This window comes from Capra hircus, assembly GCF_001704415.2.
Source record: "Capra hircus breed San Clemente chromosome X unlocalized genomic scaffold, ASM170441v1, whole genome shotgun sequence".
Classification (NCBI taxonomy): domain Eukaryota; kingdom Metazoa; phylum Chordata; class Mammalia; order Artiodactyla; family Bovidae; genus Capra; species Capra hircus.
This window is the reverse complement of record NW_017189516.1, coordinates 9601959-9746137: the sequence shown is the minus strand read 5'-3', so window position 1 is coordinate 9746137 and position 144179 is coordinate 9601959. Positions and strand designations below refer to the sequence as shown.

General features: G+C 43.3%; 2 protein-coding genes and 1 long non-coding RNA gene across 6 annotated transcripts; all 3 read right to left on the bottom strand.

The window, feature by feature from the left end:
- Window positions 1–30851: 30851 nt before the first annotated feature.
- Window positions 30852–35191, bottom strand: RPS4X (ribosomal protein S4, X-linked). Its single transcript, XM_005700650.3, has 7 exons — window positions 35088–35191; window positions 34155–34232; window positions 33776–33956; window positions 33457–33554; window positions 32130–32301; window positions 31535–31692; window positions 30852–31021 (listed from the first exon to the last, which is right to left on the bottom strand). The coding sequence occupies exons 1-7, from the start codon at window positions 35088–35090 to the stop codon at window positions 30920–30922; spliced, it is 792 nt and encodes a 263-aa protein (XP_005700707.2). The 5' UTR covers window positions 35091–35191; the 3' UTR covers window positions 30852–30919.
- A 30625-nt stretch (window positions 35192–65816) lies between these two features.
- On the bottom strand, window positions 65817–71232 carry CITED1 (Cbp/p300 interacting transactivator with Glu/Asp rich carboxy-terminal domain 1). 4 transcript variants are annotated; one of them, XM_018044041.1, is made up of 4 exons: window positions 70909–70980; window positions 70544–70562; window positions 67007–67131; window positions 65817–66428 (listed from the first exon to the last, which is right to left on the bottom strand). In XM_018044041.1, the coding sequence occupies exons 3-4, from the start codon at window positions 67064–67066 to the stop codon at window positions 65901–65903; spliced, it is 588 nt and encodes a 195-aa protein (XP_017899530.1). In that variant the 5' UTR covers window positions 67067–67131; window positions 70544–70562; window positions 70909–70980; the 3' UTR covers window positions 65817–65900. The 4 variants fall into 4 exon arrangements, with proteins under 4 accessions (XP_017899530.1, XP_017899529.1, XP_017899528.1 ...); XM_018044040.1 differs by having other exon boundaries at window positions 70903–70978; XM_018044039.1 differs by lacking the exons at window positions 70544–70562; window positions 70909–70980 and adding an exon at window positions 71075–71232.
- Window positions 71233–91794: 20562 nt separating this feature from the next.
- LOC108634356 lies at window positions 91795–124628 on the bottom strand. The gene is made up of 2 exons (XR_001917580.1): window positions 124080–124628; window positions 91795–92353 (listed from the first exon to the last, which is right to left on the bottom strand). It is a non-coding gene; the product is annotated as an uncharacterized LOC108634356 (long non-coding RNA).
- Window positions 124629–144179: the final 19551 nt, after the last annotated feature.

Here is a 144179-nt window from a genome sequence, read left to right as displayed (position 1 = left end):
AAAAGATGCTTGCTCCTTGGAAGAAAAGTTATGACAAACCTAGATAGTGTATTAGAAAGCAGAGACATTACTTAGCCAACAAAGGTCCATATAGTCAAAACTATGGTTTTTCCAGTAGTCATTTATGGATGTGAGAGTTGGACTATAAAGAAGGTTGAGCACTGAAGATGCTTTTGAACTGTGGTGTTGGAGAAGACTCTTGAGAGTCCCTTGCACTGCAAGGAGATCCTAAAGGAAATCAGTCCTGAATAATCATTGGAAGGACTGATGCTGAAGCTCCACTTCTAAAGAGCCGACTCATTAGAAAAGAGCCTGATGCTGGGAAAGACTGAAGACGGGTGGAGAAGGGTGCGACAGAGGATGAGATGGTTGGATGGCATCACCAACTCGATGGATATGAGTTTGAGCAAGCTTTGGGAGCAGGCGTGCTGCAGTCCATGGGGTGGCAAACAGTTGGACATGACTGAGTGATTGAATAACAACAGCAAAGGGATGGGTAAACTTACATTCCCGTCAACAGTATATGAGGGTGCTGCTTCCCCACATCTTTGCTAACAGTGCTTTCTAACCTTTCGATCTTCACCCTTCTCATTATTGAAAAGGTATACCTCATGGTTTTATTTTGCCTTTCTGAGAGTAAGTCTGCACTGAGACAGATCAAGGGCATTCTTTTGGAGGGCAAGGGTATTGTTTTGGAGGCAGGGAGGGAGGCAGTTATTCCCCTCTAGCCTAGGGTCAGCTTTGAACAAGTCAGCAAAAATTCCAAGAACTCTTAGCTAAATATTAAGGATTTCCAAATGTCTTCCAAACCTCTCAGGTGAACCTCAGGCTCCTATATTAAGGTCTCCCTGACATCTCACATTGAAAACATCAAAAAGATAAATATCGGTTCCCAACCCTCAAATCTGATCTGCTCCAGTCTTCTCCATCTCTGTAAATGACACCACTCACCACTCAGTTGCTCAAGTCCCAAACCCAGAAACTAGAAACATTCTCTTCTCTGTCTCTCATCTAATCCATCACCAAGCCCAGTGGGCTCTGTCTTCAAAATACATCCTGAATCTCTCCACCTCTCCCCACCCAACTGCAAGTACCCAAGCCTAAGCCACCTGGCATTTACCAATGGCTTCCTAACCACCCCTGTACTCCTATTCCTGTCTCTCAGTTCATTTTCTTATTAGGAAAATCTAATCTGCTCTTTAAATAGCAGCCAATAATCTTTTTAAAAAATATAAACCAGATCACATCACGCCTTTGCTTAAGACCTTTCCGTGAGTTCACAATGCACTGAAAAAAATGAACCAAACTCCTTACTGTGGCTGCAAGTCCCTAGTGACCTGGCTGGTCCAAATCTCATCCTGTTTGTTCAGTTTGCCTTAACCACATTGGCTTTATTTCTCTTCTTTGAACCACCAAGCCCATTTCCACAATCTTTGCATTTGCTATTCCCTCCGCCAGGAACACTTTCCCCTAAAATCTCAGAATGGCTGGCTCCACCTTGTCATTCAGAGCTCAGCCACCTCTCCCTCAAGACCTTCCTGTTTATATTCTTTACAGCCCTTACTATTATTTAAAATTATTTCCTTTTTATTTACTTCTATATTATCTGTTCCTCCTCTAGAACATTAGCTGCATATTTGGATCTTCAACACCTGCAATAGTTCTGGTGCATAGTAGGTGCTTAAAAAATGTTTGGAATGAATGAATAGTTCAATAGTACTTTCTTGTTTTCAAAGCTTTGTCCTGGTCAGGATCTCAGATTTAGAGAGAGAGAAGAGGCTATTGCAGAAGGAAGGCCTTCTTGCTTTTCATCTCAAAACTGATTTTTAAAGGACTTTTAAGGTCTGCATCTATCCAAACAATTAGCAAAAGTGGTATCTGGTATCTATTCACTAATTAAGGCTCTCCTTTGAAACACTCGGGAGCTTCCTTTGAATTATCGCGTGTCATTGCAGGCAATAAAACGGCCTTTCTTTGTCAATATGCTTCAAAGTTGTCACTAATTCCAGCTGGCCTCGTCCCAGCCCAACTGAATGACTGAAAGGCAGAGTAAATACAATTTAATCAGCGGCTCGGCCCCCGCGGGATGAGCTGGCGGTGTCTCTGTGGGCCGCATCACTAAAAGGTGTTCCAGGGCCGTGATTTTTGCACTGAATAAAGGCTGGCCAGCAGGGCCCCTGCTCCTGAGGCGGCGGGGGAATATGGCAGGCGCTGGTTCCGGGCGGGGGCGAGGGGACCGGGGGGAGTCGCAGAAAGGCAGGGAGAAACAAATGGGAAAGGAGACCATTCCACGCAGAATAGTCATTGTTCTCATAACTAGCCTGCGATTTACGCTTTTACAGATTGCTTCAACCATTATCTGGTTTCTGCCCCACAACAGCCAGCATGCGGGTCAGTATAGCATCCGGCGGGAGCTACCGGGAAACGGAGGCTCTGGGAGGCTGGGCTGGGAGGGCCTCTGTGGCAGGGAGCCCTACCCGCCGCCCGGAACCCGGCAGCGCCGGGGCCGTTGCTATGGCATTTCTGGAGTGCCACAAGTGCCCAGGAAGCATACAAATCGACCTGCGTGGGACACAGCCCTGTGCAAAACAAATTCCAATTTACTCGCAATAATTACCATCCTCAGATAATCGCCTGTACCCGGGCGGGCGAGGAGGGCTTGGCTGGGGGAAGGAAAGGGGCAACGGAGGGAGGGAGGTCGAGCAGAGGCGATCGAGGCTGGGGTTTCAAGGAGGAGTGGGGAAAACAGGGTGTCTTCCTGCATTCGGTACTGAGTCCTGTGGAGGACTCAGTCCTGTGCCCTTTGAAGAAAAACACACAGCCTAACAGTTTCAAGTTGTTTTTTGCGGGGAGGCGGACATGGGATGGGGCGGGGAAGAAAACCTTACTGAGGACTATAGCCTGAGAGTCAACCTCTCACATAGCTCTCAGGAACTGCTCCTAAGGAGAAGTCAGGATACACAGGAATTTTTTTTTTTTTCCTGAGAAATAGGTAATGTCAAGCATGCATCTTGGGAATGTATGGGCTTCCCTGGTGGCTCAGAGGATAAAGCCTCTGCCTGCAATGCAGGAGACCCAGGTTCAATCCCTGGGTTGGGAAGATACCCTGGAGAAGGAAATGGCAACCCACTCCAGTATTCTTGCCTGGAGAATCCAATGGACAGAGGTGACTGAGTGACTTCACTTCACATCTTGGGAAAAGTTACTGCTAGTCATGAGGATCAGATATCTCAGTTAATTGTTTTAGTGATCTTTCTACTTCTGAGAAGATGCAGGAGCCCTAGGTCACTGAAATTCTTCCTTAGATATGCATCTTAACTATCTAAGGCCAGTCAATCTCCAAAGCAAGGGAATGTTTTCTGTTTTTCTCCATCTGAATTCCCCTCAGGGTGCACCGTGTCAGGCGGCCTTGGGGGTGGGATGGGGAGGCTGCAGGGCTTGATGGCGGCAACATTTTATGTTTACTGGAATGGCAGGCCAACATTCTTTGTCCATACCTCTTTGGTTCTGGAAGCATACCTCTTTGGTTCAGCATTCTGGATGGATCGTATCAAGGCATTTTGTTCAATACGTACTGGGAACCTTTGGTGAAAGTTGCTTTGCCTGGCATTGGGGATGCAAAGGCCAGTCTGTGGTGGAGCATGTCACAGACTCCTGGGAGACACACAAAAGACACACAAAGTACAATTATAAGGGCCATCATTCATTCAACATGTTCATTAAGCACCAAGCATTGTGCTGAAGATACAGCAGTGAACAAAACACACAAAAATCTGTGCCTTCGGGAAGTTTACGTTGATGTGATGGGAGACCAACAACTTTTTCCTTAAATAACAAAGGTGTACTGTTGGTTGGTGTATTTGTCTCGGTTCCCCAGAAAAACAGAACCAATAAAATAGGATGTGTATATATACATAAAAAGATTTATTAAAAGGAATTAGATCGTGCAGTTTTGAAGGCTGAGAAGTCCAAGATATGCAGTGGGTGAGTTGGAGACCCAGGAGAACCAATGGTATATATAGTTATTGTCCAAGTTCAAAGGCCTGGGCCAGGAAAACCAATAATATAAGTTCCACTACTAGATCAAAGGCAAGAAAGAACTGATAGCACTCAGGCATAGAAAAAGGATTTTTTTCTTCAATCTTTTGTCATATTCATGCTTTCAATGGATTGGGTGAGACCCACTCACACTGGAGAGGGCAATCTGCTTTTCTCAGTCAAATCTCATCCAGAAACACTCTCACAGATACACCCAGAGAGATACTGCTTAGCCAAATATCTGGGCACCCTGTGACCCAGTCAAGTTGATCCATAAAATAAGCCATAACAGTTAGTTATAAGTGCTAACAAGGGAGAAAAATTAAACAGGCAAATAGGAATAGGAAGTGATGGTGGAGCAGGGATGGAAAATTTAAACAGGGTAATAGTAAGAGTCTCACTGAGATAATTATCATTTGAATGACAATTTGAAAGAAATGAGGTAGTAAGCTGTGCAAGAATGTTCCAGACAGAAGAAACTAAATACAAAGGCCCGGAGGGACTTCCCTGGTGGTTGAGTGGTTAAAACTTTACCTTATAAGGCAGGGGGTGTGGGTTTGATCCCTGGTTGGGGAGCCAAGATCCCATTTGCCTTGTGGCCAAAACACCAAAACATAAAACAGAAACAATATTATAACAGATTCAACAAAGACTTTAAAAACAGTCCACATCAAAAAAGAATAAAAGACTCTGAGACAAGAGCATGTCTAGTGTATCCAGAGGAGCAGCAGTGAGTCCAGAATAGCTGGAGCAGAGTGAGCGAGGGAGAGAGGGCTAGGAGAGAGGCAGAGACAGAGCACGCAGGCCATGAGGGGCAGCATAAGGACAGACACTGTAAGGGAAAGGAGAGCCAGGGCAGGATTTTGAGTTGGGGACATGACATGACTTAACTTGTGTTTTAATAGTTTCCCTCTGTCTTCTGTGTGATGAGTAGACTGTGTGTGTGTTGAGGCAAAGGGTGATAAGAGGTAGGGGTGAAGCAGTTAGGAGCACTGTGGGGAGCAAAAGAGCAGTCAGGGTACTACTGAAGTAATCCAGGTGAAAGGTGATGGAAGCTTAGTCCAGGGTGGTGTCTGGGGAGATGGTGAAGTGGTAAATTCTGGATATAACTTTGAAAGTAGAGCCAATGGGATTTGCTGGGACATCGTGGTGGGATAAAAAGAGAGAAATTGAAGGCGATCAAGGACGGGCGGTGCCATCTAATCCAGAGAGAGTTCAAGTCCATAGCGCCTTGGGAGTTAAATTGAGCTAGATTTCGTCCCTTCTTAGCTGTGGAAATTTGGGCAGGTTGCTTTCTGTCTCTGAATCTGGGTTCCTTTACCTATAGAATCTCACAGAGTTCCTGTGACGATTGAATGAAGTGAGGTGTGCAAACCCCCCAGGGCTACAGCTGGCACAGAGTAGGTGCCCCCTGATCACTTGTCCCCTTGCCCTTCCCTTTCTGGGGAAGCTGAAGAAGCTTCGCAGAAGAACCAACATTGGAGGGGACTGTAAGGATGAATGGGGCTTTGTTAGAAGGAAAAGAGGGGCAAAGAGATTCATCTTCACAACAGGCAGAGCGAAATGGAGCCAATAGCCAAGCAGGCCTTAGTGGACATCCTGGGGTGGGGAAAGCTGCAGGAGAACAGGGAGCATCTGGGCTTAGAAAGATGTGAGGGAAAGTCCTGTGCGAGGAAAGGAACCCCAACAGAGCTGTGTGAGGGGCTGGGAGGCCAACCTTCCTCTTCCCTGGCTGTGCCTCTGGCCAGCCTCAGCCCAGAGGATCTTTGAAACCTTCTGAGTTATGGGATGAAGCTGGTTGTAACTACGGCACACAGATTCCAACCTGGTGAGGGGTAGTGAGCTCTGTGCTGTGTGGAGTCACACAACAAACATCTGGCTTGGTCACTGGTCAGGACAGGCCCCCTCACCCCCACCCTTCAGACCAGAGGTGCATATACTGATTGTGAACATAAGGCCCCCAAGAAGGGGGCTTTCCAAAAGAGCCATCTTTACCTTCTGGTCTGAATTGGCCTGGCCTGGGTCTGCCACCAGGGCCCTCTTACTCCTTTACTGTTGTATGGAAGTATGAATTACCCTTACTTGGGACTACTTAGACCGAGGAGCTCCCCTCCAGAACCATGAACACCAAATGTCTACTTCTTGGGAGGCTCTGACAACAGACTGCCTGGGTTTCCATCCAGTCCCATCCCTACTCATTATATGAACTTGCGTCACGTTCTTGACCTCTCTGAGCCTTTTTTTCCATCTCTACAAAGATAGATATAAATGACACCTCCTTCGCAGACTTGAAGAGAGGCTCAAATGGAAATACCTGAGACTATGATCCAGAGGCTCAGGACTGAAAAGATGTAGATTCTTCCTCGACACCCCTCTACCAACTCCACATCAATATTACTGCTATTTGTAGGTGATTCAGAGTAAAACTTGATCACAAAATGCAAAAAGGGGGAGAAAGGCCAGCTACGTTCTGATCTTTCCTGTGTTGAACCCAAAGCATTTTTATTGAGCAATCAGGCCCTGAAGAATTTGGATTTGGAAACTGTAATCAGATGCTTGGGGCTGGTGCACTGGGATGACCCAGAGAATGGGGAGGGAGGTGGGAGGGGGGTTCAGGATTGGGAACACATGTACACCCGTGGCAGATTCATGTTGATGTATGGCAAAACCAATACAGTATTGTAAAGTAAAATAAAGTAAATTAGAAAAAACAAATTCAATAAAGACTTTAAAATGGTCCACATCAAAAAAAAAAAAAAATGGAAACTGTAAAGGATCAGATACATTCTTGTTGGCCAGGATCAGCTAACACTCAATAGAGTGTGGTACCTGCCACAGAATGTTCTAGTTCATTTTATCCTCACAACAAATAATGTTGGTACAATTATTATCCCCATTATGGATGGGAAAGCTGAGAATTGGGGCAGGGGCTGAATTTACTTGCCCAACATTGCACAGCTAGTGAACGTTGGTGGAGGTTTTGAAAAGAGACTGTCTTGCTGTAAAGACCATATGTTTAACAACAAGGTCCTACTGTGTAGCACGGGGGACTCGACTCAATATCCTATGATAAACCATAATGGAAAAGAATATGAAAAAATATATATATATATAACTGAATCACTTTGCTGTATACTAGAAAGTAACACAACACTGTAAATCAACTACACTTCACAGATTTATAAAAACAATGAAACTAAATTTTAAAAAAGAGAGCAAGCTATTTCTTTAAACAAAGGCCATATGCTAGACCAATATGCTATACTGTCTCTTTAAACAGTTGGCTCAAACCCTTGTCACACAGGTGAGAGCTTTATATGCCAAGGAGGGCTGGGATGGGTCGGGGGAGTGAGAATGGCTCTCAGTAGCCCTCTCCATGGCTGGAGACCCAGTCCCCCAGCCCATGCTCACTACAAAATACATGAGTGCTGAAATTGGCATTTGGGCTGCCCAGTGTCCCTCTTTGGGGAGGCATCTATAATTAAGAGGCAGGTTTGAACTAAATACTTTCCAAAGGTGCTTTCAGGTCAAGAAGTCAAAGTCTCAAATGTACCTCAGGTTTGCCAGCTATCTCCTTCCAGAGGAGCAAGCTGACTCTTGGCTGCTCCCTGCAGACCCTCCTCACTAGACCCTCCCTCAAACGGGTTAGGTACATTCACCCTTGCCTTGCTCTCTGTGTGCACATGGGAGACCTCATCCCTCTATGGCTGGAGTCCCCTTCTTCTTCCTGATGCCTGATCCACTCCTCTTCCCTGAGCTCTAGAACCATCTCTCTAGCTGCCTTTTGAGCCTTTCCTCCAAGGACCTGGCACTTGCCCTACAGTGTGAACTCTACAGGTGTCTTCATCCCTAGAACCTTTCTCCTCCCATGATTCTCCTCTTTTTTAAAAAATGTTTTTCCATTTTTATTGAAAATATTTTCAAACAAAAAGTATATCTGTTATTATTAACAGATATTTTCATTTTTCCTAAGCCTGGCACAGGCATATATAATTTCTACATAGTAGTAATTCATGTCCATATAACTCTGTATTTTTTTGTTTAGTTGATTGTGTTTTGTTGTTGTTGTTTGGCTGCAGTGTGTGTTTGCAGAATCTCAGTTTCCTGACCAGATATTGAACCTGGCCCTGTCAGTGAATGCCCAGAATCCTAACCACTAGGCAACCAAGGAACTCCTTGTATATTTTTTTTAAGTGAAAATGAAGGTCACTCAGTCGTTTCCAACTCTTTGCACCCTCATGGACTATACACTCCATGGAATTCTCCAGGCAGAATACTGGAGTGGGTAGCCTTTCCCTTCTCCAGGGGATCTTTCCAACCCAGGGATCAAACCCGAGTCTTCCGCATTGCAGGCGGATTCTTTACCAGTTGAGCCACAAGGGAAGCAAAAGCAAACATTACATAGGAATGGGCATCCTTTGTCGGTCATACACTTAAAAGTGCCCCATACAAGTTTGATTTTCTTGGTAGCTGCTGTGAAAACTCAAAACACGTCTTCTTTCTTAGGCTGCCTTAGGAAGATGTCTGTGTGTCTCACAGATTTGTAGTTCTGCAGACTGGAAATTCATGTAGGACACCTGTTTTGTTTTGTTTTGTTTTGTTTTGCTGTACTGGGTCTTATTGCTGCACACAGGCTTTCTCTGGTTGTGGAGAGAGAGGGCTACTCTTTTGTTGCGGTCGATGGGCTTCTCATTGCATTGGTTTCTCTTGTTGCAGAGCACAGGCTTTAGGCATATGGGCTTCAGTAGTTGCAGCACAGGGGCTCATTAGTTGTCGCTCTCAGGCCCTAGAGCTTGCAGGCATCAGTAGCTGTGGTACGTGGGCTCAGGAGTCGCCACCGTGCTCCTCTTCTTGAGGAATGTTTCCTCCATTTATTCATTCGCTTAAGCCAGAAACCCGGGAGGCATTCTCCAAGTTTTCCTTGCCCTCACTCTCACAGGCACCAGCGCCTGTCAATATTACCTCTTATGTACCTCATGAATCCACTGCCTTCTCTCCATCCCAGTCGCCACCTTCCTAGTCCAAGCCACCACCATCTGAGAGAGGAAGTAGAAAGCAAAGCCTTCCCCTGCCCCCTCTGCCTCTATTCTCTTCCTTCCAATTCATCCTCCACCCTGCAGCCAGAATGAGCTTTTGAAAACAAAATTTGAGTGTCTCTCCTCTGCCCAAAACTCTTCTATGACTTTCTCTTAAGCTTAAGTCCAAATTCTTATACACATCTGTTGAGGCACTGTGCTATTAGACAAACCATTTTCCAGGAAGGGTTCTGGAGTCTATATATATGTTTTTAATTGAAGTATAGTTGATTTGCAATGTTGTGTTAGTTCCAGGTGTACAGCACAATGATATATATATATATATTCTTTTTCAGATTCTTTTCCCTTATAGGTTATTAGAAAATATTGACTATAGTTCTCTGTGCTATACAGTAGGTCCTTGTTGTTTATATGTAGTACTGTGTAATGTTAATCCCAGACTCCTAATTTATCCCTTCTGGAGTTGATACTAAACCTCAATCTTGATGTCAGACCAGCCACTTAATAGCAAATGTGACTTTCAGTACACTTCTTAACTTCTCTAACCTGCAGTTTTCTCATTTGTAAGGTAGGACAATAGTAACACCTACCTGGTAGGCTTATTGTGAGAGTGACAGAAGATAATGCCTGGAACGCACTGAGCTTCATGCCCTGCCGAGATGCGCTTCATTCATTCAATGCAAGTGAGATCTTGTGATTATAAAGTTAGGAGTGTCAGTCATATGAACTATTATTGATTGAATCAACTAATGACGAATAATTACAATTAGTAACATCATGGATCTTCTTATATTATATTAGACATTATTATTATGAAGTTATTATTATATTATTTTGGATTTTATGATTATTTATCCAGCCTCACCTCTCACAAGCCCCTGCCCCACATCTTTTCCCTTCTTTTCATTGCCACAAACTTTTGTCCCCCCCAGCCTTTTCACTCTCTCCTTGGAAAGTTCTTTTTTTTTAAAAAAAAGATTTATTGTTTTGGGTGTTTAAATAAAAATTAAAATTAAAAAAGTAAAAATTATTTATTTAACTATAGTTGATTAAGTTTTAGATATACAGCACAGTGATTCAGTTATATATATATATATAATATATACTATTTTTCAGAATCTTTTGCCTTATACATTATTACATAATATTGAGATTAGTTCCCTGTGCTACACAGTAGATCCTTGTTGGTTATCTAACCTTGGAAAGTTCTTTTCTCCTCATCCTCTGATTCCTCCAGCCCCTTTCTTTATTGCTAAGTCCCTTCTGGTATCAACTCAAGCATCAGTTCCCCTGGGAAGCTTTCCCAGACCCTCCCCAGACCACTGTAGATGGCTCTTCTATGGGTTCCCAGAGCATTCCGTGCTTCCCTTCTCAAAGCCTCTGTCACACCATGTTTGTAAACATTTACTTGTCAGACTCCCAGAATTAGGCCCTCAGTTTGGGAAGGAGCTCTGTCTCGTTCACCACTCTAGCCCAAGCTCTTACTGTTGTGCTCATAGTAGTTGTCCAGTAAATGTTTGCCGAATGAACAAAAGACTGGCCTGGCAGCAGTCCTCCCCAGCACCCCTCCCCACTCTCCTTTCAAGGGGCCCAAGGCTGTAAGCTAAAACTTCTTCAAGGCCAAAAGCAGTTAACTGAGCACAGAATCAGACTGAACCCAACTGGGTGGGTTGACTATCTGGTCATGGCAAGAACTTTCTGTCCCTGCTCTGGAGGTATTTCTGTCCTTGGGTTCATAAACTTCATACTCCTCCAGGTTTAGTGAAAGTGTGGGTGTTAGTGCTAGGGAGCGATTTAGGGCAAGTTGACTCACCTCCCTGAACTTTATTTTTGTCATCTGTAAAACGACAAATAAGACCCACTTAGTGGGATCATCATGGAGATTCACTGAGGTAACACAGCGGAGGTGCTTTGTAAACTGCAAAGGACTGCATGAGCACTTGATGACAATCAAACACAGAAAATGTGCCACTCTTTAGCTCAATTCTTTTCAAGACCCCATGTAGACAAGGGCCCTCCTGCCCATATAGCATTATCTACAGGAATTAGGTTACAATTGATTGACATTATCACTTTCTTTGTATTTGGCAGATTCCCAGCCTGTGGCAACATGCTGGTCACCATAGAGATCCAAGAAGCACCCTTGTCGCATTGATACCACATTTTCAAACCAACTCTTAAAGTGGATTATTTTGCAGATGGCTGATCTCTTCTATTCAGTGTCGATTGTATTAGTTCCAATTTGAGAAGGTGACATTTTCTGACCTTGTCCCCTTAAGCACAGGCAAAAGCTGTGGCTTTTTAATTTAGAAAATGAAAAACTACAAGGTGTTCTTGTGGAACAATAAGGAAAGATGGAGGCAAGGGTTTGTAGGGGAACTGCACAATATACCTCTCATTCATTAATTCAGCACTCACAATATGCCAGTTACTGGGCTAGATACTGGGGATACAGCAGTGAGCAAGATTAGCCTTAAGGACCTCTCAGTCTCCTGGGAGGGACAAACAATTAAATACACAATTATGATACAGTGTGCTAAATAAATCCCATGATGAGAAGAACAGGGAAATGGAGGGCCATGCGCCCCTAATCTTTCCAGAGGTTTCCTGGAGGATGCAATATTTCAGCTGAGACTGGAAGGATGGATGAGAGTCTACCAGAAAAAAACAGATAAGGGAGGGCATGCAGGAGAATGGAATGGGAAAAAAAAATGTTCCTGGAAGAAAAAAGTGTCCAAATAATATTAAGAGAGACAAGAAAAGGGTAAATTTGAGGGCCTATATGAAAATCATGGACTATAGGAATAGAAGCACTGTGGGGGTAGGAGGGAGAGGAAAGGATGCGCTCTACTTGGGACATGCCGAGGGAATGTCCAAGAGGAGACTCCGGCTGGCAGGTGATTATGTGGGTCTGACTCCAAGAGTGAAGTTGTGGGGAATTAGAAACCTGGAAGTTGGGAGCTAGTGTGTTGTTCCCTATTGAAAAAACAGCTTAGGATCATATTGTGCAGTGTGAGGGTGGGGAGACTTGCAAGGGTAGTCCAGGCATTTGGACTTGATTCTACAGACAGTGCATTTAAACAAGAAGTTTTGAAGAGGAAGTGACACAACTCAGGTGGGAGCATAGAAAGTTGCCTATGGCAGAGGTGGCCAAAATGATGGAGAAGGAGAGCATATGTGAGAGGTCCTGAGGAGGCACACTCAACAGGACCAGTGCAGCCAGCTGGATCTCAGCATGACCCACTGGGCTGTGCTGAAGTGGGCTCATACCAGCTCACCAGAGCCAACTGACAAATTTTCAGGAATTTCCTGAGCTACTTGTTAAAAATAGCGTTTATTTTAAAAATATAAAAGAGAGGGAGGGGTGACATAAAAATGTAAAAGAGAGGAAAGTAGGGGTGTGGGATTAAGAGATACAAACAACTATGTATAAAATAAATTAGCAGCAAGAATATATTGTACAATGCAGAAAAAGATAGCCATTATTTTGTAATAACTTTAAATGGAGTATAATCTATAAAAACATTGAATCTCTTTTGTACACTTGAAACTAATACAATATTGTAAATCACTATAATTTTAAAATATATAAATACTAAAAAATTTCTAAATGTTAATATATAAACTTACAATTAAGTGAATTATATTTAATACAAAGGTAATAAATAAATATTAAAACTCATTTTTAATTATTTTACTACATTTTACTATTACCTATCATCTTGAAGTTATTTGCACCTGTTGTATCTGAGTGGTGGAAATGTGATATAATGGCGTGCTACTTCATACTTCTTCCCGGCTGCCTGATCATGGGGTAGCTTGAAATTAGCCATGGAAATTGGTAAACATTACAAGTCAGAACTTGGTTAACTATTTTGCTGATTGTCTAGTGTTAAGGAACTGATGGGAAAAAATGTCAAAATGTTGATAAAACTTAGAAATGTGTTGTGTTTTGTAGCTATTATATTGTAAATTGTACAAAAAATTATGGAAACACTCAACATTTGAAAACTGTTACCTGATTCAGCAAATAAGTTGTTCCCATCATTGACAAATGAGTGAAGCCCTAACATAGGTCTTGATTGTTTCACTTTTGTCTTATTTGTCAATACAAACAAAAATATCAACCAACACTCTTTTCAGAACTACATTTGTCAATTGCAACCAAGATGATAGGTTGATATGGATATAAGAGTTTGGCAAAAATCAATGAAAACATTTTGTGAGCATCAACTGACTATATGGAATTCACAGTAAAGAGTCTTGCCTACTTTTATTTTCAAGTTGTGATATACACCCTTTTTATCAGTAAAATTTACAATTAACCTATGTTTATACACACACATATTTTTTCCAGAGAGCTGGATGTTAAAGATTTACCAGCACATCGCTAATTATACATGTTCACCATTTCTAGAAAAGCTGAGAAAAATACAAGAGCATATCCCTATAAAAGTCTCTGGAATAAACTGAAAATCTGTTGGCCATTGAGAAATTTCTTCTTTCTGTTGTGGTTGCTGTTAAAAGCTATTTGTTGTCTCTAGGGAACATTTTATTTTATTGTTATTATGATAATTATTCGTTTATTATCCAGACAGTACCACATCCTCAGAAGACAAAGTGAAAGAGAAAAAATTTGACTCACAAACTCCTGCCTGAACAACTCAAATCTTTTCATTTTTCATTTTCTCTTTGGACTTTAGAATTGATCTTTGGGTTTAGAGAATTTTCCAGGCTCAACAACCTGGGGCATATGAGTGGATTCCCCTGATTTAGGATGGATAAGTCCTCCCTGAAAAGAGAGTGAGAACTGGACCGTAAAGAAAGCTAAGCACTGAAGAATTGATGCTTTTGGACTGTTGTGTTGGAGGAGACTCTTGAGAGTCCCTTGGACTGCAAGAAGATCAAACTAGTCAATCCTAAAGGAAAACCCTGGATATTCATTGGAAGGACAAATGCTGAAGCTGAAGCTCCAATACTTTGGCCACCTGATGCAAAGAACTGACTCATTGGAAAAGACCCTGATGCTAGGAAAGATTGAAGGCAGGAGGAGAAGGGTATGACAGAGGATGAGATGGTTGGATGGCATCACTGATTCAATGGACATGAGTTTGAGCAAGCTCCAGGAGTTGGTGCTGGATAGGAAGACCTGGCATGTTGCAGTCCATGGGTCTCAAAGAGTCAGACACAACTGAGCAACTGAACTGAACTGAACTGAACAGAACTGAAAAGATAGGATCCCTCTTGGGTATATAGTTACCCAAGGTAATATGGAGGCAGTGATCAAGATATACCCATCTGAATGCAAAGCTCCAAAGAATAGCAAGAAGCAATAAGAAAGCCTTCCTCCATGATCAATGCAAAGAAATAGAGGAAAACAATAGAATGGGAAAGACTCATAGAGATCTCTTCAAGAAAATTAGAGATACCAAGGGAACATTTCATGCAAAGATGGGCACAATAAAGGACAGAAATGGTATGGACCTAACAGAAGCAGGAAATATTAAGAAGAAGTGGCAAGAATACACAGAAGAACTTTACAAAAAAGATCTTCATGACCCAGATAACAACAATGGTGTGATCACTCACCTAGAGCCAGACATCCTGGAATGCAAAGTCAAGTGGGCCTTAGGAAGAAGTGCTACAAACAAAGCTAGTGGAGGTGATGGAATTCCAGTTGAGCTACTTCAAATCCTAAAAGATGATGCTGTGAAAGTGCTGCACTCAATATGCCAGCAAATTTGGAAAACTCAGCAGTGGCCACAGGACTGGAAAAGGTCAGTTTTCATTTCAATCCCAAAGAAAGGCAATGCCAAAGAATGCACAATTGCACTCATCTCACACACTAGCAAAGTAATGCTCAAAATCCTCCAAGTCAGGCTTCAACAGTATATGAACCGAGAAATTCCAGATGTTCAAGCTGAATTTAGAAAAGGCAGAGGAACTAGAGATCAAATTGCCAACATCCATTGGGTCATAGAAAAAGCAAAAGAGTTCCAGAAAAACATCTACTTCTGCTTTTGACTACACCAAGCCTTTGACTGTGTGGATCACAACAAACTGTGGAAAATTGTTAAATTTATGGAAATTCAAGACCACCCTACCTGCCTCCTGAGAAATCTGTATGCATGTCAAGAAGCAACAGTTAGAACTGGCACTAATGATCAAAGAAGGGATCAATCCAAGAGGAAGACATAACAATTGTAAATATCTATGCCAAAGCCTTTGACTGTGTGGATCACAATAAACTGTGGGAAATTCTGAAAGAGATGGGAATACCAGACCACCTGACCTGCCTCTTGAGAAACCTATATGCAGGTCAGGAAGCAACAGTTAGAACTGGACATGGAACAACAGACTGGTTCCAAATAGGAAAAGGAGTATGTCAAGGCTGTATATTATCACGCTGCTCATTTAACTTATATGCAGAGTACATCATGAGAAACGCTGGGCTGGATGAAGCACAACCTGGAATCAAGATTGCCAGAAGAAATATCAATAACCTCAGATATGCAGATAACACCACCCTTATGGCAGAAAGTGAAGAGGAACTCAAAAGCCTCTTGATGAAAGTGAAAGAGGAGAGTGAAAAAGTTGGCTTAAAGCTCAACATTCAGAAAACGAAGATCATGGCATCCAGTCCCATCACTTCATGGGAAATAGATGGGGAAACAGTGGAAACAGTGTCAGACTTTATTGTTTTGGGCTCCAAAATCACTGCAGATGGTGATTGCAGCCATGAAATTAAAAGACTCTTACTCCTTGGAAGGGAAGTTATGACCAACCTAGATAGTATATTCAAAAGCAGAGACATTACTTTGCCAACAAAGGTCCGTCTAGTCAAGGCTATGGTTTTTCCTGTGGTCATGTGTGGATGTGAGAGTTGGACTGTGCATAAAGCTGAGTGCTGAAGAATTGATGCTTTTGAACTGTGGTGTTGGAGAAGACTCTTGAGAGTCCCTTGAACTACAAGGAGTCCAACCAATCCATTCTGAAGGAGATCAGCCCTGGGATTTCTTTGGAAGGAATGATGCTAAAGCTGAAACTCCAGTACTTTGGCCACCTCATGCGAAGAGCTGACTCATTGAAAAGACTCTGATGCTGGGAGGGATTGGGGGCAGGAGGAGAAGGGGACGACAGAGGATGAGATGGCTGGATGGTATCACTGACTCGATGGATGTGAGTCTGAGTGAACTCTGGGAGTTGGTGATGGACAGGGAAGCCTGGCGTGCTGCAATTCATGGGGTCACAAAGAGTCGGACACGACTGAGCGACTGAACTGAACTGAACTGAAGAAGTTTGTGTAAGCTTCCTGATTGGAGGGACTGGCATGGGAACAACTGCGTCTTGCTCTGGTGGGCAGGGCCTTGCTCAGTAAAGCTTTAATCCGATTATCTACTAAAAGGTGGGGCTCTGCTCCCCCCCTGGTAGTTGTTTGGCCTGAGGTGATGCAACTCTGGGGTCTACAGGCTCTATGGGGGACAGTAAGGGGGACTTTTTGGGCCTCTTGCTGCCAGTGTTCCTGTCCCTGTGGTGAGCCCCTGCCAACCCACGCCTCCACAGGAGGCCCTAGCAGGTAGTTTTGGTTCAGTCTCCTGTGGAGTCACTGCTCCTTTCCTCTGGGTCTTGGTGCTCGGAAGATTTCATTTGTGCCCTGCAAGACTGGAGTCTCTGTTTCCCTCAGTCCTGTGGAAGTTCTACAATCAAATCTCACTGGCCTTCAAGGTCAGATTCCCTGGGGATTCCCAGCCCCTTTGTTGTATCCCCAGGCTGTGAATCCTGACATGGGGTTCAGAACCTTCACAACAGTGGGAAGGTATTATTGTTCTCCAGTTTTAGGTCACCCATCAATGTGATGTGAAAAGACACATTTCATTTTCACCAAGAGCGTTATTGAACAATGCATTCACCATTTTTTCCACTACCTTCTACATTTTCCAGGGAACTTCATAATTCAATCTTTCCAAAACTTTTTATCTTTTTGAGCAAAGAACCATTCCGGGTGCCTTTTACAGTCTTCCAAGGAGTGGAAATATTTTCCATTAAGAGAATTTTGTAAAAACCAAAATAAATGGGCATCTGAAGGTGCAATGTCTTGGTGAATACGGTGGATGAATCAGAACTTCACCGCCAAGCTCTAACCGTTTTTGCCTTGTCACCAGAGGAAAATGTGGTCTTGAGTTATCCTGATGGAAGATTATGCATTTTCTGTTGACTAATTCCAGATACTTTTCTGGAAAGCAGTTGAATGCTGCTTTCAGTTGGTTTAACTAGGAGCAGTACTTGTTGGAATTATCATTTGGTTTTCCGGAAGGAGCTTATAATAAAGGACTCTTCCAATCCCACCATACACACACCATCACCTTCTTTGGATGAAGACCAGCCTTTGGTGAGCTTAGCAGTTGTTAATTTTGATTGCCCCATGATCTCTTCTACTCCACATTATTGTACAGTATACATTTTTCATTGTCCATCACAGTTTGTTTTTAAAACGGAAAAGAATTTGTTACGTTTAAGTATAGAATTGCATTTGCAAATATGTTTAAGAAGGTTTTTTTTTTTTTTTCTGGTTAACTTTTGTGGAATCCAAACATCAAAGCGATTCACATAACCAAGCGGATGTAAATGATTTTCAGCCCTTGGTCTGGGTATTTTGAGTATGCTGGCTGTCTCCCATGTGATATAAACATTGATTGCTCTCAATGAATATCTTGATTTGATCACTATCAACTTCAACTTGTCTACCTGACCATGCAGCACCCGACCGTGGGAAATCTCCAACACAAAACTTCACGAATCACTTCTGACGTTTACGAACACTCACAACACCTTCTCCATACGCTGCACAAATCTTTTTCTGTGTGTCTCAGGTGCATTTTTCCCTTTCTTGAATAATAAAGCATTATGTGCTGAAAATGTTGCCTTTTTCCTTCCATCTTCAATATTAAAGTGGATACACAAAATGCACCAATTTTGATAAATTTTTTAAAAGTGTTCACTGATATGACAGCTGTCACAATACAAACTGACAAAATTGGTTAAAATGAAGTTAAGTGCTACTAGAGCCATCTTACCAAAAAAAAAACCTTAATGAACATTTTGACTAACCCAATATTTGAAAAAGTTTATCATATAAACTAGCTGTATGAAAAAATAGTCTATGTGCTCGCTTTGGCAGCACATATACTAAAACTGGAACCATAGAGAGAGATTAGCATGGTACCAGAGAAGGCAATGGCACCCCACTCCAGTACTCTTGCCTGGAAAATCTCATGGACAGAGGAGCATGGTGGGCTGCAGTCCATGGGTCGCAAAGAGTCAGACACGACTGAGTGACTTCACTTTCACTTTTCACTTTCCACTTTCCTGCATTGGAGAAGGAAATGGCAACCCACTCCATTATTCTTGCCTGGAGAATCCCAGGGATGGGGGAGCCTGGTGGGCTGCCATCTCTGGGGTCGCACAGAGTCGAACACGACTGAAGCAACTTAGCAGTAGCAGCAGCATGGTACAGGGAGGCTTAGTGTGCTGCGGTTCATGGGGTTGCAAAGAGTCAGACGTGACTGAGTGACTGAACTGAACTGAACTGTGCAAGGATGACACAAATTTGTGACACATTCCATATTTTCTCTCATAATAACCTATAATGGAAAATAATCTAAAAAATAATATATGTGTATGTGTATAGCTGAATCACTTTGCTGTAAACCTAAAATATCATAAGTCAACTATACTTCAATAAAATGTATATATATTAAAAAAAAAAAGAGTCCATGCAAGGTGCTAAGACAGTAGAGTACTTCTCTAGTTCAAGAAACAGTAGCAGAAACAAAACACTAAAAACAAAACCAAAACAAACAAGAAAGAGCAGGAGGCCAGTGTAGCTGGCACAGATCGAGCAGGGGGAGAGTAATAGAAAATGAAGTCAGAGGCCAGACTGTGGGAGGCCTCATGGGACCTTGTGTTCACTACAGTTTTTAGTCTGAGTAACATGGGAGCCACTGGGGCCTCTGGGAAAATGAGTGATCTGGGCTGACTTACTTTAAACAGTATCCCTCTGAGACTTCCCTAGCTATACAGTGGTTAGAACTCTGCACTTCCACTGCAGGGGTTGTGGGTTCAATCCCTGGTTGGAGAACTAAGATCCCACAAAGTCAGGAAGCCAGTCTGGGGTTAATGCTATAATCTATAATGTAGGTGAGGGTTGTTGGTGTCTCAGATCAGGGTAGTAGCAATGCAGGTGATGAGAAATGGTCTGATGTTGTTCGGGGGGTAGTGTGAATCGGGAGGGCACACACCGCAGCATTTATCTATTAGTCTCTTTATAAGTTTACCGTGAAAAATGTCAAACATACACAGAAGTGTTGTGACTGGTGTAGCAAACCCCATGGACCCATTACCAGCTTCAACATTATCAGTTCAGTTCAGTTCAGTCGCTCAGTCGTGTCCGACTCTTTGCAACCCCATGAATTGCAGCACGCCAGGCCTCCGTGTCCATCACCAACTCCCGGAGTTCACTCAGACTCATGTCCATCGAGTCAGTGATGCCATCCAGCCATCTCATCCTCTGTCGTCCCCTTCTCCTCCTGCCCTCAATCCCTCCCAGCATCAGAGTCTTTTCCAATGAGTCAGCTCTTCACATGAGGTGGCCAAAGTACTGGAGTTTCAGCTTTAGCATCATTCCTTCCAAAGAAATCCCAGGGCTGATCTCCTTCAGAATGGACTGGTTGGATCTCCTTGCAGTCCAAGGGACTCACAAGACTCTTCTCCAACACCACACTTCAAAAGCATCAATTCTTTGGCGCTCAGCCTTCTTCACAGTCCAACTCTCACATCCATATATGACCACTGGAAAAACCATAGCCTTGACTAGACGGACCTTTGTTGGCAAAGTAATGTCTCTGCTTTTGAATATGCTATCTAGGTTGCTCATAACTTTTCTTCCAAGGAGTAAGCGTCTTTTAATTTCATGGCTGCAGTCACCATCTGCAGTGATTTTGGAGCCCCCAAAAATAAAGTCTGACACTGTTTCCACTGTTTCCCCATCTATTTCCCATAAAGTGATGGGACCAGATGCCATGATCTTCGTTTTCTGAATGTTGAGCTTTAAGCCAACTTTTTCACTCTCCTCTTTCACTTTCATCAAGAGGCTTTTGAGTTCCTATTCATTTTCTGCCATAAGGGTGGTGTCATCTGCATATCTGAAGTTATTGATATTTCTTGGCAATCTTGATTCCAGCTTGTGTTTCTTCCAGTCCAGCGTTTCTCATGATGTACTCTGCATATAAGTTAAATAAGCAGAGTGATAATATACAGCCTTGACGGACTCCTTTTCCTATTTGGAACCAGTCTCTTGTTCCATGTCCAGTTCTAGCAGTTGCTTCCTGACCTGCATACAGATTTCTTAAGAGGCAGGTCAGGTGGTCTGGTATTCCCATCTCTTGAAGAATTTTCCACAGTTTATTGTGATCCACATAGTCAAAAGCTTAGGCATAGTCAATAAAGCAGAAATAGATATTTTTCTGGAACTCTCTTGCTTTTTCCATGATCCAGCAGATGTTGGCAATTTGATGTCTGGTTCCTCTGCCTTTTCTAAAACCGGCTTGAACATCAGGACTTTCATGGTTCACGTATTGCTTAAGTCTGGCTTGGAGAATTTTGAGCATTACTTTACTAGCATGTGAGATGAGTGCAATTGTGTGGTAGTTTGAGCATTCTTTGGCATTGCCTTTCTTTGGGATTGGAATGAAAACTGACCTTTTCCAGTCCTGTGGCCACTGCTGAGTTTTCCAAATGTGCTGGCATATTGAGTGCAGCACTTTCACAGCATCATCTTTCAGGATTTGAAATAGCTCCACTGGAATTCCATCACCTCCACTAGCTTTGTTCATAATGATGCTTCCTGAGGCCCACTTGACTTCACATTCCAGGATGTCTGGCTCTAGATGAGTGATCACATCATCATGATTATCCGGGTCGCGAAGATCTTTTTTGTACAGTTCTTCTGTGTATTCTTGCCACCTCTTCTTAATATCTTCTGCTTCTGTTAGGTCTAGACCATTTCTGTCCTTTATTGTGCCCATCTTTGCATGAAATGTTCCCTTGGTATCTCTAATTTTCTTGAAGAGATCTCTAATCTTTCCCATTCTGTTCTTTTCCTCTATTTCTTTGCATTGATCACTGAAGAAGGCTTTCTTATCTCTTCTTGCTATTCTTTGGAACTCTGCATTCAGATGCTTATATCTTTCCTTTTCTCCTTTGCTTTTCACTTCTCTTCTTTTCACAGCTATTTGCAAAGCCTGCCCAGACAGCCATTTTGCTTTTCTGCATTTCTTTTCCATGGGGATGGTCTTGATCCCTGTCTCCTGTACAATGTCATGAACCTCATTCCATAGTTCATCAGGCTCTGTTATCTATCAGATCTAGGCCCTTAAATCTATTTCTCACTTCCACTGTATAATCATAAGGGATTTGATTTAGGTCATACCCAAATGGTCTAGCGGTTTTCCCTACTTTCTTCAATTTAAGTCTTAATTTGGCAATAAGGAGTTCATGATCTGAGCCACAGTCAGCTGAGGAGCTACCCCACCTCCGAGGTCAGGGGCAGCAGCCGAGAGTGCCAGGCTGCGATCGCACAGGAATGGCCGAGAAGAGCCACCCGGCAACCGAGGTCAGGGGCGGCGGCCGGGAGGAGCAACCCCGCGTAGGAGGCCAGGAGCTCGGCCAGGAATAGCAACCCACATCCAAGAGCGGTGGCTGCGCTGGCGCAGGAGGGCCTAGAGGAGCCACCCCATGTTGAAGGTCAGGAAGGGCAGTGGTGAGGAGATAGCCTTCGTCCAAGGTAAGGAGCAGCGGCTGCGCTTTTTGGAGCAGTCGTGAAGAGATATCCCACACCCAAATTAAGAGAAACCCAAGTAAGATGGTAGGCATTGCAAGAGGGCATCAGAGGGCAGACACACTGAAACCATACTCACAGAAAACTAGTCAATCTAATCACACTACGACCAGAGCCTTGTCTAACTCAATGAAACTAAGCCATGCCCGCGGGGCAACCCAGGATGGGCGGGACATGGTGGAGAGGTCTGACAGAATGTGGTCCACTGGAGCAGGGAATGGCAAACCACTTCAGTATTCTTGCCTTGAGAACCCCATGAACAGTATGAAAACGCAAAATAATAGGATACTGAACGAGGAACTCCCCAGGTCAGTAGGTGCCCAATATGCTACTGGAGATCAGTGGAGAAATAATTCCAGAAAGAATGAAGGGATGGAGCCAAAGCAAAAACAATACCCAGCTGTGGATGTGACTGGTAATAGAAACAAGGTCTGATGCAGTAAAGAGCAATACTGCATAGGAACCTAGAATGTCAAGTCCATGAATCAAGGCAAATTGAAGTGGTCAAACAAGAGATGTCAAGAGTGAACGTCGACATTCTAGGAATCAGTGAACTAAAATGGACCAGAATGGGTGAATTTAACTCAGATGACCATTATATTTACTACTGTGGGCAGGAATCCCTCAGAAGAAATGGAGTAGCCATCATGGTCAACAAAAGAGTCCAAAATGCAGTACTTGGATGCAATCTCAAAAATGACAGAATGATCTCTGTTTGTTTCCAAGGCAAACCATTCAATATCACCATAATCCAAGTCTATGCCCCAACAAGTAACGCTGAAGAAGCTGAAGTTGAACGGTTCTATGAAGACCTACAAGACCTTGTAGAACTAACACCCAAAAAAGATGTCCTTTTCATCATAGGGGACTGGAATGCAAAAGTAGGAAGTCAAGAAACACCTGGAGTAACAGGCAAATTTGGCCTTGGAATGCAGAATGAACCAGGGCAAAGACTAATAGAGTTTTGCCAAGAAAATGCACTGGTCATAGCAAACACCCTCTTCCAACAACACAAGAGAAGGCTCTACACATGGACATCGCCAGATGGTCAACACCAAAATCAGATTGATTATATTCTTTGCAGCCAAAGACGGAGAAGCTCTATACAGTCAGCAAAAACAAGATTGGGAGCTGACTGTGGCTCAGATCATGAACTTCTTATTGCCAAATTCAACATTATCAGTATGTGGTAAACCTTGTTTCATTGTTATTGCCTACTCACTAGATTATTTTAAAGCAACTTTCAGATTGCTTATAATTTCTTCTGCAGATCCTTCAGTATTTATCACAGAAAGATAAAGACTCATTATGATTATCATACATTTTGAAAGGAGAGCCAACAGAATTTTCTAATAAAATTATGAAAATTATGTGTAGAGCATGAGAAAAGGAATCAAAGAGAGGACACATCTGAAGTGTTTGACTTGAGTAACTGGTAAGATGGAATTTGTTGTGACATGAGATGGGAAGACTACCCTGGTGGCTCAGATGGTAAAGCGTCTGCCTACAATGTGAGAGAGACCTGGGTTCGATCCCTGGGTCAGGAAGATCCCCTGGAGAAGGAAGTGGCAACCCACTCCAATACTCTTGCCTGAAAAATCCTATGGACAGGGGACCCTGGTAGGCTACAGTCCATGGGGTCACAAAAAGTCAGACATGACTGAGTGACTTCACTTTCACTTTCACTTTGAGATGGGAAAGACTTTGGATAGAACTGATTGGCTTGGGTCAGGGACAGTTCAGTTCAGTTCATTTCAGTTCAGTCACTCAGTTGTGTCCGACTCTTTGCGACCCCATGAATCACAGCATGCCAGGCCTCCCTGTCCATCACCAACTCCCAGAGTTCACTCAGACTCACGTCCGTCGAGTCCGTGATGCCATCCAGCCATCTCATCCTGGGTCGTCCCCTTCTCCTCCTGCCCCCAATCTCTCCCAGCATCAGAGTCTTTTCCAATGAGTCAACCCTTCGCACGAGGTGTCCAAAGTACTGGAGCTTCAGCTTTAGCATCATTGCTTCCAAAGAAATTCCAGGGCTGATCTCCTTGCAGTCCAAGGGACTCTCAAGAGTCTTCTCCAACACCACAGTTCAAAAGCATCAATTCTTCGGCGCTCAGCCTTCTTCACAGTCCAACTCTCACGTCCATACATGACCACTGGAAAAACCATAGCCTTGACTAGATGGACCTTTGTTGGCAAAGTAATGTCTCTGCTTTTGAATATGCTGTCTAGGTTGGTCATAACTTTTTTTCCAAGGAGTAAGAGTCTTTTAATTTCATGGCTGCAGTCACCATCTGCAGTGATTTTGGAGCCCAAAACAATAAAGTCTGACATTGTTTCCACTGTTTCCGAATCTATTTCCCATGAAGTGATGGGACCAGATGCCATGATCTTCGTTTTCTGAATCTTGAGCTTTAAGCCAACTTTTTCACTCTCCATTTTCACTTTTATTAAGAAGCTTTTTAGTTCTTCTTCACTTTCTGCCATAAGGGTGGCGTCATCTGCATATCTGAGGTTATTGATATTTCTCCCGGCAATCTTGATTCCAACTTGTGCATCTTCCAGCCCAGCGTTTCTCATGATCTACTCTGCATATAAATTAAATAACAGGGTGACAATATACAGCCTTGATGGTCTCCTTTTCCTATTTGGAACCAGTCTGTTGTTCCATGCTCAGTTCTAACTGTTGCTTCCTGACCTGCATACAGGTTTCCCAAGAGGCAGGTCAGGTGGTCTAGTATTCCTATCTGTTTCGAAATTTTCCACAGTTTATTGTGATCCACACAGTCAAAGGCTTTGGCATAGTCAATAAAGCAGAAATAGATGTTTTTCTGGAACTCTCTTGCTTTTTCCATGATCCAGCGGATGTTGGCAATTTGATCTCTGCTTTCTCTGCCTTTTCTAAAACCAGCTTGAACATCAGAACGTTCACAGTTCATGTATTGCTGAACCCTGGCTTGGAAAATTTTGAGTATTACTTTACTAGCACGTGAGATGAGTGCAATTGTGCGGTAGTTTGAGCATTCTTTGGCCTTGCCTTTCTTTGGGATTGGAATGAAAACTGACCTTTTCCAGTCCTGTGGCCACTGCTGTTTTCCAAATGTGCTGGCATATTGAGTGCAGCACTTTCACAGCATCATCTTTCAGGATTTGAAATAGCTCCACTGGAATTCCATCACATCCACTAGCTTTGTTCATAATGATGCTTCCTGAGGCCCGCTTGACTTCACATTACAGGATGTCTGGCTCTAGATGAGTGATCACACCATCGTGATTATCCGGGTTGTAAAGTACTTTTCTGTACAGTTCTTCTGTGTATTCTTGCCCCCTCTTCTTAATATCTTCTGCTTCTGTTAGGTCCAGACCATTTCTGTCCTTTATTGAGCCCATCTTTGCATGAAATGTTCCCTTGGTATCTCTAATTTTCTGAAAGAGATCTTTAGTCTTTCCCATTCTGTTCTTTTCCTCCATTTCTTTCATTGATCGTTGAAGAAGGCTTTCTTATCTCTCCTTGCTATTCTTTGGAACTCTGCATTCAGATGCTTATATCTTTCCTTTTCTCCTTTGCTTTTTGTTTCTCTTCTTCTCACAGCTATTTGTAAGGCCTCCTCAGACAGCCATTTTGCTTTTTTGCATTTCTTTAATGTCATGAACCTCCGTCCATAATTCATCAGGCACTCTATCAGATCTCGTCCCTTAAATTTATTTCTCACTTCCACTGTATAATAAGGGATTTGATTTAGGTCATACCTGAATGGTCTAGCGGTTTTCCCTACTTTCTTCAATTTAAGTCTGAATTTGGCAATAAGGAGTTCATGATCTGAGCCACAGTCAGCTCCCAATCTTGTTTTTGCTGACTGTACAGAGCTTCTCCATCTTTGGCTGCAAAGAATATAATCAATCTGATTTTGGTGTTGACCATCTGGTGATGTTCATGTGTAGAGCCTTCTCTTGTGTTGTTGGAAGAGGGTGTTTGCTATGACCAGTGCATTTTCTTGGCAAAACTCTATTAGCCTTTGCCCTGGTTCATTCCGCATTCCAAGGCCAAATTTGCCTGTTACTCCAGGTGTTTCTTGACTTCCTACTTTTGCCTTCCAGTCCCCTATGATGAAAAGGACACCTTTTTTGGGTGTTAGTTCTACAAGGTCTTGTAGGTCTTCATAGAACCATTCATTCTTACTGTCATTGAATGACTGTGTTGCCCTGAGTGGACCACGAGGCCCAGTCTGCTGAATGTACAAGGGAAGTATATCAACCACCCACAAGTTCTGCTCACTGCAGTCATTTGAATCTCAGGACCATTTGCCTTTCTGCTGAGATGATCTCTAAGATTCTCTCCAGCTCTAAGATTTTATGAATCAAACTGGAAGTCTTAAAAAGCCTACAGCGACCCAAGCCATATTATTTGGAAACTGTATCTCATTCCAATGATACAGGCTGCTTTGGGCTAAGTCAAGTGATACAACCTGGTGTGAGGACGGAAATCTGCACATTGGGGCTAGTTGCTTAAAAAAAAAAAAAAAACCCTGTGCTAGTTTAACAAATAAAAAACCAAAATAAACTTAGGTTGTAAAGGGGACTTCTCTGTGGTCCAGTGGCTAAGACTCTGCTTTCCCAGTGCAGGGGGCCCGGGTTCAACCCCTGCTCAGGAAACTAGATCCCACATGCTACAAGTAAAGATTCCGTGTTCAGTTCAGTCACTCTTTTGTGTCCAACTCTCTGTGACCCCATGGACTGCAGCATGCCAGGCTTCCCTGTCCATCACCAACTCCCAGAGCTTGCTCAAACTTGTGTCCATCGAGTCGGTGATGGCATCCAACCACCTCATCCTCTGTTGTCCCCTTCTCCTCCTGCCTTCAATCTTTCCGAGCATCAGGGTCTTTTCCAATGAGTCAATTCTTCGCATCAGGTGGCCAAAGTATTGGAATTTTAGCTTCATCAATCAGTCCTTCCAATGAATATTCAGGACTGATCTCCTTTAGGATTGACTGGTTGGATCTCCTTGCAGTCCAAGGGACCCTTAAGAGTCTTCTCCAACACCACAGTTCAAAAGCATCAATTCTTTCGGTCTCAGCTTTCTTTATAGTCCAACTCTTACATCCATACACAACCATAGCTTTGACTAGATTCCATGTGCTGCAACTAAAACCCAACATAGCCAAAAAAAAAAAACAAAAACAAAAAAACAAAAAAAAACAAAAAACCCTGGTGATTTGAGGAGAATGCAGCCAAGTAACACCAGTTCCTCATTTGGACAAGATGGGTGGCCCAGTGAGCATCTAGGATAGCACTGGACCTGTGGAAAGAACCAACTTGGAGGCCTCTCTTCCTCCATATTTGCTTTGGTTCCTTATCTAAACTTCAACAAATCATTTCTGTCGTCTGCTGAGCTGTCACAGGACAAACCTAGAAAGAAATGCACTGAGCAGGGTGGCAGCAAGAGAATCCAGCTGCATTCAGTTCCCCTGCTTTCTCCTCTCCATTTCTCAAGGGGCACCATAAAAATTACTTCTGATCTGGCCCCTCCTAACGGCTTCTGGATTAGCTCCACTCTCGGCAAGAGAAGGCTTAAGTAACATGTGACTGGCAAGCCCTTTTCTGCAGCCCTCTACTTGGCTGGACCCAGTTCTGCAGAAATTCCCTTTAGGCTGCTTAAGCAGAGTTCTGTTGGCTCCTTCAGGTATGACCTAAATCAAATCCCTTATGATTATACAGTGGAAGTGAGAAATAAATTTAAGGGTCTAGATCTGATAGATAGAGTGCCTGATGAACTATGGAATGAGGTTCGTGACATTGTACAGGAGACAGGGATCAAGACCACCCCCATGGAAAAGAAATGCAAAAAAGCAAAATGGCTGTCTGGGTAAGTCTTACAAATAGCTATGAAAAGAAGCGAAGCGAAAAACCAAGGAGAAAAGGAAAGATATAAGCATCTGAATGCAGAGTTCCAAAGAATAGCAAGAAGAGATAAGAAAGCCTTCTTCAGCGATCAATGCAAAGAAATAGAGGAAAACAAAATGGGAAAGACTAGCGATCTCTTCAAGAAAATTAGAGATACCAAGGGAACATTTCATGCAAAGATGGGCTCTATAAAGGACAGAAATGATCTGGACCTAACAGAAGCAGAAGATATTAAGAAGAGGTGGCAAGAACACCCAGAAGAACTATACAAAAAAGATCTTCACGACCTGGATAATCACGATGGTGTGATCACTCATCTAGAGCCAGACATCCTGGAATGTGAAGTCAAGTGGGCCTTAGAAAGCATCACTATGAACAAAGCTAGTGGAGGTGATGGAATTCCAGTGGAACTGTTTCAAATCCTGAAAGATGATGCTGTGAAAGTGCTGCCCTCAATATGCCAGCAAATTTGGAAAACTCAGCAGTGGCCACAGGACTGGAAAAGGTCAGTTTTCATTCCAATCCCAAAGAAAGGCAATGCCAAAGAATGCTCAAACTACCGCACAATTGCACTCATCTCACATGCTAGTAAAGTAATGCTCAAAATTCTCCAAGCCAGGCTTCAGCAATACATGAACCGTGAAAGTCCTGATGTTCAAGCTGGTTTTAGAAAAGGCAGAGGAACCAGAGATCAAATTGCCAACATCTGCTGGATCATCAAAAAAGCAAGAGAGTTCCAGAAAAACATCTATTTCTGCTTTATTGACTATGCCAAAGCCTTTGACTATGTGGATCACAATAAACTGTGGAAAATTCTTCAAGAGATGGGAATACCAGACCACCTGACCTGCCTCTTGAGAAACCTATATGCAGGTCAGGAAGCAACAGTTAGAACTGGACATGGAACAACAGACTGGTTCCAAATAGGAAAAGGAGTCTGTCAAGGCTGTATATTGTCACCCTGCTTATTTAACTTATATGCAGAGTACATCACGAGAAATGCTGGACTGGAAGAAACACAAGCTGGAATCAAGATTGCCAGGAGAAATATCAATAACCTCAGATATGCACATGACACCACCCTTATGGCAGAAAGTGAATAGGAACTCAAAAGCCTCTTGATGAAAGTGAAAGAAGAGACTGAAAAAGTTGGCTTAAAGCTCAACATTCAGAAAACGAAGATCATGGGATTGAGTCCCATCACTTTATGGGAAATAGATGGGGAAACAGTGGCAACAGTGTCAGACTATTTTTTGGGGCTCCAAAATCACTGCAGATGGTGACTGCAGCCATGAAATTAAAAGATGCTTTCTTCTTGGAAGAAAAGTTATGACCAACCTAGATAGCATATTCAAAAGCAGAGACATGACTTTGCTGACTAAGGTCCGTCTAGTCAAGGCTATGGTTTTTCCAGTGGTCATGTATGGATGTGAGAGTTGGACTGTGAAGAAGGCTGAGCACCGAAGAATTGATGCTTTTGAACTAGGTGTTGGAGAATAGTCTTGAGAGTCCCTTGGACTGTAAGGAGATCCAACCAGTCCATTCTGAAGATCAGCCCTGGGATTTCTTTGGAAGGACTGATGCTAAAGCTGAAGCTCCAGTACTCTGGCCACCTCATGCGAAAAGTTGACTCATTGGAAAAGACTCTGATGCTGGGAGGGATTGGGGGCAGGAGAAGGGGACAACAGAGGATGAGATGGCTGGATGGCATCACTGACTTGATGGACGTGAGTCTGAGTGAACTCCGGGACTGGTGATAGACAGAGAAGCCGGGCATGCTGCAATTCATAGGGTTGCAGAGTCGGACATGACTGAGTGAGTTAACTGAACTTGCAATATGGAAGGCAGGGATGCCCTGTGGGGCCAAATCTGGGTCTGGGAGACCCCTCAGCAGTTTTTGCTAGTATGTTGTTTGTTCAGTTCTTGGCTTGACTCCAAGCCCAGGACTCATCCTGGGGAAAAGGATGCTGCCCCAAACTACAGCTCCTCAGCAGGCTTCCCAGTCCACTGGACCCACAGGGATACCAGTAGACATGCCCAGTTAAATTTGCAGTGATTTCACACAGGTTCATTTTATCTCAGATGAAGACATCTAAAACAACTGTTTTTCACTCCAAATCCTGCCACAAGGCAAAAGGGCAATTTAGTTGTTTTTAGCGGTCTGTAGCTAGATGTTATGTGAAGGTGATGGTGATATATACAGGGCAGTGGTTAACACATGGGCATTTTGTTCCTCTGGGGTATCTGGCATTATCTCAAGTCAGTTTCTGATTATCACAACCAGGAAAAACAAAGGGCTGTTCCAGTGGGTTAGGGGCCAGGGATGCTGCCCAACATCCAACACACAGGACAGCCATCCCCTCCCCCGCCCTGCTCCCAAAGAGATTGAGAAAAGCTCTGCTATGGGAAGCCAAGGTGGTTTTAGGTCTTAGCAGGAAGACATGCTGGTTGATATCACAACACAGGGTAACTGACACTTGTAAGAAGCCCAGAGTTTGAAATCAGGAATAGGTCTAACTGCTGGCCCCTTGCCAACAGAGGCACCTCCCAAAACTGGTAAAAACATGATTTTGCAGTCCTGAGAAATGGAGTTGAGGACTGAATGCTATAGTAGCTGGAAAATGTAAGGACAAAGTCCAAGCAAGTGTATTGCCCATACCTTTATGATGACCTGTATTCAAAACTGGCCATGTTTATCCTGCCATTTGGCAAGCTGGGCACAGAAGTGAGAAAAACAGATGAGCCAGGCTTATATATGGTCTTATATAAAGACCAGAGAAAAGAGGGGGATTAAAAAAAAAAACAAAACAAGATACTGTGTATAAAATAATTTACTTGCGTCTCCTTGCCAAGGTTTGATATGTTCTCCTACCATCACTGAAGTCTAGCCTATAGGAGACATCATATCCCAGAATGCCAAGCCTGCCTGAAAATTCAAAGCAAGCAAACAAACCAAAAACCCAAACCACAGCAAATACCAGAGATGCTATTAATCACTTGGTATTATCTTTAATTACAAAGACCTTTCCAATCACATCACATAGCGATCGTTTTATCCACTGCTCTGTTTGGCTGCCAATCTCTTATCTCTCTCCTCAGCAATGGTAAGGCGAATACCCTTTCCACGGGGAAGAGAGATCCATGGTTTGTTGCCCTGAAGGAGAAAAAAAGGAGAATCAAAACCTGCTACACACCATTAACAGGCTGGCACATGCTATGTTTACATTTGTCAAGAGGAAGAAAAGCCTGTTTGTGAAAGCACTCAGCAACAGTCAGGCAGTCATTTATCTGAAATGCCCATTGAAAATTTTTTGCCCATGTATGTAAATGCAAACTACAATATCCTTCATAATTAGTCTTAGATATATTGAAAATTGTGCCGAAGGCCAAGCATTAGCTTACCACCCCCCGCCACAATCTCCCACAGGTACAAATTAAAGAGCCAAACTATAAGGTATATTCATCCCATTACTGGCACTTTTCACCAACCCAGGTGATCCGGTCCCTACCCCCAATCCTGTGATGCTGAAAAAGCACAGGTTTGCCTCAGCCCTGCTGTGAGCCCTATCCCAGAGGAGGCTTTATTTTATAACAGGTTTAGCAGGAACCAGGAGCTACAATCCCAGCATTTTACAGGTTTCCCTGGACTAGAGAAACCCAGACTTACTTTGCCAATAACGAAAATGTTCGAGAGCCGAGTGGCAAAGCTGTTGCCGTTTGCATCTTTCACATGAACTACATCAAAAGAACCTGGATGTCTCTCCCGGTTTGTAATCACACCAATTCTTCCCAGGTTAGCACCTCCAGTCACCATGCACAGGTTACCTATATAGGAAGGAAATGGTAGTCAGTGAGAGAGACAGGTTTCAAACAAAGTTGTTAATCTTTCAAGGTACAATTAATTTTCTGCTACTACTGTGAACAGATTTGGAGGATGAGTCAACTACAAAAGGCTGTATCTCAATTCCCTCACGGCCACCAGAAAACAATGACACAAGGCTTTGCTTTTACACATTCACTGAACATTTCTTAAAAGACTTGCCTTGTTCCCCATCTGTTACTATATCAACAAAAGACATCTAGCTTTGGTTGCCAATTAGGTGTATATTAGACCACGAACCCAAAAAATAAAACCCTGTACCCAGGCCTTGTGCAAAGTCCTAGATTCAATCAATTTAAAAAGTAAAAGCAAAGTACAGCTCTTATGCCTGCCTATGAGAATTCTGCCTAAAGAGAATGCCTACGTAGCAGAGGCTGCTTACCAGTGTCAAATTTGATGAAATCAGTAATCTTGCCAGTCTCCAAGTCAATCTGAATGGTATCATTCACCTTGATGAGGGGATCAGGGTAACGGATGGTACGAGCATCATGGGTTACCAGATGAGGGATTCCTTTTGTCCCCACAAATATCTTTCTTACTTTGCACAATTTATACTAGAAACACACAAGGTTTAGCCACATCAGTCCAGCTTACATGCACTATGCTCCAGAGTACAATGACAGTTCTGTCACCACCTTAAAGATGTAACCAGCAGCTAAAGAGCTACAGCTGAATAATGATGTTCTTGACTTTTCTTCCCACTCCCCAATAAATTCACCTTGCACACTATCCCCTCTTCTAGATTAATCTTCCTATTTCTTATGTGTTCTCTTTGCAGCACTGCATCAACCCCAAGGCTAAAAGTTCAAGGCACTGGAAGGCCTCACAACCTGGGAACTACCAGGTGGGCTAATCACCACCATTTCCTCCCCCCTCAAATGCAAGTTACAGCCCCTTTCTCAGGTTCAGTGTGGGGCAGCTTGAATTCTTCCCTTCTACTCACCCAGCTAACAAGTGCCTCTTAATGGCTCCCTCTACATCACAATTGAGTTTTGTCTCACAAACTGCAATTGCATTACCAGTTCATGGAATCAACTATTTCACAAACCATTTCACTTTTGGATTTTTCACTCTCCAAAAGATTCTTTAAATGAATCAAATCACCTTGATTCCATTGGACAGGCTGTCCAGCCTGCTGGTAACAATGCAGGCAGCTAAGGAAATTAGGAGCTCAATCACTCAATTGAATTAACCTTCATTTACAGCCAATAATGGAAGCCGCCATGAACTTATACATATAACCACCACAACAAAGTGGATTAAATAATCAATGTCTGTAACCTTTTGCGTTATCTCAATTTAGTGCCCCGAAGGCTATTGGTCCTTTCCATTAATACCTTTCCCCTCTCCAGAATAAAGCTAGACAAAAGGCCAACTGGACTGGACTAGACATTGGGTTTTCTGGCCCCTTATCCTTTAAAGGATCCACACTTCAGATACTCAAACATTTCTAGAATTCACTCTCCTTGCCTCAAACAAAAAAACCACCAGCAACCAGAAGCCACTGTTCAGTGTGAATTCATTTCTGTGATAAAAAAGGTAACAATCTGTTGAGGATGCTAACCCGACTAGATGTTTCCAGGTATAAGATTATAAGGAATCCTAATCAACCTACCTCATCACAATGCATCAGCCCATGTACTTAATTCAGGCTGTAACTTAGAATCAACTACTTTAAAACAACAGCCCAGCCTGCTTGCATCACTCACCTTGGCCTCCTCAGGTGTAATACGATGAACAGCAAAACGACCCTTGGTGTCATAGATCAAACGAAAATTCTCTCCAGTCTTATCAATGCTGATGACATCTGATATCAAACAATAACTCAGGTTACTACAGTGAACCCCAGTAGACCATGCTGAGCAACAACCACATAAGGAAAAAAATCCATATGCTTCCCATTTTGAATACCAACGACGACTCTGACAAAAGTTCACCAGTATTTAATACAACCACCTTTTTAGAGAGCAAGATTTAAAAAAATATATCAAAGGGGCTACCACCAAGTGCCCACCAGTAACCACTTACCCATAAAACCAGCAGGGTAGGTTATATCTGTGCGGACTTTGCCATCGATCTTAATGAAACGCTGCATGCAAATCTTCTTTACTTCATCTCCAGTTAAGGCATACTTAAGTCTATTCCTTAGGAAAATGATTAGGGGGAGACATTCCCTTAGCTTGTGGGGGCCGGTAGATGGACGAGGGGCCTGTAAATGATCAATTTATCATTTTAAAAAATGTACCTCTCAAGTCCCGAGATTCAGACTGCCCTGACCCAAAATGACTTCTGGCAGGCAGTGAATTTTCCCATCCAGTAATCAGGGATATCCGACACATAAAGAAACAGTACAAAATGTCTCAAACATACAACATAAAAAACATGGTTACAATATAATGATACTTACAAACACACCAGTCAGTTTATCCAGCATCCAATGTTTTGGAGCTGCTACGCGTTTCAGGTGCTTCTTGGGACCCCGAGCCTAAAGTTTCAGATTTTAATACTGTTAAATTGCTTCAGGTGTTTTCAAGAACAGCTTACACAATTATTCTCGAAAGAACAGCATCGTTTCCTCTTCAATAAAAACACACACAGTACCCAGCAAATACTACAGGTGCTGCAAACTGCAACCAGTTTCCTACTAGTTATGTACATATTACTGCTTAAAAGTGTGTATGCTTCTAGAGGATGTTTTCACTAGGACACTGCTGGTGAAACAGCCAGGGGATGGACTTCAAGGCACACAGCCAGCCAGCAACAGAAATGGACCGGAACTCAATTTGTGCTTCTCTATCAAACAGAAATTTTCTCGAAACATATCTGGCTTTCAAGTGTTAGCTGTTGAGATACTGGAACAACCACGTGCCAATAGCTGCTTCCTCAAACTCTAAAGTAGCTAAGATCATTTTCCACCTTAAAGTGAGAAAAAAAGCCTTTTTAAGGCCATATACTGAATCTCACCAATCACATTAGCTAAAATCAGAGCGTGCTAAAGACACGACGGAGAGAATCTCTTCTCCTGCCCCGGGCCAGACGTCTATCCTCCGGGGCCACCCGGGGATCCATTCTGGGAAGCAAGCAGCTCCTCCCAGGGCCGCATGATGCGTGGTCGGCCCAGATACCGCGGCCTTCCTGCCAGCGGTACCAATTTCCCCCTACAGCTGAAAGCTGGTGTTCGCTCTCACCATCTACCCTGCCTGTGCCCACCCCACGAGGTCCCTCTCCCTTCGCCTCGGCCCGACCACCCCCCGCGAGAGTCCCGGAGTCCCGGGCAGCCCCAGCCCTGGGAGGATGGAGGCTGATGGATCTTCAAGAGCTCGCAAAGAATCCGCCTTACCATGGCTGCGCTAGGCACGAAAAGAGGCCCGCCTTCTTCCGGCGAGTGGAGAAAACAGGGCCGGCGTCTGCGCGCGCAGGAACCTTGGACCCTCCTACCAGCTCCGCCCTTTTACGGCACGCGAGGAGGCTATCTTGCCACCTACTGGTGGGAGGTCAGAGGTCCGGGGCTTGGAAACCGCCGTGGGAGAGCGGGTATCTCCGAAGGGCGAGTTCCTCCCTCTCCTTTCCCGCCCTCATCCCTCCAGTATTTGCTGAGAACCTCTGGAGCGCTTGATTCTGTGTTAGGTGCTGGACCAAGATGAGTTAGACAAGCTCTCTTGCCTAAAGTGAGGCTATTTTAAGTCCCACATATACATAACCATATACTCACTAGAATACACTGAAATGAATAAGGTCCTACAGTGTAGCACAGGGAACTATATTTAACATCGTGCAATAAACTAGTAGAAAAGAATCTGAAAAATAATATATCTATATCTATATACATATGTCCATATGTATATATCTGAATCATTTTCGGTACAACTTGAAAGTAACAACTTTGTAAATCTACTATACTTCAAATAAATAAATAAATGAAATTTAAAGAATACATTAAAATGAATAACTAATACTGTTCCTTAAACCTATTGTCTGTTCCTTCTCCTGAGTTCCCTGGAGCCAGTTGGCCTGCCCTTACTATAAGTTGGGAAGAATCAATATTTTTTCCCTCTGGCTTCTCTGCAGATTGCCAAAGGGGTGGAGTGTAGGGGGTGGGAAGGGATCTCTGCTTGAACTCTGCCCCTCCATTTCTGTACAGTGCATTCGGCACTTACCATAAAGTTTCAGGGAAGAGAGGAGACGTTAGAGATCATCTGGTTATCTAACTAAAATGTAGACCTAATCATGTGATTTCCCTACTTCGAAAGTGCCCTTGGGGCTCCTGCCAGGCCCCTCAGGTCCCTCTGCCTTTCACCTCCTGCCTCCTGCACTCATCAGGACACCCATTGCTCCCTTGGTGAAGTGAAGTGAAGTCGCTCAGTCGTGTCCGACTCTTTGTGACCCTGTAGACTATCCCAAACCTCAAAGCGTAAGCCACTCCAAGGTGTCACTGCTCTGACAAAACTGCCTCTTTCAAGCCTCCTGATAGTGGACCTGATGATCCCTCAGTTTGGAACTGCCATGGACAGCCCAGCACTCTTCCTGGGTACCTAATCCCACTTGTCTGCCTTGGAGATGCATACAGCTCAGGTCCTTCTGGCTCTGTGAGCACCCGGTCCCCTCAGGCAAGGTCATGCCACATTCTTCTGCCCCAGAGTCCTCGGTTCAAATTCAACGGCAACACAGTAGCAGATCAGGTTGTAATTAGTTTATTCGTCTGTCTTCCGCTAGACTGTGAGTATCTTCATTAAAGAGCCCGCCTTAATTCATCTAACGGAGAGGTTAGTGCGATGTCCAACACTTGGTAAATCGTTGTTGAATGAACAAATTGAGTCAACATCCCAGTCATTGTGCCAAGTCTCACTATACTCTCCCTGACTCTGCCTGGCCTCCCGCAACCACGAGGTCAAAGTCCTAACCCAGGAGGTTCCATTTTACAAGTCTTGGTCTCTGCCCTCCTTTTCATCCCCCAGTAGTTTGCAGAGGAGCAAGAGAGAGGAAAAAACGGTTGCCTTTTTTCAATCAGACAGTACTCACTAACTAGATGGACAGGAAGTTCTCTTTGTCTAAAATTAGTTCTACAGTAAAGCATGCTATATGCAGTGTATATCATGAGAAACGCTGGACTGGAAGAAACACAAGCTGGAATCAAGATTGCCGGGAGAAATATCAATAACCTCAGATATGCAGATGACACCACCCTTATGGCAGAAAGTGAAGAGGAACTAAAAAGCCTCTTGATGAAAGTGAAAGAGGAGAGTGAAAAAGTTGGCTTAAAGCTCAACATTCAGAAAATGAAGATCATGGCATCTGGTCCCATCACTTCATGGGAAATAGATGGGGAAACAGTGGAAACAGTGTCAGACCTTATTTTGGGGGGCTCCAAAATCACTGCAGATGGTGACTGCAGCCATGAAATTAAAAGACGCTTACTCCTTGGAAGAAAAGTTATGACCAACCTAGACAGCATATTCAAAAGCAGAGACATTACTTTGCCAACTAAGGTCCGTCTAGTCAAGGCTATGGTTTTTCCAGTAGTCATGTATGGATGTGAGAGTTGGACTGTGAAGAAGGCTGAGCACCGAAGAATTGATGCTTTTGAACTGTGGTGTTGGAGAAGACTCTTGAGAGTCCCTTGGACTGCAAGGAGATCCAACCAGTCCATTCTGAAGATCAGCCCTGGGATTTCTTTGGAAGGAATGATGCTAAAGCTGAAACTCCAGTACTTTGGCCACCTCATGCGAAGAGTTGACTCATTGGAAAAGACTCTGATGCTGGGAGGGATTGGGGGCAGGAGGAGAAGGGGACAACAGAGGATGAGATGACTGGATGGCATCACTGACTCGATGGACGTGAGTCTGAGTGAACTCTGGGAGATGGTGATGGACAGGGAGGCCTGACGTGCTGCGATTCATGGGGTCGCAAAGAGTCGGGCACGACTGAGCGACTGAACTGAACTGAACTGAAAGCATGCTATAGATGATTATTGGCAAGAAGGGGTAATTGATTGGAGATGGGGATTAGAGAGAGAGTGAAGTTGGTGAGACAATAGAAGGTGCATTCTGAGATTTTCAGTCTGAGGGCATTGGGAAGATGGTGGTGCAGCCAACAGAAATGGTGGGAGTTCACCTGGGGGTGAGGAATTCCATGGGAAGTCCATGGGACCCCTGGCTTGAGAGAATAGGAAAAATGGCTGGTTAGAGCCGCAGATGTTGCTTAAGATCACACAGCTGGTTAGGAGTGGGGGATGGGTTAGAGAGGCTGATCTCTTGCCTCCCAGGTCAAGGGTTGGTTTGTTTTTGTACCATAGCTTGTCAAAGGACTTGACGAAATCAAAGCACCTTTTCCAGTATATTTTTTTTCTCTGTCAATTTGTATTTATGCACAAATGACATTCTAACAACAATAAAGGGAATTGGGAAAGAGCTAAGAAAATCACAAAACAGTACCTCCCCAACACCCTAAACACATCATCTGTATTCATTTGTTCTTGTTCCTGTTCTTGTTCTGATCGGTTTGTGTGCATGCATACTTTTACATAATTTTACTCCTAGCATACAGACTATTTTGCATTCTGCTTTTATTATACTAAACACTTTCTGAGTTGCTACATAATCTTCATAATGAGTATTTTAACAACTGTGTCATATTTCATTAAATGGATATCCCATAATTAATAAAAGTTCCTTATTGTTGAACATTTAGTTTTTAGTGCTTTTTCTTTATTATGAATGTTGCTACAGTGAATAGTGCCCTTTATATGGCTTTTTCCTTCAGTGGAACAACTTCCTTAGAATAAATCCATTCCTTCACCCAACAGTTTTTGAGTACCTACTCTGAATCAAATTCTGTATTATGAGCCAGGGAAACAGAGATGATTAAGATCTAGTTCCTGGTCTCAAAGAATTCACATTAGAGTGGAGAGGTAGGGTGGGAGGAGGGGATGGAAAGCTAGAAGAAGCTCTCAGAGGAAAGATGGTGGTGAGGCAGTTTGGAACATGGAGGGCTGTTAAATCTTAAGAATTTGGACTTTAGCCTGTAGGTAGACATTGAGGAGTCACTGAAAGATTTTAAAGAGGAGAGAATCAGCTTTGGGCTTCAGAAAGATAACTGACTGCTTCTTTTAGAATGGTTTGAAGGAAGTGTGACTGGTTTGGGTCAGGGAGGAGATGGGTCAGAGCTGTTTCAACAAGGCAAGCAAGAAACAGAAGGGCGAGACCCAGGTCTGTGACTGTGGAGTGGAGGAGGAGGGGGCAGATTCAAAAGACATTGCAGATGGAGTATTGGCAGAATCTGACTAGGAAATGACGTATGTGCAGGGGTGAGGGACAGGGAGGTAATTAGGATGATTCCCAGGTTTCTGGTTTGGTGACTCAGTAGCACATTGACGGGGAACTAGGAGGAGGCATGTTTGGTGTGTGCGATGTGGGACCGAGGGGGAGGACCAGCTGGAGATGCTTTATAGACACAAACCTTAGCACAGGTGTGTGATATCTGGGCTGGAGACTCCCATTTGGGAGAACTGGTGCATCTGTGCTTAGTCCACGGGAGTGGTTGGCAGTAACTGTTGGAAAGGGAGCACTGTGTTAAGGGTCTGAATACTTTGAGAGTGGTATTGTGTATTGACAAAGACCTTCCTCAGAGCAGCCTTGCAATCTTACTATACTCATGCCAGCCTGGTAATCACTTATTTTTAACTTTTACTAACATAATTGTTTTAATTTGCACTTCAAAAAATCACTAGTGGGGTTGAACATTTTGTCATATGCTTGTTTACTCATTCCATTTCCCCTTGTGTGAAGTATCTCTGCCTATTAATTTTTGGGGACATGTTTTTCTGATCAATTTGCATGGGTGATTTACAGAACACAGAAGTTCATCATTTGTCATATTTGAGGCATATATTTTTACCAATTACTTTCCTTTTGATTTTATTTTTCTATGTACAAAATTCAAATTTTTTATATAGCCAAATCTGTTGATCTTTTCTCTTGTAATTTCTTCTTGTCAATTCAAAGATTAGAAGGTTACTCTCAGTTCAAAGATCTGCTAAATACTCAATTCTATTTAATAACATGTATTTAGTTCTTTACCAACTTGGGGTTGATAAAGATAAATGGAATTAAAGATAAACTGAAAACAAATCTATTTTCCCCAAAACACTTAACCAATTTTCTCATTACAATATGTTGAATGATCTTTGTCTTCGTTGTTTTGTAAGAACTGCTTTAACATATCATAAATGAATCCATGCAGTGCATGGTTCTATTTCTGTAAGTGTGGGCATGGGAGACGATGAGTAGGGAACTGAGATGTACATACATCCCCAGCATCCTGTCCCAGATTGCCAAAGGTAAAGGATGCGTATGAGTGGTTCATGTTCAAAAGTCACACCATGAGTGGAGTGGTCCAAGCCCCTCAGTCTTCGTCTTAAAGAGTAGCCCTTCATGCCTCAGATTCCCTGATCGATTTATTGTCGATGAACCAGCACAGCCTTCTCCTCACTTTCTCACATTCCTGTGAGACAGTGAAGCAGAGGTGAAAGAGCATAGCTTGAATCTATCTCTGTGTGCCTTTGAGTACATGGCTTCACTTCTCTGAATCACAGGTGCTTTATTTGGAAAATAGGGATAACCATACTCAGTTTGAGATATGATGTATCAAATGCATAGAACATAGAGACTCAGTCAATGAATTAGTGCTCCAATTCCCTTCTGGATGCTTCCTTCTGAAATTTGGGTTTTTTCAACATCTTTATTGAGGAATAATCAACATACAGTAAATGGCACATATTTAAAGTATGCAGTTTGACAAATGTTGATGTGTGTATACACCTAGTGAAACCATTTGTCACTAAGATAATGAACATATCCATAAGCCCCAAGTTTTCTCATGTCTGTTTGTAACCCCTCAGTCCAGCTCCTCCCCCTGCACTCCCAGACAACTGCTGATCTGCTTTCTGTCACTACTGATTAATTTGCATTTTTTAACATTTTGCATAAATGGAAATATTCCAGTCTGTACTCTTTTTTTGTTTGGCATCTTTCATTCAGAATAATTATTTTTAGATTCATTCATGTTGTTGCATGTATCAATAGTTTATTCTTTTATTGCTTAGTGGTTCCCCATATACATCATATAGTACATGTATACATATATGCATATACCCATGTATGTATGTATGCCTTGTAGCTCAGTCGGTAAAGAATCTGCCTGCAGTGCAGGAGACCCGGGTTCGATCCCTGGGTTGGGAAGATCCCCTGGAGAAGGAAATGGCAACCCACTCCAGTATCCTTGCCTAGAAAATCTTATGGACAGAGGAGCCTGGTGGACTGCAGTCCATGGGGTCACAAAGAGTTGGGCACGACTGAGCGACTAACACTAATACCATAATTAGTTTATCCCAGTCACCCGTGGATAGACATTTTGAGTTGTTTCCAGTTTTAAGCAATTACAGATGAAGCTGCTATGAACATTTCTATACAAGTCTTTTTATGAACAAATGTTTATATTTCTCTTGGTGAAAACTTACAAGTGGAAGGCTAGGTCATATGGCAGATGTATGTTTTAATATTTTGAAAAAATTGCCAAACTGTTTTCCAAAGTGACTGTAATATTTTACATCCCCATTTTCAGTGTTCCAGTTGCACCATGCCCTGGCTAACATATGTTAAATCAGTTGTTGTTTTTTTAACTTAACTTTTAATTGGGGTTCCCTCGTGGCTCAGTGGTAAAAAATCTGCCTGCCAATGCAGGACACACAAGAGACCAAGTTCAATCCCTGGGTTGGGAAGATTCCCTGGAGAAAGAAATGGCAACCCACTCCAGAATTCTTGCCTGGGAAATCCCATGGATGGAGGGGCCTGGTGGGCTGCAGTCCACAGGGTTGCAAAGAGTTGGACACGACTGAGTGACTTCACTTTGACTTTTCACTTTCATGCATTGGAGAAGGAAATGGCAACCCACTCCAGTGTTCTTGCCTAGAGAATCCCAGGGACGGGGGAGCCTCGTGGGCTGCCGTCTAAGGGGTCACACAGAGTCGGACACGACTGACGCGACTCAGCAGCAGCAGCACATACACCATGGAATGCAGAGGTGGTTTAGTGTCCAAGTCATGTCTGACTCTTGTGATCCCATGGACTGTAGCCCACCAAGCGCCAAAAAAGAATGAAACAGCACCATTTTCAGCAACATGGATAGACCTAGATAGAGATTATTATACTAACTGAAATAGTCAGAGGAAGAAAAATAGATGGTATCACTTGAGCTCAGTTGGTAAAGAATCCGCCTGCAATGCAGGAAACCCCAGTTCGATCCCTTGGTCGGGAAGGTCTGCTGGAGAAGGGATAGGCTACCCACTCCAGTGTTCTTGGGCTTCCCTTGTGTCTCAGCTGGTAAAGAATCCACCTGCAACGCGGGAGACCTGGGTTCAGTCCCTGGGTTGGGAAGATCCTCTGGAGAAGGGAACGGCTATCTGCTCCAGTATTCTGGCCTGGAGTGTTCCATGGACTGTCCATGGGGTCGCAAAGAGTAGGACACGACTGAGCGACTTTCATTTCACTACGTGATACAGATCTAAATCTGATACAATCTAAAATAATGATACAAATGAACTTATTTACGAAACAGAAAGAGACTTACAGACATGGAAAAGAAACTTACAGTTATCAGAGGGGAAAAGGGCAGGGGGAGGGATAAATTAGGAGTTTCAGATTAACAGATAAAAACTCCTACATATAAAATAGATGAACAAGGAGGTCCTACTGTATAGCACAGGGAACTATATTCAAAATCTTGTAATAACCTCTAATGTAAAATCCTATGAAAAAAATCTCCATACTGTCTTCCATTCCCACCAACAGTGCAAGAGGATTCCATTTTCTCTGCATCCTCTCTAGCACTATCATTTGTAGAGTTTTTTTTTTTTTTCATTTGTAGAGTTTTTGATGATGGCCATTCTGACTGATGTGAGGTGATATCTCATTGTAGTTTTGATTTGCATTTCTCTAATAGTGACTGATGTTGAGCATCTTTTCATGTGTTTTTTAGCCATCTGTATGTCTTCTTTGAAGAAATGTCTGTTTAGGTCTTGATCAGATTATTTATTTCTGGTATTGAGTTGTATGAGCTGCTTGTATATTTTGGAAATGAATTCTTTGTCAGCTGTTTCATTTGCTATTAATTTCTCCCATTCTGTCTTTGCAGTTTGTTTATAGTTTCCCTTGCTGTGCAGAAGCTTTTAAGTTTAATTAGGTTCCACTTGTTTATTTTTGTTTTTATTTCCATTACTCTAGGAGGTGGGTCATAGAGTATCTTGCTATGATTTATGGAGAGAGTAGCATGGAAATATACACATTACCATATGTAAAATAGATGCCCAGTGGGAATTTGCTATATGACACAGGGAACTCAGACCAAGGCTCTGTGGTAACCTAGAGGGGTGGGATGTGGTGGGAGGTGGGAGGGAGGTTCAAGAGGGAGGGGACATATGCATATCTATGGCTGATTTATGTTGATGTATGGCAGAAACCAACACAATATTGTAAAGCAATTATCCTTCAATTAAAGACAAATACATTTTTTAAAGTATATATATCTGTATATATATATATATATATATATAATAACTGAATCACTTTACTGTATACCAGAAACTAACATAATATTGTAAATCAACTATATTTGAATAATTTTTTTAAAAAGTACATTCACCATGTGCACTTATCACCACTCTTCATTTTCAGAGCCTTTTCATCTTAAACAGTAGCTCCCCTTTACCCCTTGGCCCCAGCTCCTGGTAACCTCTATTCTACTTTCTTTCTCTACGTGAATTTGTCAATTCCAGACATCTTATATAAGTGGAATCAACAATATTTGTCCTTTTGTATCTGGCTTATTTCACTTTGCATGATGTTTTAAAAGTTCACCCATACTGTATTAATAGCATGTTTCAGAGTTTCACTACTTTTAAAATCTGAATAATATTCCATTGTTTGTATACCCTGCAGTTTGTTTATCCATTCTCTGTTGATGGACACAGGTCATTTCCACCTTTTGGGTATTATGAATAGTGCTGCAATGAATATTGATGTACAAGTATCTGAGCTGCGTTTTTCATTTCTTTTGGGTCTGTACCTAGAAGCGCAATTGCTTGATCATATGGTGATTCTATGTTTAAGTTTTTGAGGAATTGCCAAATTATTTTCCATAATGGCATTTACACTCCCATCAACAATGCACAAGCATTCCAGATTTCCCCATATATATCTTCACCAATGCTTGTTATTTTTCCATTAAAAAAAAAAAAACACCCTGATGGATGAGAAATTGTACCTCACTGTGATTTTGCTTTTCATTTCTGTAATGATTAGTGATATTCAGCATCTTTTCATGTGCTTATTAGCCATTTGTATACCTTCCTTGGAGAAATATCTATTCAAGTCCTTTGCCTATTTTTGAATTGGGTTGTTTGGTTTTTTAAAAATGTTGAATTTTAGGCATTCTTATATATTCTGTATACTAATTCCTTGTCAGGTACATGATTTGCAAATATTTTCTCCCATTCTGTGGGTTGTTTTTCATTGTTTTGAGTTCTTTGATGCACAAATGTTTTGATCTGATAGAGTGTAATTTATCTGGGCTTCCCTCCTAGCTCAGTCGGAAAAGAATCTATGTGCCTATAATGCAGGAGACCTGGGTTCAATTCCTGGGTCGGGAAGATCCCCTGGAGAAGGAAGTGGTGACCCACTCCAGTATTCTTGCCTGGAGAATCCCATGGGCAGAGGAGCCTGGCAGGCTACAGTCTATGGGATCACAAGAATCAGACATGACTGAGTGACTAAGCACACAATTTATCTACTTTTTTTCTTTTGTTGCCTATGAAGGTCAGTCTTTTTAATTTTAGCCATTCTAATAGATATGTAGTTATATATCATTGTGGATTTATCATGCATTTCCTTGAAAGCTAATGATGCTCAACAGCTTTTCATGTGTGTTTTTTTTTCCCATCCACATATCTTCTTTGGTGAAATATCTGTTCCAATGATTTGCCCATTAAAAAAAAATGGGCTGTTTTTTCTTATTAAGAGTCCTTTATATATTCTGGATGCAAATCCTTTATGATATATGTGATTTGAAAATATCTTTTCCAATCTATTGTTTGTCCTTCATATTTTAATATTGCTTTCAAAAAGCAGGAGTATTTAATTATGATGAAATCTGATTTATCATATTTTTTCTTTTATGGACTGTGCTTTTGGTATTGTATCTAAAAAATCTTTGTCTAACTTTAGATCTCACAGATTTTCTTCTATGATTTCTTCTAGAAATTTAATAGTTTTAGGTTTTATATTTAGGTCAATGATCCATTTTGTGTTAACTTTTTAATAGGAAACAAGATATGGATAGAGGTTATTATTATGCTTATGGATAGCCAATGCTCCAGAACTATTTGTTGAAAAAATAATCCCTTATGGTCACTTTTTGCTATTTCCTTATTAAACTTTAAAACAACTCTTTTTAATCACACAAGTCACAGATGAATATATTCTCCGTATAAAATATAGACTCATTTTTGATGACACTTATATCCAATCAGACATACCCCAGCATTCACCACTGCTGCTGTTGCTGCTGCTGCTAAGTCGCTTCAGTCGTGTCCAACTCTGTGCGACCGCATAGACGGTAGCCTACCAGGCTCCCCTGTCCCTGGGATTCTCCAGGCAAGAACATTGGATTGGGTTGCCATTTCCTTCCCCAATGCATGAAAGTGAAAAGTCAAAGTGAAGTCGCTCAGTTGTGTCTGACTCTTCGCGACCCCATGGACTGCAGCCTACCAGGCTCCTCCGTCCATGGGATTTTCCAGGCAAGAGTACTGGAGTGGGGTGCCATTGCCTTCTCTGAGCATTCATCACTAACAACATCAATTTGAAGAGTATTCTTCCAGGTTTATATATAAATATATCAGTTCACTTCAGTTCAGTCGCTCAGTCGTGTCCGACTCTTTGCAACCCCATGATCGCAGTATGCCAGGCCTCCCTATTCATCACCAAATCCCAGAGTTCACTCAGACTCACGTCCATCGAGTCCGTGATGCCATCCAGCCATCTCATCCTCTGTTGTCCCCTTCTCCTCCTGCCCCCAATCCCTCCCAGCATCAGAGTCTTTTCCAATGAGTCAACTCTTTGCATGAGGTGGCCAAAGTACTGGAGTTTCAGCTTTAGCATCATTCCTTCCAAAGAAATCCCAGGGCTGATCTCCTTCAGAATGGACTGGTTGGATCTCCTTGCAGTCCAAGGGACTCTCAAGACTCTTCTCCAACACCATAGTTCAAAAGCATCAATTCTTTGGCGCTCAGCCTTCTTCACAGTCCAACTCTCACATCCATACATGACCACTGGAAAAACCATAGCCTTGACTAGACGGACCTTAGTCGGCAAAGTCATGTCTCTGCTTTTCAATATGCTATCTAGGTTGCTCATAACTTTTCTTCCAAGGAGTAAGCGTCTTTTAATTTCATGGCTGCAGTCACCATCTGCAGTGATTTTGGAGCCCCCAAAAATAAGGTCTGACACTGTTTCCACTGTTTCCCCATCTATTTCCCATGAAGTGATGGGACCGGATGTCATGATCTTCATTTTCTGAATGTTGAGCTTTAAGCCAACTTTTTCGCTCTCCTCTTTCACTTTCATCAAGAGGCTTTTGAGTTCCTCTTCACTTTCTGTCATAAGGGTGGTGTCATGTGCATGTCTGAGGTTATTGATATTTCTCCCAGAAATCTTGATTCCAGCTTGTGTTTCTTCCAGTCCAGCGTTTCTCATGATGTACTCTGCATGTAAGTTAAATAAGCAGGGTGACAATATACAGCCTTGATGCACTCCTTTTCCTATTTGGAACCAGTCTCTTGTTCCATGTCCAGTTCTAACTGTTGCTTCCTGACCTGCATACAGATTTCTCAAGAGGCAGGTCAGGTGGTCTGGTATTCCCATCTCTTGAAGAATTTTCCACAGTTTATTGTGATCCACACAGTCAAAGGCTTTGGCATAGTCAATAAAGCAGAAATAGATGTTTTTCTGGAACTCTCTTGCTTTTTTGATGATCCAGCAGATGTTGGCAATTTGATCTCTGGTTCCTCTGCCTTTTCTAAAACCAGCTTGAACATCAGGACTTTCATGGTTCACATATTGCTGAAGCCTGGCTTAGAGAATTTTGAGCATTACTTTACTAGTGTGTGAGATGAGTGCAATTGTGCGGTACTTTGAGCATTCTTTGGCATTGCCTTTCTTTGGAATTGGAATGAAAACCGACCTTTTCCAGTCCTGTGGCTACTGCTGAGTTTTCCAAATGTGCTGGCATATTGAGTGCAGCACTTTCACAGCCTCATCTTTCAAGATTTGAAACAGCTCAACTGGAATTCCATCACCTCCACTAGCTTTGTTCGTAGTGATGCTTTCTAAGCCCCACTTGACTTCACATTCCCGGATATCTGGCTCTAGAATAGTGATCACACCATCATGATTATCTGGGTCGTGAAGATCTTTTTTGTACAGTTCTTCTGTGTATTCTTGCCACCTCTTCTTAATATCTTCTGCTTCTGTTAGGTCCAGACCATTTCTGTCCTTTATTGAGCCCATCTTTGCATGAAGTGTTCCCTTGGTATCTCTAATTTTCTTGAAGAGATCTCTAGTCTTTCCCATTCTGTTGTTTTCCTCTATTTCTTTGCATTGATCGCTGAAGAAGACTTTCTTATCTCTTCTTGCTATTCTCTGGAACTCTGCATTCAGATGGGTATATCTTTCCTTTTCTCCTTTGCTTTTTGCCTCTCTTCTTTTCACAGCTATTTGTACAGCCTCCTCAGACAGCCATTTTGCTTTTTTGCATTTCTTTTCCATGGGGATGGTCTTGATCCCTGTCTCCTGTACAATGTCATGAACCTCATTCCATAGTTCATCAGGCACTCTATCTATCAGATCTAGGCCCTTAAATGTATTTCTCACTTCCACTGTATAATCATAAGGGATTTGATTTAGGTCATACCTGAATAGTCTAGCGGTTTTCCCTACTTTCTTCAATTTAAGTCTGAATTTGGTAATAAGGAGTTCATGATCTGAGCCACAGTCAGCTCCTGGTCTTGTTTTTGCTGACTGTATAGAGCTTCTCCATCTTTGGCTGCAAAGAACATAATCAATCTGATTTTGGTGTTGACCATCTGGTGATGTCCATGTGTAGAGTCTTCTCTTGTGTTGTTGGAAGAGGGTGTGTGCTATGACCAGTGCATTTTCTTGGCAAAACTCTATTAGCCTTTGCCCTGGTTCATTCCACATTCCAAAGCCAAATTTGCCTGTTACTCCAGGTGTTTCTTGACTTCCTACTTTTGCATTCCAGTCCCCTATGATGAAAAGGACATCTCTTTTAGGCGTTAGTTCTAAAAGATCTTGTAGGTCTTCATAGAACCATTCAACTTCAGCTTCTTCAGCGTTACTGGTTGGGGCATAGACTTGGATAACTGTGATATTGAATGGTTTGCCTTGGAGATGAACAGAGATCATTCTGTCATTTTTGAGATTGCATCCAAGTGCTGCATTTTGGACTCTTTTGTTGACCATGATGACTACTCTATTTCTTCTAAGGGATTCCTGCCCACAGTAGTAGATACAATGGTCATCTGAGTTAAATTCACCCATTCCAGTCCATTTTAGTTTGCTGATTCCTAGAATGTCGACATTCACTCTTGCCATCTCTTGTTTGACCACTTCCAATTTGCCTTGATTCATGGACTTGACATTCCAGGTTCCTATGCAATATTGCTCTTTACAGCGTCGAACCTTGCTTCTATCACCAGTCACATCCACAGCTGGGTATTGTTTTTGCTTTGGCTCCATCCCTTCATTCTTTCTGAAGTTATTTCTCCACTGATCTCCAGTAGCATATTGGGCACCTACTGACTAAAACATACTGGATGCTTGGGGCTTGTGCACTGAGATGACCCAGAGGGATGGTACAGGGAGGCAGGAGGGAAGGGGGTTCAGGATGGGGAACACGTGTATACCTGTGGCGGATTCATGTTGATGTATGGCAAAACCAATACAATATTGTAAAGTAATTAACCTCCAATTAAAATAAATAAATTTATATTAAAAAAACATGTTTTGTTTGGATAGGATCATCCTGTAGGTATCATTCTGAATTTAGCTTTTTGGTACATAACAACTCTTTCCATAGATCTTTCCATAGCTGAGCATAGCAATTTACTTCATTTTTTTAGCTGTTTCAGATGATTCCCTAGTACCACTATACCTTCCTTTGTTTCTCAGTTGCCTTCTATGGAGATGAGTATTTAGGTAGTTTCCATTTTTGTCTAACTGCTACAAACAGTATTGTAGATGAGCATCTGTAAGCCTGATGTGGTGTACATGTGTTTCCCTAGGTAAATATTGAGAAGGGGAATTTATGTGCAAATGCATATATAACACTTGTTATTGCTCAGTCGCTAAGTCATCTGCCCTCATGAACTGCAGTATGCTAGGCTTCCCTGTCCTTCCTTCACTATCTCCCGGAGCTTGCTCACATTCATGTCCACTGAGTCACTGATATTATCTAACCATTTCATCCTCTGCCGCCCTCTTCTCCTTTTGCCTCCAATCTTTCCCAGAATCAGGGTCTTTTCCAATGAGTCAGCTCTTTGCATCAGGTGGCCAAAGAATTGGAGCTTCAGCTTCAGTATCAGTCCTTCCAATGAATATTCAGGGTTGATATTCTTTAGGATTGACATATAACACTTACTATGTGCTCAATTCTGTTCTAAATGCTTTACATATATGAATTCAGTTAATCCTCACAACAAGCCCATATTTTATCTTTGTTTTACAGATTAGGAAACCAAGGCACAGAGAGGTTAAACAACTTAACAAAGGTCACACAGCTGGTCAATAGCAGGCCCAGGATTTGAACTCAGATAGTTTGGTTTCAGAGTTCAGTTTGCTGGGTCATAAGGCATAAAATTTTTAATTTTAAAAGATCTGCCAAGTTGTCCTTCAAAGAGGCTGTATGAATTGCCCATCAGCAGTGTATGAGAGTATTCATTTCCCTTCACTCTTGCTAACACTTAAACCTTTAAAAATAACATTTTTACTGATTGTTAATAGCAATGTACAACAATAATTAGTATTTTTTGAACATTAACTATTTCTAGCACTGTGCTAAGCACTGCATATGCTTCTTATTCTTTTACCTCTATGTTCTAGTATTGTACTAAACATTCTATATGCTTTCTCTTTTTTCACCTCACTTTGCTTTACTTTTCCTGATAGTATTAATACCATCTTTGCTGATATGTATTAATTAGTATGTTTATTTATTGCCTCTCTTCTCCCCACTAGAGTGTCACCTCTACGAGAGTAAAGATTTTTGTCTCTCTTGTTCACTGCTATCCTCAACACTTGGAACTAAGCATTTGTTGATTGACTGAATAAATGAATGAAAATCATTTTATGAATGTGGAAATCAAGGCTCAAAGAAATTAAGCAACTCACCCAAATATTTGGTAGTTCACTGTGCAGCTGGATCTAGAAGCCAATCTCATTCCAGGGTTTGTCTATGCTCTTGTTTAGCCTCCCGTGTTCTGTTTTCCATTGCTATAATTCTTTTATTTCATGGATGTTACATACATGGAATCATGTAGTATGTATCCTTTAAAGATTGGCTGTATTTCATTCAACATAATGTCCTAGATGTTTATCCAAGTTGGTCATTACTTTTTTTTTTTCCTGAATAATATTCCATAGTATGGATGTGCCACTGTTTGTTCAACCCAAGGAAGTGTATCTGAGTGGTTCCTGTTTGGGGCTTTTAGGAATAAAACTGCTACGAACATTTGTGTACAGGTTTTTGTGTGAACATAAGTTTTCATATTTCTGACACAAATGCTCAAGACTGCAACTGCTGGGTTGTATGGTGAGTACAACTTTGTATATTTAGTTTACTTTGATTAAAACTGCCGTATTCTATGCGATAGTGGTTGTACCACTTAACATTCCCACCAGCAATGTGTGAGTGGTTCAGTTTCTCTGCATCTTTCTCAGCATCTGGGATTGTTACTACTTTTTAAAATTTTAGCCATTATGACAGGTGTATAGTAATATCTCACTGTAGTTTTAATTGACATTTCCCTAATGGCTGAACATCTTTTCATGTTCTTATTTGCCATCTGTTTATCCTCTTCAGTGAAATGTCCATGCATATCTTTTGCCCATTTTCTAACTGGATTTTTTTTTATTGTCACATTTGGAGGATTCTTTACATATGGTAGTTTGCAGAGCGCTTCATGTAGTCTAGATACTAGTTCTTTGTCAGATAGGTGGTTTAGAGTTATTTTCTCCCAGTCTATAGCTTGTCTTTTCATCCTCTTCACACAGGCTTTCACAGAACAAAAGTTTTTGTTTTTGCCAAGGTTGAAATGATCACTGTTTACTTTTATGGATTGTGCTTTAGATGTCAAGTAAGAATTCTTCACCTAACCTCAGGCTTTGAAGATTTTCTTCTATTATTTTTTTTACCTTTTTTCTAAAAAATATTTATTTATTTGGTTGCACTGGGTCTTAGTTGCAGCATATGGGATATTTGATCTTCATTGTGGCCTGTGAACTCTTAGTTATGACATGTAGGATCTACTTCCCTGACCAGGGATCAAACCTGGGCCTCATAAATTGGGAGTGCAGTCTTAGCCACTGGACCACCAGGAAAGTCCCTGTGGTTTTTTTTTTTTCCTAAAAGTTCTACAGTTTGTTTTACAATCTAATCAATTTTCAGTTTGAGTTAATTTTGGATATGATGTTCAATTGCTCCAGTGGCATTCTTTGAAAAAGCTATTCCTTCTCCTTTCAACTGCTTAGCACCTTTGTCAAAAAATCATTTGGTCATATTCCTGTGAGTCTATTTCTGGGTTCTCTGTTCTGTTTCATTGATCTGTCTATTGGTCTCTCTTTCCACCAATATCACAATCTTTTAATTACTGTAGTGATATAGTAAGCCTTAACATTGAAGTGATTCTTTTAACTTTATTATTTTTTATTTATTAATTATTATTGTTACTATTTAGAAGCACCTCCCAAATCCTAGCTCCCTGACCAAGGATGTAAGCCAGGCCCTTGCTAGTGAAAGTGTGGAATCCCAACCATTGGACTGCCAGGGAATTCCCTACTTTATTCTTCTTTAACAAAATTGTTTTAGCCACTCTGGTTCCTTTTTCCTTCTCTGCACATTTTGAAATAAGTATGATTATGTAAAAAAAACACCTTGCTGATATTTTGATACAAATTGCATGAAATTTGTAAATCAATTTAGGTCTTCTTTGATTTCTATCATCAATATATTGTTATTTCAGCATGTTACCTAGAGCCAGACATCTTGGAATGTGAAGTCAAGTGGGCCTTAGGAAGCATCACTATGAACAAAGCTAGTGGAGGTGATGGAATGCCAGCTGAACTATTTCAAATCCTAAAAGATGATGCTATTAAAGTGCTGCACTCACTATGCCAGCAAATTTGGAAAACACAGCAGTGGCCACAGGACTGGAAAAGATCAGTTTTCATTCCAATCCCAAAGAAGGACAGTGCCAAAGAATGTTCAGACTACCACATAATTACACTCATTTCATGTACTAGCAAGGTCATGCTCAAAATCCTGCAACCTAGGCTTCTATAGTATGTGAACCGAGAATTCCAAGATATTCACGCTGAATTTAGAAAAGGCAGAGGAACCAGAGATCAAATTGCCAACATCCATTGGATCATAGAAAAGCAAAAGAATTAAAAAAAAAAATCTACCTCTGCTTCATTGACTACACTAAAGCCTCTGACTATGTGGATCACAACAAACTGGAAAATTCTTAAAGAGATAAAAATAGCAGACCACCTTACCTGCCTCCTGAAAAACCTGTATGCAGGTCAAGAAGTAACAGTTAGACTTGGACATGGAACAACGGACTGGTTCCAAACTGGGAAAGGAGTATGTCAAGGTTGTATATTGTTATGCTGATTATTTAACTTACATGTAGACTACATCATGCGAAATGCTGGGCTGGATAAAGCACAAGCTGAAGCACAAGATTCAGTACAGTTCAGTCACTCAGTCGTGTCCGACTCTTTGTGACCCCATGGACTGTAGCATGCCAGCCTTCCCTGTCCATCACCAACTTCCCAGAGCTTCCTCAAACTCATGTCCATCAAGTCGGTGATGCCATCCAACCATCTCATTCTCTGTCGTCCCCTTCTCCTGCCTTTAATCTTTTCCAGCATCAGGGTTTTTTGTAATGAGTCAGTTCTTTGCATCAGGTGACCAAAATATTGGAGCTTCAGCTTTAGCATCAGTCCTTCCAACGAATATTCAGGACTGATTTCCTTTAGGATTGATTGATTTCATCTCCTTGCAGTCCAAGGGACTCTCAAGACTCTTCTCCAACACCACAGTTCAAAAGCATCAATTCTTCAGCACCCAACTTTCTTTATGGTCCAGCTCTCACATCCATATATGACCACTGGAAAAATCATAGCTTTGACTAGTTGGACCTTTGTCAGCAAAGTGATGTCTCTGCTTTTTAATGCTGTCTGGGTTGGTCATAGCTTTTCTTCCAAGGAGCAATCATCTTTTAATTTCATGGCTGCAGTCACCATCTGCAGTGATTTTGGAGCCCAAGAAAATAAAGTCTGTCACGGTTTCCTTTGCTTCCCCATCTATTTGCCATTAAGTGATGTGACCAAATACCATGATCTTTGTTTTTTGAATGTTGAGTTTTAAACCAGCTTATTCACCCTCCTCTTCACCTTCATCAAGAGGCTCTTTAGTTCTTCTTCACTTTCTGCCATAAGGGTGGTGTCATCGGCATGTCTGAGGTTATTGATATTTCTCCCAGCAATCTTGATTCCAGCTTGTGCTTCCTCCAGGCCTACATTTTGCATGATGTACTCTGCATATAAGTTAAATAAGCAGGGTGACAATGTACTCCTTTCCCAATTAGGAACCAGTCCATTGTTCCATGTCCATTTCTAAATGTTGCTTCTTGACCTGCATACAGATTTCTCAGAAGGCAGGTCAGGTGGTCTGGTATTCCTATCTCTTGAAGAATTTTCCACAGTTTTTTGTGATCCACACAGTCAAAGGCTTTAGTGTAGTCAATGAAACAAAAGTAAATGTTTTCCTGAAATTCTCTTGCTTTTTCTATGATCCAACAGATGTTGGCAATTTGACCTCTGCTTCGTTTGACTTTATTGAATCCAGCTTGAACATTTGGAAGTTCATGGTTCACGTACTGTTGAAGCCTAGCTTGGAGATTTTTGAGTATTACTTTGCTAGTGTGTGAGATGAGTGCAATTTTGCAGTAGTTTGAACATTTTTGGCATTGCCTTTCTTTGGGATTGGAATGAAAACTGACCCTTTCCAGTTCTGTGGTCACTGCTGAGTTTTCCAAATTTGCTGATGTAGTGAGTGCAGCACTTTAACAGCATCATCTGTTAGGATTTGGAATAGCTCAGCTGGAATTCCATCACCTCCTCTAGCTTTGTTTGTAGTGATGCTTACAAGGCCCACTTGACTTTGCACTCCAGGATGTCTGGCTCTAGGTGAGTGATCATACCATCATGGTTATTTGGGTCATGAAGATCTTTTTTGTATAGTTCTTCTGTGTATTCTTGCCACATCTTCTTAATTACTTCTGCTTCTGTTAGGTCCAGCCCATATTATTTCTGTGTTTATTGTGCCCATCTTTGCATGAAATGTTTTCTTGGTGTCTCTAATTTTCTTGAAGAAATCTCTAGATTGCCAGGAGAAAGATCAATAGCCTCAGATACGCAGATGACACCACCCTTACGGTAGAAAGCAAAGAGGAACTAAAGAGCCTCTTGATGAAGGTGAAAGAGGAGAGTGAAAAAACTGGCTTAAAACTCAACATTCAAAAAAACATCCAGTCCCATCACTTCATGGCAAATAGATGGGGAAACAATGGAAACAGTGTCAGACTTTATTTTCTTGGGCTCTAAAATCACTGCGGATGGTGACTGCAGCCATGAAATTAAAAGACGCTTGCTTCTTGGGAGAAAAGCTATGAGGAACCTAGGCAACATTTTAAACAGCAGAGACATTGCTTTCCCAACAAAGGTCCATCTAGTCAAAGCTATTGTTTTTCCAGCAATCATGTATGGATGTGAGAGTTGGACTATAAAGAAAGGTGAGCACTGAAGAATTGATGCTTTTGAACTGTTGTGTTGAAGTCCCTTGGACTGCAAGGTGTTCAAATTAGTGAATCCGAAAGGAAATCAACTCTGAGTATTCATTGGAAGGACTGATGCTGAAACTGAAGCTTCAATACTTTGGCCACCTAATGTGAAGAGCTGACTTATTAGAAAAGACCCTGATGCTGGGAAAGATTGAAGGCAGGAGAAGGGGATGACAGAGGATGAGATGGTTAGATGGCATCATGGACTCAAAGGATATGAGTTTCAGCAAGTTCCAGAAGATGGTGAAGGACAGGGAAGCCTGGCGTGCTGCAGTCCATGAGGCTGCAAAGAGCTGGACATGACTGAGTGACTGAACAACAGGAACAACTTTTCAGCATAAAGATCCTGACTAGGTTTCAAACATAAGTAGATGTATATTTAGTGATTGCAAATGGTACTATCAAGTCCTAAATTTCAGCTGGTATGTGTTTATTGTTAGTATATAAAAATGTATTTGCCTTTTGTGTGTTAGTATATCTTTTGAACTTGTTGAGCTCACTTATTAGTTCTAGGAGTTTTTTCTGTAAATTTCTTGGGATTTTCTACATAGCCAATCATGTCATTTGCAAATAGGGAAAGATTTTTTTCTTCCTTCCTTCCTTTTTTTCTTTCTTTTCTTATTTCTATCTATATGCTTTTTATTTATTTTTTCTTGCTTAACTGCATTTGATTTACTTCCAGTGCTATGTTGAATAAAAACAATGAGTGTGTATTCTTGTCTTGTTCCCTATCTTAGAGAGAAAGCATTTAGTTTTTTTCCATTAAGTGCAAGGCTAGGTGTAGGGTTGTTGTTTTTTTTTTTTTCTAATGCTCTTATGAGGTAGAGATAATTCCCCTCTATTCCCAGTGTTCTGAAAGTTTAGTTTCTGCTTTTAAATAATGACTTGGTGTTGGATTTTTCAGATATTGTTTTGCATTAACTGATATGGTCATATATTTTTTCTTCTTTAGTTTGCTGATATGATAAATTACATTGAGTTTTGAATGATGAATCAACCTTCAGTTCAGTTCAGTCATGTCCGATTCTTTGCGACACCATGAATCTCAGCACTCCAGGCCTCCCTGTCCATCACCAACTCCCGGAGTTCACTCAGACTCATGTCCATCAAGTCAGTGATGCCATCCAGCCATCTCATCCTCTGCTGTCCCGTTTTCCTCCTGCCCCCAATCCCTCCCAGCATCAGAGTCTTTTCCAATGAGTCAACTTTTTGCATGAGGTGGCCAAAGTACTGGAGTTTCAGCTTTAGCATCAGTCCTTCCAAAGGAATCCTAGGGTTGGTCTCCTTCAGAATGGACTGGTTGGATCTCCTTGCAGTCCAAGGGACTCTCAAGAGTCTTCTCCAACACCACAGTTCAAAAGCATCAATTCTTTGGTGCTCAGCCTTCTTCACAGTCCAACTCTCACATCCATACATGACTACTGGAAAAACCATAGCCTTGACTAGACGGACCTTAGTTGGCAAAGTAATGTCTCTGCTTTTGAATATGCTGTCTAGGTTGGTCATAACTTTTCTTCCAAGGAGTAAGCGTCATTTAATTTCATGGCTGCAATCACCATCTGCAGTGATTTTGGAGCCCCCAAAAATAAAGTCTGACACTGTCTCCACTGTTTCCGCATCTATTTCCCATGAAGTGATGGGACCAGATGCCATGATCTTCGTTTTCTGAATGTTGAGCTTTAAGCCAACTTTTTCACTCTCCTCTTTCACTTTCATCAAGAGGCTTTTTAGTTCCTCTTCACTTTCTGCCGTAAGGGTGGTGTCATCTGCATATCTGAGGTTATTGATATTTCTCCCGACAATCTTGATTCCAGCTTGTGTTTCTTCCAGTCCAGCGTTTCTCATGATGTACTCTGCATAGAAGTTAAATAAGCAGGGTGATAATATACAGCCTTGACGGACTCCTTTTCCTATTTGGAAACAGTCTGTTGTTTCATCTCCAGTTCTAACTGTTGCTTCCTGACCTGCATACAGATTTCTCAAGAGGCAGGTCAGGTGGTCTGGTATTCCCATCTCTTGAAGAATTTTCCACAGTTGATTGTGATCCACACAGTCAAAGGCTTTGGCATAGTCATAGTCATCCTATCTAGAATAAGTTTCACTTGGTCATGGCATATTATATTTATATTATATTAAATTGAATTTGCTAAATTTTTGTTTAGAATTTTTGAATTTTATGTTCAGGAGAGATATTGGTCTGCAGTTTTCTTGTATGTATTGTCCTTGTCTGGTTTTGGGGATCAAGGTAATACTTAGGTATTTCCTCTTATTTTCTGGAAGACATTGTGTAAAATTGGTACTAATGTTTCTTTGAATATTTAATAAATTTGTCCAGTGGAAAAAATCTCGGCCTAGAGATTTCTTTTCCAGGAGCTCTTTAATTAATCACATGCAATTGCATTAATGGTTATAGGACTATTAAGATTATCTGTTTTATCTTGGTTGAGTTTTGGTAGCTTTAGGTTTTGAGGAATTAGTCCTTTCCTTCTACACTGAATTCATGAGCATGAAGTTGTTCATAGTATTTCCTTACTATTCCTTTAATAGCTTCAGAATCAGTAGTGATAACCCCTGTTTCATTCTGAGATTAATAATTTATGTTTTCTCTCTTTTCATTGATGTCAGTCTTACTAGAAGTTTGTCAGTTTTATTGATTTTTTCCCCTGAAGAACTAGCTTTTTGTTTCATTGATTTTCTCTATTGTTTTTGTTTTCGATTTCACTGATTTCTGTTCTTATCTTTATTATTTCCTCTCTTTTCTGCTTAGTTTGGGTTTATTTTGTTCTAACTTTTCTTGGTTCTTGAGGTAGGAATTTAAAGCATTGGTTTGAAACCTTCTTTCTGTTTCTAATGGAGGCATTTAGTGTTTTAAGTTTCCCTCTTGACTTTAGCTATGCTCCACAAATTTTGATATACCATATTCTCATTTTCATTCAGCTCAGTATGTTTTTTTTTTAAGTTTTCCTTCAAGACTTACTTTTTGATCCATAGATTATTTAGAAGTATGTTGTTTAGTTTCTATGTATTTGGCGATTTTCCTGTTATATTTGTCATATTTTCTAGATTGATTTTATTAGAGCCAGAGAACATACTCTGTATTATCTCAGTTCTTTCACATTTAATAAGTTTTGTTTTATGACCAGGGTATGGTCTATCTTGGTCAATACTCCATGAGCATTTGAAAATGATATGTGTTCCTCTGTTGTTGGGTGAAGAGTTCTATGTCAATTAGATCCTCTTGGTCAGTAGCATAGTCAAGTTCTATATCTTTGCTGAACTTGTCTAGTTGTTCTATCAGTTGCTGAGAGTGTGTTAAATTCTGCAACTCTTGTTTCAGATCTGTCTCTTGCCTTGTAGAGCTCTTAGTTTTGCTTTATGTATTTTAAAGCTTTGTTGTCAGTACATACACTTATAGGATTGTTAAGTCTTCTTCGTGGATTAATCCTTTTAACATTATGTAGAGTCTCTCTTTGTCCCTAGTAATTTTCTTTGCCCTGAAGTCTACTTTATATGATATTAGTATAGCCCCTTCTGCTTTTAAAAAATTATATTGGGAATTACCTGGTGGTCCAGTGGTTAGGACTCCATGCTCTCACTGCTGAGGACGTTCAATCTCTGGTTGGGCAACTAAGATCTCACAAGATGGGTGGCCAAAAATAATTGATAATAATTAATATTTGCATCATGTATCTTTTATTCATCCTTTTACTTTCAATCTACTTATGTTGCTTTGTTTCTTGTAGACAGTGTATAGTTGGGTTGTGGGGTTGTGGGTGTTTTTTTAATCCACTCTACTTATTTGTTTCTTTTAATTGGTATAGTTAGTCTACTTACATTTAAATGATTATTGATATGTCAAGGCTTAAGTCAGATGTTCGATTGTTTTCTGTTTCTCATTCTTTTGTTTATTCAAGTAATTTATTTGTTAATTTGAAATTTAGTTGACTTATAATATGTTTTGTTTTCCCTTGCATCCCTGTGAGTTACTTGAATATATTTTACAGTTCCATCTGAAGTTACTTATAATGATTCTGAATATATATATTGCTTTTTATAGTTTTCTTGGTACTTGATCTAAATAGTGTCATAAACACATATAACTTATCATAGCTTACTGGTGTTTAAGTGAGTTCAGATTGACTAAGTTCTTTTGATCTGTCTTCAAGGTCACTAATTCTATCCTCTATTTCCTTCTACTCCATTATTGAGTCTATCTGTGAGTCTTTTTCCTTCAGTTATTTTTCTTTCATTCTATAATTTCTACTTAGTTCTTTTTTAATAACTTGTATTTCTTTGTTGAGATTTTCAATTTTTATTTCAAATAAGTTTGTAATTGCTCATTGAAGCTTTTCTGTGACAGCTTCTTTAAAACCTTGTCAGGTAATTCCAACACCTTGGTATTGGTGTCACTTGACTGTCTTTTCTCATTAAAATTGTGGTTTTCCTGGCTCTTGCCAGGAAATGAGTGATTTTCTATTGTATCCTGGAAATTTTGGTTATTTTAGGAGACCCCTGATCCCATTTCAATCTTCTATTTTAGTAGGAAGTTACCCTATTTAGGTTTAGCATGTATGTTCTGGTCTACTTCTGTGGGTTGTAGTTCCAGTGACAGTTTCGTTTTACACACCCTTGCAATGCTGTTTTTGTCTGCTTCATTCTTCTGTTGTCCATGCGGCTCGTTCTCCATCCTTGCTGGTGCTGTCTGCAGCAGCTCATTTTTGCTAGGTGATCTTCTGGGGGAAGAGGAAGTTGCTAAAATCACTGTATCTGGGTCTCCTTTTGCCACTGTGGAAGGCAGGAAGTGGAGGGTAGGATGCTGCTACCAAAAGCAAAGCAGGCTTCCTGTTGGCTTTTCAGTTCTGGAGTGGGGACTGAGACAGCCCAGAACTTTGCTGCTTGCAAGCAGGTCAGACCATCCACTGGAGCCCTGGTTGTGGAGCAGAGTTTAGGTCCCCCCACTAGGTCCTTGTTGGGCTTCTCATTTCCCATTGTGTGTGTGTGTGTGTGTGTGTGTGTGTGTGTGTGTAGCTGTTGGCTTGGGGTTGCCCACCTCTTTGGCACCTACTTAGGGGTCTATGAAAGATTAAAAAGAAAACAGGAAACTCACCATGTCATTCCTCAAGTCCTGAAGTTCCTAGCCTGCTTTCCTGCTTTAAGAGTCCTTTCATCATTGACTGTTGAATAGTTTCTAGGGTCTGTAGTTCTATTTGAAGAAGAGGAACACAGAAAGGTAAGACTGCATCATCTTGCTCTGGAACCAGAAGTCCCCTAGTGTAGTTTTAAAATGCATTTCTTTTAGTATGAGTGGATTTGAACATCTTTTGATAAGTTTTAAAGTGATTTTAATTTTTTTCTGTATTTCATGTTGATATTATTTGCTCATTTGTATGTTGAATTGGTGGTCTTTGATGCTTTGATTTGTAAGAGTTCATTTTCATTATGAGTTGCAGATATTTTCTCAGGTTTATTATCTTTTAATTTACCTTTTAATGTTTCTTTTTCTTTTTTTTTTTTGCCATACACTTTTTTTTTTTTTTTTACAATGTAGGGTTTTGTGTCATTCTTGGAAAAGTCTCTTCATATCAAATTTTCTTTTTAAATCCCTTCATATTTTCTTCTAGTATTTTTATAGTTTCATTTTTTTGTTTTAAATCTTTGGTCTATCTGGAATTCATTGTGGTGTTTAGCATGAGATAGTGTATCCAGTTGTCCCAAAGAATTTATTGAATGTTTCCTCATTTTCTCTCTACTTGGAAATACTAACTTAAAAATTGTGATAAGAAACACAGAAAGATTGACCATCTTAACCCCCCTCCCCACTTTTTTTTTTGGCTGCACCATGCAGCTTGTGGGATCTTACTTCCCTTAGTTCCCAAGATTGAATCTGGGTCCACAGCAGCGAAAATGCCAAGTCTGGACCATCAGGGAATTTCCATCTTAACCATTTTTAAGTGTGCAGATCAGTAGTGTTATTACAATGTTGTGCAACAGATTTCTAGAACATTTTTTATTTTACAAAAGTGAAGCTCTATACTCATTGAACAACTCCCCATTGAAATGCTACTTTTCATCATAGACTAATTTCCTGTCTGTTACTTTTTTGTTTGGATCATTGTAACAGCTTTCTAGCATCATCATAATTTCAATCTGTCATGTACCCTTCATTTTCCTCATGCATGCTTTGACCACAACACTCCTTCATTCAAAACCTTCAGAAGCCCTCTTGGATACTGCAGTTGAAATTAAGTTCCCCATTTGCAGCAACATGGATAGACCTAGAAATTATTACAGCAAGTGAAGTAAGTCAGACAGATAAAGACAAATATCATATGATATCACTTAAATGTGAAATCTGAAAAAAATATATGCAAATGAACTTATTTACAAAACAGAAACAGACCCACAGACTGTTGAAAACAAACATGATTAACAAAGGGGAAAGAGGGGCAGGGATAAATTAGGAGTTTGGGATTAACATATACACACTACTATGTGTAAAATGGATAACCAACAAAAATCTACAATATGACACAGGAATTCTACTCAGTATCTTGTAATAACCTTATGGGGGAAAGAATCTGAAATATATATATATATACACAACTGAATTACTTTGCTGTACAACTGAAATTAACAGATTATAAGTCAATTATATTTCAATAAAAATTTTAAAAAAGAAATTAAGTCCTTCATTATACTCTTTCATAACCCCTATACCTTTTCTTTTGTCACTTCTCATAATTCGTGGTTTTAATGATCTGCAAAATTATTTGACTGTTGTTGATCTCCTTGCTAAACTTCAAGCAAGGGCAGTGAACTCATTGCCTATTCCCCACTGTTTTGCGTGTGTTGGTACACAGTAGGTACTCAGTCCATGTTTGTGGAATGATACTTCCCTCACCTGTGGAATAAAGTAGAAACGACTACAAGGTCTGATTCCAACTTACTTTATCTTTGTCCTCTGCCCTTCAAGGAAGTCAAGCTGCTGAACTTTACTGAAAAAGCTATGGGCTTCCTAACATTTCATTCTGGTTTACACCATGTTCTGATTTTATCTTTTAATTTGAGCTCTAATTGTCCCTTGAGAAATCTGTCTGCAGGTTAAGAAGCAACAGTTAGAACTGGACATGGAACAACAGACTGGTTCCAAATCGGTAAAGGAGTACGTCAAAGCTGTATATTGTCACTCTGCTTATTTAACTTACATGCTGCTGCTGCTGCTAAGTCGCTTCAGTCGTGTCCGACTCTGTGCAACCCCATAGACGGTAGCCCACCAGGCTCCTCCATCCCTGGGATTCTCCAGGCAAGAACACTGGAGTGGGTTGCCATTTCCTTCTCCAATGCATGAAAGTGAAAAGTGAAAGAAGTCGCTCAGTTGTGTCCGACTCGTAGTGACCCCATGGACTGCAGCCTACCAGGCTCCTCTGCCCATGGGGTTTTCTAGGCAAGAGTACTGGAGTGGGTTGTCATTGCCTTCTCCAACTTATATGCAGAGCCCATCATTAGAAATGCTGGATTGGATGAAGCACAAGCTGGAATCAAAATTGCCGGGAGAAATATCAATAACTTCGGATATGCAGATGACACCACACTTATGGCAGAAATCAAAGAAGAACTAAAGAGCCTCTTGATGAAAGTGAAAGAGGAGAGTGAAAAAGTTGGCTTAAAACTCAGCATTCAGAAAACAAAGATCATGGCATCTGGTTCCATCACTTCATGGGAAATAGATGGGGAAACAACGGAAACAGTGAGAGATTTTATTTTTGAGGTCTCCAAAATCACTGCAGATTGTGACTGCAGCCATGAAATTAAAAGATGCTTGCTCCTTGGGAGAAAAGTTATGGCCAACCTAGACAACATATTAGAAGGCAGAGACATTACTTTGCCAACAAAGGTTCATCTACTCAAAGCTATGGTTTTTCCAGTAGTCATGTATGGATGTGAAAGTTGGACTATAAAGAAAGCTGAGCACTGAAGAAATGATGCTTTTGAACTGTGGTGTTGGAGAAGAATCTTGAGAGTCCCTTGGACAGCAAGGAGATCCAACCAGTCCATCCTCAAGGAAATCAGTCCTGAATATTCATTGGAAGGACTGATGCTGAAGCTCCAATATTTGGTCACCTGATGCGAAGAACTGACTCATTGGAAAAGACTCTGATGCTGGGAAAGATTGAGGGTGGGAGGAGAAGGGGACAATAGAGGATGAGATGGTTGGATGGCATCACCAACTCAATGGACATGAGTTTGAGTAAGCTCCAGGAGTTGGTGATGGACAGGGAAGCCTGGCGTGCTGCAGTCCATGGGGTTGCAAAGAGTTGGACACGACTGAGTGACTGAACTGAATTGAACTAATTGTTCCTTGTGCCTGGAGGTCATGCCCTCCCCTTACTCTCCCACCGGAATTGATGCCTTATGGAAATATAGTTCACCCTTTGAGGCCATGCCTGCCTCTGGACTGTGAGTTCATTGAGAATAGGAACAGAATCCCCCTCATTTGTCCCCAGGGAGCAGCTCAGCTCCTGAACTCTAGGAGGCACTCTTGCTTACACATCTCCATCTGCTCCCAGGCTACAAGCTCCTTGTGGGTAGTCAATATTGCTTTACCTGTGTGCATCTGGGAGCCTTGTTTTCTAACCCCCAGGGCATGGCCCAGGGTGAGACTTGGTGTTGGCTCTGGAATCTCCTGGAGAGAGAGATGAATGTGCCTGGTCTTGTTGTGAGAGGCAGGGCAGGGGCAGAGGCTTCCCTGCCCTCCCCGACTGTACTCTTTGATGTCCCCTCCCCTGCCCCCATGGACAGAGGAGCCTGGCGGAATATGGTCCATAGGGTTGCAAAGAGTTGGACGTGACTGAAGCGACTTAGTGCACACACACACACATTCCATCATGCCCTTTCTCCAGCAATAAACAATTACTACCCCACACCCTCATCCTGCCCCACCCCCCGACTCCTAGGACCCCATGTTTCCCTGTTCACAGCCTTAAATGAATCCAGCCATCCACCTTCAGTGGGATCATTCCAAAAATCAAAGTTGGTTAAGTCTTTGCTTTCTTACAAATTTCCAGAGAGACTCCACAAACCACAGGGATGGTGGTACCAAGGGGAAAGTCACGCTCCCAGCTTGGTCTAGAAGGCCCTTTGAGCCCTGCCTGCTCACAAACCTGCTCTGGCCCTGTGACCCTGCTTGCTGAACTCCTGTTTTGTAGCATGTGCAGCCCCTTTCATAAACATGCACTTACATAACAGCTTTCCCCCTCACTCATTTTTTCCTTGGTTGACTCTGCTCTTGTTTTTAAACCCAATTGTTTCTGTGGGTAAAGTCTCTGTGTAAAGACATACAGCAAGGCCATCGAGGATACACCACAAACAGATAAGCAGTTGCTACCTCTGTGGAGGGCAAGAGGCAATCAGGATTGAGGGAAAGAGCTGGTCAAAGGGTATTTTGGCCTTATCTGTAGAGTTTCTACTTTTCACAAAGAGATTGGATCATGTGTTTATTACTTGTGAGACTTAAAAACAAACAAATGAACTAGTTCAATACTAGGAAGCCTTCCCCAGGCTTCCCAGGGAGATGGAGCTGTTTCCTGTTCTGGGATCGAATAGGATGCTCCCCTGTGTTATAGGAAATACTGTTTTATGTAATTTGTTGATGCCTTTCTCCATCTAGATGGGGGACTCCTTCAAAGGTACTAACTTTAACTTATGCTCCTGGTGCCTAGCAGAGTGCCTGAACCAGAGCAGATGCTCAGGGAATGCTGAATCCAATGCCTTGCTTCTCTTGGTGGGCTCCTTCAAAAGCATTTGCTATGGGACGGGCCCCATGCTAATCCTAAAAAGCTGATTAGTTTTTACAATGTCCATGGAAGAATGTCTCCGGGAGTATGAAATGTGGGTAGAGGAGTCTCTAGACTCTTGGATTGTGTCCATATGAGGACAGGGCTGGATTGCACACCAGCACCACAGCCCGCCCTCCCCTCCCCGGCAACTCAAGGCTGGGATCCAGTTCAGTGCTCCGGTTTTGTCACTTGGAATTCTTCTAAAGCCACTGCCTCCTCAGCAGTTAATCTAAGGGCAACAGACATATCCTCAAAGGTTGACCTTGTTGAGCCCAGCGCTGATCTGTGTCTCCAAGATGGAGAAGCCAGCCCACAGAAACAAGCTGTCCCCATAGAGTGTGGGCCAGGAAGGCGAGAGTTAGGGGACATTTAGGCCTGCTCAGAGTGTCCCAGGCATGGAAGTGGGGGTTGTGCAACTGTCTGAGGGACTTCAAGTCATCTAGAATCTCAGTTTAATGGTCTGTAGCTTTTGCAATTTTCAAGAGAAATCTGAGCTCCCAGGTCATAGGCTCCTTCTTGGGTCATACCTACTGCCTTGGGCAAAAAGGCAAAGGAGTGGCCTTAGTGCATCAACTGGATGGGGGCTAGAGAGTGAGTGGGGTGGCTCTTGAGTTGGTGAAACATGTGCCCTGTGGCTAGGGCAACCTTTTAGCCTTGGATGTACAAGGTGAGGAGGCTGTAGAAGGGTCTGGATCAGTCTTTTTTCCAAGAATGCTCCCAACCAGCCCCTGTCATCAACCTTGAATAGGACAGTGTTCCTGCGGTCTTAGGGCACTGAGACTAGGTACTTGGGCTCCTGAAGTAGGAATTCAGTGAGTAGCATCCTCCAACACACCCCCGGCATCCCGGTCTTTCCCTTTCCTCCCATTCAACCAAGTTCCCTCCCAGCTATCCACCAACAACCTCATCATGGGTCTCATAATTGTTAAAAGAACATTGGACTGTGCCACACCCATTTAGACCTCAATGAAGAACACCTCCAGTAGGCCCATCTCTTTGTAAGTAACTTTTATTTTTATTTACAACAGAATTGGTGGCTTTATTCCTCCATCTTTAGGAACAATTGGCATCAGCTGCCAGATGGAAAGTCTGCCGTGAAGTCAAACTCATTCTGCCCCAGCCACAGCTCCGGAAGCTCATTGGCCCGGTCCAGTCCCAGTTCCACCACCAGCGACATCAGCACCTCTTCATCCACCGGGTCTGAATCGATGATGGCAGGGCTCTGGGCACCGGCAGAAGGAGAGAGTGATCCCGCCCCCCCCGCCTGAGCCCCAAAGCCCCAGTTTGGCAGGGGCTCTGCCTCTCCGGGTTGGCCCGGAGTGGCAGCAGCCATCCCATGATACTGGCTATTTAGTTTCTGCAGCTGCATACTGGCCAGCAGGTGAGGGGCGGGGTGCAGGTTGAAGGGTGGGGGTTTAGTGGGAGGGGTGGCAGTAGGAGAGCTTATTGGAGATGGAGATCCCGAGGAACTAGTGGGAGCCCCACTGGCCTTGGTTCCATTCGAGGCTACCCCGGGGTAGTGCAGGATGGCCACCGCTTTGCGATCTTTCACCCCCAGGTTAGAGTAGGCCAGAGAGTTCATCTCTGGGCTGGCATTCTAGAAGACAGAGAAAGGCACAGAATGGTACCCCTGCTCTACATTTTGTTCCTCACCATTCATCAGGCTTCAGAAGTGTTTCATCGGGGGCTAGTGGTGGAGAGGTAGCAAGAAGGCCCCCTAGAAAGGTAGGCTCCTTTCCTAGTTCAAGTTGGGCTCAAGTATTCTTTTGCCACTGTGGCTCCAAGCACTGTGTTCAGCTCTAAGTCTTCATGCTGGACACCCACCATCTTAAAGGAGTTCACTGCTTTCATCTCCTCTCGACTCTACCTTCAGCTCACCATTCTACAAAAGGGGTCTCATTTTCCCCCTCTTCTCAGTCTCACTTTAATCCATTGAGACAATGGAGTGATCTTTTCCAATTCTGCTTCTCTCTCTGCCATCTTTCAATACCCCTAGTGGGTTCCAAGTGACCATATTTAGGGAAAAGCCATTTTCATTCTCCCCTGAGAAAGCTCTGCTGTCTCCAGTCTACTAAAGGACACCAGACACCACAGCCAGGAGGACCTACCATGTGGCCCCAGACCACGTCATCTTTCCCACTCCAGTGCCTCCATCTGTAAAATGGCAAAAGTTACCTCCTTCACAGGTGAGGTGCCACCCTTGACATCAAGTGCAGGCCTCGACATAGTTGGCATTTCAGAGTCTTGGCAGAAGTTGGATAAATTGGTGGGAGGAGATGCTGCCAGCTGGAGCTGTTGTGCTGTATGTGAAGGAGAAGTGGTAATAAGGGCAAAGGCTTTATTGACCAAGAAAGTAATAGCAAAGCCTGAAGCTGGGCCATTCCACACAGCTACAAGGCAAGGATGGTGATGGGTTAGAGCCAAGACCAGACACTACCTGAGCAGAGGGTCTCTGCTGGAACTTTTTCCTGAGGTGGGAAAGGTGCTTGATTTGTCCAGGCGCTGCCTGGACCGCCAGCTACCCACATCACCAAGAGAGGACAGACGTGACTGTTTCCTCATGCAAGTGAGGTCCATGCCACCAGCGCAGGGGGCACTCTTTCTGATTCCAAGGACAACAGTGTCCCTGAGTACACAGCACACTGTCTCAACTGGCCACTGGCACTCAGGCCAAAGAGCTGTGGTCTCCATTGGAACTGGGAGAAAGTGGGAAGGAGTCATGGTGAGGACGACTAAAAAGCTGGTGGCTGCCATCCAGAGAAAGAATAGGTCCCCAAAGCAAATGTCATGAGGTCCAAAGTTCTGCCTTAGGCATGGTTTTGTGTGAGAGAACCAGGCTGATTACGGTAGTCTGGGGGTTCTGAAGCAGCCAGAGAGCAGCTAGGGATGTCTCAAGTTCCTCCACACTGCAAGTCCCCTCCAAGACAGCCCTGGTGGCACTTGGCTTTCCCAGGACACCTGCTCTGAGCCCAGCTACACTCATTTGTAGTGGCAGGTGGATATAATTCTTCCCAGAGGGAAACTGAGGCACAGAGGTTCCATGGATTTCCCATCAGGTGGCGGTGGCTCTGGGAGAAGGATCCAGCACTCCTATGCCCACATGCCTCATGTGACCGCTGGCTAAGATGTCATACCTAGAATGATTCGAATGGCTTCTGAAGAAATTATCCCCTAGTTCAAATGCCAAAGGAATAAGATAAGGGGATGAGGGGAAAAGAATCTCCCCAAACCAGAAAATATTTTTAAAAAATCTCTAAAAGCTCTTAAGTTATTTTCCAAGAAGCTTTTTTTTTAAAGCCCCATATATTCTAGCCTTTATGATGAATTAGAGATGTAAAATTTTACATTTATAAATACCTCTTGGCCCAAAGAATCTTCAGGATCTTAAAAAGTCTCTAATCTTTCCAACAAGGCTAGAGTTCTCTGTGACACTTCCCTCCCCTCGGTGGTCATTAAGAATCTGCTCAGACACTTCTAGAAAGTGGCCACTTACTACCTCTCTCATCTTTGCACCACTTCCTGGTAGGGGAGGGAGGCAAGAAAAATAGAAAAAGGAAGAAGGGGGAGAAGCATGAGAAAACAATCAGTTGCTGGGTCCATCACCACTGCTTGATTGGAGCCCTGTTTCTTCTGTGAGGCAACCCGAAAATATTTCAAGCCAGTGACCACAAGACAAGGAATCTAATTCATGTCGTCTTCAAGAGCCCTGCACCTTCAGTATCAAGCAATTTTCACGTCCTAAGAAAAATGTCTGGGTTGGAGGTGGCTGTCCATCTTTTCTTGTTTCTATCCAGCTTTTCTTCTTTCTTTATGCTACCTGTTACCTGAACTATATATAAGGCGGGGGGGGGGGGGAACCCACAGCAGCAAAAACAAAAGGAAACAGAAGTGGGGTGGGGGAGAAAGAAGAAAAACAGAGAGAGAGAAGGAGAAAAAAAAGTATGTTCCTGGGGAAGACCATTTTACCACGTCTCCCCCTTCAGGCTGTTGCACTCCCTTAGGCAGGACGCTGTTTCCATTCAGATCTGTTGCCTCCCGTCGCCGCCTTCCCCTCCACCAGCCCTGACCCACGACCTGGGTCTATGCTCGGTAGGTGCTCAGTAAGTATTGTTGAATCCGTTTAAAGAGGTAACCACATTTCGATCGGAATCCTTACCCTTGCTTCCCCGACTTTCTGTCTCCCCTCTGCCACCCACCCAGCCCATTCGAAGACAAAACTTGGCAGCGAGGAAACGTCCCAGCTCACTCTCCAAGCCGCGAGCTGACCACTGCGAAACGGCTGCGAGAGGCGGCTGGGCAACCCAGAGCAACAAGTGCCTCCTCGCCCGCCGGTGCCTCGCTGGCCCCGGCCACTAGTTCCCGGTCCCGCCGCCCGCTCTTCGTCACAGAGTTTCCCGTGGGCCAGAAGCCCCCTCCCGCCTAGATGGAGGTGGGAAAGGGAGAGGAAGAAGAGAGAGGGCGAGAGGCAGGTGGGGGGGGGGCCGCGTCTTTGACCTGTTGGGGGACCAAAAGTTAAAATGGCACCAACTGGATGGCTCCATTTCGATTGCTATTTTCTCACTCAGGAGAAATTTAAAAATCCAAACTACTGCGACTTGATTTGGATGCGATCTAACTAGGCTAGTCAATTTCACCACCTGAAAACTAAAGGCCCGATGTTTGCGGACAGCTTGGCCGCCCTCCTCGCCACATCCCAGGTGGAGCCGCGGGAGCTGAGGGCGGCCGGGAGCATCCCTGCACTGTGGAGAGCGAGCACCCGGGCCACCAGGGCCCCGAGCGTCAGTTCCCGCGAGTGCCGTATCAGGAACCGATAGTGAAGACGGGATGGACAGGCGAGGTCTCGGCCTCGCTGGCGAGTTTGGGGCCCCGCAGTGCTGCCGCGCGCGGGGATGCACTCCTGCGGCGCTGGCTGCGGCCACTCCCGCGCCTCACCAACACATGAGCGCCGGCTGAGCACCCGACGCGGCCGCGGGCTGAGCCTACCCCCGAGCGAAGTCGCCTGTGGTCAGTGCTATCACTCAGCTACGAGAAGAGTGAGAGAGGTTCAGTAACTTGCCCAAGGTCACAGCGCTAGAAAGTGGCGAGCCGGGATTCGCAGCCAGATCTGTCTTCCTCCAAGTCCTGAGCTCGCTGAGGCTGGGACTCCGTGAGCGGCCCAGCCCAGCCACTGGCATTTATAGGCAGAGGGGTGTGTGCGTGTGGGGGCGTGTGTGTGGGCGTGAGTGTGGGGGAGAGCAGAGGTCGACTGGGCAGTAAAGGCAAGTTGCCCGAATTCGCTAACTTCCATCCCTCAATTCCGCTCAACTCGGCCCGAAAAGCCCCTCTCGCCTTCAGCCCCTGAAGGAAACCTGAGCTTTGTGCAGCCCTAGAGCCGGAGCGTCCAGATGCGGTCCGGGTGATTAGCAAAGTCGGTGGAAGCCAAGCTGGAGAAAGCGCGGGCGCGGGGAGAAAAGGTGCTGCTGTCTCCCGGGGAGAAGCGGGCGCTCGGCCCCGCTGGCCGGCAGACGGGCGCGCTGGCGAGCGAACCGGCACGCTGGCTGGAGGGCGGGCGGGTGGCGGCCCCTCCGCTCCCAGCAGAGCAGCTTCCAAACAGAAAATAAGTCCCCCAGAGCCCCACAGCCAGCCCGGCCCCCGCTCGCTCCCCGCGCCCCCTCAGCTGGAGTCCCCGGCCCCGCCGCCCAGCCCAGCGCCCTGCCGGGCGGCCCGGCTTACCTCCGCGAAGCCGCCTGCCCTGGAGAGAGGGAAGCGCGGAGCCCGGTGAGCCGCGGGCACAGCGGCGGAGCCCCCAGCCCCTAGCACGCACGCCGCCACCGCCGCCGCGAGCCGGTCGCGCTCAGTGCCACCCGACCCCGGGGCGCCTGGGAAAAGCCCGCACCGCCACGCCGCGCCGCGCCGCCGCCGCACCGCACCGTGCCGCGCCAAGCAGCCCCAGCCAGCGCCCGTGCCCGCCCGCCTGCCCGCCCGCAGCTTCGGCGCCTGACTCCGGGGCGGTGGCGGCCACCGCGCTCCCTTCCCGGCGCGAGGGAACCGGCTCTCAAGCCCCCATTGCTGCCCGGAGAGCCCTGACGCACACGCACACAGCAGCAGGCTGGCCTCGGCTAGGAATCCCAGGAAGGACAGACCCTTTCCCCCCCTTTTCTGTCTCCCCCCAATTTCCACGTCTTTATAACCGGCTCAGGGCATTATTAGCACATGTCCTGGCTCGTGGGCGAGTTGGTGGCAAAATCTGAACTGGATACTCACCCAAGGGCCAGAGCGGGTGCTGCGCCTTCTTCAGCCCTTTTTTTCCCCCTTGCCAGAAACTACCCCTCGCCGGCTGTCTGTGGGCGGGCAGCCGGGCGGAGCGAGCCTCCTCTCGGCAGCTCAGCGGTGCCCCTTCTGCAGCTATGCCGCTGGGACCATTTTATAGCGGCGGCTGGCGTGTGTGGCCCTTTAAAGGCGCTCGAGCTGGTGCAGTCACAGCGGATCGTGTGAAAGCGAAGGGCCGGCTGGGGAACGGAGTCCGAGCGGCCCCGCGGGTCCGCCGGCGCTGGGGACCGGTCACGGCTCCCGGGGTGCAGCTGGCGGGCCCAGGCCGTGGTCGCCCCGAGCCCCGAGCCCCCGGCCGACGCCTGCTTTTCTAAAGCAGGAAGGGGGCCCGGGCCCGGGGCACAATCTCTCCCCACCGCCCTGCATGGACTTGCCCAATAAATTGCACTTAGTAATTTCGCTGAGGCGAGGGAGAGCTGTTAGTATCTGTTTTCTGACCTATATATAGAGGGTGGTCAGAGCGGGCTTCAGGGGGTTTGAAAGGAGAGTTATGGGCTCAGGAAATGACCCGCGGGATGGGGACACACACACACGGGACGGGGCCCAAGGGGCACAATTTGGGTTTTGTGCAGGGCTTTCTAGGAGCCTGTCTGCCCGCTTTGGGCTGCACCATATCCCTGGTTGAAGGGCTGAGGCTGAGGGGTCCCTTTCCCCTTAAAGTCGCCAGATTCCAGACAGAGCTTCATGGAAGCTGGCTGGCAGCAGTGATTTATTTTCCTCGAAGATCTGAGCTGGGATCAGTTTCAAGGGATTCTCTCGTGTGGGCTGAAGGAGGCTGGCAGGTTGCTTCGTGGCGATGGGTCAAGGATCGTGGGGCCAGGTACAGCTCACAAGGCACAGCCAAAAGGCCCAGAACGGAACAGATTAGGAAGAGCTTGCCTGGGGGCTCGCAGGGATTCCTCTTGCCTTCCCAGTATGCCAGGTTACTTTATGATCATTATATAATCATTCCCAAGTAAAAAGAATAACATTTTCTATTAGGAGCACATCTTTCTTGGGTTGGGATGTTATCTTACAAATCTTTTCGTTTAGGAGGTTCCAGTCTTCTCCTTCATTTTAGTTCGTGCTTCTCTCGCCTCTTCCAGGAAGGCTACCAGGATTATTACCCTTCTAACCGAACTCCCCCCTCCCCTTTTTGGCCCCTTTCAGCAACAACTACTCCATTTACAGTGTTTATAAAACATGCTCCTTTTTACAAGTCCTGATGTTAAGAAAAAAGGGGGGAGGGAATGTCATGAAGTCGTTTTCACTATGTATGTGTTCTGTCTTCTTAATTGGATTTGAAGACCTAAAGATCTTTTCCTTTCCTTTTCTTTCTTATTCTTTTTTTTTTCTTTAGTACCCCAAAGTACCCTGCATTTGCTCTTTGAACAAAGTTCTGTTTGTTGATGGACTGACCGGCTCACTGACGTAAAGATGAGGAGCAAACAGAGGGACAGATCAAGGCCCTTCTTTGGCGCCTGGAGGAAGCGGGGCAAGTGCTCTGGACGCCAGGTAAACTCATTCCCCAGCCCCCAAAGCTACCTTGCCTGTCTCCCTTCCCCTCACCCTGAGTCAACTCAAACCCCAGTAACAACCGCATCCCACACACCATCGTCTCACTTTCTCGCGTTGCACAAAGATCTTAGGTCGCGCCCAGTTTCCTTCTGATAAAAGGCGGTATCTGTCGGGACCCTAAAACCTTATGAAGTTTGCTTGTGAAATACACCCTCGAGCTACCTTGGTATTTGCCTGGCGTAAGCGACCCCGGGCTTTCGAATTGTGTTTTGCTAATTTGGACCTCCGACCTACCCTTCACCTCAGTTCCTGCTCGGGAGCGAGTCTGGAAACCGCGGCAGCGTCTCCGCGGCAGGCTCCGGATCCGGGAGGTTCTGGATCCGCCCTCCATCTATTGGATGGCTCCCAGGTCAATTGTTAGAAAGAGGCATATGTTCATCTCGGCTTCTGGAGTGTCTCCGGAGCAGTTGCTCAACAGCCAGCCCCCTCCCCCATCCGGACCATTGAAGGGCAGAAAAAGGAGCGCCCTCGGCCACATTTCTCTATGCCCACATGCCAGAAAGTGTCTCCCCACTGGTGACTTCCTGTCATCTCCGCTGTCTACCTCCTGGGGAGCAGGATAGAAAAGGGTTTCGAGCACTCAGCTTTGGAGCACAAAAGCCACCCCTTTCCTTTGGGGGGTACATGGAAGGGGAGGTTAGTTGCAGAGGCCGGGAGAGAGCAAAGGAGACATTTGCATTTCTCTGCAAATATGCCCTGGATCACTGACTTCCCAGTCGGCTCCAGCCGAGCTCAGAGCTCTCCACTGAACTCTTATCTTCAACTTGGCAACTAGACTGCGAGCTCGCATGCGGAGGAGAGGACAGGGATAATCACCCAGCAAGAACTTTCTGTGCGCCAGCATTGGACCTGGCCTGTTCCCATCCATTATCTCATTTAATTCCCACGCCCTGTAAGGTCGGGTTTACCAAAGGTGAGAAGGTGTCCCAGAGATTTGCCCAAGTTCACACAGCCAGGAGGCCTGGCATTTGAATCCAGGTTAAGCTAACTGCAGAATCCTCACCTTCACCCTTGCACCTTGTTGTTTGGCAAGGTAAAGGGACATCTAAACTGTGGTCAAGAGTACAGGTTCAGGGGCCAGTCCGCCTGGGTTTAAATCCCTGCTCTGCTATTTACTAACTCTGTAATGAAGCCCGATAGCTTCATTCTTCAGGCCTCAGTTTTTCTCATCTGTTAAATGGGGATTATAATGGTAGCGACTATGAGGGCTTTTTGCAAGGATCAACGGAAAAGCTTAAGTTGATGCCTGCTACGTAGTAAGTTGTCCACAAATGCTGTACCTTCTGATTCTTTTCCTTTTGCCTCCTAGTCTTGCCTCAGCCTACATACTTCAGGTCCAATAATACTTGCTGACTGATAAATTTAAAAACCAGGCTGTGAGGGGATGAAGGAGGTCTATAAACACAGCCAGGGGAGGAAGAGGAAAAGGCAGATTTGTTCTCAGAATCCCACTTTTCAGAACCAAGGGCTATCTGAATCTTATGACAGGAGTAAATTGAAGACCAATAAAAGATGATAACTTTTTATAGGACAGTCTGTACGCATAGAGTGGTCTCTAGAAACATATATTCAATAAGTGTGTAGAAAAGTTAAAAAGCACATGTTACCATGTACCTTGCAGGATCTCAGTTCTCCCACCAGGGATGGAACCCAGGCCACAGCAGTGAAAGGCTGGAATCCTAACCACTAGGCAACCAGCTGCTGCTGCTGCTAAGTCACTTCAGTCGTGTCTGACTCTGTGCGACCCCATAGACGGGACTCCCCAAAAAGCAAAAGTCTGTGTTCAAGAATGTTTTGAGCAGAATTGTTTGTAATAATGAAAAATGGAAAGCAATTTAAATGTCCATGATGAGAGAGCATCTTTCAGTACCTTAACACTGAAAAAAAAAAATCTTGATTTCAAAAACTTTTATTCATGGAAAAATGTTCACAAAAATATTAAATAAAAAACACTGGGTACAAAGTTGCATAAATATGATGCCAAGTTGCAAAGGGCATGAAGAGCAGAAAATTAAATAGTCAGTATGTTTCTAACCATGTATAAATATGGACAATGAAGCAATGGTCAGGAAAACAAACCAACAGTGTCACTGGTAGGATTGTGAGGTATTTCCCCCCCTCTTTTCTCTGTTATGCAATATGTTTATATTATTCTTATAATTAAATACAAATTTATAGTTAATAGGCTGCATAAACAGTGTGCTTCTACTATTGTTAAAATTATTTGTGCATAGAAAAAATATTGGAAGAAAATATACCAAAATGAGGACTTCCCTAGAGGTCCAGTGGCTAAGATTCAGGGGACATGGGTTTGATCCTTGTCTGGGAACTAAGATCCCACACACTGTAGGGAAAGGCCCCCCCAAAAAAGTATCTAAAGGAAAAAAAAACTAGAAACAAAAACAAAATACCACATTGTTAATAGTGATTAAAATTGAGTGGTGGGATTATGCATGATATTTAAAAATTTTTTTTCTGCCATAAGATTATATTATTTTCTCCCATAATTTGAAAATCTTCATAATTTTAAAAGTGCATAATCAGTACAATCTCACTGGTGTTAAAAGTATGGCTGTAAATTGAAAAAAATGGGAGGGAAATATATTAAAATATTAAGTTTTTATATTAAGTGGTAAAGGATTATGGGTAATTTCTCCTTTTTTCTTGATTTTTTAGTAATGTGATTTTATTACTTTTATAATTAAAATGAATACGTACAAATGGCATAGGATCCGATTTTTGTTTAAAATGTGTATATATGTGTGTGTGCATGCACATAAAGTAATAATAAAGTACTCCAAAACGTGGTTGTCTCTGGGTGGTGGGGTTATGGGGTGATTTATGTTTTCTCTCTCTTTCTTTAAAAACTATACTATATTGACGTATAGTTAATTTACATTGTGTTGGTTTCAGGCACACTGTTTTCTCTTTTATACATGATTTTGTCATTTTCCAACTTTTTTTTACATCTCTCATGTATTATTTCTTAATTGTTAAAAATATAAAAAAGAATTCCATACTGAAGTATTTATGGGAAGAAAGAGCATGTCTGGGATTTGCTTTGAAATATTCCAGTGGGGATGGGAGAAAAGTGGGTGGGGATATAGAAAAAATAAGATAATTGTTGAAAAGGGTACATGGGCCTTCATTATAATGTTTATTTGTGATTATAGTTGAAAAGTTCCATAAATACTGTTTAAAAAACATTCTCATATCCATTATTTTTTTAATCTTATGACAACCCTATGGGGTTGATTATCTCCATTTTGTAGAAAACTGAGATTTAACGAGTTGAAGTCACTTGCCCTACGTGTCACACAACTTGAAAGTGAGAGAGTGGTCTTGACTTGGGGCTCCTCACTCCAAGCCCAGGGCTCCCCACCACGTCCCAGTTGCTGCTTCTTTTTTTTTTTTTTTTGGCTGCACTGGATCTTTGTTGCTGCTCGTGGGCTTTCTCTGGCTGTGGAGAGCAGGGGCTACTCTCTAGCTGCAGTGTGAGGGCTTCTCATTGCGGTGGTTACTCTTGCTGTGGAGCATGAGCACTAGGGTGTGGTTTTCAGTACTTGCACAGTGTGGGCTCAGTAATTGTGGTGCACCGGCTTAGTTGCTCTGTGGCATGTGGAATCTTCCTGGACCAGGGTTTGAACCTGTGTCCCCTGCATTGGCAGGTGGATTTTTAACCACTGGACCACCAGGGAAGTCCTGCTTCTTTTTAATAATTAAAAATAGTTAACATTTCGTCTGGTGATAAATGTCATAATTGTTCCCTACACACAATTTGGACATAACAGAAAAGCACCAGGAGGAAAACAGCATAACCCACCGGCATCATCGTTAACCCTTTGATGTCTGGTCATGCAGACTTCATCCTGGCTGCCTCTTACCCCAGAGGTAATGAGTGGAGCAAACGTAGTACCAGCAGTGAAAGTGCTGTTATTCCTAACGGGCTAGTGAGGGAAGCTGCAGCTGTCTGGGGATCCCTTTATGTGTGGAGGGCTCAAGAGATGGTGAGTACTAGCCACCTCTTCCCATTCTTCCCTGTTGCCCCCTCCAGATACTGCAATCTGGATCACAGTTCTTCCCTATATTCTTGCTTCTACTGTAAGATCTCAAGAACTGCAAGTCCAATTGAAGAAAGTTGGGGTGGCCCTCCTTCCCTTACTTCATCTGGAGACCCTGCCCAGAAGCCCCCTTTGGGCTCCTGTGAGTCTGCAACCACATCGAGTATGATTGTGCCTCCATTTCCCCATCTGGAAGATGCTAGTGAGAATAGCAGACTGGTTGGCCTCTGCCAGGGAGTGATGAGCTAATGTCTGTAGTGCTTTCCAGCCCCTCGGAGCAAGGTGCCGGAGCCTCCCCAGCGCCTTGCCTGCTGCTGCCAGCCTGAGTGAGCGCCTGGGCCTGGCTGCCCTGTGCTGAGGGAGTGGCCGCATTCCTCTGCCCTAGGCCAGTGGGCTTGGACTGGCACTCACTTCTGCCCCTGTGTTAAAAAACAAAGGTGGAGGGAGGATTTAAAAGAAGAGAGGATGAATAAGAAGAGCAGACTAAGGGAACAAGATTAGTTCTGGGGAAAGGGCCTTGAGAAGCAGAACACTGAGAACAGAGCAGAGAGATAACAGAGCATCTTTGGGTACACTCCTATCAGCTTTGAAGACTGTAGCCTTGGTTTCCTGTTTACACAAGTGGATGGGGGAGCTTTGGAAAGGGCCAACAATTGAGGCCAGTTGAATTGATTCCCTACTTGATTTCCTGTTATTTATAGGAAATAAATGGGAAAACTGCAAATATATATGGGCTTCCCTGGTAGCTCAGCTGGTAAAGAATCTGTCTGCAATGTAGAAGACCCTGGTTTGATTTCTGGGTAGGGAATATCCCCTGGAGGAGGGCATGACAACCCACTCCAGTATTCTTGCCTGGAGAATCCCCGTGGACAGAGAAGCCAAGACTAAGCAAGAAAGCACAGCACAAGAAATATATACAGACAGCTTCAGCCACCTAGCCTTTCACATCCTTCATGGCTCTGCCCACTCCAGGCTTTGGAGATGTCATTCCAATGCATGCGCCTTTGCTCTACTTCCTCCTGGGATTTAACTGTCTAGGAAGGCAGCATTATCATCCCCATTTTAGAGGGAAGGGCATTGAAACCCAGAGAGGTGAAATAATAGGCCCAGATTGCAAAGCTAGTAAGCAGCAGAGCAGGGATGTACAGCCCAGTGGGACTCACTCCTCAAGCCAAACTCTCCTAGTAGGCTCCCTGCTCCTCTGTTATCTGTGTCTATGCTCTTCTTGCTTCCAGAACGGATCCTCAGCCTCACGCATTGCAGTCAGTGGTCAGTGTGTGTGTGGCTAGAAGGTAATCATGGCCCAGGTTGAGGAAGAGACCCTCAACCTGGGATTGAGGGGAGTCCAGTTAGGGGTTGTGGCAGGAGTTTCCAGGGATGAGGTGCCAGGTGAGAGATGGCTGCAGCCCGAGGATGGCAGAGAGGACTCTGAAGAATATTATCTAGGGAAAAGCACAAAGTTCAAAGGGAGGGAGAAAGATGCTGGTATCGGGAACAAAGAAACAGCTGAGCCGGCCAAACCCCGGGCTGTTCGGGTAACAGCAGTGGAGTTGGAGGCCTTGGGAAGGTGTGAGGCTTTTTGCGGAGGAAGAGAAACTCTGCTTTAAACATGTTTAGTTTAAGCCATTGGCAGAACATCCAAGTGGAAATAGCTTGCACACAGCCAGGAATATGGGACTGGAAAGAAAGTGTGAGGTTGTGTCAGAAAGAGCAATCGGCGGGATGACTTTTGGCCAAACTGTGGGGAACTCTCCTCTTCCATCTCCACCAGCGCAGAGAGGGGCTTTCTCCCCAGGCCCAGGAGCTGGTGCTTCACTGCACTGCTCGGTTCCTCTGCCTGTCGCTGCCGCTCTAGCCCAGCACAACTGTGGCCGCATGCTTCAGATCCCTAGAGTGGGATGAGGGGATCTCAGTCCGCAAGTTTTCCCAGGCCATCGAGTGACAGGGGTCTCATCTTACTTTGCTAAATACATTTTGCCAGGTCTTCCCTCGTTTAACTTCAGCTTCTAGAGTACAAGTCTTTGGGGTCTTGTATGTTCTCTCTTTTCTGCCACCCGCCACTTTTAGGTCAACGTGGTGTCTCTCAGCTGACTTCATCCTTCTAAAGATGAGGTCATTTTAGTGGCCTTGCTTCCAGCAGCGTCAGGCTGAAACTGCTCCCCTCACCTGAGCCCTGAGGTGATGTGGCAGCCCCTTGGCCCTCAATCTCCTGTCTATGCTAGGAGCACTTCCCTGCCCTCACCTCTCTTGGGCTACGAGGCCCTGCCCTCTCAGCTTCCCAATATCTGATCACACCTGAGACCTCAAACTTCCACTCCTTGCCCATCACAGACCCCAGTTTTTCTCTAATCAGAGCCCCGCTGGCATGGAGAGGTTTCCCATCTTGGATCAGTAGCCCTGATTGCCTCTGGGATGGGCTCAGACAATCATGATGGTGTGAATGGGGTTAGGGTGCATTTCGCATGTACAGCTTCAGGGATTGGAGATTTCCCTGGATCCCCACAGCCAAAGACACTTATCCTTCTGGGGATCAGAAATCAGAGCTGGAGATAGATGGAGGATGTAAGGTAGCTCAGGGAGTCAGGGAGCAGACTCTACTGCCAGCCATGAAAAGAAGACAACAGGCCCAGTGGACCCAAGATCCCTCTGCTGCCTCCATACCAAGACAATGCCCCTCATACCATCTCCTTGTGCCAATCACAAAAAGGCACTTCCTCTGGGAGGACCTATTAGAAATAGGTGCTGCTCCCTCTGGTTTTTACATAACCCTTACCCCAGGGCACTTGGCTTTGCAGGAGGAACATAAGGTGAATTTTCAGGGTCCTTGTGTGGATAGACCTGCATAAGCATACTTGGAGGCCCTGCAAAGAAATGGCTTTGGATGAGCATATGGCTGAGGTTCCTGCAGTGGCCCAGCACCCATAAGAACACCACCTCAGGGGAGTTTTATCTCTCCTAGCTCTGATGAAAAACATCAACGATAACGTTTCCTGGACACTTACTAGGTGACTCGTGTCCGACTCTGCGACCCCATAGACTGCAGCCCACCAGGCTCCCCCGTCCCTGGGATTCTCCAGGCAAGAACACTGGAGTGGGTTGCCATTTCCTTCTCCAATGCATGAAAGTGAAAAGTGAAAGTGAAGTTGCTCAGTCATATCCGACTTCGCAACCCCATGGACTGCAGCCTATCAGGCTCCTCCATCCATGGGATTTTCCAGGCAAGAGTACTGTTCTTAGCATTCTGTATTTATTCTCTCCTAGAATCCCCACAACAACCTGAGGTGCTAGGTGATTACTATTGCTCAGTTCAGTCGCTCAGTCGTGTCTGATTCTTTGAGATCCCATGAACCGCAGTATGCCAGGCCTCCCTGTCCATCACCAACTCCCGTAGTCTACCCAAACCCATATCCATCGAGTCGGTGATGCCATCCAACCATCTTATCCTCTGTCGTTCCCTTCTACTCCTGCCCTCAATCTTTCCCAGCATTACTATTGTAGTCATCTCTATTTTGCTGATAGAAAATGTAGGCACAGATGTTAGGCAGCTTGCCGACATCCTACACCTTGCTTGTTTTGCACTGAGGATTCAAATCAGACCCCAGAGCCTCGCTGGTGACCAAAGGGCCTCACTGCCTTCTAAGTCATGCCTGCTGGGACCTGCCCCTTTTCGGTCCTAAAGGCCTCTCCCACCCGTGAGCAAGATCAGTTGAAACCCCTCCTCCAGTGTGAGGTTGTGGCTATTATTATCAATCCCCTTTTACAGAAGGAGGCTCAGAGAGGGGAGGCAACCTTACCAAGGTCACACAGCTAGCAAATGAGCATGTCGGAGTTGGAACCCACTTCTGCCTGCTCCCATCTCCCTTCCTTGCTCTCTAGCTACTCCCTCACGCCTAGGTTCTTGCCTTCCTTCAAAACTGAAGATCTGGTGTGGCCTGGGGAGATGGCCTCATCTGCTACAGAGGAGGAAACTAGCACCACTTTGCTACCTTGTTAGAGTCAGAGGGAAAGAGACAGATTGAGCATAAAGAAATGTATTCAATGGAGAGAGCAGGAGGGAGCAAAAGAGCAAGAGGGTGAGTGCCTGGGAAGAAAACAAGGCAAGGAAAAGAAATCAAACGAGAAAGAGAAAGGCCCAAAGTGGGGTAAAGGCCTAAGTGACCAGCCATCTGGAAGCAGCGGTGAGCTTGGCGGGGGCGTGTGTTTGTGAAGCAGGGGAGCCAGACCGACAGGTGCGAGGGCCCAGCTGCTGCCAGCCAAGAACCGTCCGGGCTCCGTGCCCAACCGGAAAGAAGGCACGTCCCCCGCAGAAGACTTCTCCAGGGGGGCTGGGCTAGGGCAAACTCTCAGCCAGCCTGGTGGGGCTTACCCCCAAAGCCTTCCTTGGGGTGAGGAAGCTTTCCACAGCCCCTTTACATTTGCTTGAATGTTCAGACCTGCCTGCTCTGAGGGGATGGGTAAATGCCAATTCATGCTGCCACCAGCTTGAAAGATGGGACAGACAGGTGGGGAAGTGGAAATGCCCATCCAGACCTGACTGGTCACCTTTTCAGTCAGCTTGAGGCCTGACTTAGTTTGATGTCCAGAGTCCAGGTCTTTGCCATCGGACTGACATTTGTTCAAGACCCGAGGCTGTCACTTCCTAGCTGCGTGACATTGGACAAGTGACTTTAGCTTGTTGGGCCTCAGTTTCCTTCCATGTGAAGTGGGAGAAATAAGAATATCTACCTTATGAGGCTGTGCCAGGGTCGAATGAGATAATGTCTGTGGCTATAAACTCTCAAGTGCTATACACATGTGAGTAATTACTCTTCTCTGACCCCTGTTCCCTGCTGCTTGGGGGATGGAGTCAGCCTTCCAATCTGAGTCCAGTTCCAAGCTTGACTTCACCTCCTTGGCCGTGTTTTCCTCATTGTCACATATGCCTGTGTGGGAAGTCAGGCCTCCTGACCCATCGGGGTGGGCTAGGGGCTGGTTGCTGTTCCTATGCAGTTGTTCCTTCAGGCCACAGACGTGAACTGAGCCCCTGCTCATCCCTGTTTTGGTCACCAAGGCCTCAGAGGGGACCATGGTGCCAATTTGACCCTTAAGGAGTTCCCAATACAGTTGGGGAGATAGAGAAGCAGACTGATCAAACCAAGCGGGAGATAGGAAGAGGTGAAATCTGAGGTGAAGGCCAGCATTCACCAGGTGTTGGGGACAGCATATGCAAAGGCATTAATGGGAACTAGGAGACCAGCACAGGATGGGGTCAGTAAGGTCACATGAGTTGGACTTCAATGCCATGTTAAGAAATTCAGCCTTGATGTGCTCACTGAAGGTGACGTGGGCAGATTATACGTGGAGCCTGGTAGAGTTTGTTACTCAGTAAAGTATGTGCATTGCCCAAACCTTCTCCATCCACCCTCCAACCCCACCAGCAGGCAGCTGAGCTGAACCCTAAGCGTACAGGAGAGATCTCAGCTCTTTCTCTTGAACTCAGGCCAATAAGGCACTTGATCCCCTGTTTCCCATTCCACCTACCCCACTCCCTGCCAGCTTCCCAAGCTCAGTAAATGGCGCCTCTATTCACTACGTTTCTCAGGTCCCAAACCTTGTCTTTCCCACCGTATGTCCAATTGATCAGCGGATTCTGTCAGCTCTCTCTAAAATATATCCAGTAGTCAAATCACTTCTGACCACTTCCACAGCCACAACTCTGGTCTAAGTCACTGTCATCTCTCACTCTCTTTAAAAAAAATTTTTTTTAAAAATTGAAGTATAGTAAATTTACAGTGTGGTGTTAATTTCAAGTGCACAGCAAAGTGGTTCAGTTATACATATATAGCCACTGTCATCTCTTACCTAGATCGCTGCTGCAGCTTCCTGACTGGTCTCTTTGCTCCCGCAGTCTGTTCTCTACAAAGCAGCCAGAGGGATCCCTTCCTTCTCTGCTTAGGAGGCTCCAACAGCTCTCCATCTCCCACAGGGCAAAGATCGAAGTCCTAATAGTACCTGTAGCACCTTGGCCCTTCTACTTCTCCACATTTTTCCCTCCTCCCCCCTCCCCATTCCCTTTACTTTAGGCACACTGGCCTCGATGTTTTCACAGGTGACAAGGTGGTTTCTGTCTCAGGCGCTTTGCATTTTGCTGTTCCCCCTGGTTGGAATACTTTCCAAGAGAGCCACATGGCTTGTCACCTCACTGCATTCAGGTCTTGGCTCAATGTCACCTCTTCATATGGGCCTTCTTTGGGCACTCTGTCTGAAACAGCAACCCTGTCACTCTCAACTCTCGCCTTGCTTTTTCTCCATAGCACTGATCACTACTTACCATATTATATTTATCTGTCTGTCCAGCTAGAATGCACGCTCTATCAGGGTAGAGATTTCTGTATTTTGTTCACTTTTGAATCTCTGATGATTAGTATACTACTTGGCACATAGCAGATGTTCAAATATCTGTTGAATGAAGGAATGGCTGAGCCAGAGAGTCTAGCTTCTGGGTGTGGGAGGAAGAAGTTGCAGGAGAATCAGAAGTGACCTGGGGCAGAGATTAGCCAAATAGACTCAGGAGTGGAATATGAAACAGATTCTGCAGAATATTCCTCAAAGGAGAAAAAGATATGAATGAAAGTCAGATGGAGGCTGGTAATTCATGGGCAGAGCGGGTAGGGCTGGAAGGATGGCGGTTGCCCCTCTCTCCCGCCTTCTATGCTGGTGACCCCAGAATCATGCCATGGAGCTGACAGGCACCTTCAGAGGAGGAGGTCCAGTCAGCTGGGAAGCTTCTGGGCAGTAGCCACCAGCCCGGCAGAGAAGCAAGCCAGGGAATACTGGAGAAGACCTTGACAAATGATAGTTGTCCCTGTCCCCTTCTCCCCACCCCTGTTCCCAGTATACAGCTGTGATTTTGGTGGTTTCTCTTCCGTTTGTCTGCATTCACAGACACACATAAACATTATTTCCACCTCTCAGTTTAATCCTCATCCTTACCCTTATTCTGTCTTTATCTCCATTTCCAATACAAACCCATGCCCTCCATGCCACTCACAGTGTGGATTCCAGTTGATAGACATTTGAGTCATCTCCACTTTTTGACTATTATGAAGAGTTCTGCTCTTCATGAATATGAATGCTATGAATACTCATGTACAAATATTTAAATTTAGGTGACTTTCTGGGGGAAGATGTGTTGGAACTGCACTGGATGTTGAGAGTTAGCCGGGGCACCTGGGGGCACCATGAGGAGCTGACAGTCACTGCTTTCCCTTCAGCTCCTCAACACATTCACCAGAGTCCTCCTATGTGCTGGTCAGGAGTTCAGGAGTGCTGACGTGAATACAGGTAGGAAAGGTCTTGAGTGTAATGGAAGAAACAGATAGTTAAAGAATAACTTACTGCTAAGCATATAAAAACATGTTCAACTCCACTAATAAAATCAGAGCAACCAAAATTCAAACAACAAACACTTCTAGTGATCAAAATCCATCACCTGTTTTGTTTGTTTTTAATGTTCACACCCTTTGATCCAGCAGTTCCATTTTAACAAATGTATCACAAGAAAATAATACAACAAATGTGCAAGGGTGTAAGAGAGGATCTTCATTGCAAAAATTTTTCTTTGAGGCAAAATTCACATAACATAAAATTAGTCATTTTAAAGTCAATAATTTGGTGGCATTTGGTGTCGCACAACCACCACCTCTGCCTAGTTTCAAAATACTTTTATTACCTCAAAATAAAATCTGTGCCCATTAAACAGTTACTCATTTCCCCCTCTGTCCAGACAACAACCAATCTGCCTTCTGTCCTTATGCTTTTGCTTATTCTCGATGTTTCATATGAATGGAATACACTGTGCGACTTTTGGTGCCTGGCTTCTTTCATTTAGCACGAGTTTTTTGAGTACTGTAACATGTGTCCATACTTCATTCCTTTTTATGGCAGAATAATATTTCACTGGATGCATATGCCACAATTTGTTCATTCATTCATCTATTGGTAGACATTTAAGTCATTTCCACCTTTTGACTATTATGAAGAGTCCTGCTATGAATACTCATGTACAAGTATTTGAATATCTGTTTTCAATTCTTTTGGGGCATATATCTAGGACTAGAATTGGTGGGTCAAATGGTAATTCTATGTTAAACTTAAGGACTGCCAAACTGTTTTCTACAGTGGCTGCACCGTTTCGCATCCCTATAGCAATATACAAAGGTTCCAATTTCTCCACATCTTCATACCCTCTTGTTATTTTCTGCTTTATTTTTATTATAGCCATTCAAATAGGAATAAACTGGCAACTCATTGTGGTTTTGATTTGCATTTCCCTAATGACTAATTCAGTGTTTTTATTTGTAAGGAAAAATGAGAATATTCTGAATGTTCAGCATTAAAGGGCAGGTTAAACAAATTTTGGAGCATCCATATAATATGACCACTTTAAGGGATCAGGTATGCCAGATTTTTTGGTATGTCTGAAATACGTCATAGTAAAAGATAATATGGTAGCTCTTTGTGGATTGATATGGAAAACTGTCCATGGCATATAACGAAGTGAGAAAAATCAGGTTACCAGACAGGATGATTTCATTTGTTAAAAAAAAATGTCAAGTGGTCATATATGCATAATGCCAGCTCCCTAGGGTCAGGGATTATTGTCTGCTTTGTCCACAGATATGACCCCAGTGCCTGGTGCTCTGCATAGTACATAGTGACTAGTGGATAGTGAATAAGTGAAGTCGCTCAGTCGTGTCCGACTCTTTGCGACCCCATGGACTGTAGCCTACCAGGCTCCTCTGTCCATGGGATTTTCCAGGCAAGAGTGCTGGAGGGGATTGCCATTTCCTTCTCCAGGGGATCTTCCCGACCCAGGAATTGAACCCAGGTCTCCCTCATTGCAGGCAGACCCTTTACCGTCTGAGCCACCAGGGAAGCCCATAGTACATAGCAGGTAGTCAATATGTATTTATGAAAAAAATGAAAAAAGTCTGGAGACAAATACCAAACTGCTAATAGTGGTGTTTGCTGAGGTATGGTGTTATGAAGGAACCATTTTCTTATTGTTTGAATGTTTTCCTTGAGTCATCTGTTGCAAAAAAAAAAAAAGTCTTTCCATCACTTTCTCTCTTACCAAATAAGAAAGGCTCTGTGGGCCAGTTGAGGGAGGAAAGCATTAAGGCTCCTTCCATCAGAGGTAAACAGAGGCTTCTCAGCCACTTTGGAGCTGAGCCTCAGCAGGCTCACTTCAGTTATCCCAGTGGCTACAGCGATCTTTTAAAAATACAAATCTGATCAAGCCACTTTTTGGCTTAAAAGTCTCTGATGGCTTCTTACCTGCAGGATCAAGTCTCACCTCCTCTACCTGGCACAGAGGCCCTTTGTGACTGGCCCTTGCTATTTTCCTTCTTGTCACTCACTAATATATATCTCAGTTTTTTCTTATGGAAATTTAAAAGCACATAAAAGTAGAATAGTACATCCAACCTCCACATGTCCATCAAACAAGAAGCTTCAACAATGATCAACATTTTTCAAATTTTGTTTTATTTATGTCAACCCACACACCCATACACTGCCACACACCCATACACTTGCCCCTTCTGGAGTAATTTAAAAAAAAAAACCTCAGATATATTATTTCACCTGTAAATACTTCACTTTGTATTTTTAACAGTTGAGGACTTAGATAAATATGTAACTACTATGCTGTTATCATACTTAACAAAATTATCAATAATTTTTTAACATCACCTAGTCTCTGTCCAAATTTCCCCTATTGTCTGAAAAACATCTTTTCACAGTTGATTTACTTGAATAGCCTAATATTCTGTGTTCTAGCAGCACTGAACTGCTTGTCACTTCCCTAAATTTCATGTGCCTTTGCCTGAAATGTCTGCCCCTGATGCCTGCTCCAAGATCAGCTTAAATATTGTAGCCTTCATGGTTGCCCCAGTCTAGATTGCCTGCCCATTTCTGTGTCCTGTAATACCCAGAATGTGAAACATTGCTTTGTCTCACTGTGTAGTTTCACCATCATGTAGGTATGTATGGAGAATTACAGGTGCCAGGTACCATGCCCAGTACTGGGGTACAGCAATGAAACTGCCAAAGTTCCCACCCTTCGAGGGCATGTGTGTGTGTGTGTGTGTGTGTGTGTGTGTGTGTGTATGTGTAGGAATAAAAAAGAATAAGATAATGGTAAATGGTATGAAAATAAATGGTATTTTGGAACAAAGAGAGCAAGGTGGCTACTTTAGATGGCATGGCTAAAAGGAGCCAGTCTGCGGAAGATCTGAGCATTGCAGGCAAAAGTACTAGCCTGTGCAGAGACCCTAAGGTGAGGGTCTTGGATTGTCCCCATCTTCAAAGGCACTATTCATGTCTGTCTTTACATTTGCAGCTCTCAAAACCTTTAGTAGGTAGCTTTCAAAACCCTGTTGAGTATTGAGAATCTAGTAATAGCTATGTCTCTTTGCCCCAGAACAATGCACCAATGCACAACCACATTAATTTGCATTCTCTTCCCCTAATTTCTGAAGCCAGAGAATGTCAGGAAGATTCTTTGCCTAGATTCTTTACCTTTGCATTTAGGGCAGGAGCAGTGTCTGATAACTGACATCTAATATGTATGCTAAATGTGTTTTCTTCCATGATCTCTTTGATCCCTCAAAATCAGCCAATAAGGTAGTACAGGGAGTATCTCCATTTGATGGATGAGGAGACTAAGGCTCACAGAGAGCGTTCCTTGGCCAAAGTCACACAGCTAGTGAGTAACAGGGAGGGGAGTCAAACTTAGGCAGGTTGAGGCCAAAGTGCATATGTGCTGCTGATCAGCTTGGGGCCCAGCACTGAGCAGGTTTGGGGGCTCGTCCTTGGCCAAGGTTGGGGAGGAAGAGCTGCTGAGTTTTCCATGCAGAGGCTTAGAGATGTCAAAACCTGATTAGCCTTGATGGCTGTTTGCTTTTCTTCTTTTTCTTCCCTCTTTTTGCCCCCCTCTTCTTTCTCCTCCTTCCTTTTTGGTTGAATCACAATATTTGATTTTCTTATAAAGAAGTTTTTCTGCCTTAGAAAGAGTCTTTTAAATACAGAATTGGAAATATACCCCTCTTTCTGTGACAGCTCACAATGGAGGCAGCAGAGGCAGACCCACCCCCTCCCCCCAAAGGGAAACTGGCTTGGGATTTTTCCATTGGCTTTATATATATATATATAAAATATATGTATATGTATATATATATAAATATATGTATATTTACTTTGGCGGGGGGGAACCAGGTAGTACATTCACATGATTCAAAAATCAAAAGATACAAAAAGGAACATAGTGCAAGCCCCCCTTACTCCTCTGCCACATGGTTTTCCTGCCTGAGGTGCAGGAAACTGAGGTGCCCCAGTTTCTTGTCTCTTTCCAGAGGTGTTTTATGCAAATAAAGGCATAGCCTATGTAGATATATATATATATATATATATACTTTATATATATATATATATATATATATATACTTTTTAAAGGGTTATTGTCTAAACCTTGAGTTGTGAACACAGCCTAAAGCTCTCTTTTGGTCTCTCTGGCCTCTCTGTGTTCCTTGGTGAGAGATAGTGAAGGCCTGTGGGGCTCCTGGGAGCCCTGGGTTTTCCTCAGAGGTTGGTCTTTCCAGGCTCATTTTTCTGGCAGGCCCTCCTGCACACAAGACTTTAGATTCTTTTCAAAGTCCTTTCATCTAAGATAATTCATCAAGCACTCACAATAGCACATGAAGTGCAGGAATTATTCGCCCCACTTTACAGGGATAAGGAAACAGACCCAGAAAGGTCGAGTAACTTGCTGAAAAGCAACAAGTACTTACTCTTGTTGATGTGAGGGGAGGGTTGCAGAGCAGCATGAGGCTTGGACCAGCTTGGACTTTGGAAGCAAGAAGAAAGTTGTTTACTCCAAAGTCACAGTTTAAAAATATTTTAGTGGCACTCAGTGTGGGATTGAGGGGGAGGGAACGATGGGGAAGTAAGGGAACTTGTAGTTCCGGCTGGGTTGGCTTCCTGGCTCTGCCACTGACAAGGGGCAAGTTACTTCACAGTTTGTGGCCTCAGTTTGCTAATCTATAGAGTAGAGATGATAATACCCACCCAGCAGGGTGGATAGTGACATAGTATAAATAAAAGTGATTTGTAAAATGGGGTATATTCTAAGCCTTGCTTTGTGTTATTAGTATGGTTATGATGGCTGGTCCTTTCCGGCAAAAAGGCGGATGTTTCCTGAAGGGAAGGTAAGCTCAAACTGGGTACAAAGTTGCCCTTCCCTCAAGCCACCTTATCTAAAAAGACCCTCTCTGGCTGAGCGAATTGTAGATCAGCCCTCCAGCCGGACCAGTCTTCCTTGCCAGCTCAGAACCTCCTGGGCTGTTAGAACAGCCCTGGGGCCTAAGCACAAACACTTCCTCAGTGGATGTCTTGAATTTACTTTGATCTGTAACTTTACCTGCAGATCAATTCTTTTTATAAAGAGTTTATGTATTTATTTTTCCTATTACAAAACTAGATCATGCTTATTAAGAAAACTGGGAAAATATTGAAAAGTGGAAGAAACCAAAATTAAACTATCCTTATATCTTCTTCCTCCACAGAAGCCCACCTCAGTTAATATCTTGGTGTATTTCCTTTCAGTCTTTTTTCCTCTAGGCAATTAAGATAATTCTTAGCAAAGAAATACTTTTTTCTTTTTTAAAACAGCTTTACTGAGGGTGTAATGGATAGACAAAAAGTTGCACATATTTAATGTGTATAATTTGATGAGGTTAAGACTGAGCGGAATAACTCAATCTGTCTTGTTTGTTTTGAGAATACCACTTTTGTTTGGTATTTTAATTGTAAAAAATGGAAAATGATTCCAAGTTCCATCTATGAGATTTTTTTTTGCCTAACATTTTAACAAGAATGGAATGAAGAGGAATCCTGAAGGCCATTGCTGCTTCTGCTGCTGCTGCTGCTGCTGCTGCGTCACTTCAGTCATGTCTGACTCTGTGCGACCCCATAGATGGCAGCCCACCAGGCTCCACCATCCCTGGGATTCTCCAGGCAAGAACACTGGAGTGGGTTGCCATTTCCTTCTCCAGTGCATGAAAGTGAAAAGTGAAAGCGAAATCTCTCAGCCGTGTCAGACTCCTTGCAACCCCATGGACCACAGCCTACCAGGCTCCTCCATCCATGGGATTCTCCAGGCAAGAGTATTGGAGTGGGTTGCCATTGCCTTCTCCTGAAGGCCATTGAGGCCACTGAGGTGGTGCCATCTCTCAGAACAGGCCTGGCCTAGGTTCAGCAGCTCACTCTGGGGCTCAGCCAGCAGAGCTGGTGCTGCTGAGAAGGTAGCCCTGGATGCCCAGTGGGAAAGGGCTCCTTCTGGTTCAGGCCCATTCCTCTTGAGAGAAAAATGAAGCACTAGTATTCACCACTTTACCCTGTAGTTGTGTCTTGTGGTTGAGTCCTTCACAGGAATTTGGGTGATGACTTTGGAAGGTGGGTCCCTTAGGAAGGATTTGGATATCAGACCCAGCAAGCTTTTGAAAGGACAAATCTTGGCGGGTGGTTCTTCACAGGCTGAGAATTCAGAGTTTTTGTCTTTCTTGGCTTCCCCCACACCCCCACCTGCCCCATTCAGTGCCTCCTCCCTCTTCTATTTTTTAAAGTCTTACATTTTGGTATAAGTAAAATTATCCTTAAGCTGAGTGTATAATTAGAATTGTGGGCATTTGAAGTGACTGGTATTCCTAGCCGTCCAGGTACTCCAATGCTGTTTAATAGAAGTTTGGCTATTCCCATCCAGGGAGGCCTGGCGTGCTGCAGTCCATGGGTCACAAAGGCTTAGACATGACTGAGCAACTGAACTGAACTGAAATGAACTGATTCCCATCCCAGCACATGTTCAAGGCTTTTTCCACTCCCTTCTGCGGAAGCCCTTCCTCCTCTCAGTAGCCTGGAGAAATACAACATCCTACAAGGCCCAATTCAAATATCATCCTCTTTGAAACGTTCTGGGATGCTGCCCTGGCCTGGTAGGTTGCTCTCTCCTCAGTGTTCTCAGAGTTCAGGACTCCTGTTTGTTACAGAGCATGAAGCATGTTGGGATCTGGTTCCTTCTCCTTTGCCTTGTCTGGGAGTCCCTAGATGGCCAGGATGGGGTTGTGTCCTTGTCTCCCATCCAAGTCCCAGTAGCTGTAGGAGCTGCATACTTGGTGAATCAAATTCCAAAACTGTGACATTTGGCTGTCACTTCTGCTTTCTTATCTCTCTCGAGACCCCCATCTGCATTTTGCCATCTTTTCTTTGCCTTTGCTGCTGCTGCTGCTAAGTCGCTTCAGTCGTGTCTGACTCTGTGTGACGCAATAGATGGCAGCCCACCAGGCTTCCCCGTCCCTGGGATTCTCCAGGCAAGAACACTGGAGTGGGTTGCCATTTCCTTCTGCAATGCATGCAAGTAAAAAGTGCAAGTGAAGTCGCTCAGTCATGTCCGACTCTTCACAACCCCATGAACTGCAGCCTACCAGGCTCCTCCGTCCATGGATTTTCCAGGCAAGAGTACTAGAGTGGGGTGCCATTGCCTTCTCCATCTTTGCCTTTGAGGTTATAGGAAAACCAACACATTACACCTGTATCCCATTTTCATCAAGCGTGCTTGATGGGAAGTAGCCTCTATTCATCAAGATGTCCCTCTTGGATCTGACCTGCCACCTGCTCTTCCCATTGCTGAGTCACTCCCTAGGCAGGATAGATTCTCTCTGGGGAGCCAGCAAGGCCTTCCCCATGGTTGCAGCACCTGTATTCCTGTGAGCTCTGGTCAGGCCCTAGCACAGGTTAGATAGAGCTTGGCTTTCTGTCCCCGGGACTTAGTGGAAGACACATTAGTTTCTCAGCAGGATCCAGCACTCAGAGTCACCCTATCAGGCTGGGGCAGAGCAGAACAGGGAAGCAGCAGGGTTAGTCTTTATACTTCAGTGAGAGGAAATGTTCACAACTATGTGCTGTTAGTGGTACTTCACAATGAGGAAAATGGAAGAGAGGTAGGTTTGCAAAGATTTTATTAAAAAACAAAATAAATTTGTAATCCTGAAAACAACACAGGTGGATTTCTCCCCATCTGTGACCAGATCCCCCTCCCCCAAGGTTCCACCTGGATGATCCTGAGGCCCAAACCCTGACTCTCATCTCCCTACTGTCCCACCAACTGCCAACCAAATCTCCATGCTTTCCTCCAGCTTCTGATCTGTCTCCTTTAAGAAAATAAAAATACCCCCTCCCCAACTTGCCTAAAAATAATTTTCAAAGATTAGAAACGGCATCTGTGTGTTTTTTAAAAATAAACACTTTAAATGTTGGAAATGTTTGTCTTCCCCTAGGTCTAGTTGAGGCCTCTGGGGTGCCTGCCTGCTTCATGCTAGGAGGCCAGCTGCCACTTGGTGCCCCTTGGAAATTTTCAGGAAGTAATTTCTTCCAAATTTCCCCTGCAGTCACAAATTCCACACACTGCTCGCATAAACACGCTGTCTTCATTATAGGCACTGCTCTTTGGCTCTGGAAATTTGATCTCTTTTTGTCAACTAGACCACATGCTTCAGATTCCCTGCAAATAGGAGAGAAAACAAAATTCAAAGTCAAGTAACATATGTGAACTATACCTCAATAAAGCTGTTAAAAAAGGCACTTTCATTTTGGGGCTTGTTCTCTTGCTGTCCTTGGGAACCCTGCCCCCCCCCCCCAACATAGGAACAAGCTCAGGCTAGGCTGCTGGATGGTGAGAGACATCTGGTCCAGTTACCCCAGCAACCACCAGCCACCCACCAGGCATGTGAGTGAGGCCTTGGACAGCTGGCTGACTGCAGTGCTAGGTGAACTCAGCCAAAACCAGAAGAACCGCTCAGCTGAACCCAGCCCTATTGCCAACTCACAAAGTCATGAGCTAAACAAATGGTTGTTTTAAGCCACACATACACACATGCACAAATTTGGGTAATACTTTTCAGAGTATATACTTCACTAATTGCATCAAATCTTTCCGCATCCCCAACATTTCTTCCCCCGCTTAGCAAGGTACAACCCTTTTAGCATTTTCTCTCACGAGCACCTGTGAAAGATGAATTGGGGATTTCCCCCTACTCTCAGGTCTAAGAATCTTTGAGGGAAAAGCAATCACTTGAAATCCTACAGCACTGGTCCCTCCACAGTCTTCTTGACCTACTTCCCCAAGCCAAAATACTGGGCTCCAAACCCTACTGACCACTTTCACTCTAAAACAGGAAGGATGTTCCATGAGGGCAAGGACCTAGCTGCCTTACTTTTGGTTGATATCTAGCACAGTGCTTCATACATAGTAGGTGCTCAATAAATGGATAAATGGAAGAAAGGAAGGAAAGAAAAATCAGCACCCACTTGCCTATCTAGTTTAATTTTTAATACAGTATTAAATATACACAATGGAATATTACTCAGCCATTAAAAAGAATACATTTGAATAAGTTCTAATGAGGTGGATTAAACTGGAGCCTATTATAGAGTGAAGTAAGCCAGAAAGAAAAACACCAATATAGTATACTAACACATATATATGGAATTTAGAAAGATGGTAACGATAACCCTGTATGCGAGACAGCAAAAGAGACACAGATGTATAGAACAGTCTTTTGGACTCTGTGGGAGAGGGAGAGGGTGGGATGATTTGGGAGAATGGCATTGAAACATGTATAATATCATATATGAAATGAATCGCTAGTCTAGGTTCGATGCATGATACAGGATGCTTGGGGCTGGTGCACTGGGATGACCCAGAGGGATGGTACGGGGAGGGAGTTGGGAGGGGGATTCAGGATGGAGAACACGTGTATACCTGTGGCAGATTCATGTTGACGTATGGCAAAACCACTACAATATTGTAATGTAATTAGCCTCCAATTAAATACATTTATAATAAAAGAATAAAATTTCAATTAATAGAAACTTGGAAAAAAGTAAACATACAGTAAAAGTGACTTTCTTTGCTATGTGCAGTTCTATGATTTTTAACACATGTCAAGATTCTTAAGACAGATTGGTCCCATTACTCATCAAAATTTCTTCTGCTTTCTTTTTGCAGTCACATCCTCCCTTCCCCCTCTTACCACCTGGCAATACTGACCTATTCTCCATCACTGTAAGTGTTGTCTTTTTGAGAATGTTATATAAATGGAATCATCAGTATGTAACATTTTAAGACTGGATTCTTTCAAGCAGCATAATGCCTTTAATTTTCATGCAAATTTTTAGGTAAATGCAAATTTTTAGTGTATCAAGTTTATTCCTTTTTGGGGGACAGTACTTAACTTTGTAATTTTAAAATTACTATAGATTTATAGGAAGTTGTAAAAAAAAAAAGTACCAAGAAGTAGCCTTCACCAAGTTTTTCCAAGCGGCAATATCTTACATAATTATTATTTAATATCCAAACCAGGAAATTGACACTGGTATAATTCACAGACCATATTTAAATTTTGCCAGTTTTATATGTACTTATTTGTGTGTGTGTGTATATTCTATGAAATTTTTATCACATGTGTAAATTTGTGTAACCCCCACCACAAAAGGGCTTCCCTCATAGCTCAGTTGGTAAAGAATCCTGCAATGCAGGAGACCCCAGTTTGATTCCTGGGTCAAGTAGATGCCCTGGAGAAGGGATAAACTACCCACTCTAGTATTCTTGGGCTTCCCTTGTGGCTCAGCTGGTTAAGAATCTGCCTGCAATGCAGGAGACCTGGGTTTGATCCCTGGGTTGGGAAGATCCTCTGGAGAAGGGAAAGGCTACCAATTCCAGTATTCTGGCCTGGAGAATTACATGGACTGTGTCCATGGGGTTGCAGAGAGTAGGACACGACTGAATGACTTTCACTTTTATTTTCCACCACAAAAAGATACAGAAGTATTCCATCACCAAAAGATCTCCATCAAGCCACCTTGTTAACTCCCTTCCACCCCCTATCTTTAAGCCCTGACAACCACTAATCTGGTCTCTAGGTCTATAACTTTGTAATTTCAAGAATGTTATATAAATGAACTCATACAGTATATAACATTTTGAGATTTTTTTTTCCCCTCACTCAGCACAATGCTCTTAAAGATCCATTAAGGCTGTTGTGTGCATTAAGTTAGTTCCTTTTTGTTCGCTGAGTAGTGTTCCATGGTATGTAACCCACCAACACTGTATGAAGGATCTAGTTTCTCAGCATTCTTGTTAACATTTAGTGGTGTCACTAGTTTTTATTTTGACCATTCTGATAGGTGTGTAGAGATCTCTCATTGTGGTCTCAATTTTCATTTTCCTAATGGCTAATAATGTTGAACATCATTTCATGCACTTATTTGCTGTCTGTATATCCTCCTCATGTCTTTTATTAATTGGATTTCTTTTTTACTGTTGAGTTTGGAGAGTTCTTTATATATTCTAGATATAAATCTGTTGTTGGATATATGATTTGCAAGCATTTTATCTCAGTATATAATTTGTCTTCACATTCTTCTTTTTTGGTCAAGCCATGTGGCTTGTGGGATCTTAGTTCTCTGACCGGGGATTAAACCCAGGCCCTTGGCAGAGAAAGTGTAGAGTCCTAAACCACTGGACTGCCAGGGAATTCTGATTTTTCATTCTTCTAACTTAAGTTTTTGGATCATGGCTTGGGTGTTTTCAACCCTTAAGTTCATAATCTCTGGATAATCTTTGATTCTTCATCTTTTACTCTCCACATCTTATGAGTTGCCAGATCTAACCTCAAGATGTCTTCCAAATCTGTCCTCTCTTTTCTGTTTCCCTCTCTCCACCTTAGTCATAGCTCTTGTCACTCAGGTCACTGCAACAGCCTTTTAACTGGTGCCCCCACTTCTGGAGCTGTCCCCCACACAATTCTAGCTGTGATCACATGCCTCCTCTGCTCCATAATAACTTTAGCAGCTCCCTAGTACCTATGAATGAAATCTAACACCTTAGCTTACATGTGTCCCATCCATACTTTCCCATCTCCATGTGAGCCTTTGCGTGTGTTGTTGACTCTGCTGAGGAGACCTACAGGGGGTCCTGGTGCTGAAGCGAGGGTGCTTCCATCTGTAAGAATAGCCAGAGCTTGATGAATGAGTGAGTGCACAGTTGAACAAAATCCCATGTCTGAGTGTCCCAATGACACATGTTCACAGAAAGGAAAGGTGGGTGCTGTGTTCTCTACTGCTCTGTCTCACTCTCTAGTTACATTTGGAGGCAATTAAGAAAAACAACAGAAATAGTTTCCACCAAAAGTTGATGATGAGCAATATTGAGTTTGGGTAACAATGCAAATGTAAGCTTAAATAATGCCCATTGTTTTCCCCTCACATCTAGCTTTTCCATCAGTGGGTGGCAGCCTGAGAAAATTCTAAAGGCCAGCATGGTCTGCAGCCTGGAGAGACACAGAGTATAGATCAGAGGGGCAAACTCAAATGTCTATAGAGGCCAAGAATATACTGGATGTCAGTAGAACAGACTGGGGGTAAGACAAACAGATCCCTCTGGATCCTTTTCCTTTTCCCTACTTTGCAGAATGGCCTGAATGTAAGAAATAATTTCCTCTTTTCTTAACTCTATTACAAAAGAAAACAGCACCAAAATGGTGTCAACAAGATGAGAAATGGAAACTCACACTTGGCCTAGAGCAGGAGATACAACAGGGAAAGGTGGAATTTGTGGCAAACAGGAAGGTACCTGCTTACAAAAGGGGGCAGCTGCTACGTGGTTCCGGCCATTCACTAGTGAGCAGGAATGTGGGTCAGATCTTTCCACTTTCCAAGGGAAGTCAGACATTCACATCTTTATACAGAGTTTTCATAGTGTGAAATGTGGACAACTGCTTTAAATGTTTAAAGAATATCACGTGGCACATTAATCTGATAGGCTAAACAAAACAATTTTGGAGAGAAGATGTGGCTCACAGGCTCCTAGTTTGTGATCTCTGGGATAGTTCTGACTTATACCCATGGCACCCCATTTCACTCTCAAGTATCTTGGTTTTGACAATACATTAGATCCTCATCCTACCTCTGATGTACAAGAAGGAGTACTGAACTGGGGCTCAGGAGGCTTGGGTTCTATTGATTCATCGACTGACTAATTCATCTGTTCATTCATTTATTCAATCAACATTTATTGAGTATCTATTCTTTGCCAGTACTAGGTGCTTGTGAGCACTCTACTCTTTCTCATTGTTGCTGCTAATTAATAGACTTTATTTTTGGAGCAGTTTTAGGTTTACAGAAAAACTGAGCGGAAAGTGTAGCGACATCTTATATTCCCTGTTCCTCATCTCCCCCCAGGAGGCAATTTCCCCTAGTATTAACATCTTGCATTAGTATGCACATTTTTTATAGCTGATGAATGAATATTGATACACTATTATTTAGTCCATAGTTTACATTAGGGCTCACTCTTGGTGTTGTACAGGCCTATGAGTTTTGAAAAGTGTATAATATTATGTATCCATCATTACAGTATCACACAGAATAGTTTCACTGCTCTAAAATTCTTATGCTCCACCTATTCATCCCTCCTTCCTTTCCTTAATCCCATCACAGCCACTGATATTTTTACTGTCTTTATAGTTTTATCTTTTCAAGAATGTCATATGGCTAAAATCATGCAGTATGTAGCCTTTTGAGAATGGCTTCCTTTACTTAGCGATACACATTTAACGTTATTCTACGTTTTGTCACTTAATAGCTCATTTCTTTTTAGTGCTGAAAAATATTCCATTGTCTGAATGTACCATAGTTTATCCATTCACCTACTGAAGGACATCTTTGTTGCTTCCAAGCTTTGGCAATTACGAATAAAGCTGCCACAAACACTCATGTGCAGGTTTTTGTGTGGACATGAGTTTTCATCTTATTTGAATAAATAGCAAGGAGCAGGACTGTATGTTAAAACTATGTTTTAGTTTTGTAAGAAACTGCCAAACTGTCTTTCAAAATGGCTGTACTATTTTGCATTCCTACCAGCAATGAATGAGTTCCTGTTGCTCTACATCCTTGTCAGCATTTGGTGGTGTCATTGTTTTGGTTTTAGCTATTCTATTAGGTATGTAGTAGAACTCACTGTTTTAATTTGTAATTCCTTAGTGACATGATAGTGAGCATACCTTAATGTACTTAACTGCCACCTGTGTAGCTTCTTTGGTAAGGTGTGTATTAAGACCTTTGGCCCATTTTTGGATTGGGTTGTTTTCTTATTGTTGAGTTTTAAGAATTCTTTGTATGTTTTGGCTAATTGTCCTTATTGGATATGTGTTTTGCAAGAATTTCTCCCAGTCTGTGGCTTGTCTTTTTATTCTCATAATTTTTAGTCTTTTTAATGTAGAGCAGTGCTGTCCAATAGAACTTTCTGGGATGATGGAAATGTTCTATATCTATGCTGCCCAATATGAGAGCCATTAATTACCTGTGGCTATTGAGCACTTGAAATATGGCCAGTACAAGTGAGGAACTGAATTTTAAATTTAATTTTAATAACAAATTCAAATGGCCACATGTGGCCAGTGGTGACCATATTGGACAGTACAGATATAGAACAGTTCCCTTTTGCTTTTTTTTTTTCTTCATGACATTGACTGGGGTCGTTCTTATTTGCTCTTTCATTTATAACCTCCCTTTCAATCCATTAGGAAGTCCTGTCAATTCTACCTCCAAAATATTTTCTAAATCCACCTATTTCCCTCCAACCTTCACTGTGATAACTTTACTCCAAGCCACTGTCACCCCTTGCATGGACAACTCTAATAGCCTCAACATTGGTCTTCTTGCTTCCATCCTTGCCACCCACAACCCTTCCTCTATATAGTAGCATGATTATTTTGTTAAAACTTAGGTCAGATCACATTACTCGTATGCTTAAAGCCCTCTAAGGCTTCCAATCACACCTAGAATAAAATTCAAACTTAGCCACCAAGCTCTGCAGGGTCTGGCCTGTCCCTGGTCTCTTTTCTGCCTCTGTCCTCTTTGCACTCTCTGTTCTGGCCACATGGGACTTCTTTGTGTTATTGGAACACACTAGTCATTTTTCCCTCTTAGGGCTCCCCCTTCTTTGCACATGTTATTCCTTCCACCTAGCATGCTCTGTTCCTGGATATTCTCATTCCTGACTCTTCTTATCACTCAGGTCTCAATCCAAAAATCACGTCTGAGGGGCCTGATGACTACCTAGTCTAAGTTGTCACCCCCAGTCACTCATTTTCTGCCACATGATTCTATTTTCTTCACTGCACTTAGCACACCAAACACATCTTGTGAGGACTGGGATGTGTTAATCTTGTTCATCACTATTGTTAGCCACTTTGACAGTGCACAGGAATCAATCAATTAGTATTCACTGAAAGATACAGTTCTTGCAATTAAGGAGCTCTCAGTCTAGCAAGGAAAGCATATATGGAGACAGACACATCATAGTCCATAGCAATAAGGCCATATAATACCAGTCTGTACAGAGTGCTGAGGGCATTTGAAGAGAGGGCGTGGAAGGCTTCATGGAGGAGGTGTCATCTTAAAGGGCAAATGGAGAGAGAATGTACCAGGCAGCAGGAACAGAGCACGATGTATAAAAGCACCTGCAAAGCTTTTGTGGCCAGAGCACAGAATGAGGGTCAGGGACAGGTTTGTTTGTGTGGGTGTGTATGTGTGTGCACGTGCAATGAGGCTGGAGAGATTGTTCGAGGTCAGATCATCAAGGGTCTAGAAGGCCATAGTCTTATCCTAGAGGCCATGTGGAGACTCCAAACAAGTTTAAGATGGGGAGGAGTCTCATCTAGTGTGATCTAGGGCTAGAGTAACTTCCCTAGTAGCTGCCTCATCACATCAGGCTTGAGGGTCTCACTCTTTACCTGGGAACAATGGCAGAACAAAGGATTTCTAGGAAGCCTTAGGTATGTGCTGAAATGGATGGGTGATTTTAGTTTTTAGCTCTTAATTGTTAACTATATTGTTTGTCTTAGAATGTAGATCCCTCTTGTCATCAGAAAGCCTTTCAATGACAATTAGTATAACCGCCAGTTACCACTTGTCTGCCTCTGACCTGAAATAAACCTGAGGCTGTGAATTAATCCCACCAGGCTTCTGGCATCTATAGGATATCAGCACTTAAAGGATAGTACCCTGATGTTTTGGGTGCTCTGGTTTTAACTTGCAAGGGACTACTGCAGTCTCAAACTGAATTGAAGCGATTTCTAAAATAGCCTATGATTCATTTTTTCTCCCCCCCGTGCCTAAATCTGCTGGCTCCATGTGGAGGGATAGGCACCAGTAACTGGAGAGGTGACATCACAGGAGTGGGCTGCATGCCTGCCAGCCAGGCAGCTTGTAGAGCTCAGCCTCAAGCAGTCTATCTGCTGGGCCGGGCGATGCCTCCCAGCCACTTTGGAGTCATAGCTCTAGGTTCTTTGGTCCATGAGCTTTCTCCACATTTCTTTTTCAGACAAAAACTCTGGGCTGGGAAATCCAGGATAATGGGAATAGCAGCAGCAGGAAGAATAATACAGCCTTACATCTGTATAATGATTTAGAGTTGTGGAAGCCATTTGCTCCATTTTGCTCTTCCCAAACAGCAGTGGGAAATGGAAGCTGGGGTTTTAGACCTGAACTGGGGTTGCACAAAAGAACAAAATGCTAACATTCCCTGTTCTCCACAAGGTACACCATGATTGGGCCTTGGATGCCACCAGAAAGTCAGAAAGATTCCTTTCAGCTTCTAGGTGCTTCCTCGAAGAGTAATTCTCCAGGACAAACTGCCTGGCAGGCACAGTCTATGAACCACGCTATCCTGATGGAGCCAGCAAGTAGTGCCAGTCCCAGCACTGTCAACTCTTTCTGTGCACCCTGGCTTACAGTCCCCATGGTCCCAAAGCCTTTTACTGGAGCCAAAGTCATGGCCTGTGACTGTGGAGGGCTGAAGGTAGGGTGTGTCTTGAACATCTGGAAATGCCAACAGCTGCCAGGGTAGCTCAAGAGCCCGTGAAAAGAAAAAACACCAACATATCAGTCATCGTTGTGGATCCTGCAGTGAAGAGCCACTGAGCCTTCTCGTGAACAGCTGAGGAGTAGGGTGAAGGGCGTCTTTCCTTGGAGAAGCCATAAAAATAGTTTTGCAGTGGTCTCGTGTTGGCTTTGTGATCTTCAAGCACCTGGTCTTGGCATAGCTTGGTGTCTCCAGTGCCCCACTGCCATCACTAGCATAAGAAGCCTCCCTGCCTGACTCCCCTCTCCTGCTCCTCCATGCATCATGGCTACCAGGCTGGACACCAAAGGGGTGGCATACTCTTGCTTGGACTTCTTGGTTTTATATTAAATTTCAGTGTCACTTGTGTGTGTGCATGTGTGCTTGTGTGTGTGTGGTGGTGGTGGTGGGGCCTGGCGGGGAGTGGGGTGGACATGACAAACCCACAGATGCTTAACAGTATTGTGAGAGCGGAAGTTGCTGTGGCTGCTGTAGCTGCCATCACCGTCAGCACCACCACTATGTGAATTCAGAAAGACCCACTGAAAGACCACACGTGCTGGTTAGTGCCATGAAAATGTCATCTTGGTAAACCAAGATGCTATACTCAGGCAATTCTGTCTGTTGGAAACCTTGGCGGGGTATAAAAGTGATCCTTTGGAAATTTGAATCTGTAAACCCATATGTGGCAAGTGACAGGCAAGAGGAGAACATCCTTGCCTCCAAAGCAGAGAGGCCTCCCATAACTTGTTTTCCAGCTCAAGGGAGATATGTGCGCCTATGAAAATAGATTAAGGATCACTGCCTTGGCCTGTTTTAGAGATGTGAATAAAAATCTTGGCTGGGGACTGCCTCCTTTCTGGTTGACTGATTTTTCAATTGATTTGTATTTATTAGCTAATGAAATTAAAGTTGTAAAAATGATAACAGAAACACAATAAATCTCTCCCACAACTGGCTGTTTCTATGTCACTATGGTGCATTCCTCACTTTGATTACTTCAAAGTCTATTATTTTGTTCTCAATTATTCTGTTTTTCTGGCACTGGAGAAAATCAATTTGTTTTATTTTCTCTTATTCATGCACTCAATTATACTCTTCGGGCACATTTAATCACTTTGATGTTTTCATTTTATGGCCCATCTCTAGGCACTTCAGCTGCATTGCTGCCAACGGGCAAGCAGGACTAATTTGCATGTCACAATAGACGTGAAATTCTAACTCAATTTAGAAATCTTTATGAAATCTCCCTCCAAAATATGCTTGGAGCTGCAAAGAGGCAGAAGGATGTGAGTAAACCAGAAGCCTATAAAGATGCTTCCCTTTCTCAAACACTGAGAGCTCTTTGGTGGCCTGACTGTAGATTCTGGATGTCCCTATCCAGGTACAGCAGAGCAGTTCACAGGATGGGATGTTTGCAGAGCTTCCCCTGGAACTTTGTGGTGAGAATCTTGCAAAGGCTGTCCTCAGCAGCAAGGCCAGCGAGATTGGGCCTGCTTACTCTGGCATAAACTGCCCCTCAGCACTGCTGGATTTGGCGGCTGTGCTAAAGACAGCACCTGAATCTCAGTTGGTTAAAGGGCCTCTGGGTAGATAGAGAGAATTGTCAACAGTTAGGCATTCCAGAACCCTGAGTGGTTTAACCTTATTTTCTCTGATAAGCTCCAACTCCCCATTTGCCCCTTGATTATTTTAGAGCTAAAGGCTGGAGGGGACTAAAGTGATATAATTGCTTTAGGCATGAACTTTGAACAAACAGAAAAAAAGCTTAATTAAACAACTTATAGGTCTCCAACTATTTTTCAAAAGTTTTTGGTTTGTTGTATGCAAAGCCCAGCAGCTCCACCCAGCAGAAGGAAAATTTCACATTTCTTCTTCTAAACGTTGGTATGATCTTCATTTTCTCATGTGGAGTCCCAGCTCCCTTGCTTCTTTACTGTGTGAACTTGTGCAAGCTAATCAACCTCCCTGAGATCTATTTTATGTTAAACAAGGCTAATAACATTATCTACTTCAGAGCTAGGTTTGTTTCCTAAACTTCAGAACTGTCAAGAATTTTGCCCTGTTCACATATCACTTATGTCAAAACCTCTCTTTTCTTTTACACTCTTAAAACACTTAAATTCATCCAAAGCAAGGTGTCTGTGAAATCAAAGTGTTTGATGTGGTAGATAGAATTTTTTGAATATACATAAAAACATATTTACATGAAATAAACCAAATTCATTCCTGTTTCAGAATCTTTGCTCTTGCTCTCCTGTTCATCCAGAATGTTCTTCATCCCAATTTTTGAAAAGTTCCTCCCTTTACTGCATTTAGATCTATTCCCAAATGTCACCTTCTCAGGAAGGCCTTTACTGACCATCCTACCTAAAAAAGTACCCTTTCTGAATTTACCAGTAACCAATTACCAAATATTTATTTATTTGCTTACTGTCTTTCTTCTCCATTAGAAAGAAGTAAGCTTCATGATGGGCAAGGCCTTCACCTGTCCTTTTTATATCTCTATCACGTAGAATAATGCCTAGCATATATTAATACCAATTACATATTTGTTGAATGAAAGAAACATGAAAGTAAAATGTCAACCAAGTGGTAACCAGTCTCTCTTTCCACCCAATGAGGGTGGTGTCAGAGAAGGCAGAGTGGAAAACCAGGACTTTTATCCAAGCTCGATGGCAAGGAGGCCCACCTAGTGGAGGTCACATGAAGAGTAGTAACAAGGTGCCACTGCCATTCTTGGGCAGGGTGGTACCCTGAGGTGGAATAGGGGGAGCCAGAATTTCCAGTCCTGCCCAGGAGTAATGAAGACCCCTCCTCCCCCAGGCTGTCAATGAGAACAGAGTGGGAAACCTAGTGGGAAACCTTTTTACTCCCATCCGGAGGTAATGGGGTGGAGCCTCCCTTCCTTGCCACCATGGTATCAGAGGAAGCCTGCTAAAACTGAAGATTTAAATAAGATGCAGGGTTTGGAGATAAGAAAGGCTTCCTAAATGATCAATGTACATAGAGGAAAATAGAGATCTCTTCAAGAAAATTAGAGATACCAAGGGAACATTTCATGCAAAGATGGGCACAATAAAGAACAGAAATGGTATGGACCTAACAGAAGCAGAAGATATTAAGAAGAGGTGGCAAGAATACACAGAACTATACAAAAAAGATCTTCATGACCCAGATAAACATGATGATGTGATCACTCACCTAGAGCCAGACATCCTGGAATGTGAAGTCAAGTGGGCCTTAGGAAGCATCACTGCAAAAAAAGCTAGTGGAGGTGATGGAATTCCAGCTGAGATATTTCAAATCCTCAAAGATGATGCTGTTAAAGTGCTGCACTCAATATGTCAGCAAATTTGGAAAACTCAGCAGTGGCCACAGGACTGGAAAAGGTCAGGTTTTATTCTAATCCCAAACAAAGGCAATGCCAAAGAATGTTCAGACTACCACACAATTGCACTCATCTTACATGCTAGCAAAGTAATGCTCAAAATTCTCCAAGTCAGGCTTCAGTAGTACATGAATCAAGAAAATTCCAGATGTTCAAGCTGGTTTTAGAAAAGGCAGAGGAGCCAGAGATCAAATTGCCAACATCTGTTGGATCATTGAAAAAGCAAGAGAGTCCCAGGAAAACATCTACTTCTGCTCCATTGATTATGCCAAAGACTTTGACTGTGTGGATCACAACAAACTGGAAAACTCTTCAAAAGATAGGAATACCAGACCATCTGACCTGCCTCCTAAGAAATCTGTATGCAGGTCAAGAAGCAACAGTTAGAGTCAGACATGGAACAATGGGCTGCTTCCTAATTGGGAAAGGAGTGTATCAAGGCTGTATATTGTCACCCTGTTTATTTAACTTATATGCAGAGTACATCATGCGAAATGCTGGCCTGGATGAAGCACAGGCTGGAATCAAGATTGCTGGGAGAAATATCAATAACCTCAGATATGACACCATCCTTATGGCACAAAGTGAAGAGGAACTAAAGAGCCTATTGATGAACTTGCAAGAGGGGATTGAAAAGGTGGCTTAAAACTCAGCATTCAAAAAACTAAGATCATGGCATCCAGTCTCAATACTTCATGGCAAATACATGGGGAAACAATGGAAACAGTGACAGACTTTATTTTTTTGGGCTCCAAAACCACTGCAGATGGTGACTGCAGCCACGAAATTAAGACTCTTGCTCCTTGGAAACAAAGCTATGACCAACCTAGACAGCATATTAAAAAGCAGAGACATTACATTGCCGACAAAGGTCTGTATAGTCAAAGCTATGGTATTTCCAGTAGTCAAGTATGGATGTGAGAGTTGGACTATAAAGAAAGCTGAGCACCAAAGAATTGGTGCTTTTGAACTGTGGTGTTGGAGAAGACTCTTGAGAGTCCCTTGGACTGCAAGGAGATCAAACCAGTTAATCCTAAAGGAAATCAGTCCTGAATATTCATTGGAAGGACTGATGCTGAAGCTGAAGCTCCAATATTTTGGCCACCTGATGTGAAGAACTGACTCATTAGAAAAGACCCTGATGCTGGGAAAGATTGAAGGCAGGAGGAGAAGGGGACAACAGAGGATGAGATGGTTGGATGGCATCACCAATTCAATGGACATGAGTTTGAGTAAGGTCTGGTAGTTGGTGATGGACAGGGAGGCCTGGTGTGCTGCAGGCCATGGTGTTGCAAATAGTTGGACACAACTGAGTGACTAAATTGAGGATTTATACAAATATCTAAAATGTTCAGGATATAATAGAAAATCACTCATACCAACAACAGAAAACTCTCAACTTGAATGAGAAAAAGGCAATCAAGAGAGACCAACATAGAATGACAGTGATGTTGGGAATATCCAATAAGCAGTTTAAAGCAGCCATCATAAAAATACCTCAACAGGCAATTATAAACATGTTTGAAACAAATTAAAAATAGTCTCAGCAAAGAAACAGAAGAAATATAGAAAAACTAAATGGAGATTTTAAAATTGAGAAGTACAAATAGTGAAATAAAAAACTCAACAGATGGACTCAATAGCCAAATGGACAGGGCAGAGGAAGAATCAGTAAACTGGAATATATAGAATAGAAATAACCTAATTTGAACAAAAGGGGAAAAAATAGTCAAAAATGAGCAGAACCTCAGTGACCAGATGGGACTATGATAAAAGATCTAATATTCATGTCACCAAAGTTCCATAGGAAGAGGAGAAATAAGGTAGGACTGAAAAAGTATTTGAAGAAATAATGGCTGAAGATTTCCCAAATTTGGCAAACGATAAAACCTTAGAAACAATGTAAATAGTGACAGAGTTCATTTTCCTGGGCTCCAAAGTCACTGTGGATGGTGACTGCAGCCTTGAAATGAACAGACGATTGTTCCTTGGAAGAAAAACTATGAAAAATCTAGACAGTAGATTAAAAAGCAGAGACATTACTTTACCAACAAAGGTACATATAGTCAAAGCTATGGTTTTTCCAGTAGTCATGTATTGATGTGAGAGTTGGACCATAAAGAAGACTGAGTGCTAAAGAATTGGTGCCTTCAAACTGTGGTACTAGAGGACTCTTGAGAGTCCCCTGGACAGCAAGGAGATCAAAACAAGTTAATCCTAAAGGAAATTAACCCTGAATATTCATTGGAAGGATTGATGCTGAAGCTCCAATACTTTGGCTACCTGGTGGGAAGAACTGACTCGTTGGAAAAGACCTTGATGCTGGGAAAGACTGAAGGCAGGAGCAGAAGGGGATGACAGAAGATGAGATGGTTGGATGGTATCAGCGACTCAATGGACATAAGTCTGAGCAAACTCTGGGAAATAATGAAGGACAGGGAAGCCTAGCGTGCTGCAGTCCATGGGGTCGAAAAGAGTTGGATATGACTGAGCAACTGGACAACCACAACAAAAACCTTACAGATTAAAGAAGCTGACTGAATTCCAAACTGCGTAAACTCAAAGATCTATACCAAGATCTGTCATAATCAAATCCCTGAAAACTACGGAAAAAGAAAAATCTGGACAGTAGGAAAACAAAAACAAACACTTTCATATAAGGGAGAGATAGTTCAAATGACAGTGGTTTTCCCATCAAAAACCTTGGAGGCCAGAAGGAGGTGGTACAGCATTTTTTGGGTGCTGAAAGAAAATAACTGTCAACCTTGAATTTTACATCCAGTGAAAATATCCTTCAGGAATGAAGAGGATATGAAAATATTCTCAGAAGAAAGAAAACTAAGAGAATTTGTTGTTACTAGACCCACCCTAAATGACTAGGTAAAGGAAGTTTTTGACAGGGAAAGGAAATGGTGATTGAAGATAGCTTGAACACCAGGAAGGAAGAAAGAACAATGGAAAGGATAAAAATATAGGTAAATATCAAATTTTTATCTCCTGTTGAATTTTTAAAATTATGTTTGATGATTAAAGGAAAAATTATGACATTCTCTGATGTAGTTCTGAATAAACAGAGGAAATATCTATTAGATTATATAATAACACAATAAGGTTACAAGTGGGGAAGAGGAAAGGGACTTAAAAGTAAGGTTTCTACACTTCACTCTAACTGGTACAATGTCAACACCAGTAGACTGTAACAAGTTACATTATGTATAATATATACCTAGCTGCTGCTGCTGCTGCTAAGTTGCTTCAGTCGTGTCTGACTCTGTGCGACCCCATAGACAGCAGCCCACCAGGCTCCCTCGTCCCTGGGATTCTCCAGGCAAGAACACTGGAGTGGGTTGCCATTTCCTTCTCCAATGCATGAAAGTGAAAAGTGAAAGTGAAGCTGCTCAGTCGTGCTGACTCTTAGCGACCCCTTGGCCTGCAGCCTACCAGGTTCCTCCATCCATGGGATTTACCAGGCAAGAATACTGGAGTGGGGTGCCATTGCCTTCTCCAATATATACCTAGAGCAACCACTTAAAAGCCTATACAAAGATAAACAATCAAAAACCAAAGAGGGACTTCCCTGGTGGTGCAGTGGATAAGAATCTGTCTGCCACTGCAGGGGACATGGATTCAATCCTTGCTCTGGGACGATCCCACATGCCATGGAGCAACCAAGCCCATGTGGCACAACTACTGATCCTGTGCTCTAGAGCCCGTTTGAGCTACAACTACTAAGGCTGTGTGCTACAACTACTGAAGCCTCTGCACCTAGAGCCTATGTTCCGCAACAAAAGAAGCCAACACAATAAGCCCATACACCACAACGAAGAGTAGCCCCCATTCACTTCAACTAGAGAGAGGCCATACATCACAGCAAAGAACTGACACAGCCAAAAATAAACAAATAAATATCACTACAGAGAAATCAAAATGGAATTTGAACAAAGGTATAAGTCACCAACAGTAATGGTAAAGAAAACAGAAAACAAAGAACAGAGGGACCAAAGAGAAAACTAAAAATAAAATGGCAGATTTAATTCTTACTATCAAAATTACATTGACGTAAATGATCTAAATACACCAATTCTAAGATAAAGATTGGCAGAGTGGCTCAATCCATCTATATGCTGTCTCTAAGAAACTCAGTTTAAATATAAGTAGGTTGAGAGTAAAAGGATAAAATAATATATGCCATGAAATATTAGTCAAAAGAAAGCCGGACTGGCTACATTGATATTAGGTAAAGTAGATTTCAGAGGGAAAAAAATTACCATGGACAGAGAAGGACATTACAGAACAGTTAAAGAGTCAATTTGCTGAGAAGATACAGCAATCCTAAATGTGCATGCACCAGATAACAGAGCTTTGGAGTACCTGAAGCAAAACTTGATACAGCTATAAGGAGAAATAGATGGATTAGAGTTTGAGAATTCAACATCCCTCTCTTAGCAATCGGAGAAGGCAATGGCACCCCACTCCAGTACTCTTGCCTGGAAAATCCCATGGACGGAGGAGCCTGGTGGGCTGCAGTCCATGGGGTCGCAAAGAGTTGGACATGACTGAGTGACTTCACTTTCACTTTCATGTATTGGAGAAGGAAATGGCAACCCACTCCAGTGTTCTTGCCTGGAGAATCCCAGGGACGAGGGAGCCTGGTGGGCTGCTGTCTATGGGGTCGCACAGAGTCAGACACGACTGAAGTGACGCAGCAGCAGCAGCAGCAGCAGCAGCAGCAGCAGCAGCAGCAGCAGCAGCAGCAGCAGCAGCAGCAGCTCTTAGCAATTGATAATAGAACAACAAGACAGAAAATGAGCAAAGATATAGAAGAACTCAATATTGCTACTAACCAACAGGATGTAAGTGACATTGAAAGTATAACCCACCAAACAATGGCAGAATACAAATTCTTTTCAGGGATTCACAGAACACATGCCAAGATAGACTATATACTGGGTCATAAAACAAACTTCAACAAATTGAAAATATCTGAAATTATACAGAACATGTTTTCTGACCACAATGGTACTAAAGTAGAAATTTAAAAAATAAAAACCTCCTGAAAAAAATCTTTAGGCCCACATGGTTTCATTGGAGATTTCTACTAAAAAAGGACATTAACACCAATTCTATACTATCTCTTGCAGAAAATACAAGAAAAGGTAACATTTCCAAACTCACTTTTATAGGACTAGTACTGATCTGATACTGAGAGCAAATGATGGCATTACAAAATATAAAACTACAGACTAATATCCCTCATGGATATTGATGTAAAGTCTTCAATAAAATATCAGCAAATAGAATTCTTAGTTTTTAATTCTTAGAATTAACAATTTTTACATATATTAGCTAATTCTAAAAACTACATATGGCAGTCCAAGATGGTGGAATAGAAGGACATATGCTCATCTTCTCCTGCAAGAACTCCAAAATTACAACTTGCTGCTGAACAGCCATCAACGGGAAAATGTTGGATCCCACCAAAAAAAGATACCCCACGTTCAAGGGCAAAGGAGAAGCCCCCACAAGACAGTAGGAGGGGTGAAATCACATTTAGAATCAAACCCCATACCCACCAAAGACACTCAAAGGGCTCAATCAAACCTTGTGCGCACCAGGACCCAAAGTTCCCACAGAGGCTGAGCCAGAACTGTGCTTGAGTGTCTCCTGCAGAGGTGTGGGTCACCAGTGGACTGCTGCAGGGGCAGGGGCTCTGGGTGGAGAAACAGACTCTTGGAGGGCACAAACAAAAGCTTGTGTGCACCAGGACCCAGGAAAAAGGAGCAGTAACCCCACAAGAGATGGAGCCAGACTTGCACAAGAGAGTCCAGAAGTCTCCCACAGAGGTGTGGGTCGGCAGTGGCCTGCTGCAGGGTCGGGGGCACTGAGTGCAGCAGTGCATGAATGGGACCTTTTGAAGGAGGTCCACATTATCTTCATTACTTCCACCACAGTTTGGCCTCAGGTCAAACAACAGGGAGGGAACACAGCCCAGCCCATCAACAGAAAATTGGATTAAACTCAGCAGTGGCCACAGGACTGGAAAAGGTCAGTTTTCATTCCAATCCCAAAGAAAGGCAATGCCAAAGAATGCTCAAACTACTGCACAATTGCACTCATCTCACATGCTAGTAAAGTAATGCTCAAAATTCTCCAAGCCAGACTTCAGCAATACGTGAACCGTGACTCCCTGATGTTCAAGCTGGTTTTAGAAATGGCAGAGGAACCAGAGATCAAATTGCCAACATCTGCTGGATCATGGAAAAAGCAAGAGAGTTCCAGAAAAACATCTATTTCTACTTTATTGACTATGCCAAAGCCTTTGACTGTGTGGATCACAATAAACTGTGGAAAATTCTGAAAGAGATGGGGATACCAGACCACCTCACCTGCCTCTTGAGAAATCTGTATGCAGGTCGGGAAGCAACAGTTAGAACTGGACATGGAACAACAGACTGGTTCCAAATAGGAAAAGGAGTACATCAAGGCTGTATATTGTCACCCTGCCTATTTAACTTATATGCAGAGTACATCATGAGAAATGCTGGACTGTAAGAAACACAAGCTGGAATCAAGACTGCTGGGAGAAATATCCATAACCTCAGATATGCAGATGACACCACCCTTATGGCAGAAAGTGAAGAGGAGCTAAAGAGCCCCTTGATGAAAGTGAAAGAGGAGAGTGAAAAGTTGGCTTAAAGCTCAACATTCAGAAAACAAAGATCATGGCATCTGGTCCCATCACTTCATGGGAAATAGATGGGGAAACAGTAGAAACAGTGTCAGACTTTATTTTTCTGGGCTCCAAAATCACTGCAGATGGTGACTGCAGCCATGAAATTAAAAGATGCTTACTCCTTGGAAGAAAAGTTATGACCAACCTAGATAGTATATTCAAAAGCAGAGACATAAGGTCCGTCTAGTCAAGGCTATGGTTTTTCCTGTGGTCATGTATGGATGTGGGAGTTGGACTGTGAAGAAGGCTGAGCGCCGAAGAATTGATGCTTTTGAACTGTGGTGTTGGAGAAGACTCTTGAGAGTTCCTTGGACTGCAAGGAGATCCAACCAGTCCATTCTGAAGGAGATCAGCCCTGGGATTTCTTTGGAAGGAATGATGCTAAAGCTGAAGCTCCAGTACTTTGGCCACCTCATGTGAAGAGTTGACTCATTGGAAAAAACTCTGATGCTGGGAGGGATTGGGGGCAGGAGGAGAAGGGTACGACTGAGGATGAGATGGCTGGATGGCATCACGGACTCGATGGACGTGAGTCTGAGTGAACTCCGGGAGATGGTGATGGACAGGGAGGCCTGGCGTTCTGCGGTTCATGGGGTCGCAAAGAGTCGGACACGACTGAGCAACTGAACTCTAAGCATGGTCCCACCCTTCAGAACAAGACCCAGTTTCCCCTTCAGTCAGTCTCTGCCATCAGAAAGCTTCCATAAGCCTCTTATCCTTCTCCGTGGGAGGGAAGACAAAATGAAAACCACAAACACAGAAAACTAACCAATCTGATCACATGGACCACAGCCTTGTCTAACACAATGAAACTATGAGCCATGCCATGTAGGGCCACCCAAGACGGACGGGTCATGGTGGAGAGGTCTGACAGAATGTGGTCCACTGGAGAAGGGAATGCAAACCACTTCAGTATTCTTGCTTTAAGAACTGCATGAAGAGTATGAAAAGGCAAAAAGATATGACACTGAAATATGAACTCCCCAGGTCAGTAGGTGCCGATTTACACTACTGGAGATAAGTGGAGAAATAACTCCATGAAGAATGAAGAGATACAGCCAAAGTGGACACAACACCCAGTTGTGGATCGGACTGGCGATGGAAGTAAAGTCCGATGCTGTAAAGAACAATATTGCATAGGAATCTGGAATGTTACGTCCATAAATCAAGGCAAATTGGCAGTGGTCAAACAGTTGGCAAATTGGCAGATGGCAAGAGTGAACATCGACATTTTAGGAATCAGCGAATTAAATGGACTGGAATGGGTGAATTTAACTCAGATGACCATTATATCTACTACTGCGGACAGGAATCCCTTAGGGAAATAGAGTAGCCCTCATAGTTAACAAAAGAGTCTGAAATGCAGTACTTGGGTGCAATCTCAAAAATGACCAAATGATCTCTGTTCGTTTCCAAGGCAAACAATTCAATATCACAGTAATCCAAGCCTATGCCCCAACCAGTAATGCTGACGAATCTTAAATTGAATGGTTCTATGAAGACCTACAAGACCTGCTAGAATTAACACCAAAGAAAGATATCCTTTTCATCATAGGGGACTGGAATGCAAAAGTAGGATGTCAAGAGATACCTGGAATAAGAGGCAAATTTGGCCTTGAAGTACAAAATGAAGCAGGTCAAAGGATAACAGAGTTTTGCCAGAGAACACCTTGGTCATAGCAAACACCCTCTTCCAACAACACAAGAGAAGATTCTATGCATGGACATCACCAGATGGTCAATACCAAAGTCTGATTATATTCTTTGCAGCCAAAGATGGAGAAGCTCTCTACAGTCAACAAAAACAAGACTTAGAGCTGACTGTGGCTCAGATCATGAACTCCTTATTATAAAATTCAGACTTAAATTGAAGAAAGTAGGGAAAACCACTAGACCATTCAGGTATGACATAAATCAAATCCTTTATTTTTATACAGTAGTAGTGACAAATAGATTCCAGGGATTAGATTTGATAAACAGAGTACCTGAAGAACTATGGACTGAAGTTCGTGACATTGTTCAGGAGGCAGTGATCAAGACCATCCTCAAGAAAATGAAAGGCAAAAAGCCAAAATGGTTGTCTGAGGAGGCCTTACAAATAGCTGAGAAAAGAAAAGATGCAAAAGGGAAAGAAGAAAACGAAAGATACCCATCTGAATGCAGAGTTCCAAAGAATAGCAAGAAGAGATAAGAAAGCCTTCTTCAGCGATCAATGCAAAGAAATAGAGGAAAACAACAGAATGGGAAAGACTAGAGATCTCTTCAAGAAAATTAGAGATACCAAGGGAACATTTCATGCAAAGATGGGCTCAATAAAGGACAAAAATGGTATGGACCTAACAGAAGCAGAAGATATTAAGAAGAGGTGGCAAGAATACACAGAAGAACTGTACAAAAAAGATCTTCACGACCTGGATAATCACGATGGTGTGATCCCTCACCTAGAGCCAGACATCCTGGAATGTGAAGTCAAGTGGGCCTTAGAAAGCATCACTATGAACAAAGCTAGTGGAGGTGATGGAATCCCAGTGGAGCTATTTCAAATCCTGAAAGATGATGTTGTGAAAGTGCTACACTCAATATGCCAGCACATTTGGAAAACTCAGCAGTGGCCACAGGACTGGAAAAGGTCAGTTTTCATTCCAATCCCAAAGAAAGGCAATGCCAAAGAATGTTTAAACTACTGCACAATTGCACTCATCTCACATGCTGGTAAAGTAATGCTCAAAATTCTCCAAGCCAGTCTTCAACAGTATGTGAACCATGAACTTCCAGATGTTCAAGCTGGATTTAGAAAAGGCAGAGGAACCAGAGATCAAAGTTCCAGCATCTGTTGTATCACTGAAATAGCACAATAGTTCCATAAAAAGATATACCTCTGCTTTATCAACTACGCCAAAGCCTTTGACTGTGTGGATCACAACAAACTGTGGAAAATTCTTCAAGAGGTGGGATTCATGTCGATGTATGGCAAAACCAATACAATATTGTAAAGTAATTAACCACCAATTAAAATAAATAAATTTATATTTAAAAAAAATAAAATACAGAGCTAAAAAAAAAAAAACAACTAAGATCATGGCATCCAGTCTCAATACTGCATGGCAAATAGATGGGGAAACAATGGAAAGAGTGAGAGACTTTATTTTTGGGGGCTCCAAAATCACTGCAGATGGTGACTGCAGCCATGAAATTTAAAGATGCTTGCTCCTTGGAAGAAAAGTTATGACTAACCTAGACAGCATATTAAAAAGCAGAGACATTCATTACTTTGTCAACAAAGGTTCGTCCAGTCAAAGCTATGGTTTTTCCAGTGCTCATGTATGGATGTGAGAGTTGAACTGTGAAGAAAGCTGAGGGCCGAAGAATTGATGCTTTTGAACTGTAGTGTTGGAGAAGACTCTTGAGAGTCCCTTCGATGGCAAGGAGATCCAACCAGTTCATCCTAAAGGAAATCAGTCTTGAATATTCATTGGAAGGACTGATGCTGAAGCTGAAACTCCAATACTTTGGCCATCTGATGTGAAGAATTGACTCATTGGAAAAGACCCTGATGCTTGGAAAGATTGAAGGCAGGAGGAGAAGGGGATGACAGAGGATGAAATGGTTGGATGGCATCACTGACTCTATGGACATGAATTTGAGTAAGCTCCAGGAGCTGGTGATGGACAGGGAAGCTTGGCATGCTGCAGTCTGTGGAGTCACAAAGAGTCAGACATGACTGAGAGACTGAACTGAACTGAAATATACATATATAATATATATTTTATATAATATACATATGTATTGTATATACATTATATAATACACCTATGTCATATATATATTCATATATCCTTATTAATATATATAAGATATAGGGGCTTCCCTGATGGTGGTGGTTTAGTCACTAAGTTGTGTTGACTTTTGCGATCCCATGGACCTGCCAGGCTCCTCTGTCCATGGGATTTTCCAGGCGAAAATACTGGGGTGGGTATTTTCTCCTCCTTCTCAGAGGATCTTCCCAACCCAGGAATCAAACCCAGGTCTCCTGCATTGCAGGCAGATTCTTTACCGACTGAGCTATGAGGGAAGCCCTTCCCTGGTGGTGGCTCCGTGGTAAAGAATCTGCCTGTAAAATGCAGGAGACGTGGGTTTGATCCCTGTGTCAGGAGGATCCCTTGGGGAAATAAATGGCAGCCCATTCCAGTATTCTTGTCTGGGAAATCCCATAGACAGGGAAACCTGGTGAGCTATGGTCCTTGGGTTTGCAAAAGAGTCAGACACGACTTAACTACTAAACAAAACAAAACAAAAAGTAATAAATATATAAAAAAATATATATTTATTTCTAGGAATTAAAGACTAAGAATTCTATTTGTTAGTATTTTATTGAAGGCTTTACATTTCGTGAAGGATATTAGTCTGTAGTTTTCTTTTTTGTGATACCATCATTTGTTTTCAGTATCAGGGCAATACTAGTCCTATATGGACTTCCCTAATGGCTCAGATGGTAAAGAATCTGCCTGCAGTGTGGGAGACCCAGGTTTGATCCCCAGGTCGGTAAGATCTCCTGGAGAAGGGAATGGCTATTCACTCCAGTAGTCTTGCCTGAGGAATTCTATGGACAGAGGAGACTGGCAGGCTACAGTCCATGGTGTCACAGAGTCGGACATGACTGAGTGACTAACACAATTAATCACAACGTATAATATGGGCTTCCCAGGTGGCACTATTGATAATGAACCCACCTGTCAATGCAGGAGCTGTAAAAGACGTGGGTTCAGTACCTGGCTAGGGAAGATCCCCTGGAGGAGGGCATGGTAACCCACTCCATTATTCTTGCCTGGAGAATCCCATGGACAGAGGAGCCTGGAGGGCTCCTATGGACTGTGACCTCACAGTCCATAGGGTTGCAGAGTTGGACATGACTGAAGCGACTTAGCACATACACAATATATAACATATCTAATCTAATCTAATCTATATATAATCAGATTTCATCTAATCTAATATATAATATACTATATACATTACACCATGAACAAGTAGGATTTATCCCAGGTATATAAAGCTAGTTCAATATTTGATAATCAATCAATGTAACCTACCATGTTAAAAGGCTAAAAAGAAAAATTACATATATGCCAGTATTAGTGTCAACTGATACAGCAAAAACATTAAATAAAATTCAACATCCATTCATGACATATATTCTCATGGAACCAGAAATATAGAGGGGTACTCTCTCAACTTTTAAGGGAAATCTACAAAACCTAGAGCTGACATCATACTTATTGGTAAAAGAGTGAATGTTTTCCCTCTAAATTCTGGAACAAGGTAAGGATATCTGTTCTCACCACTCTTATCCAACATAATACTCGAAGTCTTAACCAGTGTAATAAGGCAAGAAAAAGAAACAAAAGGCATATAGATAAGACAGACAGAAGAAAACTGTCTCTATCTGCAGATGGTGATCTATGTAAAAAATCCTAAGGAGTCTACAAGAAAACACCTAGAAATTATAAATGAGTTCAGAAGTGTCACAGGATATAAGCACAATATACAAAAAATATATTTCTATATACCAACAAACACATGGAAATCAAAATGAAAAACATAATAACTCAATAAAAGAAAAACTTTTATAAAACCTGTTAATGATATGTATGCTGAAAATTACAAAATGCTGATGAAGGAAATAAGAGAAGATCTTGATAGATTGAGAAATATACCATGTTCATGGATTGAAATTCTCTCCAAATTGATATACAGATTTAACACAACTCCTAACAAAATCTCAAGGTGTTCTTTTTTTTTAAGATATAGACAAAGTTATTGTAAAGCTTATATGGAAAGGCAAAGAAACTAGTATAGCTAAAACAACTTTGAAAAGGAAGAAAGAGGAATCACTCTACTTGATTTTAAGATTTATTACATAGCTACAGTAATCAAGACAGGAATAGACACATAGATCAATGGCACAGAAGAGAAAACCCCAAAAGAAAGACAGACAGTTGCCTTGGAGAATGAGACTTTTTGAAAGGGTGGTGGTCCTAGGGAGCTATCTGGATTTTCTGCCCTTCTATTAGATTGAAGAGGTTTTACATCATGATATGCTTTTCAAGACAAAAGGAAGCACCCTAGAATTACTAGAGGTACCTAAGAAAGGAATCAGTACTTCAGACATGTAAAATAGTCCATCTCCAGTCCCTTATTTGCAGCTACAGTGACCAGATTTTATAAACTAAAAATTGGGACATAAGGTATGATAAAAGATTATTGTCTTTTTCTTAAAAAGCTCCAACATGTATTTCTTTTTTCTGACTATAAAAGTAAGTCATGTTCATATAGGAATTTTGAAAAATAACAGAAAGAGAATAAAGAACAAGTAAAAAATTACCCATAATTTCAATTCTACCATCAAAGATAACTACTGTTATAATTTTTGTTACGTTTCCCTCTAGTGTTTTGCTATGCATAGCTATACATTCACTCACACACACATTATGTATATTTACAAAGTTGAGACTATATGGTATTAAATCATTTCACACCCTGTTTTTTCACTTAAGATTGTTACCATGAGCGAATTATTCTCGTCATCAAATAAGCTTTAAAAATTTCTTTTTAATTGGCTGCAACAAATTATTCCATGTAGTTATACTAACATTGTATCATATCTCAAATTCAATGTATTAAAAAAGAACACATCAAGTATATGTTTCTGTAAAACTATCCCCTACTCCCGATGGCTCCCCATCCCAGTTGGTATCAAGGCTGGAAACCTCAGAGTCATCTTTACTTCTTCCTTTCTCCTTGATCCCCTATAAATGATATATCTCCAAATGATATACCTCCAAATGCTATTGACACTCTCTTCCTAACAGCTCTCAGTCATTCAGGAGGAATAGGATAGGGAGTATCCTACTACCAGTGTTCTGGTCCAGGTCTTTGAAGGCTCACCCTTGAAATACCACCATGGTCCATCCAAATATCACTGGATCATGTCATGTCTTAGTTTCAGAACCTAGAATGGCTCCAACTTTACAGTATTGATATGTACAATTTAGTATGAAATTCAAGGAAACCTGCCATCTCTCCCTGGCCCCCACCTATCCAAGTTTCCCCTGCTTATGAGCACTTTCCTCTTCTATCTATTCGAAACATCCCAATCTTATGAAAGTACTCTCCCTAAAGTTTTACTTCTCTTCTTCTATCTTGCATCAGCCCTTATTATGTCCTGACCTGTCTAAGGGGGTTAGTTTTGGCTCCTCATCTCAACTTCTCAGCTGTTTTTCAGAGGCAGGATTAATGTCTTAAACTTCTCTTGTATGTCTCATGACACTAAGCACATGGGAAGTTCCAAAAAATATTCATTGACTGATTTATCTGGGCTTTAATGTGGAGACACAGTGATACTTCTTAAGATCAACCTGGTTCAGAACCTCACTTTGGGAGACATTGCAAGGTGGGAAGGGGTGATTGGAAAGAGCAGACGTGGGATGATGACTAGACTTGACCGAGCAATAGTGCCAAGGAGAGGAGAGGCACCAGGCCTAGCTTCAAATCCTGATGTCATCACTTACTTGTTATGAGACCGTGGGCATATTATATTACCTCTGCAGGCACCAGTTTCCTACCTTATAAGGTAATAGTGAGAAAAAAATGAGATCGCATATGTAAAGAATATAGCATGGTGATGCACAGTAGGCTTTCAATGATAGGAGTTCCCACCTCCTGGATTTAGGTAGGTATTCCAAGTCTTCAAAAGTAACCTGTCAAGGGTTTTTATGGTTTGTTAAAAGCTGCTGTTGAAATTACTGGAACTTTGGGGAATAGCCTTCATTTTCATTTTAGAATTTCTAAATACCCAGTATGACATATTGACAACTTTTTCTGTGTAACAATGACAACAACAACAGTAACCAAGTTTTCCAATTCTTACACCATTTAGTGAAGCAAGCAAGGTTCCTAGAAGAGACCATAGTGAGCTGGAGAGGGATAAAGAAAAAGGACAGAGGATGGCAAGGGGAGATAAGGGATGGACAGCACGGAGATCCTCACCTGAAGTCATGCAAATTGGCTCATAGTAGGCTCCAGAATCCTGCTCCAAAGTCCTTTCAAGAAGCCCTGAAGTAAATGGTCAATCTGTCTTGGGTCTGGCCCTGCCTTTCAATTTATCCTCATGGCTTCTCAGGGAGCAAGAGAAGGTGTGGAAATAAGCTGAGTTTTCATGCTGTGGAGTCCCACCAGGCAGGAGCACTGCTTCAAGCTGGGGACTCCAGCAGGTCTTGGCCATGCCCAGACCTGATGCCCCAATTGCTAGTCCCTAGAAGAATGTCAATCCCAGACATCAGGCTGCCAGAGGAGGTGCTGCTTACACTGAGCACAGTGGTTCCCCCGAGAATATTACCTGTAGATGTGCAAAGGGTCTTGGCTTGGGGCTGTGGAACTGTAAATAGACTGGGACTGGTGATCACAGCACAATTCAGACAGTAGGAGTCAGGTGGACTGGCTTCTTCAACCTGTCCTTCTCTTTTACTTCTCTACTCGGCACAAAATAGAGCTGGAAGGTTCAGTTACAGTATAGTAAGGGGGGGGGCATGGCTAAAAGGCCTACATCAGGGACAAGAATTTCAAATGCTGCTTATAGATGATTTCCTCCCATTTCCAGAGAGAAATCAGATTTCAGGTGCTTTGGATCAACCACACAGAAGGAGTCAGGTATGTAGTACAAGGTGGAAGGGGTTTACCAGGGGTGACTGGAAAAAGTAGATGATGAGTAGGCTTGATAGGGCAACACTGCAAAGAGAGGACGGACTCTGGAAGTGACAAACCTGACTCCCAAGCCTCAATTCAGACAGCCCTGGGTTCAAATGTTTGCTCCACTACCTATCAACACAGTGTGTGGCACAGGGGAGGTGCTTAGTAATTACTTGCTGAATGAATAAAGGTGACCTTGGCCCAGTAATTTATACTCTCTGAGCCTCAGTTTCCTCATCTGTAAGATAAATAGTAGCTATTATTCTTATTATTTCTCCTGTGGTGTCTCTCCCAACACCCACATGAGTTTGCTGGTCCATCTCCCCAACCCTGCACCATAGAGGCTGCCATACTAAGTCTCCTTCATTAAGGGTCAGAAAGGGCAGATGTCCATAAGACCTGCTCTTCCCTCTTATGGCCTCCTATCTTTTTCTCTCCTCCTCCTTACTTCCTGGTCCCATTTGTTTCCTTTTCTATCTCTGGCAAACGTAGGGTAGAGTCCGGGAACTCAGAGCAAGTGTAGAAACCTCCAGTTACAACTCCAATACATTCTCACATATGCACAACTCAATCTTTCCTGCCCTTCCCCCACCAGGTCCGGCCTGGACTGCAACATGAAGCTTTTGGCCCCCTAGGGACTTTTACTTGATTCAAATGTCATCAGGACCAGGGATTAGAAAACCTCTACCCCTGTTTCCCCATGCAGAGCTAGGCAGGCTCAAGGAGCTAGCTGCCTCTGGGGATTGATCACATCAGCAGTGTTTCAACTCTGGAAGGTTCTCTGTGAGCTAACTCCTCTGGAGTACGTCAACCAGAGAGGAAAGGCAAACAAGTTTGAGCACATGAAGATGGTTCAAGGGTGATTTTACAGTAGTGGTCATGATCTAGGTTGAATGATCCACGTTCTAACCTATACTTCCTTGTGAACAATCACACAAATCTTCAAGATTCATTGACATGAGAAGAACGATTTGTGGGAACAACACAATAGTTTTTCTCTGTATAAACCTAACAGCTTGAATAGACTCTCCATGGTTTTATTTTTGTCTTTTTTTCCTCTCTCAGAAAGTCTAATAGGGAGTAAAGACAGGATAAAGTGAGGTCCAAATTTGCCAGTCATCCTGTAGCATATGGAATTTATCACTATAAGATAAACCTCCTCAGGTTTGCTCTCCAATATAGGTTAAAAAAATCCCATTTTTTTGTGCTTCTAAGGGATGTGGTGAGAAAGAGAGAAAACCCAAGCTCAAAGGCTAAATAAATTCAACCAGATATGCTGGTGAAACTCCTTCCCATAGAGTGGAATGTAGTCCATCCACTCCCTCATTGCCATCCACTTCCCCAAATAATCTTTGGCTCTGCCCCACCACCTTTGTTTTGAATGGGGGGAGGTGTGGAGGGGGAGAGGGAGAGACACTGGAAGAAGTGGCCAGCCTCACTGAGGTTTTATATCGAAGAACAGATGATAGTCTTTTACGCAGGTTCAGGAAAATCTTTCAGAATGCAGAAAATTCAGCAGCCTTTCCACACTGACCATTGTCATGGCAACGCACTATCTGATGGCAGCATGTCACCAGGCTGGAGGGGCATGGTCTCAGTATAGCAGGTTAGCCTGGCCATTTTTAACATTTGGGCTTCTTTCTAGCCTCTTCTTGTAGGTTTAACTGCATTTCTTTTCGGTTCTGGATTTATGTGCTCTGCTTATTTGCATGGCTAGAACACAAGACTTTGTCAATATGAAAGGGATGGCTAAATGGAAAAATCTGAAGATTCCTAGTAATCTATAGCCATTCTATTTGCTGTCTGCCCTCCCTGGCTCCTCCCCACCCACTCTTAGCCACTTCGTTTCTTTTCTTCTCCTCATCAGTTCTTTCCTATACACAGTATTACCTCCCCCACAACCCCCCCAACTATGACTCATCAACCAACCCCTGCATTCTCATCTTCTTTTTATTGTTTTTGTATTTTCACATAATTAATGTACAGTATCCTAGAATCTTAGGATTGGAAGGAACCTTAACGATAGCCTAGTACAATCACCCTCCTCCAAACGTAGGACTCCATCTACAATATGACAGCCAATCTTGTCTCTTGTCTCTGTAGGTCTCCAGTAATAGAGACATCATTCCTTTCTGGGCAGTCTGTTTCACTTTGGATAGCTGTAATCATTATAAAATTCTTTATCTCAAATGAAAATCTGCTTAATCTGCCTTGTAATAATATCTACCCATGGGTCCTAGCTCTGTGCCCTGTGACCACATAGACTCTGTCTATACCCTCTGCTCTGTGACAGCCTTTCAGAGATATGGGACAACATCCCCCTGAGTCTTTTTTTCTCCAAAATCCCAGATCTTCCTCCAACCAGACCTCTTGGAGCCTGGGCTCCAATCCTCTCCCCATCCTGACCTCCTGAAACATATGTTCCTATTTGTCTCAAGATCTTTTAAAGTAAGGTCAATACTGCATTAACATCTCTGGAGGCTACCTTGCCATGGTGACTCACACTGACTAAAATCCCTAACTCTTGCAGACAAAATCCTGTGAAGCCATGTCTTCCTATCTTGCTTGTGTCCAGTTGCTTTTGAAGACCCAATTCCTGGTCTATACATTAATTTCATGGTATTGCAATCAGAATATTGCTTTAACCTGTTAGGATATTTAAAAAAATCTTGACTTCATGTAACTTGCATATCCTCTAAAATTTTCTGTTATTATTATTTTTTAACCAATCCTCAAACCAATCTTTCATCTCATTTTTTAAATGAGTATTTTTTAAAAAACATGTATACTTCTTTTGGGTTTCTTATCTTTCCTAATTCTCTTCCCTTTGAATTACCTTCCTTATGTCTTCTCTTGCTTTTCATTTCCATTTCCTCAATAGCACAAGGTCAGCACTCTCTGGAGATATGGGCACGTGTGCAGGAAAGCATGAGGGCATAAAGATATCTGCACATGTGTAGGTGTGAGCAAGTGGCTGCAGAGCCTTGTTTAGTTTCTGTTTCTATTGTTTGTCTCTGCTCTACCAGGATTTAGAGTCTGGATGAGGGGAAAATGTCAAGGTGAAGGGAAAAGGGGGTATGAGAATTTGGTCCAGGATCTGAGAGGGACAGGAGGAGACAGGGTGGGAGCATGTGTTAATCAAGTCTGCAGTGTAGTAAGAAAGGCCAGGAAAAGAAGTATTTTAAAGGCCTTAAAGGTTCAAGGAGGGAGGAGGATTTGGTTAGGAAGTGAAGACTTTTGGTAGCCACTGAGACCAGAGGAAGGTGCCTTGAAACAACAGGATCAGGGAAAGGCTGAGGCTGTGTGATACCTGAGAGCTGATAAGCACTGCTGTGAGCACATGAGTTTATGACTCATGAGCTTAGAAATCTTTCTCTCGTCAAAGGAGCCTCGGATGTGGCGTCAGTGGCTATGGACTAGGCTGTTGTCACAGACTGGGGCTGTACTAGATGACATGGCCTTAATATCACTTTCGGCAGAGATTCCCCAGGACAATGTGTTCCCTCACACTAACGCTGACACAGAACGGGCTTCTCTTTTGTGCTGGATTCTATTCCAATGAGGGAATCAAAGTTAGGAGAACTGGTGCTATCTTGGCTGTTAGTTGAATGAACAGGAATTTCACTCTCCATTATGGGCAATGTGATACCTTTGGCCTTCTAACTCTGCAAATAATTAGGACCCCCAAAATATGCACACATACACACAAATTCAATTAAATAGGAATGTGGGTACCAAAACAACTTAAAAAAATTATAGATGAAGTGAGTTTAGTTGTGAAACAGCAGTTGGGGTTGGGAGGGGGGTTTCTAATAACAGTGTCTCCAAACAGCTAGCAGACAGTGTGATCAAGTTGGGCAATAACCTGATGACTGCCATTTTCCCTCTGTCCAGAGGCCAGAATAATTGGAGGCCAACCTTAGGGAAAGGAAGAATAGGGAAGCAGCCACATCTCCAGTGCTCTAAGTGAGACTGGGGAACCCACTCCCAGGGCTTCAAAATCTTTGACTACTCACTATGGGCTTACAGTCACTCAAAGCTCTATTGGACCAATGAACCACATTGGAACAGAATGCCTGCGAGCCTTCCTGCCCCCACGTCCATCCCCAAATCTGAATTGACTTGACCTTCTCTTATCTTTGAGAGGGTTTTACTGTTGCCCTTTTCAAAGAGAGTTCCAGGGCACACTTTAGAACTGGCTTTCCACTGGAGGTGCTTAAAGCTGAAACTTTTGTTTCCCTGAAGGTGACATTAGTTGGCCAAATGACAATCCCAACCAGAGTGACCAGTTCAGAATTCCAACTACAAGCTCTTAGGCCAAGAAGAGGTTTCCCTTTCGAGTCAGTGTAAAGTCTAGCCACCAAATGACAAATGGTATTTGGGGAAGCCCCCACTGATGGGTCACCACAAGCTGGGTGGAATGAGGAGAGCTGGATTTGAAGGGTGGTGCTCACCTTTGATGTAGTTGAGGATTTGCTGGACTCGGTGGGGCTCATTGCGGTCTGGCCGGCAGCTTGGCGTGATTTCCAGCACGTAATCAGGACCATATGCTGTGAAAAACTGTAAGGAAAAGGGAAAGGCCAAAAAACAAACTAAACCACAGAAAACCTCCAAACCAAACCACAGACAATCAGAACAACAACAACCCACTGCTACCGACAAGGCAAGGAAGGCCCAGATGGGCAGGGCAGGAGGGTGCAGCAGGAAACTGGTCCCCTTGTTCAAACCTCCTGTGACAGTCCACTGCAAAATTCTTTCTTTGGCTTGGTGTTCAAGATCCTCTCTGCTCACATCTCAACTTTTCTCTCCAGCCTCAGCTCACTCACTCCCTCTCCCCTAGCCACACTGGCCGGCTCTGGGTTCTCCCAAATGAGACCATGCTTGGTCCCTCACCCTCTTGAGGATCTTTGCCATTGTTTTTTCCTGGGGCCTGCAAAGTCCCTCCCCCAACCCCTGCTGCCTGTGAAAAACCTCTCCAACCTTCCAGGCACAGCTCAAATGTCACCTCCTTCACAAAGCTGTCCCTCATTCTACACAAGCCCCAAAGCATTCTGTTGATACATCTCTTATGGCCCTTGTTCAACAAATAGACAGTGCTTGCCTGCATATCACATACAGGTCACTGTGCTGGCTGCTGTAGGGGCTGTGAAGATGGACGAGGCCTCCTCTGGGGTCCTCTAGGTGCTCTTCAGTGTGTAGAGAGTTTTCAACAGTGACCTGATCTCCCTATACTGGATTATCAGCTCCTTAAAGGCAGGCAACACCTGTCTTAGTCACCTCCTTGGTCCTCACAGACCAAGGCCTGTTAGTTTTGGTTGCCTTGAATTCCCTGCAACAGGAATGTCAAATGAGCCTAGTTTTTCTATTTTTTCGGTAGTAGAGTTTGTTTTTAAATTCAGAGAATCAAAATAAAGGTTTTTGGTTTCTATTTCTAGCTCACTAGATGATTCCTTGTGACCTTTGGTAAGTCACAATATCTGATTCAGCTTCTCTATTAGGGGCTGCTTGGGGGAAAAACACCCTATGACAAAAGGAATCGTTCAATTGGGAGAAATTTTTGAATGGGAAATATGCAAAGCTACTATTTCTGTTTAGTTTTTAACAGAAATAGTATTTGTACACACTTTCTGGAGAGAGAGCATATGGTCCTTAACATTATGTGCTTTCAATAGTGATATTGTTAGGCAGTAAGTAAGCCAGGGAAATTCAAATTCCCTGGAAAAAATGGTACAGAGGGCATGAAAACAAGGGATCTTAGCATGGGTCATGAATTTGATGTCATTCAAAGAGCCTTTTAAAAATAATCCAAGGTGATTGCCATTGCCATCAAATTATCCTTGTTAAGAGTCTGGATATATATCTGGCACCATGGGAGAGGCTGTGGAATAATCTCTAGGGATTCTAACAGCATCTTTGTGGAATCTATGGGAGTAATTTGATGGGAAGATGACTTTTGCACATCTATGACAGAAGACTCCTCATATCTAATTAAAAGAAAAGTGACCAAGACTGTGCCAATGATTATAATGCTTTTTCTTTTATTTATTTATTTTTTATCTCTTAAAAAGGAGAGGAGTCTAGTTCCTTCCTGCTGAAGTTAGTACTTGCTGATGTCTGAAGTCCCAAGTTCTGGAGATAGAAGATGCCTTGTGTAGAGATCGTCTTTACAGAAACTAACTCCCCCATTCTGATCAAAGAAACCTGAGAGGTTTGTATTTTTAGCCAAGGAGGGCCCCTGAGTCCAAACCTGAGAACCTCATGGGCTTGGCTCTTAAAGAGAAGGCTTCAAACAGGTGTAGCCCTCTCTCCTTAAGTGGCCTCTCCTACTCCAGAGGCTGTCAAGTAGTACACTCATTTCATGGGCAAGGACAGATGGGTTTAGAGCGAGGAATAGAAGAAAGGCAGCTCCACTGAACAAGTCACTCTGAGACACCCAAACTCCTGGCATCAAATGCTATCAGAATCAGAGGCAAGGGGCCTCGCTGAGGTCTAGGAGGAGGGAATGTTCTGCATCCATCTACAAAGATAACACTGCTGATCCTCTGTCAGCAAGGCGTGTCGTGAGCTATCTGTTTTGCGCTGAGTGTCTGGAACAACATGTCCTCCTTGTGAAGACCTGCTGCATGCTCAGGCCGCTCTCCAGCTTTAGCCCCCTCTTGGGCTGAGAGCACATGGTGGCAAGACGGTCAGCTGGGGCCAGAGCTGACTGGCACATGCTGGAGCTCAGCTTGACTGGGATCGAGGCTCCTGTCCTGGCTGGCTGAGCATCCGGCTTGAACTAACCCATAAATAACCCATTCTTTGCTGAAGAAGTCTGGCTGCAGGTAAGCCTGGGTTCCTAAACATCTCCTCACCGTTGCCAATCAAATATTATTCCTAGGTACTACTTATTACACTATTCTTAGGCTCGGGAACACAGATGATATAAGAAAGTCCCTGTTTTGTGATCTGGTTCCACATGGCAGCCTTGAGCAGCTTTGCTTGGAGCTGAGGGAAGAGATAGGCACGCAGAAGGCAGAGGCTGTATCGAAGGCAAAGGTGGTGCCGTCTTTCCCTCTCTGGCTCTCTCACGGTATTTCTGTTTCTGTGTTTTATTATGTTTTTAGTTTTGTGCTCGTTAACTCTTTTCTATGGGACCATGAACTCTGCAAAGGCAGAAACTTATGTCACATTCTCTTTGTAGAGCCTGCAGAGGTCAACTCAAGGTTCTCCTTCAACCTCTACTTTAAAATTATGCTGAATTACGCTAATTCACAAAAGGTTTAGCTGAATTCAGTTAATTCTGTGGAATAATGCAAAGGGCCAACTGATGGCATGAACAGTTTTCTCAGCTCTCGAGGCAGCATGATGAAGCGGCAAGAGCCCTGACCATAGTCAGGCAGAGCTGGAGTTTCCATACTTGGATTGAGCTGTGTGCCTCAGGGAAGCTGCTTCTCTCATTGCTACCAGAAGAATGATAAATGCTGACCCAACTGGGTTGTTAGGAATCACAGAGATAATATACATTAAAGGGCCGACCACAGAGGCCAGCCTAGCACATGGTAGGATGTCAGTACATGTGAATTCTCTTTTCTTCAGGCAAGAAGCCATTGCCTAACTCGTGACTCACCAGGACCCCGGGGGATGTTGGGCCAAGCACTGGGACCTTCCCCACCCCCAGATGCAGAAAGAAGAGCCTGTTCCTCCTGCCAGACAAAAGTCCAGAAGCACCAGTGGTTTCCCACTTACTTAAACCATGATCTCCACCAAGGGCCAGTAGAGAAACTGACTTCTTTCACAGTTTCCTGCCTTCTGCTCCCGCCACTTGTTACTGGCGAGGTGGAAAGGAAATCTGATCACACAAAGCGAAGATGTTGGGATGGAGGGATTTGGCCTGCACTAGAAATAGTTCAAGGCCCCACCCTGAAACTGCCCTCCAGTGTTGAAGAGAAAAGGAAATGGGCAAGTGGCAATGCCATTCCCAGACAGGTGGAGTAGGGCATGAAAGAGGCCAGCCGGCCAGCAAGTGCAAATGCAGGCTTTGATCTCAGCAAAGGAGGAGGGAGGTGCTAACCTTCTCCCACTCCTTCCCCCTTTCCCTCAGTGCTCCTTTTGCTTTCTGGGTTTCATTTCTGCATGTTTGAGGGGAACATGGTAGTGGGAAGGAGACAAATGGAAAGGATGAGGTGGGGCTGAAGAATGGGAGTGGAAGGGAATGGTACTTGAGGGAAGTCAATTTCTTCTTGACCCAAGAGTCAATGAGTAAAAAAAAGGAAATAGTTTAGTCTTGTTCAGTTTAGCCCAGCTCAAAGTGCCTTTCTCGCTCACTCCCCTCCAGCTCTTGCTTATACAATGCAAATAACATACACTTAGATACCTGGTCAAGAAGATATTCAGAAGAAGCCTTAAGGTTGTTGTTATTCCTTCATAATCCTATGTGGTCACAGGAAACCAAACCACAAACCTGGAACAGTCAGTCCTCTTATCCTTCCTTCAACATTTATTACATATCTACTATGTGCCTCACTAGGTTAGTCACTGGGGTGCAAAGATAGTAAGATATGTTTAGTAGGAAGGGATATTATAGAAAAGTGTGATGAGAGGTATAACAATAATACTAAAGATATAAGTAATAACAGTTAATATTTTTGTCTTTTAAAAAATTGAAGTATATAGTTGATTTATAATATATATATATATTTCAGATTCTTTTCCCCTATAGATTATTATAAGATATTGAGTATAGTTTCCTGTCCTATACAGTAGATCATTGTTGGTTATCTTTTTTATATACAGTAGTGTGTATATGTTAATCCCATCAGTAATAGTTAATATTGGTTAGAGGCTTCTTATGTGTCAGGCACTTAAAGTGTCTCCACACTTTTTATGGACTGACAATTCTCAAACCTATGAGGATCTTAAGCACAGAATTGTCAGATAATTTGAAGAGGTCACACAGCTACCATGTGCAGTGTGAGATTTGAATCCAGGTCATTCTGGAGATCAGCACTAAGTGAAAGTGAAGTCGCTCAGTCGTGCCCGACTCTTAGCGACCCCATGGACTGCAGCCTACCAGGCTCCTCTGTCCATGGGGTTTTCCAGGCAATAGTACTGGAGTGGATTGCCATTTCCTTCCTCAGTCATGTCTGACTCTTTGAAACCCCATGGACTGAAACTCACCAGGCTCCTTTGTTCATGGAATTCTCCAGGCAAGAATACTGAAGTGGGTAGCCATGACCTTCTCCAGGGGATCTTCTGACCCAGGGATTGAAGCCGGTTCCTTGCATTGCAGGCAGATTCTTTACCATTTGAGCTACCAGGGAAGCCCTTCTAAACTACTCCAGAGGAAGTGACTGTGTCAGGGGATCTGTAAAAGGGGCCTGGTGGGTGGGAGGGAGGCAATTCCAAGAGAGCCTGGGCAAGGGCAGGGAGTGCGGAATGGAATAGCACATTATAGGCACTGAAATTAATATGATGGGGCTTGAGAATAGGGTATAAGGACAATGAGGACACGAGATTGGGGAGGCAGGATGAGTTTTATGGTAGATACTGCCTGCTCCCCACCCTAAGGCATTTGGTCTGATCCCAGACTAGAAGGTCAACAAGGGCAGAACACTATTTTGCTTTCCACTGTCATACCAGTTCCCCAAACAGTGCTTATGCCTAGGAGGTGGCAAGTAACTATTTGTGGCATAAGTGAATGGAAACTGGAGGGAGCTTGGAAATGAGAGGATGAACAGATAAGCTGTGCACTTTAGAGGACTCAATGGCTACAGTGTAGAGAATGGAATGGAATTTGAGGGGAGGAATGCAAGTAGGGAGACCAGTGAGAAGTTTGGTGCTAGAGCCAAGATAAGTGGTAACAGGGCCTGAGCCAGAACAGTTGTGGGAAAACAGAGAGATTGAAAAACTCTTTATGTTATCTTTTATAACATAAATAGGACTAAACAATGAGTTGGACATGTGAAGTAAGGAAAAAGAGAAAGTCAAGGATTTCCTACTGTGTAGGAAGTATAGTAATGGATTGAGGAATACAGGCAGAGGACAAGGGTTCATGGTGGGGTGTAGGTGTGAGGGGGGCTCACTGGGGAGCATGATGAGGTGCTCCCTCAGAATAATGATGATTTAGTGTCTGGAATTTAGGCAACAGGTTAGGCCTAAGATATAGGATATGTGTATAGATTTGGAAGTTATCAATGACATAAAGGAATTGAATGGGAACTGCCAAGGAATTGTCTTGGCTGAAAGGGGAGGCTTATTACAGAGTAAGAGAAGAGAGGCAAGGAGAGAATCATGGGGAACAGCTAACACTTCAGAAGTGGACAGGGAGAGGAAACAGTTCTGGTGACAATTTGAGATGTTGCGGAGAGGTGAATAAGAGGAGGGTGGTCTTTTGATTTGTCTATGGGAAGGAGATCTTCACTGTAGCGAAGTCAGTGCAGGGTGTGGATAAGGCCTGACTGGAGGGGGCTGAAGAGTTGGTGGGAAGAACTGGAGATAACAATGATGGGTAAGAATACACACATTCTCATTTCTTAGGAGTTTGGTACAGGGGTGGGACTGGAGGAGGGAGGTATTTTAAGAGGGGAGGGTTTTAAGTATATTTGTAGGCTGAGGGGAAGCGCCCATACGATGGGAGTCAGAGACACCCTGACAGGGATTTTGAGTTATTTACATCCATCTTTCCAGCTCCTTAGTCAGAGCGCCACAAGGGAAGAGTACTGTTGTATTCATACTTATATTACCTATAGCTCTTAGCATAGGGCTTGGAAAATAATTGGAACTCAATTCCTGTTTGTTGAAGGAATGAAATAAAATGTGTTTAGGATTCTGAAGACATTCAAGTCCAGTAGGGAGAATCAGAGTCTTGAAGCATGGGTGATTGCAAATAGGCAGGGATGGGACTGGGTGGAGGGTAGGTAGTGGAAGCAGGACAAGTCTGGGGAGTTAGCTAAAGTCGTAGAAGGAGAGAGAGCATGGGGAGCCTTCAACCTGAGGCTGAGACAGGACTCGATGTGACAGGTGTATCAGGACTGGAGCTGTGCCTTAGGACACCCAGGAGTAGTATGTGAAGGGGTGGGTGACCAGTGTGGGGGTCACTGCCATAGTCCAAGGGGGAGATAGCAAGGGCTTGAGAAAGAGTTATTGCTGTGGTGACAGGGAGGATAGAAAAGAGGCATTGTGAAGGCAGACTTCTGAGGACTTTGGTAACTGACTGGCTGTGGAGGAAAGAGCAGGGGAGAAGTCAAAGTTGAGTCCTAGACTTTGAGTCTGGGCAAGTGGGAGAATCAGTACCCCTGACAGATCTGGGATAAAGTGGCAGGCAGAGCTAGCCTGGCTCAGGGAAGTGGATGGGCTTGGGTTTGGTGGGCTTGAGATGACAGTAGGATATACGGGTCACTATGTCTAGCAGACAGCTGGAGATGTGATGATGGTGTGTGGAAGTGAGGTCATGGCTAAGCACTAAGGCAGTAAGGGCATAGAAAGAGCCAGTGACTAGGCAGAAAAACCAGAGAAGAAGAAAGAGAATGGTAAGGTAAAATCTCTTAGCGCCTTAGGGATGAATTTCAGCACAAGGAAGATGCCTAAAGGAATACATTTGCCACCCCAGCAACAGACTAAATAGACTAATAGGCTAAACTGGCTTCCATCTCTCCTGGTTAATACAAAAAAGCCAGCCCCTTTTTTATAATACTACAAAACGCTCTCAAAAACTTTATTGCTAACTCAAGGTTTACCTTTTCCTATAAATTAGGCTTGATCCTATCAGGGTAAGCCCATGGTTGATGCTAATCTCTCTTTATAAACCACTGAGGCTTTGCTCTTTCATCAGCTGGGGAATTTGTGCTGGTAACTGTGATGTTCGACCAGGAAGAGCATTTCTTATCCTTACTTACCCTGGGAAAAGAACTCATCACAACCAGAATGATAGAGCATCATCACTTTTAACTGTAACATGGTCTTGTAAGACGCTTCTCAACTTTTCCTATGTCACCAATTACTCCATCAAAGAACCTGGCACCAACCATGATGGAAACAAAAAAAAACTCTTTTTTCCCCAGAAAAACGTTTCTGTTTACAGTAAATTCAGTTATTATATATATCATTTATGGTACATTTTAAGAACACAAAATTGCAGTGGTATTATTGGGAGTAAATTTTATTGCCATGGCTTTACAACACAAACAAAAATAATAACCCCATTAGTTGTTGGACTGAACTGGCAGGAAGCAGCATGTCAAAGGCAATTGCTTGTAGGCAGGGGAATGGGGAATTAGGAGTGTACAGAGCACAACTGAGGGGTCAGACACGATGTGATATGTGGAGTCTGCATGAGGATGGAAAACCAGTGCCCCATCTAGACTACATCGGTGTCCCACCTGTGGAGCTCATCTCACAACCTGAACAAGGTCTCTACTTAAGAACTGCTTCATGGTGAGGCTCATACACCAGTACCAAGAACTGTTTGAATGAATAACTGGATGAATGAGTAAGGCACTGAAATAGTTTTATTATCAAGACGTTTTAATGGTATTTTAACTATTCGTATAAAAAATTTTATTAAGCAAAATAATCAGGTAAACCTGGGAACTGTTAGCTTATGTGAGCACTGATTATATTTAAACAAAGAATATGCCAAGTATTAAATAGTATTATTCCATTAGCTAAAGTACTTAGAGAGGCTTCATGAACATACACATGTATATAGCCCTTTAGTGTATTGTGTATTCATTAACATTCCTATGTTAGCCCACAGTAGTGTGTGTGTGTGTGTATGTGTGTGTGCACACATGCACACATATTCTATTAGGTGCTGAGAATTATTCTAGGTCCTTGGAGGGGAGGTTGAGTATAAAAAAAGAATAAGGTCTGGTGACTGCTCTCAAGGAGATTAAAACCTAAATAGAGAGAGAAAGATAATTACAGGGAGGGCAGAGGAATAAATCCAAGCCTAACTGTGTGGTATCAGCTAGAGTACAGTAAAATGTCCTCACACGTGTGGGGCGCTGGACAACTGAGATGACTTGTCCAAGATCACCGTGTTAAAGTAAGAGATGTGAACTTGAACCCATGGCTTCAGACTTTCAGTCCAGTGGGTTTTCCATTGCATCATGAAGCAAAAAGCACAGTAGTTAAAGAATGATTTCTGGAGTCATAGGGGACAAGCCCTAAATCTCTTCTCCACCATTTACTAGCTGTGTGACCTTAGGCAAGTTACTTAATTGCTCTGTTCCCTGGTTTTCTTTGTAAAATAGGGATAACAGAATGTACCCGACAGTTGTTGAACAGTAAGTTACTCCATGTAAAGCACATAGAACTGACTCATTGGAAAAGACCCTGATGCTGGGAAAGATTGAAGGCAGGAGGAGAAAGGGACAACAGAGGATGAGATGGTTGGATGGCATCACTGACGCTATGGACATGAGTTTGAGCAAGCTGAGGGAGTTGGTGATGGACAGGGAAGGCTGGCATGCTGCAGTCCACAGGGTCACAAAGAGTCGGACGCCGCTGAGCGCTGAACTGAACTGAAAGCACATAGAAAAGTGCCTGGAGCAAAGTAGGTGCTCAGCAAATGTTTATCACTGAATGCTAGCTATTACTATTTACTGTGCTTTACCAACTGTACAAAGAAACAGGAATTCTACATATAATGGACAGCAGCAAAACAGAATTTCTTTACTAATGTCCATTCAGACTGAATGAGGGTGAACTTGTGAAGACCTTACCCTGTAGTCCAAAACTCTGAAGCTATAAAGAGGGTAGAGAGATCAAGAAGAAGAGGATCCAAATGAATGAGACTAAGAAAAATGGAAGAGATGAGAAGAGAATGAGAACTTGGAAGTGGTAGGAAAGAGGCAAGGGGACAGAAGTGACAGAAAGGAGAGGAGATAAAAATGTGTGTGGGCTAAATTGTCAAGGAAGGCAAAGAGGTACAGAGGAGGTGGCAGAGGAGACAAAGGCAGGGTGGCGGCCACTCCCCTAGGGGACCTCCCTGCAGGCCAAGGACACTTCAGGGTGTGGTTTCCAGGGGTTTGGGGGAAGGGCCCTGGCCAAGACTAATACCTTTCCCACATTACAGTAGATCCTCAAAGTTCCACTATTAGAGAGAATTCCTCCTTCATAAATATATGCAGGGCCAACTCTGGTTATACCATATGTCTCTGTTAATCAAATGAATATTTTGGAAACAAGCCTACACATGAAGCTTTTTTACATCAATTTTTCCTTCAGCCAAGGGTGGGATGGAAGAAGTGAGAGTATAGGGATATTGATTTACCTGGCTTACTGTTGGACAAGTGCTAAGATGACTGTAAGGAAATGGATTCTATTGGAGGATTGTAAATGCTGCCTTAGCTTGATCTTTACCCTACTCCAACCAACTGCCCTCTCTGTTCCTTCACTGCTAAACTTCTTAAGATCTTTTTTCTTCACCATCTTGACCTCTTCATTTCTTAGACACTTCAATACGTTTCTTCCCCACACCTCCACTGAAGAGTTTTCTAGAAGGATGGCAGAGATTTTAGCTTGTTGGCAACTCTGATTGATTGACAGTAGCTGCTTGGGGTACTGTGTTGAGAAGGATTTTGAGGCTATATCTAGGTTCAGCAGGAAAATGTGCCCAAACAAGTTTGTCATGTAATCCATGGGAATACCTGGTAGGCAGGATGGGGGCTGGAGGGATGTAGTCTTATGTAGCCAATATTTGCTAGTCCTGCCCTAGGACACTTAGGGGCTTCCCAGGGGTGCCCTTGGACACTTAGGGGCTTCACAGGTGGCACTAGTGGTAAAGAACCTGCCTGCCAGTGGAGGAGACTAAGAGACTCGGGTTCAATCCCTGGGTTTGGAAGATCCCCTGGAGGAGGGCATGGCAACCCACTCCAGTATTCTTGCCTGGGAAATTCCATGGACGGGGAGCCTGGTGGCCTACAGTTCATAGGGTTGCAAAGAGGTGGAAGTGACTGAAGCGACTTAGCACACATTTCTTAGGATACTAAGCTGTTTAGTCGCTCGGTTGTGTCCCACCCTTTGCGACCCGCTGCACTGTAGCCTGCCAGACCCCTCTGTCCATGGGATTTCCCAGACAAGAAAACTGGAGTGGGTTGCCATGCCCTTCTCCAGGGAATCTTCTCGACCCAAGGATCAAACCCATGTCTCTTAGTTTCCTCCAATGGCAGGCAGATTCTCTACCATTGAGCCATCAGAGAAGCTCCTGACTAAGAGCGATCCCCTAATTAGCTAAGCTAATGTCTTCTTTTCAGTGATCAGCCACTTTATTTGATCTCTCTCCAGCACCTGTCATCAACCACTCTCTCATCTATGGTGATATCTTCTCTCTCATCACCACTCTTCTCTTTGTTCCTTGTCAGTTTCCTTCCCTGGACTGTCTTCCTTCACCTGTCTCTTAAATGTAGGTGTACTCTCAGCTCATTTCTCCCTCTCTGAAAGAATTTACACTCTCTGCTGTGGTTTTAGTCACTTTTGTGCAGAGATCCTACATTTCTAGGTTCATTGTTTATCCTTGGTCATTGATGAGTTTATAATTGTCTGTTGGACATTTCTACCTGAAAAACTTGAATTCTTGGTTCTGGATGCTTACTGTGTTCCAAGTTGAGCTAATTCAGTATGTACTTCCAAAGAGAATGTTCATTTTCTCTTTTTCTTCACTTAGCATCATAGGTGAGACCTATTATACAATAAGCTCTTCAGAAAAGATGTGAAGTTATGACCCTAAATGGGTCAGTATGCTTATGTTTTGTTAGATGCGCTGGATTCTGTGCTTTCAAAATACCCAAAATGATATGGGATAAGGGGATAGAGATTAGGGAATCTCTATCTCTGGGAGATATTCCCAATGTTTGATGAACAATGATTTTTCTTCTTTGCCACTTGTCAGATGAAGAAAATCATATCTTGCCAGCTGCAAGAAGATAGAGAGAGGCGTAGGGTACTCTCAGGACTGGCATTAACTCTAAGGGGACAGCCAAATAGCACACAATATGCTTAAAGTGTTATTTGAAAACACTTACTAGTTATCTGCTGGGGCAAGATGCTGGGTGGGAGGTGCTAGGGAAATAATGATGAAGCAGACCATCCCTGGCCTTGAGGAGCCTACAGTCTTGTACAAAAGGTGGAGAGGTGCAGGAAGAACTATGATGAGATGAACATTATAGGTGAGTCATTTCTCTGGAGTTACAGGAACTCAAGTGGGAATTCTTAATTCTGAGTGTGGGGGCTGGGTGGTGATGGGAAGCAACTGAACTGGCCTTGAAGAATGAATAAGATTTAAACAGGAAGGGAGAGAAGATAAGAAAGGCAGAAAGAGCAGAATGAAGACAAAGAAGACATATTCTAAACAAGTCATCAAAAATAAATTTATGAGAAAGAACAGAGTACAGGGTCATAACCAGCATCAGCACAGCTTTGTAAGCAACTTTCTTGTCTTCTCTGAATAGTGCATCCTTCTTTTGTGACGGACATTGTTAGGTTGATGGGCTTGGCAGAGGCAGAGGAAAAGTCAAGGATGGACTTGATATTCTGTAACAGTAGGATTTCTCTCTAATATAGCCATCATGGTGGTTACGTGGGAACAAATCAGAGTTGAACTTGCTTGCTGTGTGCTCTGCTGTGCGCTCTGCTGTGCTTAGTCGCTCAGCTTAGAGCCTATTGATTCATTTGGTTCCCTCATTCACTTGATACTAATGTCTCCCAAGGACTCCTGTGCACCAGGCTCTGGGGGTGAAGTGATAACTGAGACTCAGACCCTGCCCTCAAGGAGTGGATGGGGAGGCAGATGTGCAAACAAGTAGTCCTAATGCTCTGTGGTAAGTGCTGTAGTAGGCATGTGGGCAAAAGCTCCTGGAGTCCAGAGGGAAGATAAAGCAAAGCTTTGCTCTCTGAGTCAGCCTCTAACTGATTTCCCTGTTTCCCCTCCCTCCCTGAGTTTTCCATCCAAAATTCAGATCTGATCACGTTGTCCCTTCTACTTAAAAACCATGGTTGGCTCCCCACTGACTGCAGTACCCAGTTCAAACTCTAAAGCAGGACACACAAAGGTCTTCACAGTCTGGCCTAGCTGACTCCTCCAGTCTTATCTCACATCACGGGCCAGGCTCTGCCCCCTACATTGTAGCCACATTGCACTGGAACATCTCTCCCTGCTCCTCTTTATCTAGTCAACCCTTCTGCTTCCCTTGTGCCTCTGCTAAATGTTGCTTCTCAGCTACGCTGGCCTCAACTCCCCCTGATGGAGTAAGTTCCTCCTCTGCGTTCCCACAGCTCACTGTCAGGTGTCTATTCTAGCATTTATCACATTATAGCATAATTGTTTGTCTATGTGTCCATCTCCCCCACCAGGCCATGGTCTCCTCAAGGTTGGGAACTGGTGTTATTTTTTTCCTTAGCCTTAAGATTTGGTTTGGGCCTGGCACATAGTAGGTGCTGCACCCATCTTGGCTGAGTGAATGAACGACTCTGGCATGGGACCACTCGGGCCTCATTACTGTCAGCAGCTAGTGTTACTTGAGAGATGCATAAAAAAATGAAGGGCAGCCAGGGTAGCTGAAAAACAGGCAGCTCTAGTCACATCATGAAAAAACAAAACTGGAGATGGTGGAGACAATGTTCCCACTCAGGCTTTAACAAATGACTCTCCCTTCTGAGCAGCCCCTTTTTGTCTGCTTTCCCGTTCACTTTCCAAAACCCAGTCACTGAAATGATTCTAATTATTCATGGTCGGTAGCATATCCAGGAAACATTTAGTTTATAAGCAATTAAAGTACGCTAAAATAGATTTATGCAGGTTGAACCTGATCCTGCTGGTAAGAAGGGAGTAAGTGACTTACATCTTGGAGGGGCATTTGCTTCCTGAGGTTACTCTTTATTACTCTTTATCTATTGTACTCTCTTGGTGCTAACATGACAAACATCTGGAGGTCCTTCTTAAGGCGAGTGTGCAGTGAACAGTGCAGCGAGCATGTAGACAGTGTGAGTGGCCACGGGCAGCTGTCCTGTAAATGTGGGAGCACTACCTCTGCCCACATTCCCCCTGCAACCACTACCATGTTGGTGGTGGGGGGATGGCTCAGCAGCAGGAGCTTGGAGTAGTAGGAAAGCTCCCGACACCATGATCATGACTAGAGGCTTGCTTTCCAATAACATTAGAACCACTTGGAATCATTTAACTCCTCAAGGTTCAATCTCCAAGTTGGTAAAATAGGGACACAGACCTCCACCCTCCCAACTTTGAAGGACTGTTTATGAAGATCAATGGAAGAAATGTTGTGAAAAGCTCTAGAGGCTAGATAAATGGGGGAGGGGCATTTTCATTACAAAAATTCTAACTTGTGGGCCCCTCAATGCTTTAGAAATGGTTAATGCTTGTCAGCAGATTAGTAATGCTGTACCAAGGCAAGTACGCTAATAGTTTACTGAAGAGTCCACACAAGAACAATTCATTACCTTGCCTTGCTCAAACCAAGTGTTTTAATGTCCCTCTACTGAAGACAACAGTCAGCAGCTAAGCAAACAGGCCATTTGGTTGAGAACAGACACAGGGCAGCAGAGGCCTAGCACACGGAATTCATGCGTCTCCAGGGATTTTGTGCCATCGCTGTCCATGGCAAGTGGGCTCTGCTTCCTTGGGATTGACTCTAGGGGAAAAAAATGCCTCCTTTTTCTGCTCCAAGAAACCTAGAACACATACCTAAACCATTCAGTGGGTCAATGTGATTGGTGCGAAATTTAGAATAAACAAACTGAAATGGCATATTTCAGCACCAGCTTTTGAGTTAAGTAGAGAGAGACTGCAGAAAGGCCAAAAGGCTGGCCCAAAAGTGACGAGGGGGTGGGGGGGAGCAAATGCCGTGGGAAATCAGTACACTGGAGTGATAGTTTACCTGGAAGTCTAAGTCTAAATTATTAAGCCCCTGAGATACTTTAATGGAAAGTTATGTAGCTTACATCTGCAAAAGGGTCCTGGGTTCCTTCACGCTCTGTCACACCTCCTGGCCTTTCTGCTTACCATTCCTTATGCAAAGAATTTTCACCCAGCCCTCCCTTCTCAGCCGAGACCATTCTTACTCATCCTTCAAGACCTAGCTCCATTGTAACCTCTTTGAAGTTTTTGCTGACTCCCCCAAAGCGAGATCCTTGCTCCCTCATCTGTACCTTCACAAGGTCTTTTATAGCCCTAAGTCCCACTCTGACATATTTGTTTACATAACTGTCTTCCCCATTCAGCCAGGAGTGTAGCTCTCAGGAGCAAGAACCAGATGGTAGCTTTACTTAGCACAGAGCAAGCACAAAGATGGGCCTCACTCAAGGCCAGCTGAATGAATGAGCATTTGGGCATACGTGCGCCAGCCTCATTCATCAGGTCTGCACAAGACCCAGAGGGAAGGCTCATTAGGCAATGATTTGATATGGTGGACATGATTCTTCCACACTGGTTTACCTGATTAGCGACTGCCTCAGTCCTGGCAAGCAGTAAGAAACCTGCTGGAAGAGGCAGCCTGACAATGTACCAGTGAGGCAAGGCCTGGTCCTGGCGATCAGCTTGGTTCCCACAACTTGTAAATGTGAGCTGGAAAAGTGCTGCCCTCCATTCCCACCCCTCAACTCTCATGTGCCTGCTCTCAGGAAGTTGCCCAGCAGCACAGACAGCATCATCTTGTATATTTGAAAATGCATCTATTACTAGAGAGGAAGGTCTAATGGATGGAGCCTGACCCAGACTTGGTTCCTACAGAAGCTCTGGCTCAGCAGCCACAGCCGCTGATTCTCCTTCTGGTTCTGCTAGTGATTAACTCGACTTTGGACACATCGGCTCATCTCACATTCCCCACCCTACCCCTGCCAATGGGGAGAATAATGAAGATGTTGCATGGATTGAGTCAAAAGAAGCTTGACTGAGATCCCTGTGGGTCGGGGAAGCAGCAGTTGATGCTGGCAGAGCCTGCGGGGTTCTGTTTTGGTTGTTTCTGTTTATAAGTGAATCATTCTGCCTTGAGCCCAGATGTGCAGCCCGTGGAGAGGAAGAAAGGAAGGGCAGGCAGGTGGGCACCTCTGGCCTAAGCTACAGCAGTCAGAGCACACAGAAGTGGACAGGACTGAATGGGACCAGATGGGAGGGACTGGACAGGACGGGAAGGGATGCTCAGCTGCTGGCTTTCCAACAGCTGGTCCCCTGCTCCCTGGTTGGGAGCAGGAGCAACAAGCTCTGAAGCTGTGTGTACTGAAGCAGTTTCATATTGAAATCAAATAAAACTCATGACAAAGTCAATCTGACACATCTTTAATGATACACATATGATTATTGTGCTGTACTATAATTAGACAGAATGGTACGCAGCTCTCAGGAATGACTGCAATTACGATTACTTTTACACGGATGAACCAAATATTTCAGAGGTCCGCCAGGATTGGGACAGGGGTGCTCTGGATAGGAGGCAGACCAGAAAGCTAGTTGCAACACATTTCTCTGGTTCTCCCTTCCCTGTCCCACCCTGAGGCAACACTCTTTCTATCCCTTATCAAAAAAAAAAAAAGCTTTGATGAGAGGTTTGGATAGCGAGCTCCTTTCTCTAGCCAGAGAGAGGCCACACTGAGGTTCTAGGGTTAGAGAATTTGGAATGTTTAGATGTGCTTTGAGCTGATTAGTCTCCATTTTCCCATGAGGCTTGAAACTTTACCTTGTGGCCTTAAGCCTAAAAAGTACATGCTTAATGTGTGAATTGTGTTTGGATTCTGGTTTGAACAAGTCCATGCAGAAAGATATTTTTGAGACAATTGGGTAAACTTAATAGTGTCTGGTATTAAGGAATCATTAATTTGTCAGTTTTGATAATGGTATTGTGGTTATTTAAGAAAAGGTTCTTATCTGTTGTAGAAACGTACTGAAATATTTACAGGCCAGCAACTGTGGAATCTCTCATTGCTCAGTTGGTAAAGAATCCACCTGCAATGCAGGACACCCCAGTTCGATCTCTCGGTCAGGAAGATCCCCTGGAGAAGGGATAGACTACTTGCTCCAGTATTCTTGGGCTTCTCTTGTGGCTCAGTTGGTAAAGAATTCACCTGCAATGTGGGAGACCTGGGTTCAATTCCTAGATTGGGAAGATCCCCTGGAGAAGGGAAAGGCTACCCATTCCAGTTTTCTGGCCTGGAGAATTCCATGGACTGTATAGTCCATGGGTTCGCAAAGAATCGGACATGACTGAGCGAATTTCACTTTCACTTTCAACTGTGGAATGGTATGGTCTCTGGGATTTGCTTTCAAACACTTTAAGAAAAAAAGAGGAATAGAAGAAATATGGCAGAATGTTGGTAATGGTTAAAGCTGGGTGATGGGTACATGGGGTTTCACCATACTCTTCTCTCTGCTATGTATATGTTTGAAAGTTTCCATAACAAAAAAGTTTAAAAAGTCATATAACCTAGACTGCTCTGACAGTGATTCATACATCAGTGAAAATTAGTTTGATCATGCTAACACCTAGCAGAGGCAGGCGGCTCTCAGGACTGAGATATGGGATGGGCAGAGCCAGGAGGGTGAGCAGATTGGAGCATGGGCCACTGTCAGGGGGCATGAAGTCCTGGCTGGGGTGGAGAAATGTGTGAGGGGAAGGGAATTTGAATGGTCAGGGGACAATCTGAAAGTTCTGGGAGAGAAGACAGGAAGTGTAGGAAGAGGGGAGGCAGAGTGTAATAGGGACTCATGTCCACCTGTTAGGTCCCCTCTAGTCTGTAATCTGACTAGATTACAGTCAAGTCTGTATTGTAATGCTCTTTGTCTTCCCTAGAGCCCCCAGGTCATGAGTTTATTTTATTTCACTCATTAATTTATTTGAAAATATTTATTTCATGCCTACAATAGCCGGGCAATACAAACATGTGTCTGTGGTGGTAAAGGAGATGCAGCAGAAAACAAAAGTGAACAAAGCCAAGTCCCTGCCCTCAGGGAGCTCACATTCCAGTGGGAAGAGACAGACAGTAAATACACATCAAAGGTATGATAGGTCAGATGGTGATAAATGCCGGCATAGAAAATAATGTCAGGTATTTGCTGACAATGCTAGGTACTTGCTCAAGACCGAACTTGCATGGCACCTAGGCTCTTATGAGCTTTTCCAGGCACCCCCTGCAGCCTGCCTTTTGGTCATGTGGACTCTGCCTGCTGGGTTTCACCAAGAGCTCCTGGGCCTCTTGGCCTCTGTACACACTTTAACCTCATTCTTGACTTGATGGTCCCGTCCTATTCCTGATTACCCCACATTCCTCTCTAGGTAAAGCTTCTTGCAGGAAACTCATAGGTCCTTTCTTCGTCCCACCTCTACACTCTGCCCTTGGTCTTCTCCACTTCCACATAGCCCTACTACAGCCCTTATCATCTTGATTATGATTCTCTTCCCAACTAGACTTTGAGCTCTTTGAGGACAGAGAGTCTGTCTTTTTATGTTTATATGGCACAGGGCCTGGAACATAGTAGAGACCCTGCAAGTGTGTATGCTCAGTCACTTCAGTCATGTTCAACTCTTTGTGACCCTATGGATTATATCACACCATGCTCCTCAGTCCATGGAATTCTCCAGGCAAGAATACTGGCGTGGGTTGCCACGACCTCCTTCAGGGGCTTTTTCTGACCCAAGGATTGAACTCTTGTCTTCTATGTCTCCTGCACTGCAGGTGGATTCTTTACCCACTGAGATACCTGGGAAGCCCAGTAGGGACCCTATACATGCTTAATAAATGAATGAAGGACAGATAAAAAGATGAACATGCCCCCTAGCAGAACACTTAAGACTTGGGAAGCATCCTCACCCTAAATCAAGTGCTAGGAAGTAGAGGTGCTAGTGTGTGCTCAGATATCAAAGAGAGAAATGAAATTGGTAGACTTGGATATATGTTAAACTGATGATGAGTATAATCATATTCACACTCAACATTTATTGCATGGACTCTGGACCGGACCACTTGGGTTTTAATTTTGACTCTATCACTTCATAGCTGAATGATTTTGGGCAGGTTATCTACACTATCTGTACCTTAGTTTTCTCATCTGGAAAATGGGGATGATGATAACACTAGGTATTGAAATGAGATAAAGTTCTGCAAAGCACTTAGACTAGTACTTGGCATAGAATAAATGGTATATAAGGGTTTGCTATTGTTAATGTTTATGAGACAGTAACTGCTAAATGTTTTACTTATTTATTCATGTACATTGAATACATGTTAGCTCTAGGCTCTGGGAAGAGTGCCTTTGTGGACCTAATATTTGATCTAACTTTATCCTCATACAGTACAAGGGAGTTACTCTACATATCACCATTATGTAAAGAAAAGTGAGGGTTATAGGTGTTAAGTAACTTGTCATGGGTCACAGAGCTCATAAATTGAAAATTAGGATTCTGTCTCTGGTCTATGCAACTCTAAAAACGACTGTCAAACCAGAGATTGACAAACTATGGCCAATGGACCAAATCTGTCCCTCTCTTTTTTTCCCTTGAGGATTCACCCTTACAGCGTACATGAGCAGTATATTTACAAGATTGTGCAACTGTCACTACTAATTCCAGAACATTATCATCACTCCAGAAAAAAAACAAAACCCAAAACCATACATACTAAGCATTAATTTCCCAACCGTCTAGCCCCCTAGCAAACACTAATTTCCTTTCTGTTTTTATGGATTTGCCTCTTCTGGATATTTAACATAAGTAGAGTCATATACTATGTACTCTTTTGTGTCTGGTTTCTTTCACTTAGCATAATGTTTTTAAGATTTATCCATGTTGTAGCATGTATCAGTACTTTATTCCTTTCTATGACTGAATAATATTTCATTATATAGATATACTAGATTTTGTTTATCCAGTCATCAGTTGATGAATATTTGGGTTGTTTCTACTTTTTTGGTTGTTATGAATAATGCTGCTATGAAATTTTCTGTATAAGATTTTATATGAGCATATGTGATTATATACCTAGGAGTGGAAGGAATTTCTGAGTCATTTGTTAATTTATTAACTTTTTGAAGAACTGCCAGACCTTTTTCCAAAGTAGTTGCACCATTTTACATTCCCATAGATCCAACCAGTCCATCCTAAAGGAGATTAGTCCTGGGTGTTCATTGGAAGGACTGATGCTGAAGCTGAAACTCCAATACTTTGGCCACCTCATGCAAGAGTTGACTCACTGGAAAAGACCCTGATGCTGGGAGGGATTGGGGGCAGGAGGAGAAGGGGAAGACAGAGGATGAGACGGCTGGATGGAATCACCGACTTGATGGACATGAGTTTGGGTAAACTCCAGGATTTGGTGATGGACAGGGAGGCCTGGCATGCTGTGATTCATGGGGTTGCAAAGAGTCGGACATGACTGAGTGAACAGAACTGAATGGGCTGCGATGGCGCATGAGCACGGCCAAGAGGAGCTACCCCCGGGCCGAGGTCAGGGGCGGTGGCCAAGAGGAGCTACCCCACCTCTGAGGTAAGGAGCAGTGGCTGTGCTTTGCTGGAGCAGCTGTGAAGAGACACCCCACATCCAAGTTAAGAGAAACCCAAGTAAGACGGTAG

Coding starts and splice junctions, on each gene's coding strand:
- CITED1 (XM_018044038.1), bottom strand. CDS start 70,005: ATGCCAGTGGCTGGGCTGGGCCGCTCACGGAGTCCCAGCCTCAGCGAG. Junction 67,132..69,887: donor TTCTAGCGCTGTGACCTTGG/GCAAGTTACTGA, acceptor CTTCACATACAG/CACAACAGCTCCAGCTGGCA. Junction 66,429..67,006: donor GCACCTCACCTGTGAAGGAG/GTAACTTTTGCC, acceptor TCTGTCTTCTAG/AATGCCAGCCCAGAGATGAA.
- RPS4X (XM_005700650.3), bottom strand. Junction 31,693..32,129: donor TTTCATCAAATTTGACACTG/GTAAGCAGCCTC, acceptor CTTCCTATATAG/GTAACCTGTGCATGGTGACT. Junction 31,022..31,534: donor ACATTTTCGTTATTGGCAAA/GTAAGTCTGGGT, acceptor TTTCTCCTTCAG/GGCAACAAACCATGGATCTC.